This window comes from Tetrahymena thermophila (assembly GCF_000189635.1).
Source record: "Tetrahymena thermophila SB210 genomic scaffold scf_8254691, whole genome shotgun sequence".
Taxonomy (NCBI): Eukaryota; Ciliophora; class Oligohymenophorea; order Hymenostomatida; family Tetrahymenidae; genus Tetrahymena; species Tetrahymena thermophila.
The window spans coordinates 378,788-522,966 of record NW_002476457.1 but is presented as its reverse complement, the minus strand read 5'-3'; the positions used below and the strand labels follow the sequence as shown (position 1 = coordinate 522,966).

Below are 144,179 nucleotides of genomic sequence, written 5' to 3'. Positions count from 1 at the left end.
TATATGTATGGAGTGTAATAAATTCCCAAATTGCAATGAATGTTCTTCTGTTAAATGTGAAAAGTGTTAAGATGGATTTGGTTTTAACTTTTTCTCCTAAAAAAATTGTATTTAATGTTCAAACGGATATGTTAAAATTGGAGATTTTTGTGTCAAATAACCAAAGGGCTGCAAAAAAATAAGTTTAAATATGGAATAAAATGCAATTGTCTGTGATGAATGCTAAGAAGCTGATATGATCAAGATAAACGATGGATCTTGCGAGAAATGTAGTCCAAGTACTTACTACGATTCAAAAAGTCAATCTTGTAAAAGTTGTAGTCTTAAGAATTGTGAATATTGCCCTCAAAATAAATGCTAATCATGTGCAAAAGATTTAGAGCTAATCGATGGATAATGTTAATAACCACTCTCAAATTGTGCAAAAACTTCAAAAGATAGGAAGTATGTTGATTAAGGAGTATGTAAAGTTTGTCCAGATCAAAATTACTACAACGAGGATTGTACAAATTTCAATAATTTTTGTGGGTAGTGCTTACCTTGCTAACTTGAAAATTAAACATAATTTATAGACAGTGGTGGTAATTGCCTAAATTGTGGTCCTTCTTGTAAAACATGCAAAAATCAAAGTAATTGTATTGAGTGTTTACAACCTGGACTTAAACCAAATAAGGATGGTATTTGCAAATGTGAAGATATAACTAAATGTTTATTTTGTGATGATGAATGGGGCTGTTTTAAGTGCCCAGAAGATGCAATTTATGACAAATATAGTAAAGGGTGCGAACGCGGTAAAAAGCCTTGCAGTAAAACATTTAAATCAAAAAAAGATAAAAATGGAAACTTGAATTGTTACTGTTAAAGCTAAAATTGTAAATATTGTAATTATGAGGATGGAAATTCATGCCTAATATGCAACTATAATTTTGAGCTTAAAAATGGTCAATGTATATAATGCCCTGTTGGATATTAATACGATAAGTTTAACTAGAAATGCGTTTGTGCAGTAAATAATTGTAATTAGTGCTCGCAAAACAATGGTCTTATATGTGATAAATGCAAAGACTAATATGAGTTAACTGAAGAAGGATTCTGTAAAGCATGCTCATAAAATTATATTTATGACTCAGATAAATAAAAATGCATATGCTAAGATAAAAATTGTATTTAATGCTCAAAAAATGATGGAAGCATATGTCTTAATTGTGCTCCTAATTTTTAACTAGACATATCTACTTCAGTTTGTAAAGAATAACCAGATTGTAAAGTATAATACTGTTTTATTTGCTAAAATAATTCAACAAGTGTTTGTTAAACTTGTTAAGAAGGCTTTAAATTAGATAATACAGGTTAAAATTGTATTATTGCACTTGAAAATTGTTTAGAATTAGAAGAGGGTAATAAATCTAAATGCAAAGTTTGTATTGATAGCTTTATACCAAATCTTCAAGGTAAATGCAAATGCCTTTTTGATAATTGTAAAAACTGCACCATAAATAATAAAATTTGTAGTTAATGTGAGGAAGGATACTCCTGGTAAGATAATTAATGTAAATGCAGTATCCCTAATTGCTTATCTTGTGATATCAGTCCAAATTATGGAAAGTGTTAGAAATGTTTAAACAACTATAAGCTTATATCAAATATAAATTGCATCTGCTCTGATGAAAATTGCAAAATTTGCAGTCCTACTGATGGATCAATTTGTCAATAATGCCAAAGCGGTTACATTCTCGATCAAACAACAAAAAAATGTAATTAATGCTAAATATCTAATTGCCTATAATGCTAAAATAATGATGGTAATAAATGCGAAGTTTGTTAAGATGGATATGAAATTGACTAAACAAATTTTACATGCAAAATTAAAATATAGTTTTGTATTGAATTAAATATTTTAGATAAAAGCAAGTGCGAAAAATGTTAACAAAATTACATTTAATCTGTTGATAAGACTAAGTGTGAATGCTAATTCTAAAATTGTTAATCTTGCTAAGTAGTAAATTCAAAATGTGCTTAATGCGAAAACGGATTTACTTGGAGTGACTTGAAAGTTAATTGCGATTGTAATTTAAACAACTGCTCAGAATGTTAAACAAAACCTTACGGAACATGTAAAACTTGCAATAATGGATATCTTATGACTAAAGAAGGTAAATGCGAGTGTAGCGTATAAAATTGCTAATAATGTAATAAAGATGATGGTAAAGTTTGTGATAATTGCATTGAAAAATATGTTTTAGATTTAAATAAATCTTAGTGTAATCTCTGTTCTGTTGATAATTGCTTGAAATGTAAAAATTATTAACCAAATTAATGTCAAATATGTGAAGAAGGGTATGAAATAGATACAAATAGCTTAACTTGCAAGATTAAGATTAAATTTTGTGTTGAATTGAACGCTTCAGATAAAAGTAAGTGTGAAAAATGTTAACAGAATTACATTCAATCTACTGATAAGAGCACCTGTGAATGTAAGTTCTCAGATTGTAATTCTTGCTAAGTAGAAAATTTAAAATGCATTTAATGTGAAAATGGGTTCATTTGGAACAATTTAAAAAGTTAGTGTGAATGTAATTTAAATAACTGTTAAGAGTGCTAGACTAGTCCTTATGGAATATGCAAAGCTTGCAGGAATGGATATCTTATGACTAAAGAAGGAAAATGTGAATGCAGTGTCCTTAATTGCTAGTAATGTAATAAAGATGATGGTAAAATTTGTGATAAATGTATCGAAAAATATGTTTTAGATTCAAGTAAATCTTTGTGCAACCTTTGCTCCGTAAATAATTGCTTAACTTGTAAAGATAGTTAGCCTTCTAAATGTGAACTATGCGAAAATGGTTACAAAAAAGATTCAAATGAATAATGCTAAATAAATATAGATAAATGTATTAAGTTGAACAAGAGCGATTACACTGTTTGTGACTAATGTGAAAGTAACTATTAGTTTAATTCAATATCAAAACAATGTGAATGTAAGGTATAAAACTGCTTTTAGTGTCAAATAGATAGCATAACAAATATTTGTAAATAATGTTAAGCTGGTTTTATATGGGATAGTTCACAAAGTTAATGCATTTGCAATATTGTTAGCTGCCAAGAATGCTCAACAGAAGATTATGGAGCTTGTAAAAAGTGCAATGAAGGTTTCATGTAGAAAGATAGAGATTAATGCGTTTGCTCAATAAGTAATTGCGAAAAATGTGATCAATTAAATGGTAATGTTTGTCTAGAATGTGAAAAAGGATTTGTTTAAAGCTAAACAAAAGATCAATGCAAAAAATGTGAAGTTATTAACTGTCTTGAGTGTGTTTCTTAGAATGAGAAATTTTGTAAGCAATGCAAGTCTGGATTTTCTATTTAAAATTCAGGAGCTGAATGCAAGATAGAGTTATAAAACTGTATTGAATTAGACCCAAGTTCTCCTTAAAAATGTAAAAAATGTGATAAAAACTATGTTATAGATGAAAATTTCAATTGTAAATGCTCTATTGATAACTGCAAAGATTGTTAAATTCAACCTGATGGAACTTGCAGCTAATGTTAGAAAGGTTTTAAGGCACAATAAGACAAATGCATTTGTAATATTCCTAATTGCAAGGAATGTGATACATAGTATTATGGAAAATGCTAAACTTGTAAAACAAATTACTTGAAATCTGCTAATGGAGAATCATGTGATTGCTAAGTAAGCAATTGTTCTGTGTGCACATAAGATGATGGTAAAATATGTGATCAATGTTAACCAGATTTTATATTTAGAAATAGTGAAAAAAAAGAATGCTGGAAATGCTAAGTAGAAAACTGTTCCAAATGCTAACTTGATAATGCTATGATATGTTAATAGTGCAAAGACGGATATAAATAATTACTAAAAGATCCTGCATAGTGTGAAATAGCCATTAAAAATTGTGTTTAACTGGATACTACAGATTCATCAAAATGCTAGAAATGTTCAGACAATTATAAAGTAGATGAAAACGGCTAATGCACATGCAAAATTTAATTTTGCATTGAATGTAACCTTTAAAATTAAAGTGTTTGCTTGAAGTGCTAAGATGGTTTCACTCAAAAAGCTCCTAACAGTAATTGCGAATGCAATTTAGAAAATTGCCTTGAATGCGATTATGCTATTTTTGGAACATGTAAATAATGCATTTAAGGATATTAAATAAATTCTAATAAAAATGGATGCGAGTGCAATGTTTAAAACTGTTCTTAATGCAACCCTAAAAACGGATAATTATGTGATGTTTGTGAATAAAAGCATGTTTTAAATGAATAAAAAAATAAATGTGAATTATGCTAAGTTCAAAACTGTGATAAATGTATAGATGGAGATAAAAACAAATGTTAATCTTGCAGCTCTGGATTTAAGCTAAGTTAATCTGGTCAATGCGAAATAGGAATAGAAAAATGTGTAGAATTGAATGCTACTGAAAAAAATAAGTGCAACAAATGTGAAGAAAACTACACATTTAATAATGATGCTTTCTAACCTAAGTGTATTTGCTAATGGGAAAATTGTAAAAACTGTAAAGCAGATCAATAAGATTCAGCTAAATGTGAAACATGTTAAGAAGGTCATATATGGAATTCTGTATAGAAAAAATGTGTTTGCAATATATAAAATTGCTCAATTTGTAATTAAAATGACTATGGCAAATGTTCTTAGTGCAAAAATAATTTTATTATGTAGGACTCTAATCGTTTATGTTCCTGCTAAGCTTAAAATTGTGATAAGTGCTCAGAAGGCGATGGTTAAATTTGTGTATAGTGTAAAGAAAACTATATCCTAGATAATTCTAGTTAATAGTGTTTGAAATGCTAAGTGAATAATTGCTAAGAATGTTTAAATAACAGTGCTTACAAGTGCAAATAATGTAAAAAGAGTTTCTAAATTGATTAAAATGATTAATGCATTGAAGAAAAAGCTGAATGCAAAGTAGCAAACTGTGAAAAGTGTGAAAATTAAAATTAAAATAATTGCTCTTAATGCAAAACAGGTTATAAACCAAGCATTTCGAATGGAATAAACACTTGTATGCCAGCTATAGATAATTGTATTGAATTAAACAAAAGCAATATAGCAAAATGTGAAAAATGTTCTCAGTAATATTAATTAGACCCATCTTAAAGCAAATGTATATTAGAATGTAATTTAAAAAGATGTAAAAAATGCGACAACACAAATAATAAGATTTGTATTGAATGCGATGACAATTTTATTTTAGATAAATCAAATAATTCATGTGAGCCTTGCAAAATTGAAAACTGCAAAATTTGTTCTCAAAAATAACTTGGCTCATGTCAAGAATGTGAATTAGGTTTCACATTATTTGCAGATTAAAACAATAAAAATCTTTGTAAATAAATTAAGTAGTAATAAACTTTTACTCTTAAGTAGAATTGCACTTCGAAAGGCTATCAAATTTATATTAACTTTGAAAAAGAGATTTAATTCTTAAATTCCAACCCTACACACTCAGAGCTTAGCTAAATATTCAATTTCACTATTGGTAGTAAATAGAATTTTACTTATACTTACTCTGTCAGATCTAAAAATGAAATTTTGCTTGAAATTGAAACTGAAGAAGATTGGATAAAAGAAACCTTGTAACTATAGGTGCAAGACAACTAATTTATAGAGAATAATAAGCTAAGCAAGTAAAATGACTCAGTCGATCTTATAAACAACAAAAAGAAAGATGATAATACCAGTACAAACGGTACAAAAGAAGCAGTTAAAGCAATCAATAAGGTAGCTTAGAGTGCTGCTTTTCCATTGGCATTGTTTGGAGATTTTTTCAAAGTATTTTCAATAGTCGATGTGACCAACTATATTTACTTCCTTTTTTATGTTAATGTTGATCACCCTTACAACATACAAGAATTCAGTAAGCTTTTTGGAAGTTTCTAATTCTAATATATTCCTAACTACATAATGCCAAATTTTGATAATGACCACATTATTAAATCTCCTGAAAAATTTATGAACAACAATATTGATTCATTTTTCCTAAAAAATTCGTCTCACTCCTACTCATTTTTAATTATATTCCTTTGCGTTTATATTTTCTTTAAGGTTATTTCATTGCTTCCTCTTGGCAGAGTATAAAATATAGTGAAAAGAAGTATAAAATAAGAATGGGAGTTCAATTCTTTCATTTATGCAGCTTGGATTGTCTTTACTTATCTCTCTGTTGCTTGTACTCTTCAAGTCAGATCATATAAAATGATTGACGATCTTTCAAGAGCTAGTTATTCATTTTTTATTATTACTTCTATTGTCTTATTGTCTCTGCCATTTATTTTCTTTTATCTAATTTTCAGTAGACACTAAGATCTTTAATTACCCAGAAATTAAAGAAAAAGAAGAATTGCTTTCTCCTGTATAGTAAGAGGCCTCAAAATTAATACGAGCAATACTATTTACCCTGAGACTGTGATTCCTTAATCACTACCCTAATAAGATCCTCAATCATTAAAAGATCTAGATTTAAAATCTGAAAAACCTTCATCCCTTGTAATTGATGGAGCTAAGTCTTCTCAACTTTTAGATTACGTATCAGTAGATAGCACAGAAAATAAAATGTCGTAGAGTGAACTAGATGAGAAATAAAGAATAAAATCTCTTTATAACCCTTTGTGTAAGTATACAAATGTTCTTCTTTTTATAAGAAAGATTATGTTTTCATTAATAATCGTGATGCTCCATGACTAAACTTATGTGCAAATATCTTTGCTTTCCACTCTAAATGTTTTGTTAGCATTATTCTTTGTAATTTGTAAGCCTTACATACGCAAAATCGATAACATCAATCACTTTTTAACTGAAATATTTTTGTTAATCCTATAAGTAATTTCGGCATATTTAAAAAACTACCCTGATTCACAGTCTAGTGATGATAGAATTAAATTAGGCTGGGTTTATGTTGCTATCTGCTTGTTATTATTATTAATGCATAGTTTAATATTAATAATCGATACAGCTAAATCAGCAATTAGATTTATTAAAAACCTAAAAAAATCATCCAAAATAGTACCTACAAACTTAGGAGATGTAGAAGCAAAAAAATAAGTATCGAATAAAATTATATCAGCACAAATAATTGATAACAAGCCTTCCTCTATTCTAACTTTTGAAGGGGCACCTCAATCAGTTGAAAAAGCTTTAAATCAAAATGAACAAAAGGTAGAAGAAGATCAATTTAATGACATTGAGAAAAAAAGAGGCATGAGAAGACCAAGAACAAAATTCTTTAAAAGAAATCCTTTCTTACCAAAAGACTAATAATAATCTTTCATAAATTTAGATAATCCAGAGTCAAAATAGAATAGTAACAACCATCTCAGCATATAAAAGATAATTAACATAGGTTCAACTAACATTTCCTTCAATAACGATGCAAGTCCTGTTAAGCTAATAAATAAGAATGCTTCTTCATCTTCCCCATAAAGTTGATTTTATAACTTTAATAATTAACTGTGATCTACAAACAACATACATTATATTCATAATTTAAATGTGTTTTTTTATTTAAATTTACAGCATTATATTTATTTATCTTAAAATTACTTAACATTTTTATGATATTTTTTAAGCTATATTTTGAATTTCAATAATTTCCTTTTTAAAAAATGTCTTTTCAATAAAATAAATTGTTTCAATTTTTTTTAAATTTATCTAATAAAATTTTTGATTTTATTGATTTAAATATATTTTTTAACTTTACTTTTTTTAATATTTGTAAATTCTTTGAATTTTTATACTTTGTTCTTTTTTTTGAAGCTTTAATGAATAATTTAGGCATCACACTTTTTGCATTTTTATTGAAAAGTTTGTAATAAAATTGTAAGATTTGATTGTATCAAAAATAGTAAAAAATTAAATTATTAAAAGGTGGTCAGCCAATAATCCTAAATTTTTAAATGAATAAAAGCATCTTGAAAACATAATATTATTAAAGTTTTTTGGCTATTAAATTAATAAATTCTTTATCACATTAATAATTAATAATACATAAAACTAAAAAAATTTGTTATTTATTAAAATTAAAGGTAAAAAATAAATAAATGTTATTGAGTTTTATTTTTTTGTAAGTATGCATTTTTGCTGTAACAAAATGCTAAATAAAATAGTACCAAATAAGCCAAACTTAAATTGAACAAATATTTAACTTAAGTGATAAGAGGTATGGAGTTTGCTACTTTGATCAATAATAAGGCAAATATGCATCTAAGAGTAATTTATATTATTTAACAAATAGACTTAAAAGTTTTTTTATTGATTAAAAGTGTTATCTTTATACGCTAATTTATCTGAAAAACTAATCTATTAAGATTTTGATTGCAATATCATAGGCACTTTTAAAGTAACAAAAATAAAATATATAATTAATATTTAATCCCATTTAAAAATAGGACTAATATTATATTGTCTAGGCCTCAATAAATAGAGGAGCTAAAAGTATCTCATTTCTTAACTAAATTTAGCTAAAATTCAAAAAAAGATACAATCAATTTTTTGCTTAACGTTTATAGAAAAGAATGATATTAATATGAATTTAATTTTTTCTTATATAAAAGTTTTATCTTTTAGTGATAGCAGTTATAAAAATGAAATATCAATACCAGAATAGAAATGGTTAAAATTCTCTCAAGTGAATTCACAAGATGTAATTTAAAATAAATAATAAGTGCTTACATTTATATTTTTTTAATTATTTAGTATATTGTAGGAACAGAATTAGGTTTGGTTGCTTGTGTGTTTTTATTTTTAATCTTTTGAAGTTGCTTAACTTTCTAAAAATATTAAATTAGATATAAACAACTATTCATAGAAATCAGCTTAACTGGAAGGTTGCTCTGACCCAATATCTTCTTTAATTTATTTTGAAGTAATTACATTTCTATTAAAGCTATTATCACTTAATATTTCGTTATAAACAACAATTTAGAAGAAAAGTAAAGCATTTGGGTCTTGTTCTAAATATTTACTGTGTAAAATAAATACTCTATTTTTTAATAATTCATTAAAAATCATTAATTAATATGTTAAAAATAGGCTGGGATCTAAGTTAAAAGATAAATGGATCAATATAATATGAAATCAAATAAGAATTAGCTGATAATATAACATAATTGCTAACTTATGATGTATTTATTATTGAATATATTTTAAATTGTCAATTCATCAATCATTTATTCCAATTAATGTAATTATTGACTAGTACTAAGATTTTATTGTGGTTGCCGCACTTATTTAAGATTAAAATTTGTAAATATACAAATACACTCCAGATAGAACGAATCAATAATAAAATAAATTTGATTTTTAGTATGCAATCAGTTTAATGTAAATCTCATCAAAAATAATTACCTTTTAATTTTTATTGGTATCCATAGAAGCGGATCAAACAATAAGAGGTAAATTTTCGATAATCCAAATAATTTTAATCTAAATTATTCATAAAGTATATCAATTAGATCCATTAAAAAAACCACTCCTAGAATATGGATAACAAGAACATAAAGGAATGCAAATTACAGATATTATATCCATACAAGTATTTTTAATTTATTTTTAATATTAAAATTTGAATTTTAAATTTAATGTGAATTGCTTTAGTTAATTTTGAAATAGATTATTTTTCTTAAAATACTATAAATCTTCATTAATTAAAATCACCCCTATTCTCATCTTAAAACTACCCTCAAATGTATTATTTAAACGTTTGTAGATAAACTTTAAAAAGATGTTACTTCAAAGCCATATTAATTACATGAAAACTTTTTTTATTTTAAAATGATAAAAAAATTTTTATTAATTTTAATTATTATCCACCATACATTTTGATCAAAGCATCTTACCCATTTTCATTTGACTCATCAAAAAGCAGGTATTAATATAATCAAACAAGTGTTAATTTATAAGGATTTATAGAATATATTTTATTTTTCATTTAAATAATATATTTTATTTCAAAGTTAATTAATTGTCTTAAAATATTATAATCGAAGCATTCTTTGATTAAATAAAATTTATTTCCAAGAGTTTTCTTCTTATTTCTAAAAGTTTAATAGAATCATATAAATATTTTATCATTTAATTAAAACTATGCTAAAAATAATTTTAATAAATTATTAAATTAAATAATCATTTTATAAAATTTTTCTTTTAAATCTTTTTTTACAAAAATAGGATAAAATTATATCTGGAGATGAAAAAGGAGTTTTAATAGGTAAAATTTATTTCGAATTTTTTAATTTTGATTAAATGATTAAAAATAGAGAGGTAAATTGATGATTCTTTAAATGGATGTATACAGGGATATTTTTTTAATATCAATAATTGTTAAAAATGCAATGATATTTGTAAAACATGTGAAAATTCAGCATCCAATTGTACAAGTTGCTTTGAAAATTAGTAAAGGGAACTAAAATCATAAGGATCTACTCAAACATGTGCTTGCAAATAAAACTTTTAAGAAGGTTCTGATAATGTTTGTGTGGATTGTCATCCTAGCTGTTTAACATGTTGGTTGCCAAATAATCCTTTGAAGTGCTCAAGTTGTGATGATTCAGATAGTATTACAGGAAATAAATAAGCTTAAATTTCAATTATAGGGTTGTAAAGTAAATGCATATGCAAAGATGGTTATTACTAAGATGATCATTTTTTATGTAAGAAGTGTCCTAAAAATTGTAAGACATGTACTAGTTCTTCTTAGTGTACTTCATGTGTCACAAATCCTAATTATTTATTTTAACTAATTGATGGTAAATGCAAGTGTTCTTTAGGATATTATAGTGAAGAAGTAGATTCTGATTGTAAAAAGTGCCCAATATAATGCAAAAGCTGTGAGAGCTCATTAGAATGTCTTGAATGTCAAAATCCAGTAAATAATAATAGGTTAAATCTTTCACAGGATAAGCTGTGTAATTGCATGCCTGGCTACTATTATGATGGTAAGAACATTTAATGTTAATAGTGCTCTAAATATTGCTAGAAATGTGATTCCTAAAATAATTGTCTAGAATGTTAAGATAATTTGAATAGAATGATTCAATAAAATGGATAATGCCAATGCAAAGAAGGTTTTTATGAATAAAGCAACGGTTAATCTGCTTGCATATAATGCCCTTATAACTGCAAGACTTGTGATAATTAAGGAAAATGCACTTCATGTCCTGATTCTAGCTTATTTTTTAGGAAATAAATAGGATCATAAAATAATTGTGATTGTATCGATGGATACTTTGACGACGGTAAATCAAAAGAATGTTAAAAATGTGATGATAATTGCTTATCATGCAATTAAAAGGGAAAATGTTTGTAGTGTGCTTCAAATAACATTAATAATTTCAGTGGTTTAGTTGATACTAATGGAAATTGTTTATGCTAAGATGGATACTATCTAGATGATACTTTTTAATGTAAAAAGTGTCCTTATTATTGTAAAACTTGTCAAAATAGTATTCAATGCCTCTCTTGCAATAATGATTAAAATTATTATAGACAATCAATAGATAAAAGTAATAAATGTGAATGCTAATAAGGATTTTATGACAATGCGTAATTAATGTGTGAGCGATGTCCACTTAATTGTTTATCTTGCAATATTAAAGGGTGTACTGAATGCAACTAAAATAACAATAGAAAAGCAATTTCAGAAGTAATAATATTTTTTTTGCTATTTCAATTTTTAAAATATTAAAAATTTTTTATGAAAAAAAATGTTTGATAAATAATATAAAAATTAAAAATAGAGTCCAACATGTGAATGCAAAGATGGATTTTATCAGCTTTCTAACTCAGCCTAGTGTCAAAAATGTCCATAAAATTGTTTGACATGTGATAATTAAGGAAATTGCTTAAGTTGTGATAGTAAATCTAACAGGAAATCTATTTCTTAAAGTAAAAACTGTCAATGCTAAGATGGATTTTATGAAGATTAAAATAGTAAAGAGTGCAAGAAATGTTCTTAAAACTGCAAAATTTGTTCATCCTTTGACAAATGTATTTAATGTGATGAGAACTAATTTAGAATACTAAATTAGAATACTAGCTAATGTGAGTGTAATGAAGGGTATTTTGAAAATTAAGCTACTCATCAATGCTAAAAATGCCACAATAGTTGTAAATAATGCCTCGGTCCAAGTATAAACGAATGTTCATATTGCTTTTCTGATCAAAATAGAGTTTTGAAAGACAATATTTGTATTTGCAAACCAGGATTCATTGAGAATAAAGAATAAATATGTTAAACAAAGTGTCATTATTCTTGTGATAAATGTCTTGGAAATTTACAAAATTAATGGTAGATCAGAAATTTATTTACCTATTTTATTTAATAAACAATTATAATTTAATATTTTTTATTAAAATTTATAATTATTTTTTTAATAATAGCTTAGAATGTGGCAATTAAAGTTAAACATTTAGAGAATTAAATAAGTAGAAATAAATATGCTAGTGTTTAGAGGGCTATTATGATGCTTAGGGGTAGTAAAACTGTAATAAATGTCATTAGACATGCAAGACATGTACAGATAAAAATAAAAATGACTGTTTAACATGCTTTCAAAAAGATTTTAGAGTTTTTAATAAAGAATCAAACTCCTGCATTTGCATGAGTGGATATTATGAAAACTAATAAACAGGATAGTGCGAAAAATGTCATGATACTTGTCAAGAATGTTTTGGGAGTGGAGATAATTAATGCTCTAAATGTGATGAATTGAGTTCTAAAAGAAAATTGAATTAAAATAATCAGTGCTAATGTATACAAAACTACAGTGAAAAAAATAAAAAATGTGAAGCTGATAAACTAATTATCTGTGATTTAACTTGCTAAATTTGTGATTAAGAATAAAATTAAATTTGTTATAAATGTAAAACCGATATGGGATTATAATATGATAGTACTAACAAAAAATGCATATGTAATAGTGGCTAATATTTTAATAAATAAATTGGAACTTGTTCATAATGTGATTAAAACTGTGAGACTTGTGAACAAAATTCCAGCTAGTGCTTAACCTGCAAAGCTGGAAAGCAACTAAATAGATAAAATTAATAGTGCGAAACCATAGTTTTTCCTAGTAATATTCCTAAGACAGTCATTTAGCAAGTATATAATGTTACTGAGTCATCAACATATGTATCAGTTGGAGCAACAGCCAGTGGATCTATTTTACTTTCATTTATTTCTCCTAATGGTAATTTAGTGTCATAGTTCTTGTCAATTTAAAAGCTAAACCTCATTCTTTTAGTAAATTTAGCCCTTCCTGAATTGCTTTACGTTTTCTTCAAAGCTGTTGGAGGCAATAGTCCTCTCATACTCATTTAGAATCTAAATATTTTAAATAAATTCATTGTTCATGATTCAACAAGTCCATAGCTAAGTAATAAATTCTCCACAGAAAACATTGATAGTAGTATTTTCATTAATGGTGGTGGAATTTTGACTGTCGTAGTTTCTATTCTTACAATATTTATTCCCTCAGTTTTATTATACAAAAACAATTTCTTAATTATCAATCAGCTCCATTAATACAGTTTGTTTGCCTAAAGATCAAAAAAAATTTATGAAAATATAGTTTCATCAGCTCTAATTTAAGTTCATGAGATTATCATGCTAGTTTCTTACTTTTCGATAGGCACTTAAATCTTATCGCTTTTTTTATATGGCTGTAAAGATAGTTTGTCATATTACAGAATAGTATTTACCTTAATACTCACAATTTACTTCTGTGTATTTTTACTAGTTTCATATAAAGTTCTCAACAATAAACTATTCAAATTTTAAAGAGGTTAACTTCATTAAAGAGAAATGCTTAGACAAAGTTATGACTCATATAATGAAGTTTAATAAATTTATAAAATAAAAAAGACTACTATATGGTTGGAGATTATTTATAAACACATGAAATAAGATTTGATTGAGTAACGATGGATAACTTTGAACTTTAAACTCATCTATTAAGTTATCGAAAATTTTATTATACCCTTTTCTATAATTTTCTTTTACTTTAATTACAAACTCTAAGTTGGATTCTGTCTCTTTTTTTAGATTATTTTGTTTATAATAAGTGTTAAATATAGACCTTACAAATAATCTATTAACAACTTTAGTCTTATTATTGATCAATTTAGTTGGGTATCCATTTTTATATCAATTCTAGTTTTAGGTCAAAAGATCAGCAATATACTTGAAAAAGATTCTAATATACCTAATTCTGACATTGATAGTGTAGATAAAGCTAGCTGGGCGATTATGATATTTTGTTTAATAATTTTATTTTTCAATCCCCTAGTAATAATTATAAAATTTGTTCTTTCTATTCCTTAAATTGTAAAAAAAATTCAATCATTTATACAAGCATATAAAAGAAGAAACAGAGATAAAAAAAATTAGTAACAAGAAAATATAGAATTAATATCTGATTAGAATCTGTCGTTCAATAATAGTTAATTTAACAGCAATATCTGGAATATTTGCTCAATAAATAGGAAAGAGAACATAGTTTCATCAAGGATATTCAATTTAAATAAATAAAAAACTCTAGATAAGAGCTTTATAAAAAATAATTCCTCAAAAAAAAACTATGTTATTCAGAAAAAAATAAAAATAAAAAAATTAAGAGATTAATAAGGAAAATTGAATGAAGAAATGAAAGGAATAGAAATGTAATAAATGTGAAGCTTTAGATAAATACATTTTATATAAACTCAAATTATAAATTAATATAAAATAAATAAATTTAAATTCTTTTATTTTAGCAATTATAATAAAAGGAATTAATAAAATAAATAAATATATATGATTTCTACTTTAAGTTTTTTTTGAAATATTAAATTAATTTTTGTTTTTTATCATAAAATAAGTAAGTAAATTAGTTAGTTGGTTATTAATTAAGCAAGCAAATAAATTTGCTTTTATTAAGTTCTTTTATTTGTTTTTTTATTAGCTTTAATTTTCATTATATTAATTCTACATCTTGAGGTGGGGTTTCTAATCTCTCTGGATTATCAGCTTATTAATCATAAAATTAATAAGCCTCTTCTATTTATTATATTTGTTTGGCATCTTCTTACTCTTTTTATTAATTATGATTTTCTTCATTTGGGTTATTTTATTATTTTTCTTAGACTTCCATCTACTCATTTTCTGAATCTTTCAGCTCTTCAAATGTTGCTTAATCATTTTTTTTGGTTGGATTATTTTTATCTTCATCTTTATTTACATTATTTTAATTCCTAATTTAAATTAATAAATTTAAAAAATATTCAGATTTAATTTTAAAGAAAAATATTTATTAATTACTGAGGAGCCAAAGAAGAAACATCAAGAATATTGTGCAGGTCATTTTAACAATTAATGGTTTCGTCTAGGGTAGGACTCAATTTTTTTTTCTTCTTTTTGTTTTTCTTTTCCTAGAGCTTTTCTTGTACTTACTTTTGTTGCTCTTTTATTTCCTAAATTACTTTAATTTCTTCATTTTCTACAGATACACCTTCTTTTTTCTTTTACTATATTTCTTTTTAGTATTTTGGGTTGAGCTTCTTTTTATAGATGTTTCTTATTTTTATGTAACTACAGTTGTTATCGTTTGCCTCTTCTTCCGATGAGCTTGTGGTATCCTGCATAAACTTTTCAGTGATATTTCTTGGTCCATTTAAAATATCCCTTTTATGATCATCCAATTCATCTATTGACTGTGCTTGGTTTTTTTACTGAGGACTTTTCTTTATCATTACTGATTTTGTAGTATCTCCATTAAACTTAGTAATATTTATAGGATCTTCAGTATTTACATTCACTGTGGGATTTATTACTTAAGTTATTTGCTTCCTCCTAGTATTGTTATAGATATCATAAAAGTCTCTATCCTTTAATTGAGAGTTAGGAGATAAAATCTAAACGATTTAGTTGGGCTCAAGTCTTTGCTATTATCTATCAGTTTATGATGAACCTTAATCTCCTTCTGCTTACTTTTAACTATGGATATCTTGAGCTCCTGTCTTTCTTTTAAATTCTTCATTCTCAGCCTCAATTGAATCTTAGAGTATAAATAGTAATCCTTCATACACTATAAAACTAAAAAGCGATTACAAAGAAAAAAGCATAGTTGGTATCATTGCAAATATTATTAACGCTATAAATCCTTCCTTAAAATAATAACTATCCTCTTAGAATTTCACAATTAAAAAATGCTTTTCTTTCATTTGGTCTTTTGTTATACTTCTAGCATTGATCCTTGCCAACTCTTTTGATCCATAATAAGCATAATAACACGATTGGCCATAATCTTCTTTCTAAGATAGCTTTTCTATTAAAATTTTATTTTCCTAGCTCGATTAGCATATCCAACTTGGAATTTTTACCTATGAAAAGCTGTATTAAATTCTGCATTTTTTTATTCCTTAATTTTTTTGGAAGGAGTCTTGCTTTTGTTAATTATCATTCGCATGCTAACCATTTAAATGCCTAATATTTTAGTTTATTTTATCTTATTCTAGACTATCCTATTAGCCTAGTTATGGTAAATAGTTCAAATTCGAATAAATTTATTCTTATTTTTATATTTCGAATGTATGTTTCTTATTTTCCTAACCTAAATTTTGATAGCTATCTGAGTCAATTTAAAAATTATTTTCATTTATCCTATAAGATAATTATTCAAATGATTGTTCTAGAAATCTTGAAGAAATATTGTAATATGATTAGTTTATAATATGAGTTCTGTTTGTAGAATCATAATTAGTATCACATGTGTAAAATTCTCCTTTTTCATAAAAATCATAACTCTTCAATTAATTTCCATTTGATTAGCGACTTGTGACACATGATAAACCTATTAAATCAGATGTAATTTATACGTATTACAATCCATATCTTTCTAAATTTCCTAATTAAGTCACTCTCTATCCTAAGGGTTTGCAATTATCAGATTTATACCAAACAAGTGAAAGAGTTGGTTCCCATACAAAAAAGTAAATTGAAAAAAAAATAGGAGCACAAATAAAAACTCCTATCATTGAGAGCAAAAATTTACGAGATAAACACCTCCAATCACCTCCCCAAGCAAATTTATAAATCATGAAAAGGTATGTTAAGACTATGGGTAAACAGTAAAAAGAAATTATAAATTTCTCGCTGTAATAAATATACATGATTGCAGAAAAGATTTCCAGCAGTAGCAAATTGGGCAATTGGCTAATATAAAAATGTAATAATTTATAATTCGAATTGATATGGAAATCAAATTCATGTGACTTCGATTAGTTTCTCATTTTAAGTTCAATATTTACTAAATAATAAAAATCTAGCTAAATTCTATCCTATTTGCTTTATTTATTCTTTGTGACTAATAAACCTAATTTAAACGTTAATGCTACTAAATTATTTTCAAAATTTTATTTATTAATTTCTTTATTATCAATAAAAATCAACTTTAATTATAGTGAGTAAAAGAAAGCAAATTATTTATTCAATTCTTGGTACATTTATTAAATTTAGTATTATTCATATAATATTTACATTCTTATAAATATATGGTTAAAATAAATCATTTATTTTTTAATATTATATATGGCTTCAATTACTTCTAAAAACACGTAATTTCTTAGTTATAAAAAAGTAAAATTCCATATAAAAATTTTAATTAAAAGTTGTTAGATATGTATTTATGCATGTAAATATGTATTTTTTTAATAAAATTTTCCACAAGTATTTTCCGTTATACATATTAGAAAGATATTACCTTTAAAGTTTATGAAATACATTTTTTATAGACTTTTTAAATTATTTAATTATTTCTTCATCACTTTTTATAACTTAAAAAAACATTATCAACTTTTTATATTCTTTTATTCCAATAAAATCGATGATATTTGAAAGAGGGTTTTTCTTTACTTGACTAAGTTTAATTTGATACCAAATATTCCAATATGTATTTGGTTAGCATGAAAAATGAGCAAGAATAAATATCTTTAAATTAGAGAAATATAAAAGTTAATTTTTATAAAGTACTGCTGATGCTCGATTTTTCATGATGAAACATAAAAAAAAATCTCCAAATTAAAAGAAAATTATTCAGCCGTATACCGTATAATAAAATTTATATGGTACGGCCTTATAATACGGTTTTACCATATATACGGTCGATCCGTAGTATTTATTATGTTATATCAGATAATTGATATGTAATATCGCAATTATTTTAAATATCTAAATTTTCTCTACCTATTAAAATTGTAATAAATTAAATTTGAAAAAAAATAACAGTTCATGTTTACTTGTTCTTAAATCAATAAATATAAGAACAGCTTTAAATTTGTTTAGTAAGAGTTTATATTATAATTTTTTACTTGAGAATTTGGAAAAAAATATAAGATAGTAACAAATAATATATTTTTATAACATTAAAATAAAGGAAGGAGCAAAAGCTAATTAATTAATTTATTATAATTTTTTTGTATGAGTCTTTTTAATTTATTGTCATAATTATTTGTTTTTTTTGTTACTAAAATAATTATTAAAGTTTAACAAAAGAGTTTTTGTATATAGTGAATATAAAAATGAATATTAGTTTAAATAGGGAGTTGAAAGGTTTTTTTTTGGGAAAATTAGAAATATTAATAGAGTCTCATTATTTTGTTTCTATTTAAATTAATCAGATCAAATGAAAATTTTATTAGATATTTTTTTAGTTATTTTATTACTTTTTAGTTAGTATTTTAATTAATAAATCATTTTTGTTTTATATTTTTTCAATTCAAAAAGTGTTAAATCCATTTCATTTACATTTATTTAAGTTATTTTCTAGTTATCTTATTATAAAAATAAGAGCTTCTAATATACTTTGGAGATTAGTTGGTTTTGAAAGAAAACTGTCTGATCCTAATTCAATATACTTTTATTTATCTGTATAAGAAGTACAAGTTATTATAATTAGAGGGTTTATTTCGCTTTTTTAAATTAGATTTCTTATCTCTTGAATAGTTTCTGGACCATCCATTACAGGCATATTTGAGTCCATAAAAACAGCATCAAATGGCTTTGAATCATGATTTGATTATTTTATTTTTTATAGAGCTAGTTCACCGTTAAACGCAACAGTTAGCTCAATAAATTTTTCATATTCCTTCAAGAAATTTTTGAGCATGACAACACTAAACATTTCGTCTTCTGCATAAAGGAGTCTTAGTTTACGATTAGGAAGAACTTTCATAGTCAAATCTTTAAATTCTCTTGACTTTGTTTTAATGTTTTATTAAATGGTACTTTAAGTAATAGACTCAATATTATCATATATCACATGATTATCGTCAATTTAATGTTGAATAGGATGGTTTATTTCACTATTTTACTAGTAAATTGTATACTAATTCTAAATTTATAAATTTTACTAATCAATAAAATCATAGTTCTAAATAACACTGTCATTTTAATTTTAGCTTAGTAAGGCAACTGCCTTGTTTTTAATTGGTGTTACCATTTAAAATTCTTTTTACTCAGAAACAGATTTTATATCGATCGTTTCTGTTGAAGGAATGTCTTCGTTTGAAACTACTGAATTCTTTTCTTTTAGGATATGGGAGGAAGGTTTAAATTGAATGATCTACTCAGCACAATCATCTTGGAATTAGAAGGGTTCTGAAACTGATGGCATTTGAGCAATATTTACCAATTGAACAAGAGTTTTTGGTTTCATTTGAGAGTTTATATACTCGAAATTTATTTTCTGCTTGTTATACTCTGCTAAAGTGCCTTCTTAGAATTCGTTATCGGAGGATAGTGTTTCATTCGATAAGTGATTTGTAAATAACAAGTTACTATTAACTGAAAATTCTCTTGCTTTATTCTGAAATTAACCTCTGCAAATAGATAAATTGCTTCGATTTTATTCCGTTTCGCAATTCAAAGTTGGCAAATTTTCTCTTTGAAATTTCTTTTGTTAGACATCTTTTTCTTTTAAAAATCTCTCAGATAAATTGTTTTAATCCAATGTGAAAGTAGTTTCTGTATTTTAACTGTTTTATATTCTTTGTTTGTATGGTTATTTGTTATTAGAATCAAGTGGGATTTTCTAACTAGAAAATGATTTTATTTCTTCTTTTTAAAATATTTATTTTTACTTATTTTGATCCAAAGTGTTCTGTACTGTTTGCAAAAGCAAGTATTAGACTTCGTCATTATTTTAGTTTGGCATATTCTTCTTATAATTTGGTTGTTGAAAGTTTACTGATTTTTTGCTGACAAGAAAGGTATTAGAATGAAATTAGTTGGATTGCGAATTATGCTAGTCAATTAGTCTATAATGTTAATATTAGCCACTATCATTTTTATTTTAAATTTATGTGTCTGATTTATATTTTATTTGAACAAAACCCCATTTTTTTACTTTATCAGTTGATTTAATGCCTATGTATTTGGTTTAGTAGTTAGAATTTCCTTTGATAAAAAACTAAGATTTGCTATTCACTCCTCCTTCGATAACTTCTCCTGGTGTTGTTTTTTCTTGACTATTAGCCTATCTATCATGCCTTTTATCAATTATATTTGCATAACCTTCTTCAAACATATTTTCAAGATTATTTTATAATATTTACTAAGTTTATGAATGATGGGAGGATTATTTTTGTAGCGGAGAAGCTTATAAATCGTTTTTAGAAAACATTTTAATTGAAAGTTTAGTTTCCGGAGTAATTGCAAATTTACTAATTTCTATGTTATTTGAAGTTAATTGATTTTATCCATTTGTATTTTTATTTGTCTAATACAGATGTGGTTAAGATGCAGCATTTATGTTATTATTAGATAGTATCAATTTCCTTAAATTATTTTACTTTAAAGATGAAGGAGTATTTACTTATGAAGAAGATGATTTATTAGGTTGTACTTCTCGGAATTAAGAGTAATTATTGTAAATTGTGTTATTTGGATTTGTGTTATTGTTATTTTAATTAAAGATGTTGTTGATATTGTTCTAATTTAAGTTATAATTACCGTTGCTGTTATTGTTCATGCTATTGGTTACTACTTTTTTAAGCGAAAAAGAATTTAAATTAGGTGAATTACCATTATATGTGTTCAATTGATGATCATTCTGCAAATATAGTGCTTATGGAGTATTCAAGTTGCTTTAATAAATGCCAGCAATATTTTCGCTCTTATTAGTCCTTGCAAAAGATTAGTTATGAGCGTAGGAAGTACCTCTCCTCTTTTTAGATAAATCCAGGTTTTGATATATTTAGAATTTAAAGGTAGAGCCTTTACCTTTAGTGCTCTCCACTTAAATTTCGTTCATAGGTCCTAATAATGTTACTAGGCATTTAGAAATAAATAAGCCTAGTCCAACTCCATGTTTATTTATTTTGTTAGTGTCAAATGAGCTATACATTTTAAATAAGTTAGCTTGCACTTCAGGTGGCATTCCTATACCAGTATCTATAACAGAGAATTATAAAGAATTTTGTTAAGTTTCTTCATTAACTATATAATCTATTTCTAACTTCACGAAACCTTCATAAGTAAATTTAAGAGCATTGCTTAACAAATTAATTAATATTTGTTTCAATCTTATTTTATCAGAGTTAAGCTGTACTTTTTCCATCGGAATAGTTGATTTAACTTCGAAAGCTATGCTTTTCGCATCCGATTGAATTTTTATTAAATTTTGAACATCATTAACTACATCATAAAGCCTAAAAGGGCTTATGTTGATCCTAAGAGTCTGATTATTCATTTGCGAATAATCTTAGATATCGTTGACAAGATGGTTCAACATCCACACATTCTACTCCACTTAATATAAATAATTAAAAATTTAACTTTTTAAGTCATCAACATCAGTAGAGTTATTAATATCTGAAACTTAAATTTGCTCTTCTTTAGGTACTTCTAACTTATTTTCGTTAACATTTTTTTCACCAAGATTTTTTTATTCTGAACTTCCTCCCGCCTCAGTAGCATCGACATCGCTTTTACAATTTTTAAAATTTATCACGTTATTTTCATCTAATTTGCTATATTTTTCTAAGTTAACAGAATTTTAAATGTTATTCTAAAAGAGTCCATCGTGCTGCCTTTTCGGCTGAGCAAATACATTTTTTAATAAAGATTGAATTAATTGCAACTAAGCAACCATGCCATTTAGAGGAGTTTTAAAGTCATGGGAAACATTAGCAAGTAAATCATCTTTGTATTTGTCTAGCTACTTTAGTCTTTAATTAGTCACTCTTTGTGAAATATCATTGAGAATGACTATCAAGCTATCACTTTATTCTTATTGGCCCCACGTGCATTTACTAATTTAAATGTCAAAGTACATGTTTTAATCTTGGAAAAAACAACCTGGAAATACAAATTTATCAAGATGATCATAATTAGCCTACCCATAAGGCTGCTCCGATGAATCATCCAAGTTATCTATGTTGATGTTTCCACCAATTAAGTCATTTGTAGGTTACATCTATTTGTGCCTCATTCTCATAATTTCTTTAATTTTATCATAGAGAGTCATCTTTTTCCCATCATGAATAACTTCGATCCTTTCTATAACTTTTCTTTAATAATCTCTTTCGTCATAGTCCTTAAAAGTTTTGACAAAATAATTATTGAAAAAAGGGAAAATTAATCCTGATTATTCAGATGAGCTTGAAGGTGTTCTGTTCTATTAACTTTATAATATTTACTTTTGTTTTTTAGAATGTAATTATTTATTAATATTATGGAGAATTGAATTTTTATTTTAAAGATGATTTTTAAACTAATTATTCCCATCTAGGCTTTTATCTTGCTCTATAGGTTCAAAATTAAATTAATCTCTTCTGCTATCATTCGGCTTAAGCTAAGGTATTTTTTATTCTAAAGTTTTGATCGTAGGATCTAATTTATTTGAAGCTTCTAAATAAGGAGTTTCTTGCTATAACTTTTCCTAGTCATTTGCAGGAACTGAAGAAAATATGTTTAAGTTATGATTTTGCTACTTAGATTAAGGATTTAATTCTTGTTAATTAGATTAATTATTCAAGTTGCTGAATGCGCTAAACACCCCGTTTATTCCTGCTTTAGACAAGATATTCTTGAATTGATTCTAATTTTCTTTTCCTGTCTATTCTGAGTTACAGGCCTTTTTTAATAAATTAAAAATCCTCTTTTTAGATCAAATAATTAAATTAAAAAGTATAGTTTCTTATTAATTCAAGGGTATTTTGAATGGTTAAAAAAGTGCTAATTTTTTAGAGCGCTAGAATGCATTAAAATTGTTCGAATTTTTGAGTAAGATTAAATAATAATAGCAAGTGCATTAATAGACAAATAATTACTTTATAATTTTCTATTCAAAATAAAAGTAAATCAATTTAATGTAAGCCCTTTGTTTAAAAATGATGGAAATTTTAAATATCCTCTCAAAGTCTTTGCTTTGGTGAAATTTCACATGAAATATTGCAATTAATGCTAGAAAATAAAAATTGCTTTCGAGTTTTAATTATTTAGAGCATGAATTACTATAATTTGATTATAGCTTGCATAAAATTGTATTATATATTTGCAAAGTAATTAGATTTAATAAATTTATTATAAAAATACCTAACCAGATTCAACTTGAATCTATTCTGTACATTCTATTACATTTCCTTGATTTTAGTTATTACTATTTATTATCTGCTATTCTTCAATTTTTTGAGAGCTAAAATCTCTATTTCTGCTATCCTTTTAAAATTCTTGACAGTTAGGCTGGTTAATTTTATCAGATGAATTTGCTTTATTAACTTACTACTTATGCAAATACTACTTACTCTACATTTCCAAATTAAAAATATGTCAATTAGATTCAAAAGAAAATTTTAGTTTTTTCATTAGAGTTTTTGTGTCATAATGATTCAAAATAAGTTTTGTGCGTGAGAAAGACTTATATAGAGATAATTTAATGCAAATTGAAAACAAATCATTTAAATTTTCAATAAAATTTGTATTTTTGCTCTTTCTGTTTTGAAAGAGTGTATTATATTTCAAATACATCAAAAAAAAATATGGTAAAGAATCATTTTTCATCAATAAAATTTTGATAGCTTTATTTATTTGGAGAAAAATAATAAATTTAGTTTAGTGGAATTCTTTCTTATTTTTGTAAAAAAGTAGAACAATAAATAAAAAGAGTATTTTAATCATTGAGTAATATTAAAATTGATTAATAAAGTCTTGTCTTTTATTATAAAAATAATCTCTCACTTCCAAAATTTTATATGCTTTCAAATTCTTAACTCTAAAATTAAATTTATTTATTTATTTGTTTACTTCTGCACTATTTTGAGTATTATCTTCACCTAGATTAGCTTATTACTCTAATAATACTTTTTCTCCTTGCAAATCACTGGCTTCTGCCAAAATTTTATTTTATTTTTATGAACTTTGAGGCATACTATCATTTTCGATTGTATTTAGCTTTTACTAAAAGGTTATATGACTTAAACTCTCCCTCTTCTCCTTTTAAAAATGCAAGAATGTCTTATTAAATTTCTTATTATCTACTTTATAACTCTTTAACCTTTTATCAATTATTGTCTGCTTCATCTAATTGTTTTTATCTTACTAGAAATTTACATTATCTGAAGCTCTACCGTTTTGAGGTTTTCTTTAAAGAATAGTGTTACTGTTTTGTGGTGTAACTTGAGGACCTGTACTAGTATTTGTTATATTTCCATAAGTAACAACAAAAATACTATTCAAAATCTTTTCATCTAAAATCTACTTCCAGCTTTAGTGTTTCTTTTCATTAATGATACTTTAAAAATAGTGGTTTCTGTTAAGAACTTCTAACTAAATAAGCATGAAAAAAGAAAATAAAATCCAAACTACACCTGCCACAGTTAAAAAGGTGGTACCCTCAAACTAAAGATCAATCTGTAACGAATACATTATGTAAATAGTAGCAAGCATGAGTATCTATAATATTGTATTGTTCACAGAAATCATGTAACCAAGTAGTTAAAAGGTATAGCGGACTCCTATAAAGAGAGCATAGTTAAAATAATCATCTGGATTTTTAGGAATCATATCTATAATTAATTGTTTCAAAACTACATTAAAAGTCACGCAATCTACTAAAAATTATACGATAGAAAGTATTTTCATAATTTTTTCTTTTTGCTTGTAAATAGCTAAGATAGTAAGTATAATTATTATCACTTGAACCCCACGGGCGATCCACATTTTATAATTTGTAAATATTAAATTATATAAAAACAATCCTCCAATAATAATTAAAAGAATTATCTGTATCATAAAATAAACATTTTTCCTGGATTCAAATTTGTTTTGGTTGTATTTCTCCTCAATTTCGCTATCTTTAAATCTAAAATACCAAATGCTACTATAAAGTCTCTCCGGCTTTAATATTTAAATGATTTTGCTAAAATTTTTCATCCCAACAAATAAACCCTTAAGTATTAAATGTCTTATTATTTTTTAGCAATTTATTTGCCTTTTTTGTATCTTAAAATCTATCTTTTTAATGTACTTAGCTGTATTCAAATAAAAATTTGTCTTATTTCTAATATTTATGCCCAAATATAAGCTTGTGCTTTCAGCTTTTTTTTTTAGAAAGTTGAAAGTTTTCTAAACTAAAATATGACTAACTATAATCCTTGCTCTTAAATCAATCGATTGACCTCTAAGTATAATAATATAATTTTATTTTCAGCTAAGATGCCTTTTTTATGGCCCTATATATGTTATTCAAATTCTAAGAGCCCTCTGTAATTGTATTGGCTTTACTGCTTTATTTTATGCTTTGTTTCTTTGATTTTGCTTTAACTTAAATTATTAATTAAACTGAACAAAAAACAAATATCAATTTCCTTTGTATTATGTAATTAAATAAAGTGAACTACTGAATTTACTTATCAAACCATCAATTTAGTTATTGTTATTATTCTTTTTTGATATTTTCATAAATTAATTAGTTGATCAAATGAATAATAAAAATATACTTCTTGCTAATATTAGCATATAATATATATATAAATACATATTTAATCTTCATCTATCTTTTCCTAACAAAATAATTTAATAATAAGTAATATCAATATCAAGAATTGTTCATTCACAATTTAATAAGTCTATTTATCTTTCTTTCTATTTACAAATCTATCTAACTATTTTTGAATATAATTTTTCTTGGTTAATAGATAAAAGGCTAATACTAAATAATAAATAAAGAGCTTTAATATTATAAGTACTTTATTCTGCTTTTATTCGCTATTTGATCTTTTGCGTTTTCACTAATAAACCATTACTTAATTTCTTAAAATATTAATTATATTCAGCTATTTAATTAATAATCTAGAATATATTTTAATTTGACAATTCCTTCCATAATAAAACATATTTTGTTCTTATAAAAATGGATATTTTCATCTAACAATTAAAAAATGAGATTAAATTGACATTTCTAGATTTTACTCTAGCAGTTAAATTACTATATACATGAAACTTATAAATAGATTTTTTTTCCAAAAGAGATAGATAACAATACTTGATTAATAACAAATAAAATTATATTTCTAATTATTAAGTAACAAAATAAAGTATTCTTTGATAGTTACTAAATATTTTTATTTATTAATATTTTTTAAGTATCAAGGCAGTAGATATTTATAATTTTTATAAAATAATAAAAATTTTATTATAATAAATGTAGAATTTTAAATAATTTATAAGCTTGAAAATTTATTTATTTATACAACTTTTGATTTTAAAATAATTGTCTGATAATCTCAACTTAGCAGATGGTCCTATCTAAGTAAATCCCTACAAATACTTTAATTTAATGAAAAGTTCATTCTAGCATTAAACTAAAATTGAGGCTAAAATTTAACTTAAAATTAGAATTATTTAAGTCTTTTAATTGATGAAATATTTATTAAATTAATTATTAACTAATCCAAAGAAAAATAAATAGAATTATATATTAAATACTTTTTTTGGAATTTTATGGAATGACTGCAAATAAAATTAATCTATTTGTAAAAATCATGAAAGTTTGTTTTCTATTCTTGAAAATTTGATTCAGCTATCTGTTAATTATTAAAATCTATTAATAGTTATAAAAATTGAATACATTTTTTAAATTAATTTGTATTTTTTACTTGTAATTTATTAGAATTATTTTTTATTAAGTATTAGATAATTGATGTATAATAAGCACTGTCTAAAATTAGATTTTGTTTTCTTTCAGCACAAGCTGATATTTATTTAATTATTACCGATTAAAAACATATTACATTTTAAAAATTAAATTGCTGGGCTTGCAAAATAATATGAGGGATTCAAGTATATTTTTATTAAAGCATTACTTTTTACAAAATAAATATTACAACTAAAAGAGGATTATTTTATGATTTTATTTATAAATTATTTTAATTTAAGAAAAATTATATTTAATAATTTTTTTATCTAAAACTAAAAATGATAATTAAAATTTCATTTCATCAAAAATTTTTGAAGAGAATTTTTAATTTTCTATATTCTTCTATTAAGATCTTATCAGATCAAGAAATTTATTTTTTATATTCCTTTATTTTCATAAGCTAAAAATATAAAAGAAACTTCTTGAATAAATTAATAATTTGAAAGTCACTTTTAAATTGATTGAAATATTATCTCTAAAAAATAAATAATTTATAAAGAATAATTAGAAATTATTTATCTTATTTGGTAAAAAGAAAGTATCAGATATATCTAAAAAATGAAATAGGTTAAAAATTTTTTACAAAAGACTAATGGACTGGAAAAGCATTTTTATGAATTCTTAGTTCAGACATAAAACCTTGATAGATCACATGGTTGCTTCTTTAAATATAAGTATAACAATGAGATAGATGACTAATATCTCTTTTTTTAACCTGTTTAAGATCAAAAGAAATTGCTTTGGAATCAAATTAATAATGGATTAAAATACTCTTTGATTTTTGATTATATATTTTTCTAAAGAATGGTAAATATTAATCCTGAGTAACTTTCTCAAAAATATTAAGTTTCATATCTTGAATTATTTATAAGATACCCTGGAAATAATGAAATTTATAATCATGTAAAAGAAAATTGTTTACATAAATATTATCAAGCAGAAGCAATAACAAATAATTCTTAAATAACCATTGATTTAAATCAGTCTCTTCTTTATTAAAATTGGCAAAAATAATTTCATAAATATTTGATCCAAAACAACAACAATAATAAATTTTAACAAAATATTGACGATTCATTTGATTTTCGTATGAAAGATAAAAAAATGTTTCAAAAAATATAAAAAAGATAGGAACCTAAATTATGGTCTCGGGATTGGTTTTTTATTTCTAAATTAAGCGAATTCAAAGCTGACAAAAATATGGATATTTTATTGGGATCCTCAGGATGTGGACCTTTAATTAGAAGTGTAGGTTTCTTTGAGGTATTCATATAAATGGTAAATTAATTTAAGCAAATAAATAAAGGCGTTCCTTAGATTGGTTAACAAAATTTTAAAGAGATTAAGAGTGAATTTGCTGAGAAGCTAGTGTATTACTATATGCTATGTTAGCATGATTAAGCTTAACTGACTCATTACAATTTCTAGGGTTAGGTTTGTGTTTTGCTTCTATCTTTCATTTAAATTAAGCTTATTTTATAATAGTCACTTTTTTAAAGAAACAAAAATATTTTTCAGGCAGTAAAAGAGCTTGTTATTGAATTTAGAGACAACCATTTTGTTAAAATAATAAATGCCTATTTTGGATAAGGAGTGGAAGCAAATTAACTTATAGATTAAGTGCATAAATTAACTTCCAAGAAATAATAAGAATAAATTAAATACGAATGGGAAAAATATCTAAATATCAAAACAAATTTCGGTTCTAAAATTGAGAATAAAAAGGAAATCCTCGAAAATCACATAATGCTGCTTTATTATTGTCTTTTTTACTAAAATGAAAATGGCTATTTTAACTGGGAAGATCCTAATTTTTTTAACTACCTTTTGTAGTAAAGAGGATGTTAAATAAGATTTTTAAATCGAAACATATATTATCCTCACCATAACACAAAAACTTTTAGAAGCAATAAATTTATGTCTATTAAAAAATTTACTTAACTTCTTTTAAAGCCATACGTAATTAATTTTGAATAATACTCTCCAGATGTTTTATTTTTGGTTTTCCACATTTTATCAAAAGACAATTAATCTAATAGAGATATATTTGACATTCTATTAGATACGAGTTAGATGAATTTATATTCTCAGTCACATGGTCCTATCTTAGCAACAATCTTATCTTCATATGATTTTAATTATCATGAAAATTACATTAACCAAAGCAAAAATACTAGAGAGGATTTAATGAATCATTTTCAAAGAATTAATTTGAATGCTTTTGATGCTAAGAATCGTATGTTATTTTCATAAGATCTACTTAATAAAATGATTAAAAATGAAAAATAAATCAATAATTTAAATTAATGAGCTTCAAATATATTTAAAATGCTTTAATTTTATTTTTTTCTTTTATAAAGTAATTTTTTTAAATTGTATGCATTTATTGAAATTAATAAAAAATATAAGTAAATAAATTATTAAAATTTATGAATAAAATCTTAAAATCTTTATTTATTTATTTATTTACTTACTTACTTACTTACTTATTTATTGGTTTATATGTTTACTGATTTTAAAAATATAGTATATTTAGAATTATCTCTTTAACAATATGATAAAGTTCTTTCAAGTGTATAAACACAAATTAGCACTGTATAGCATGCTCCTGACGATTTATTTTTAGCTTTGCACAATAATCAAGCAGAGATATTTTTCATTCTTTTAGGTATTTTATCATTGAATTTCAATTAACACTGTCAGGGTCCTATCTTGGCAACTATATTGTCTTCATATGATTTTAATTATCATGAAAATTATGTGAACTCAAACAAAAAAAACAGGGATGATTTTATCAATCATTTTTAAAGAATGGATTTGAATGCTCTTGATATTAAGAATGTATGCTGTTTTCATAGTATTTTCTTAATAAAATGATTTTAAATTAAAAATGATGCAATAACTTTAAAAGATCGAGTTTCAAATAAATTTTATATGCATTTAATAATGTAAAGTTATTAAAAAATTATTATTTTTTTAAATATTTTAGAAAAATATCTCTATAAATAAAATTATTAAGATCTTATCACTTTGGTTGGTTTATTCATTTTATTTTTTTGTTTGATTTTTATATTTTTTCATCTAGAATTAATTCTTTATTTTTATAAATTTATTTTAATATTTCATCAATTTAATTTAAAAACTAAAACAATTAACATTTTTAACTTTTAAATATATTTTATTAATTAAAGATAATCTTATTCAAAACTTATAGTTTATAATATAAACTATTTTGAGTTCTCAGAATATTATTTGTAAAATTTTAATACATATATTTGAATAATTTTACTAGGCTATGCATGGAAAGTTATCTTCATAATCACCCAAAGACATCACTATAGAAGAAGAATGAAGAAGAATTCCAATTATAAGTGGATATAAAATTTCAAATATCAATCGTTTTCATTATCATCAAAATTTTATTTAATTGAAGACGTTCTTTTTAAATTTGTAAAAAGGATAATAAAAAAAATCATTTTATAATTTATGAAAAAAAGAATCAACTGATACAAATAAATAAAATAAATTTATTTTAATTACTTCCATTTATGTATCTTTAATTATTTGATAGCAACTAATTAATCAAATAAATGTAATATTTAGCTTTTTCTGTTAAATTAATATTTTATCAAATTATTGAAGTGAATTTATGATGATAATTATAATTATTAAAAAATATAATTTTATTTTCCATTTTTTATTACAAAATTACCTTTATTTTCTCAAGAACAACCTCATAAAATTTAATTAATACTGATAAAATTATGTAAATTAGTTGGAAAACTAAAAATAATTTACAATATTTTAATAAAAGAAAAATTAACTCTGTCTAGAGTGTTTTAATAATCAGTATTATAAAGTACTTGCAAAGATGTATTGTCAAAAAATTTAAATATGTAGCAATAAATTCAAAATTATCTTTAATATTTAATTTTTATCCTTTTCAGAATATAACTTAGTCACATCTTTTTTTTCCCAGAGTCCAGGTATTTTTAGCAATTTTTAATAGTTTAGTTATAGTAGACTGCTATTTTCTTATGGATTATTTTAATTGATTTATATAATCAATATAACCATCCTCATTTTTTTTACTCTGCTATAACTTTTCTATTTTAATCAGGTGATCATATAGTGTATCCTTTTAAATTAATATATTTATAAAACTACCTTATTTCCTCTATTTTTAAGAAATCCTTGGATTCTCTGATTTACCAATCACTAAGTACTTTTTCATGCTAAAGATATAAAGGATTTTCAGGGTTGTTTGTTGATGATTAATGAGGATTTATGGAAAATTTCACTAATCAGCAAATCTAATATTTAATAAATTAATTTATACTATAATGTAATTACTTTTATCTTGATTTAGATTAATAAAAAAATTTACAAATCTTTAAAGTCAAATAAATAATTTTGAATCTTAATAATTTTTAATATAATTTAAAATATTTTAAACTTAGAAAACAACATAATTTCGTCAAAAAATGATGAGTATATAATAAAATAAGTAAAAAGACAAAAAGATTCTCTCTATTTATTAAATTAATTTTTAGCTTACACTTTGTTAAAGGATGATAAAAATTATTAATTTACATCTAAATTGTGTAATTTTTTAATACTTCTAAATAAATCTGACGATGTTATATATTTATGAGTCAGCATCAAAAATAATATAAATTTATGATATCTATTTTATTCTTTCTTACTTATAAAAGCGATTGAAATTAGCTTAGCGTAATAAAATATTTAACAAATTTTTACATTAAGAAAAATTATTTCTTTAAACAAACAAACAAAATAACACAATTTTATTTTATTTAAACTACTTAAGTTTTTGAAATAAGTAAATATTTAGTTTTAATATAAAACTCACCTAATATATTTGATTCAATTTTTTATTACATGCACGAAAATTGTAAGATGAATTAATACTGATAAAATCCTCAAACAAAAGAAAAATATTATGAACATTCTTTATCTTATTAAATATAATTCATGAAATATTCTTTTATAAAATCAATTACTGCTAATATCCTTGGTTTGTTTAAAATGTAAATTTTAGGATTTTCATAATAAAAATATTTTAAAGCTTTAACCAAGTTAGTAATTTTAATATAAATCTTCTTATAAAATGAAGAAAAAAGAATAACTTAAGTTATGAAATTGTAAGGGAATTTGGAAAATAAGTAAAGATATTAATTAAATTATTTACTTAATTTAAAATTTAAAATTTACTCAAATTAATGATAATATTGACCACATCTATAAAAGCAATTTATTTATTAGCTATTTTCTTCTGAAAATGTTCTATTAATAATGATACTATAGGAGAGAGTAAAGTAAAGAAATTCTTTAAATTTCCATCTGATAGTTATAATTCCAATCAAATTTTTGCTTTTAATCCAGAATTTGAATATCTATCTGATAAAAAATGAGATGCTTCATTAAACAATTTTCAATGTTTTTTGGCAATTCTAAAAATCAATTACTATCATATAACTAAACTTATTAAATCGTGTTGAGCATTATCTTAATTCAATAAATCAAAAACAAACAAATAAATAATATATTCGTGCTTAAAAGTAATTAGAGTAAAAAGCATAAGCTCAAAGTAGTCCAATTCAATGACTTTTAGTTTACAATTTAAAAGTGTTCTGAAAAAGAACATGGTAATAGGTTGGCGTAACAAAGATATACTTAAGGAGAACATTCTCCCGCTTTTTGCAGGCATTCTCCTTCTTTTAGTCAGTAAATAATTAATTTTCATTTATTTTTAGCTTATTTTAATGATTCTTTTTTACATTTCCAACAGAATATCTTTCATAACTTCAGTTTATGGCTCCACTCTTAGTACCTCTTGCCATCAGTGGTTCAAGTAGGTCTACATTGATTTAATTAGTAGATGAAAAGGCTGAAAGATATAAAGAAACATAAAAGGTAAATTCAATTAATCGATATTAATTAGTAATAAACAAATGATTATCAAATTAGATTATGGGACTGTCTTAGAAAGCATACATCACAGCTTGGATTAGTTCTAGCTATCTCAGAGGTATTTTCGTAAGACATTTATTTACTTTAGAGGTATGTTTATTGATAATCTTTTTTAACTTAACAATAGAGCTCAATTACCTTTTTAATCATTCCTGCAGTAGCTGGATTAGCCTTTATAGACTCACCAGGCCCTTTTATAGGAGCTTACTTGATTTATTACGTTGCAGCAATTCATCAATCTTTATGTCTATCTACACTATTTTCAAAGACTAAAATGGCTTCAGAAATTGGCACACTTTTGACAATTATTCCAATCTTTTTGGTCTTTTTAATTCTCGTCTAAGATATTAGATCGTAAATTTATAATTAAATTCATTTTGATTTGCCTATTTGATAATAATATTATTATTAAACAATTAAACCCATGCATACAATATCTTTTTTTACAAAGTTTTCATAGGAATAAGCATCTTTTTCTCCAAAATAAATACAAACATTTCTAATTTAAGTCGTACCAAATAAAATTTTTTATTAGAAAGCTATTAGAAAAACAATGCTTAAAATTAATTATCATAAATAATAATAAGTTTTTAATTTCAATGATGTTAGCTGGGACTTGAAAAGTCTTTTATAATATATAATTTTTTATTCGCTAATTATTCAAGAAAGTATGAATAAGAATCAATTGTTTTTAATAAAAGATTTAACAATTAATTGATTCTGTTTAGTTTACAAATTTAGATTAATTTTTTATTAATCTCTTTTTTTATTAAAGATTTGTGCCTTATTATTGGTTCTTGGGATTATTTCCTTAATGCACAATTGCATTTGCTTACATGTCTTCGTTAAATGACTAATCTACTTTCTACTAAACTCCTCCTGTAAGCGATTACTATACTGTAAATGATGCAATTGGTGAATTGGTTATGAATGTGTTTTTATACATAATACTCTACTTTTACTTGGATTAAGTAATTCCTAACGAATATGGAGTTTCCAAGCACCCTCTCTTTTTCATTAAAGACTTATTTAAGAAGTCAAATACAGGTAAAATTAGACTTTATTTTTTTTGCATATAAAGAATTAAATATAATTTTTAAAAGATGTCTCTTCCCAAGGTGAAAATTAAGGTCTCAAAGAGGCTTTAAATCGCAACGATGTGTCTGATATTGAAATTTCTCGTGCTTCTTTGGCTCAACAAGACACTTCATCTGCTGATTTCCATGAACCTTATCCAAATGAAAAGAGACTTCCTGCCAGCGTACTTATTAAAGGGCTTGAAAAGAAATTTGGTGATTTTACTGCAGTTAACTAAATTTCTATCAAACTTTACGAATCAAACATTTTCTGGTAAATTGACTTTAATTGGATTTTTAAACATTTTTTAATATTAATAAATAAAATAAAAGCTTACTTGGACACAACGGTGCAGGCAAAACAACCACCATTTCTTTGCTCACAGGCTTACTCAGCAAAACTAATGGACAAGTTCAAAGTAAATTTTAAAATTTATGAGTCAATAATTTTTAAAAAAATGATTTACTTTTTTCAAAAATTTAGTGTATGGAAAAGATCTAGAAACTGATATGGATGATATTAGAAAATTTATTGGATTGTGCACTCAAAGAGACTGTTTATATGACGATTTGACTTTTATTGAGCATCTGAGATTAATAGGAAACATTAAGGGTTTAGATGGCTAAGCTCTAGAAGATGAGGTCCAATATATTTTAAATAAGACAGGAACTCAGCAAGAAGCGAATAAAATGTCCAAGGAACTTTCTGGTGGTTAAAAACGTAAACTTTCACTTGGTATGGCTCTTATTGGAGGATCTAAAGTTATATTCTTGGATGAACCTACTTCAGGTATGGATAATTTGAGTAGAAGAGCTATTTGGGATATTTTAGAGTCTGTTCGTGATGAGAAGCGTACCCTTGTCTTAACAACCCATCACTTAGATGAGGCTGAAGTTTTAGCAGATAGAATCGGTATCATGGCTAAGGGTAAATTCTTGGCTGTTGGTTCAAGCTAGTTTATTAAAAAGAACTTCGGTGAAGGTTACTCTTTGAGAATATCAGTAGAAGATAATCATTTATCTGAATTCTAAGGCAGTTGGAAATAAGAAATCAAGTAAATTATAGAAACAACTTTGAAAGACACTTAACTCAATCCTTAAACTTAAGCCGATACAATTCTTTACTTAATTCCTTTCAGCGAATAACCTAGGTTCATAGAATTGTTCAAAAAACTCAAAAAATTTGAGCATGTCAACATTGATTTAGTAATGAACAGCTTAGAAGACGCATTTATCAATATTGGTATGGATGAAGAGAAATTCTTAGAAAAAAATAAAACTCGTCTGAGTGGTTTAGGAGAAAAAAAGGAAGCAACCAAAAATGAATACACAAACTTCAGCGACATTGCAGTTCCTAAATGCCTCGAAAATCCACCAACCTATAAATTTGTTAGCTAATTGCTTGCTATTTTCTTGAGAAGATACTTCTACACAATAAGAAATACAACAAACTGGATTTCTTTTATAATCGCTTTTGTCCTTCTTGTTTCTGCAACAATCGTAATTTATTTTTACATAAAAATCAATCTTTTTGAAATAATAAAATCTTGTTTAAAAAAATAATAAACAGGTCGTAAACGTTATAACTATTCCAGCTGCATTTGAATTCGCTAAAGATAACTTTAGATTGACATTTATGAGTAACTTCCTTGTTCTTGCATACACTTTCAATTCTTCTATTTTCATTTCACTTCCAGTAATGGAAAGAGAATACAATCTTAAATACGCTCTAAATGTTATGGGTTGCAGAGTAATTAATTAATTATTTAATTAATATAATAATTTTTTATTGAAATATTTATTTGATTTCATTTAAAGGTAGTACCTTATTGGCTTGGTACATTCTTGTTTGACTACATGATATTCTTTTTGACTATTGTAATCTTCTTGCTTTTGTGTGTAGCTTAATAACTTACATATGTGACTTCTGCTTTCTGGTCAGTTTTCTTCATTTTAACTACTTTTGGAGCTGCTTATATAACTTCTTCTTATTTCTGGGGTTTTCTCTTCAAAAAAGCAAGTGCAGCTCTTAAATTCTACCCATTGATGAATTTCTTCTTGATTTATGCCATCCCTTGGATATTGTGTGGACCCATTTATTAACTTTACAAAAACAGCTATATAAGTAAAATATAATAAAAATTATAAAAATATTATACTAATTATTTTTTTTATTTTTTAAGACTCTGACACTTACAGCATTTTAAATGGTATTGCTTAAATACCTTCTTACCTTATTAGTCCTCTATTTTGTTTATAATTTGCTTTTATTGTTGTCTATCCTCAAGCAAGAACAAACGGACCAAATTTTGGTACAACCATTAACACCGTTTATGGATTCTGCCTCATAATCCTAGCTTCTGCTATATCTTTTATGCTTATTACTTTGTTCATTGAATAGAAGAAATATGGTCTAAAAAACACTGGTGGTTAAGAAAGTAATATATTTATTTTTTAATCATTTTTTATTAAAAATTAAAAAATATTAACTGAAAATTAGCTGAAGACGAGATTCTCTAGTAAATCCCAGAATAAGGAGATGAGTTAGTATAAGAAGAAATCGCTCGCTTAAATCAGAACAATAACGAAACTATTAGAGTTAATGGCTTAATCAAAAAGTATGAAACGGGTACTTTAGCTGTAAAGAACACCAAATTTTGTGTTGATAAAGGCGAGATCTTTGGTTTACTTGGTCCCAACGGAGCAGGTAAGTCTACTACTTTCAGCATATTAACTAGTTTGATCCCTAAAACCTACGGTTCTCTCAAGATTAAGAATTTCGAAGTCGATAAAGGTATTATGGAAATCTATTAAGATGTAGGTATTTGTCCCTAATTTGATTGCCTATGGGAAAATCTTACTCCTCCAGAACATTTAAAACTTTTTGGAAGAATGAAAGGATTAAGTGGAACTGACTTAAATGAATCAGTTGAATATTTCTTATAGGTATTTATTTGCATATTACTTGAAATTCTTAATTAAATAAAATTGAAAAGATAATATTTAAAATTATAATGGCAATTAATTTATTTTATTGTATTATTGAAATTGAAATAATAAAATATTTATAATTTTAAATAAGACTATGCAATTAACTGAAATGGTTCTCAAGAAGGCAGGTGAATTAAGTGGTGGTAATAAGAGAAAGCTTTGTGTTGCTAATGCTCTTATTGGTGGTCCTGATGTTTAGTTCTTTGATGAACCATCAACAGGTGTTGATCCTATTGCTAGAAGATTCTTATGGAACACATTAACTATGGGAATGAAATTAAGAAACTCTGCTATTTGCATGACAACTCATACTATGGATGAAGTAATTAATAGTTTTTTAGTTTAAGTTATTTATTTAATTTTTTTTGAAATTAAATAGGCTGAATCCCTTTGCACAAAGATTGGAATTCTTATTAAAGGCTAATTTTAAACCCTCGGTACTCCTTAGTAACTAAGAAATAAGTACGGTTCTGGTTACAATATTACATTTAAACTTAACAAAAATGCCTCTAAGGAATAACTAGAGAAAATGATTAAGATGTAATTCCCTAACGCATTCATGATTTAAGACAAAAGGTCTGATTATTCTACTTTCTAAATTGGAAAAGAGGAATTCTAATTCTTAGAAGCCTTTGAATTATGTGAAAACAGCTTGAAAAAACAAAACTTAGTTGATGATTTCTCAATTAACTAAAGTTCATTAGAATAGGTTTACTCTCAATTTAGTAAATTCCAAATCGAAGAAAACAATGAATAATTATTACATAATCAAATTAAAACAATTGAATGAATCAATAAATGAAGAAAATATATTATTCTTATGTAACAAATTTATTTTATTGAGTTAATTTTATAAAAAATTAATTGAATGTATCAAATATAAATATCGCATATTAATTCATATCAACAAAAATTCATTTTTTTAATTGAATAATAATTATCAAAAAAATCCATATTTTATAATTTTATAATCAAAATATTGCAAATCCTCCATTTTAAATTAAATCCAAATCAAAAAAAAAAAATAGATTAATAAATAAATAATAAGTAATTCCATTTTATTAAATAATAAGCCCAAAAATGAATAAATAATTAAAAATTAACTATATATTTTTTTTTAGTCAATTTAAAATCAATCTATAATTAAGAATTTAAAAGAAATGATATGATTGTTACACACTAATTAATTTTTTTAAAATAATTATAAAAGAATATATCTTCGCTGTTCAAACATAAAAATAAAGACTACTACAAAAGTTTAGTTTTTTTTCTTTTCATAAATAAAAATGAATTTACTTTTTTACAAACTGATTTTTAGGGAATTAATTTACATTTTGAATTCATAAACTAAATTTGAAAGAAAAAAAGTAATTGTTTTTCTAGAAAATTTTGATGGAGATGATAAGTAATTAAATAAATTAATTAAACTGAGTTAAATTCCTAATAAATAAATTGAGGTAAATTTGATCAATCTTCTGTGTAAATTATCAAAATAACTTGATAAGATAGTAAAAAAGGGTAATCAGACTTTGTTTACAAGTAAAATCAATAAATTAATTAATTTCTTATTTATTACCATTTGTTTAGGATCTAACAAAAGAGGTTCATTGTTTTTATCAACATAACAAAAAAAAAACACATTTTTAAATATCCATTTAAATAATAGATAAAATAATTAGTTTTGGATTTACAAAAATTAATTATATATTTCTAATTAGTTTAAAATGTTTATTAAACGAAATATTATTTACTTAAAATAAAATTATTTAAATAGATGTATTGTGTTTATTTTTCTTTATTTAACGCATTTAAAAGTATTATTAATATTATACTAATAGTCGATTAAGTTAATTTGTAAATTATTTAAAAAGCTCAATTTTAATTCATTTATCATAAAACCTCGCAGAAAGTAATTTTTTTGCGTATAAAATGAATTCTAATTGAAAAGTATTTTAAATAGAGAAAGAAGGTTTAAGGAATAAAATTCAAAGATATTTTAAAAATGCTAAAATGTGTGTAATTTGAAGAATTAAAAAGAAATTAGATTTTATTTACAAATTTAAATAAAAGAGAATATCTTTGCATTGAAATGAGATATTTTACTATTAATTAATAATAATTTACTGATGAGTTTGTGGATTAAAGTTAATTATAAAAATTGGTTATTTGCGAAATGTCATAAGAATTTATTAACATTCAGACTAATCAAATGATGCAATTTCGAAGTTAGTTATTCTGAATTTGCATAAATTTTCTTTTTATTTTTGATTGAAATCTTAATTAAATTCTTAAATTCAAAACAGCAGTTTAAAACGATTACTCACAAATCTATATAAAAAGAGAAAGCAAAATAAATTAAAAATTTATCAAAAATATCAATCAAAAAAAAGAAATTAAGATTTTAAAAGTAGATTTTTCACTGAAAAAGTAGATAGTTAATTATAATAATGGATAGTCTTTTTAGGCTTTAGTTCTCCACAATTTATAAGAAGAATATGTTAATAGCTTATAGGAGCAAAGATATATTCAAGGAGAGTACCTTGCCTCTCTTCGCAGGCGTTTTGCTTCTTTTAACAAGTAATCAAATAATATTTTTCATTTTTATTTATTTTAAAATTTTAAAATTTGAAGAATATTTGGATTAGCTTGCTATGATGGCACCTTTACTAATCCCTCTTGCTATCAGCGGTACAAGTAGATCAACTTTAATTTAGTTAGTTGAAGAAAAGGCAGAAAGATACAAAGAAACTTAGAAGGTATGAAAATTTTAGATTTTAATTTCAAAATTGATTTTAAAAATTTGTAAAACTTAGATTATGGGATTGAAATAGAGCGCATACATTACCGCATGGATAAGTTCTAGCTATTCAAAAGGTGTTTTGGTAATATAAATGAAATTAAATTCAAAGAAAATGGCTAAAAATATTAACTTTTATATCAAAAATATATAGAGTGTCTTTACTTTTATTATCGCTCCACTGATCAGCGGATTTCCTTATGTGGATAATGCTGCCCCATTTGTCATTGCCTATTTCTTGTACTTTATTTGCTCCATCCATTAGTCACTTTGCTTTTCTACCATGTTTTCAAAGGTGAAAATGGCTTCAGAAATAGGAACCATCCTTATGATCATTCCAATATTCTTAGTCTTTTTAATTTTTGTAGATGAAGTCAAAAAGTAATTTAAAATTTATAAAGAAGTAAGCAGTATGAGTGAACAAAAAAAAAAATAATGAGCAATAAAAAACATTACAGTGATATCAATCAATCAATCTATATATATATATTTATGACAAAAAACTTCATTCATGCTTGCATACTGAAATATATAATTTATGAGGAGTTAGTTACATAGGAATAGATTGAGTTTTAATCATACATTTTTATTAAAAATAGTAAGTCAGAATTTTATTGGATTATGGGTTTATTCCCCTAATGTTCAATCGCTTTTTGCTATATAGCTTTGTAATAAGAAGGATCAATGTTTTATTAGAATGGAAATCTAATTAGCTCATACTACAGTTCTAGCGATGCAATTATTTAGCTTTCATTCATGATTTTCGTTTACATAATTCTTTATTTCTATCTTGATTAAGTCATTCCTAACGAGTATGGTGTTTCTAAGCATCCTCTCTTCTTTGTGATTAATTTATTTAAAAAGTCAGATAAAACATCTTCAAATAGATTAAGTAATAAAAACCATAATTTTATTCAAAATATAATGCCACTAATTTACCACTAACCTCCATTTTTTATTTACAAAAGAATCTAAAAATAACTCTCTCATCCAACCATTGAACCAAAATGATGAAGAATAAGTCAGTGTTTTCTAAAACCCACAAGATACTTCTTCTGCCCTTTTCCATGAGGTTTATCCTAATGAAAAGAACTTACCTGCTCGTGTAATTATAAAATCTCTCTAAAAGGTGTTTGGTGATTTTACTGCCGTCGATAAAATATCAATAAACCTTTACGAATCTAATATTTTCTGGTAAAGATTATATAAAGAAAATCACACTTTTTAAATAAAATTTACATTTTTCAATTAAATCTATTTGAAATGCTTACAAAAGCATTCGTGGTGGTTTTGGAAGTTTTTCTTTATAAAGTTATTTATTGCTTTTTCAAAAACTTTTAAAATCTAATCTTGCTTATTATTATTGTGAAAGAATTATCAATAATTGTCATTTATAAAATATAGCTTATTAGGTCACAACGGAGCTGGTAAAACTACTACTATTTCTCTTTTGACGGGATTGATTAGCAAGACATCTGGTAATGTTTAAAGTAAGTAACATTGTCAAATTATACTTTAAAAGGCAAACTAATATAAAATAACAAATAGTTTATGACAAGGATTTAGAGACTGACATAGATCAAATTAGAAATAATATCGGTTTGTGTACTTAAAGAGACTGTCTTTATGATGATTTAACATTTATTGAGTAGCTTAAATTGATTGGATAAATTAAAGGCTTAAGTGGTGAGAAGCTATTATAAGAAGTAGAATATATATTAGAAAAAACAGGTACTCATAGTGAGGCTAATAAAAAGGTTAAGGAATTATCTGGAGGCCAAAAACGTAAATTATCTTTAGGTATGGCTTTGATTGGAGGTTCAAAGATGATATTTTTAGATGAGCCTACATCTGGAATGGATAACTTAAGCAGAAGAGCCATTTGGGATATTTTAGAATCTGTGCGTAGTGAAGAGCGTACTTTGGTGTTAACAACTCACCACTTAGATGAAGCAGAAGTGCTAGCTGATAGAATTGGAATTATGGCAAAAGGAAAACTTTTAGCTGTTGGTTCAAGTTAGTTTATTAAAAAGAATTTCGGAGAAGGCTATTCTCTTAGAATATCAGTTGAGGAATAGCACATTTAGGATTTCTAAAGCTAATGGAAATAAGAAATTAAGAATATAATAGAATCTAGAATTAAAGATTGTTAATTCAACCCATAAACTCCTGCTGATACAATCTTATATTTGATCCCTTTTTCAGCACAAGCTTGTTTTGCTGAATTATTTCACTCTCTCGAGAAATATGAACACATAAACGTTGATTTAGAAATGAACAGTTTAGAAGACGCTTTCATTAATATTGGAATGGATGAAGAAAATTTCTTAGAAAGAAATAATCGCAGATTAAGTAGAAGTGGAAGCAAAAATAATTAGTAAAATGAAGGAGAACACAAAAATATCACCAAAAATGAGTATACAAACTTCAATGATATCTAAGTTCCTGACTGTTTGAAAAATCCTCCATCTTACAGCTTTGTTTCACAACTCCAAGCCATCTTTCTTCGTAGATTCTATTATACCATAAGAAATTCCACCAATTGGATATCTTTTGTTATTGCATTGATTCTTTTAATTGCCGCTACAGTCGTAAACAATTAATTTTTTTCAAACATTAAAAATCAAATTTTAGCTTTTTCATTTAAATAAAACAATATTTTTAAACAATTTCTATTTCATAATAAACAAAAAATGATAAAGTTAAATAAACAAATAAATTAAGAATTTCAATAAAATCAATTATAAATTTAATTTTTTAAATGAAGAACTTGTAAAGATAATAATTTATTTTCTTATTCAAAATAATTTAAGATAAATAAAATAATTTTCTTCTTTAAAATTGTTTTTTATAAATTTTATTTAAGGTTGTTGGGTTTTTCTCAAAACCTCCAGGAGTCAATGAGAATAATTTCAGATTATCATTTATGAGCTATTTTATGGTTCTTGCTTATACATTCAACTCAGCTATTTTCATTCAACTTCCTGTTATGGAAAGAGAATATCATCTTAAGTATGCTCTTAATGTTATGGGTTGCAGAGTAAAATATTTACTAATTAATAATTTATTTTTAACTCAATAATTTATTTATTTATTACTTTCTTTCTTTAGGTTTTACCTTATTGGTTGGGAACTTTCTTGTTTGATTTTGCAGTATTCTTTTTGACTATTGTGATATTTATTATTCTCTGTTTTGCTTAAAATCTTACATATGTTACTGATGAGTTTGTTAACATTTTCTTCATTTTAGTTACTTTTGGGTCTACTTATATAACATCTTCTTATTTCTGGGGTTTTATCTTTTAAAAATCAAGTGCTGCTCTTAAATTTTATCCTTTGATGAATTACTTTGTAGTTTTCAGTTTACCCTGGATTATTATTGGATCTATTTATGAACTTTATGACAATAATCTTATTTGTAAATTTACTTTTATTATTAGTTTTATTTTAAATAAAAACTTTTCATTTTTGTAATAGCAACTACCTTGAATGAGTGGCTAAATGGATTTTTGGAAATTCCTTTGTATTTAATTAGTCCTTTATTCTCTATGAATGTTGCTTTTATTAGCGTTTATCCTCAAACTTCTGATGAAGGAATTGCACATACTGATTTAGTAATTACTTTAAATGACCCTTACTAATTCTGTTTAATGCAGATTGCAAGTGCATCTATATTTATGGGATTAACTCTTTACATTGAATAGAGAAAGTACGGAGTAAAAAACACAGGCAATTAATAAAGTAATATAAAATTAAATTAAAAAAAATCTTACCTAATATTAAAATTAATAAATAGATGAAGCTTAAATACTAGCATAAATTGAAGAATAAGGTGATCAACTTGTGGAAGAAGAAAATCAAAAAGTAGTTAAATTAGAAAACTAAACTGTTAGAGTGAAAGGATTAACAAAGATTTATGATAATGGTACTCTTGCTATTAAAAATACTAACTTTACTTTTGGTAAAGGAGAAATATTTGGTCTATTAGGTCCTAATGGAGCAGGAAAATCATCAACTTTTAGTATCTTAACTAGTTTGATCCCTAAATCCTATGGATCACTCAAAATTAAGAATATAGAAGTTGACAAAGGTATCATGGAAATCTACTAAGATGTTGGTATCTGTCCTTAGTTTGATTGTCTTTGGGAAAATCTTTCACCTCCAGAGCACTTGAAGCTCTTCGGAAGAATGAAAGGTTTGAAGGGCAAAGATCTTGATGAATCAGTTGATTACTTCTTAAAGGTAAACAAATATTCTACTTTAACAAAATTAAATAAAAGAATTGAAATTCAATAATTTTTATATTTATTTTTTTTAAAAATATAGGCTATGTAATTGACAGAAATGGTAAAAAAGAAAGCAGGATAATTAAGTGGAGGTAATAAGAGAAAGTTATGTGTCGCTAATGCTTTGATTGGAGGTCCAGATGTTTAATTTTTCGATGAACCATCTACTGGTGTTGATCCTATTGCAAGAAGATTCTTATGGAATACCTTGAATATGGGAATAAAGCTAAGAAATTCAGCTATTTGTATGACTACGCATACTATGGAAGAAGCTGAATCTCTTTGTACTAAAATTGGTATACTTATCAAGGGTTAATTCGTAACTATAGGAACTCCTTAATAATTAAGAAATAAATATGGTCAAGGATATAATATTACAATTAAGCTCAATTAGTAAAACAAGGATGATATAAAAAAAATATTAGAAAAAACTTTCCCTTCTATCTCAGAAATCCCTGAAAAGAGAAGTGATTATTGCCATTTCAATATTAAAAAGGAAGAATTTAAATTCTCTAAGGCATTTAATCTCTGCGAAAACGAGTTAAAAGGAAAACAAATTATTGAGGATTTCTCTATCAACCAAAGTTCTCTTGAATAAGTTTATCTTCAATTTAGTAGATTCTAAAACGATGATTCAGAAGTAGAAAAATAGAATGATAAAGCTTGAATTTTATAATATATTAAAATGTGTTTATTAATATTTTTAATATTTCCAATTGTAACAAAAATTATAAAAATATTCATAAAAAAATCTTTTAAAACATTTATTTTGCTGATTAAAAAAATTATTTATTGTAATTTATTTAAACAATAAAATATCAAAAAAATAAAAATAAATATAAAAAAAATACTATTCCTTGCTTAATCGGGGAAATGTATAAATTTTTTAAATTGTTTGGTAATTAAATTATTATAGTAAATAAATATCCTAATTAATTTATTTTTTAATTCTTACAAACATAGTTTGTGAATTTAAAAAATTTTTTTTTAATTATTGATTATATTAAAAATGAATGAATAATCTATTTAATAAAAATTTATTTAAATAGGTAAAAATAAATGCACTTATTTATTTGGTGCATGCAACCCATTTGCCTAAATAACATGGCTTATGGTTTGCAAAAAAAACTAAAAGGATTGAGAATAATAAGAGATTTAATAAAAATTATAATATAATAATTCCCCTTATTACTCAAATAAAACAGAAAAATACCCTAAATATTAATTATATTATTAAAACTTAAGTACTATAATTCTTAGAATTTTTTCCATGTATGACTATCCATCTCTAATTCTTTCCTACTATACTTTTAACTATATGTTTTAAATAGATATATTAAGATTAAATAATGAATGTTACACTAATTTTTTACAATATCTCTTCCTTAAAGCAAATTTATAAATTCATTTATACTTTTTATCTTTATTAATTAGAAATATAAGCAAATTAATTTTTTAATATACTTCTTATTAATTAAATTGATATAAATTGCTATTAAATATATTTTTTTAAAATAATAAATGACATAAAAGATAAATTATTTCTACGAATTACAAGAAGTAATAAATTTTTTTTTTGTTAATATTCTTTAAATTTATTTTATTTGTAAAAAAAAGTTTTTAAACTCTTCATTCGAATCTCATTAGATACTCGATATTACTCAGAGGTATATTTAATTTATTGATATAATTATTATTAATGCTTTTTTTTAATTTACTTTTCAAGTTATTTATAAAATTATTATTCTAATATATTTATTTATTTATTTTTAGTTATACAATTATTTTAACTTAATTTTTCAATTTTTATTTTAATTATTAATTATAAATTTTTAAGATTTTATATTTTTTCTTCATTATTTCTTTCTAATACTTACACTTATTTAATAAATAGCAGTTTATTTATTTTTGATTAAAAATTTAAAACTTTTTTATTATAATTAATTAATTTCTTATTATTTCATATTTTTTCTTCAATATTAAAATAGTGGGAATTAATTTGGCGATGAAGGTACATCAGCCATAGCTTTTGCTTTAGCAAATTGCACTAACCTCTCAAATTTGAAACTCAATCTATCGTAAAAACAGTTTATTAGTTTTGGGTTGTGATATTTTTTTATAAAAATGAATTACTAAATAATTAGCTTAATTAATTTATTAGGTTTTTATTTGATTTATTTTTCTTTTTTTATTCTGCTTATGCTTAACTCATTTTTATTTTTCAAATATATTTTTCTTCAATATTTAAAAAGTGGCAATTAAATTAGTGCAGAATAGAATAGAAATACTCGCACATATAAATGCACTCAGAATATGACTTAAAAATAATTTTATTTTTAATGTTTATATATATATTTAATTATGTATTTTTTAGGTGTACAATCATTTTCGTTCTCATAATTAATAATGAAAAAGACTAAAGATAAATTTAAGATTTATTTATTTTTTTTTTGTTTTTTTGATTATTTTGCATACACCCAGTTTCCTCACTTTTTAAAGAGCCTGAAAATTTGATAAAAATAAAATGTAAAATCAATATTGGTGCATCAAGCTTAGGTTCTGCTTTAACTAAATGCACTAACCTCTCAAATTTGGCACTTTATCTATTGTAAAAACAATTTATTAGTTTTAGATGTGATATTTTTATTATAAAAATGAATTTAAAACAATAAAATCTTTTAATTTATTTGTTAATTATTTATTTAATTTTTTTTATTCTAATTGCATTTTTTTTTCTTCTTTTTTTGTCATTAATTTCGCATTTTTTCATATTATTTCTTCAATTTAACCTTCTAAATAACTTATAAATTATAGATATTCTTCAATATTTAAAAAGGGGAAATTAAATAGGTGACTAAGGTGCATCAGGCTTAGGTTCACTTATAGCAAGTTGCAATAATCTCTCTAATTTGACACTTAGTCTTGAGTAAAAACAGTTTTTTTATATTGAATGTTTTTATTTAAAATAATATAACACTTTTAATTTATTAATTAGTTCTATTTTATTTATTTTTCTTTATTTTTTTGTTCTGCTTGTGTGTGTTTTTTTTGTTCTATCTTTGTTAATTTAACTCATTTTTCATTTTCAACTTTTGCTTTAATTAATAATTAATTCACTTCTTATTGTCTCTTTTTTACCTTCTAACTAACTAATTAAATTTATATTTTTTCATCAATATTAAAAAGAAGCAATTAAATTGGCGATGAGGGCGTATCAGGTTTATGTTCTGCTTTAGCAAAGTGCACTAACCTCTCAAATTTGACACTTAATCTTTTGTAAAATCAGTTTATTAGTTTTGGATTTTGATATTTTTAAAAATATAAATGAATTTAAAGCAATAAAACTTTTTATGTATTTATAAGTTTTTATTTGATTTATTTTTCTTTTTTTATTTATTCTGAATGTGTTTTTTCTCTTTTATCTTTTTACTTTAACTCAATTTTCATTTTCAGTTTTTATTATTATTAATTTATTTATTTATTTCTTTCTTTCTTTCTTATTATTTAATTTCTTTTTTTTTTCCCTTATTTCTAACTAATTAATTAAAAATTTTTTCTTCAATATAAAAAGTTAGAATTAAATTCATGACGAAGGTGCTTCAGGCTTAGGTTCTGCTTTAGCAAAAAGCACTAATCTCTCAAATTTGACGCTTGATCTGAGGTAAAAACATTTTATGAAAATGAATTTAAAGCAATATAAACATCTTTTTTAATTTATTTTTTAGTTTTTTATTTTTCTTTTTTTTATTCTCTTGTGTTTTTTTTCTTCTATCTGATCATTGTTAATTAATTTTTTAATTTTAAACTTTTTTTTATTTCTAATAAATTAATTTCTTTTTATTTCATATTTTTTCTTCATTTTTAATTTAACTAACAAATCAATTATATATTTTTTCCTCAATATTAAAAAGTAAGAATTAAATTGGTGCAATTGGTTTATCAGGCTTAGGGTTAGCTTTAGCAAATTGCATTAATCTCTCAAATTTAACACTTGAGCTTAAGTAAAAACAGATTATTTGTTTTTGATTGCGATATTTTTTAATATAAAAATGATTTAAAACAATATAATTCTTTTGTGTTTTTTACTATCTATCTATCCTTGTTAATTTAAATCAATTTTTCATTTTAACTATTAGTTTTTATTATTAATTAATTCGTTTCTTATCATTTTTTCTTTCTAAATGGCTAATTATTTAAATATTTTTTCTTCAATGTTTAAAAAGGTAGAATAATATTGATGACGAAGGTGCATCAGGTTTAGGTTCTGCTTTAGCGTATTGCGCTAATCTCTCAAATTTGACACTTGATCTTATGTAAAAACAGTTTATTAGTTTTGAAAATGATATTTTTTATTTTTAAAAATAAATTTAAAGCGAAATAAATCTTTTAGCTTACTTATTATATTTTTATTTGATTTATTTATCTTTTTTATATTCCACTTGCTTTTTTTTTCTTAGTTAAAATAAATCATTTTTTAATTTTTAACTTTTGTTTTATCAATAGATAAATAAATTAATTAATTTGCTATTTTCTCACATTATTTCTTTGTTTTTCCTTTTAACTAACTAATTAACTTTATATTTTTTCTTCAATATTTAAAAAGTTACAATTAAATTGGTGCAATTGGTGCATCAGGATTAGGTTCTGGTTTAGCATTTTGTACTAATCTCTCAAATTTGACACTTGAACTTTAGTAAAAATAGTTTATTTATTTTTGATTGTGTTATTTTTTAAATTAAAATTAATTTAAAATAATTTAAATCTTTAATGGTTTTAATTTGATTTCTTTTTCTTTTTATTTTATTTTTCATGTGTTTTTTTAGTATCTTTGTTAATTTAAAACATTTTTCATTTTAAATTTTAGCTTTAATTATTAATTAATTCATTTTTTATCATATTTTCTTCATTTTTTGCTTCTAAGTAACTAATTAATTATATATTTTTTCTTCAATATTTAAAAAGTTGCAATAAAATTGGCGATGAAGGTGCATCAGGCTTAGGTTTTGCTTTAACAAATTGCTCTAGTCTCACAAATTTAGCTCTTAATCTTTCGTAAATATAGTTTATTAGTTTTGAATTGTGATATTTTTTATAATAAAATGAATTTGAAACAATATAGCTAACTCTTTTAATTTACTTATTTGCTTTTTGTTATTGTTATAATAAATTATTCATTTTTTCTTTAATATTTTAAAAGGGATAATTAAATTGGCGATTCAGGTGCATCAGGCTTAGGTTCTGCTTTTGCAAGTTGCAATAATCTGTTCAATTTGAAACTTAATCTTCTGTAAACACAGTTTATTTGTATTAGATTATGATAATTTTTATAATAAAAATGAACTTAAAATAAAATAACAATTTTAATTCATTTAATAGGTTCAATTTGATTTACCTTTCTTTCTATTTTTTTATGTTTTGCAGTTTTTTCTTCTATCTTTGTTAATTTATTCATTTTTCACTTTTAGCTTTTGATTTTATTGTATATTTATTAATTGATTTCTTTAATTTTTCTTCATTTCTTCCTTCCAACATACTAATTAATTTTTTATTATTTCTTCAATATTTAAAAAGTTACAATGAAATTGGCGATGATGGTGCATTAGGCTTAAGTTTTGGTTTAGCAAAATGCAATAACCTCTCAAGTTTGGCATTTAATACTTAGTAAAAACAGTTTATTAGTTTTGGTTTGTGTATTATAAATACTAATTTAAAATAATACAATTAACTCTTTTAATTAATTAATTTATTTGCTATTTATTGATTTATTTTTCTTTTTTATACTGCAAATTTTTTTTTATTAATTAAAAATAAATTTTATTTAATTTATTTTTTTTAGTAATTTACACTAATTTATAATAAAAGTTACAATTAAATCAATGACTCATAATAAGTAAAATTAGAAATAAAGTGCCTTAAATTAAAAAGATTAGTTAATTATAAAATATACTTCTAATGATTATAAAAAAGTGGTGAAAAAAACATGAATAAATATAAATATTATAAAATATGTTTAATATACAAAAAGGAGTATATTTGTGTTAAGAATAAAATTTTTTAAAATAAAGAGGTGATTGCTCTTTACTTTTACTTTGACTATCAAAAATAGATAATTTAACTTAAAATATAGATAGATAGATTTATTTTATTTTTATACATATAAATGTCATATTGTGGTAAGTTTATTAAATAAAAAAAATTTTAAATAAAAATTTTCTTATTTTATTTTTAAATTTAAATCTTTTAAATACTATTTAATTTATGAGTGACCTACCTATTATTCATTCAATAGAAATTATTAATAAATATTTCTACAAAAAAGTTTTGAGAAATAACATAAAAAGTAATAAATATATTTTTTTTTTTATTTATTTATACATTAATTAATTCATTCATACGTAGATGTAATAATGTAAATTGATAAATAAGAATATAAATAATATAACATAAATTACAATTAATAATTATTTTGTAATTAAAGTAAATAATGTAAGTTAATATAATTCTTTGGATATATATATTCGTTGAATATAAGTTTTTATATTTATATAAATTATTTATTTATTTATTTTTTTATCAAACTTGAGTACTATTTGGGTTTTAATGTTACATATTGCCTTGGGATTGGCAATATTGCATAGTTTTATGAAGAGAGAAAAAGTTATTTTATTTTGCACTGATTCTAAAAGAATTTTCTTTAGAGTTGGATGAAGAATTTCTGGAAATAGCCCTTCTTGCTTCTTATTTTTTTTTCAAGCTGGTTGCGTTTCTATTTAAAAATGACTTACTAGTGTATATATTAGAATTGTTAGTGACTGATGATGTATCAGAATTTTAAGATTAGCTGTTTCCTGTATTATAATTGCTTGAGTTCGTTAGTATTTGTTTTGAAGGGTTTAAGAAAACCTAGCTTTTGCTAGTAAGATTCTACGAAGATGTATTTTCATTACTCTCTAAAGACATCCTGCCTTAAACATTATTCATTTTCTATTACAAATATTAAACTTACAAAAGTTGTGATTTTGATAACCCATATTCGCTTTAGCTAGGACTTTTCATTTCGTTTACAGTATTGTTTCTTTTTTTAGTTTGCTCTTGGGTAATTTTAACTGGAGAGTTATTCTCAGACACTTCCTCTAAAACATCTAAATTCTTTACTTATATCATAGGAGGGTTTTTAAATTTATCTGCAAAGCTGTTTCTCTTTGGAAGTGTTATGCTTGATTAAGATGATGTTTGTGACTCATATCCACTCAAGTTTATTTCATCAAAACTTTTTTATCTATCACTTATTCTTCTAGAGCTATTTTAATAAAATAAAATTTGATCACTTAAAATAATAAAAAGTTTTTTTTCAAATTCAATTTATTTTAGAAAAATTCCTTTCTGTTAAATTTTATTTATTTGTTGAAAGTTTAAATTACATTTAAAGTTATTAAAAATTTTCAATAAATTTTATTCTTTCATTAAATTTCTATATTTTTTAGGAGGAAAGAAATAAAAAATTTACTCTTATGATGAAGAAGTTTAGTGATTGTAAGTGTTGAAGTTGATGGTGGTTGAAGCTCTAACTTTATTTCTTGAGAAATGGTCAGGAGTATTCAATTCTTACATAGAGTTTTGCTACAATGAATGGAATGTTTTCCCTCTTTAGATATGATCTTACAGAGTACCACTAGTAACTAGGTTGATGTCTTCAATGTAATTCAATGTGTTTTGTTTTTTGATGTTTTCTTTAATTTAATTCTTTCTCTCTTAGAGTATTTTTTTCTGGAAGTCTTGTCCGTTTGGTGTAGATTAGGCTTTGCTGTTGAGATCTTTCTGACTTCCTTGATTGCTAGCAGCCAAACTCTTGCGGACTTTAAAGTTTGTTTTCTTTTTTAAACCAAACTCTTCATATAAATCAGCGAAAACATTTGTAGGACTTTGCAAACCATTTTAGTTTAGTTTTTTAAGAATCTACATTTTATATTCTAAGGTTTAACCAACTTTGTTGACAAAAGCATTATGAGACATATCCCCGAATTATTCAAGAGCTACTTGAGCTAATTATTCTTTTGTTTTTTATGATTCTCCAACATATCTTCTCATTTTGTTATTAAGGATTTTATTTTCTATGTAATTTTCTTCTTCTGTGATAGTAGTAGGAAGTTTATTGTGTTAAGGAGTTTAGCTTTCGTTAGCAACAATCCCATAAAAGGTTGATTATTACGAGCTTTTTCTGTTTTGCCTTAGTTTAAGATGAACTTTAGAATCAGGAGTTAGTTTTTAGTTTTAGATGGTGTTTGCTGAGAATTATCCAACTCCAGTAGTAAAGAATGCATCGCTATTTTCATCGTTAGCAGTACCTTAATTTTATTTGTTAATAGATCCTAACTCTAATTGCTTTTAAAGTGTATTTAAGCTGTTTGGATTGAAAGGGTTAGTTCTTAGTGATAATCTCTGCTTAGAAGTCATGACATCAAAAGGATCTAAAGTTAGACCACTAGTTTATGAAGGAGTACGAGGATTATTGTTAAAAGTATTCATCATGCTATTTCTTTTATTTCCAGAAGAATTAATACTGGTCATAGATACTGGATTTGCAGGAATATTTAGCAAAGTCTAGCTTCTAGCCTAATTAATAGAGAATATATTCGAGTTTTATGATTTACTTTCCAAACCTTTTGTTTCATTGATGTTTTATAAGGTGGCTGAAGATCTCTTCAACGACAATAAAGTTATTTGTTTCTCAATATCACTTTTAGTATTTTAAGTTGTTTGAACTATCTTAGCCTACCTAATTTAATTCCACTCTCCTTTTACCTTAAACTCCTCCTTGAGTTTATCAATAACTCCATATCCTCTTGTGTAATTGTAAAGGATCTATTTATTTGATCATAAAAATAGTTAATTCCATAAAGAATATATTAAACAAAATTAATTAAACAAAATTAATTAATCAAATAAATTTCAAACATTAAAAAAATAGTAAAACATAAATTTTAAAGTATGTTTTTTTGTTTGTATTGCTTTCTTTAAATAAAATTAAAATACATCTTTTTTAATGAGGAATATTTCTGCTGTCTCACTGCTGCAAATAGCTTATTATTTTCTTGTATCGATGTGTTTGAGAATTTCTTCTTCACCGAAATAAGAATTTTTACCCTTAATTACAATAGGAATTCTTTTCTTTTTATTTCTAATTTCTTTTTAAGCTTTAACTGCATTTATATCGTTGGGATTGTCTTCTTGCTCTTCTTTTTTCTTCTTCTCTTTTTCCACATTAGTTTCAATATTGCACACTTAAGAAATTTCAACTTCTCCTTCTCTAATTAAATACACAAATCTGCTTGGATCATTTTCAGTGTAAATAATATTTTTGTTGCTGTAATTAACAATTTTCATCATGTGGAGCAACGAAAGTAATTTTGAGTTTGGTACACCTCTAAAGAAATTGTATGACTTTAAAAAGTTGAGCTTTCTCTAAATAATTATTTCATGATAAGCTCCTAGTATGATGTCAAAACTTTCTTTAGTTAATGCCATTAAAAAGGTGTTTTCTCTACAAACGATAGTACCAGTTCTAATAATTTTTAAGAATAAAATATTTTAAATGAATAAATTAAAGCAAATTTACACAATTCAAATAATTGAAATAAAAATTAAAAAACAAATGCTGACGCTAAAAACTCTAACAAAAAAATCAATTTTATAAAATAAATTTAAAAAAGAAGAAGCTTGTTTGATTATAAAATTTATTATTACCTCCTCTGTTTAGTCATCAAAGCAATCTCACCAAATGCCTCTCCTGGTTTAAAAGTCTTCATGTATTTTAACCCAACAAAACATCTTTCTAAAAACTATTCTTGGGTTTCATTGTCTCTGATAGGTGTTGCGTCTGAATTCTAGCGTGGAGAAGATCTTTTTATGTAAAAATATGAATTAAATATAGTTCTATATTTAAATGTAATTAGATAAATATTATATTGAGTAGAATTTTATAAATCTATTTATGCTTCTTAGATACAATGTAATTTAAAGAAATTTATTTTTCTATCACATTAAATTAGTATATAATTTATAGTGAAAATAAATTAATCTATTTGCAAATTTTCTGTTAAGAATAATTTCCAATTATCTTTTAGAAATACTTAACTCAATTACTTAATTACTTTTAACGCAATATTTCATTCATTTATTCTAAAAATATATTTTTCTCAGAATATTTCTTTGTCATTTCCCAATTTAAGAATCAATCAATCAATATCTCATTAAAATTAAACATAAATTTAAATAAACTTACATTTCTTAAAGATGCATGTTTTCTTGATCTGGATTGAATGTTTATTTAAGCACCTTCCACTTGCTATCAAGTTTTACTTTTTTTTTGCCTAATTTACTTAAAGGATGAGAACCAGTTTGAGTTTCTCTTAAATCTACTGTACTCTCAACTTCACTATGTTAATTATTAGCATAATGTTCTTAATGGTGTTTATGATGTTATGTAGTATGCTCCTTGTTGTTTTCGCTTTTACCATGACCAGATTCGTCCTTTTTAGACTTATCGCTAGCATCTAGAGTTGGAGCTGGAATCAACAAATCACATTCTCCTTTAATTATTGTAATTTATATAATTAAACAATTTGCTTAATTAGATTTTGAATTTTTTTATGAAGATTTTATAATAAAAAAAACAATCTCTTTATAATTGTAGTTTGTTTACCTTGCAAAACTATGTAATAAGTGTAACCAAAGTCACCTATTTTATAATAAAAAAAAAATTTAATTTAAATAAATTAAAAAATTATTTTGGTCTTTAATTTATCTATTTATTTTTTTCAACTAAATATTTAGTTGTTAATCAGCACTTCTTTTATTAATTAATTTATAGTAAAGTATTTTAACAGAAAATTAAAAATAGATGCTTGAAAGATTCTAATTTTTGCTTTTATATTTTAAATATCAAAGGTATTAATAATTCGTTTAAAAAGTAAATTAAGTCGAACCAGCCAACCAATCAAAATATTTATTTGAAAATTAATAAAGAAAGATTTAATCAAAAGTCCTTGCATGCTTTTAATTCAAATCACAAGATAGTCAAAATCACTTATTTATTTTTAAAAATTTATTAGTAAAATTTTTATTTTCTGTACCATAATTAAAGATTGTCTTTCTTGCTGGAAAATATTCCAATCTGAGTTTCTCAAGCAAGGTCTAGTTACAGTCTTTCATAGTTAACATATCTTTGTTTTTTTAGAATAAATGTAATCCTTGTATAGATTTAAGGAGAAAGTCGCATTCGTTCTTACTCTTTGTCGGTTTTTGCAGAATCTGCATAACAACCTATTAATTTTAAAAAGTGTTAGAATGGTCATATAAATTATATTAAGATAATTTATCAATTTATTCAATTCTCAAGAAATTTTCGTGTTATTTCTTTAATTAATTTCTTTTTCTTTCTTATTTTTAGAATTTCAATTAACAAGATTTATAACAAACAAATAAATAAACAATCACTCACACATTTATTGATTTTTTAATAAATGAATGAATGAAGTAGTTTGATATGAACTTTCTTGAAAATTGAAACTAAACCTTTAATTCAATCCCTTTTCAAATATTTTAAATATAGAATATGATGTTTAAAAGTACCGCTGCATCTCTCTCATCTGTAAGATCGACAAGGTCTTTTTTTAGGTAGTTCATGTAATTCTTCATGGGCTAATTGCTTTAAAGCATTTGTCTGATAAAGTTAGCTCCTGCTGAATTCAAATCAATTGGGTATTCAGAGTTATTTTGAAGAAAAAAGCCAAGGTCTGTGAAAGAAGCCTTATTCAGCATGGTGACTGAAGACTATGAAGACCCATAAATTTGAGTTGGCTTTTTGGTATCCATAAATATCTCAGTAGAACTTGTTTGGATTTAAGTGCTTGAGCTATTCTATTAATTATTATTATTGCTATTTGAATTCGCAGCAACATTCTTGGGATTTTCTTCTAAAATATAGTCGTTATCAAGAAATTTATCTAAATTCTCCTGTTCATCATCTAGATTATTATCATTTTCTAAGTACTTTAATGATAAAATACTATTGTCGTGCTCATTGCTGCTCATTTTTATTTTACTTTCTTCTTAATAAATTATGTTGAATTTATATTAAAAAATATATTGATTTTTTTGTTGACTTATACAAATTAATCAATCTCTTCAATCAATCAGTGAAAAATAAATATAATTTTTCTGTTTAATCACTTATTTCTCCTTGCTTTTATTTTTTACAAAGATTCTAAATTTTATGTATTTCCTACTTAATTTTTAATTATCAAAGTTAAGGTCTAGCAAGAAACAAATATATTAGGTAAGCTATTTATTTGCACATTCATTCAATAATTTTCATTATACTATTTATGAATTCAAATTAAGATAAAATTTCTATTTAGCTTAGTAAGATATTGACTATTTATTAAATGCAAAATTTATTTTTCTTGAACCAAATATTGATAGAGTTATACACTCAATCAATCAATAATAAAAAAACAAAAATTGTATTGATTATTTTAAAAATTGTAATCTTAGAATTGATTGAATTTATTTCTATTAATATAAAAATAAATAAATTGTTTCATAGACTTTTTTTTATTTAATAGTTTTTAACATAAAATAATAACTTATAATATATTAGTTAAGTTTTAATATTCTGTGCAAAGCCTACTTTTTTTTTAACATATTATCATTTAAATAAAAATATTAATAATATTATCCATTATTTATTGTATTTTTACTATTCCTTAGCCAATGACAATGATTAGGAAAGGATATTTAAAGTAAAGATTATTTATTAATTTAATTTTTCAAAACATTTTAAATTTTTTTTATAAATAAATTTAAATTAATGTTTAAAAAAATTCAATTTAAAACGATGAATTAATTAATTAATTAAATTTTGTAATTGATATTTAAGAAAATGGTATTGTATTTTATCTTAATATTTATGAGAAATCGTTATTTTGTGAGTAAATTTCAGAAAAAAGGATTTTTTGTTAACAAAGATTAAAATAAAATAAAAAATAGATTTTTTTATTCGTTTATTTGTGTTTTAAATGAGATAAAATTATAATTTTATTGTTGTCTTTATATCAAATTAAATTATAATGGAATACTTATTTAATCTTTTCTATCTTAATAATTGCTCAGATAGTAATATTGTAGAACGTATTTATTATATTATTTTTTATTAACATCAATATTCTTATAGAACGCTAATTCTAAAACATTTATTTAATCTTTTCTATCTTAATAATTGCTTAGATAATAATATTGTAGAACGTATTTATTATATTAATTTTCATTAAATCAATATTTTAAATAAAATCTATTCTAAAACATTAGGTATTTCTTAAATCTTTACTACACATTGATGTAAGTATGAAATTTAAAAATATTTTTTGTATATTTATGAGATTTTGATATAATTTGAAACAAAACTAAAAAAAAATTATATTTTTTATTTCAATTAAAACAAATTACTCATTCAAGCAAGTCATATTTTAATCTTATTTGGGTGAAATATATAAAATAATGTTTTACTTAATTCATTTAATAAAAATAAATATTTTTTGATATTTTCCATTTATCTGAATTTTTTAATAAATAAATAAGGTTTTTTTAGAGGGAAGGAATATGTTTTAATTTAGGTAATTTTTTTATTATATGAATGATTTTGTGTAAAATAATATCTTCTTAATAAACTAGGTTAAGTAATAGAAATTATTTATAAAAATTAAATATTTTTAAGCTATTTAATAGATAAAAGATTTTGATTTATTTATTTATTGCATTTTGGTAGAAACAAATTATTTAAAACAATAAATTTATTAATTAATTATTTAATCAATTATTTGATCAAGAAATAAATATCAATAATTTTTATCTTAAAGTTATAAAGAATAAGATATTCCTTCCATATTTTTGAAGCTAATTAAATTATTAAGCAAAATATATAAATGTATTAGAGATAAGATTAAAGAGACGGATAGTAATAGCAATAAAGGAATTAATACTAAAGCAATAATTACAGAGGAATAAATAGATTTCTTGGAAATGATTAAAATGATGGTAACAAACCAAGAGGAGGCGGATTTGGAGGAGATAATTAAGGTTAATAAAGATAATAATAAGATGGAGGTTTTGCAGGAGGCAGAAGCCAATATAATTAACCTAACGACAATGGAATCTAAACTGGAGGATAAGGAGATGGCTACAGAAATAATAGAGATTAGAATTATGTTCCTAAGTAGTAATTTAAGCCAGTTCTCTAAATCATTAGTGAATAAGCATTAACTGAAGATTTTACTGATAGTAGTCTCTGTTTAGTACAAAGTTCTAAACAACAATAGCCTTAAGCATAATAAATCTAATAAAACTTCATGGATAAAGTTCAAATAGTTTTCTGCAATGAACAAGCAATGTAGGTTCATACAATTGAAAAAAGCGATTAGGGAATGAAATTGATTTCAAGCGGATGCACTTCCATATAAGATAATAATTTTAAAATTGAAAAATGCTTTATACTTAAAAATTTATTGAATAACGGATAAGATGCTTCAGCTTTTACGATAAAGAGCCAATAAGGCTACTATGGATTTACCATAATAACCACTGATCCATAGAATAGTAATCAAATTACCTCTCAGTTGTGCTAAATGGTAGCTCATTAATAACCTATAACAAATATCTTTTTATTCCAAACATCAATCAACAGCAGAAACGTAAGTAAAATAGTAACTGTTTCAAACTCAAGTTAAGATTCAAGTCAAGATGCTTTTGTCAAATTTTGGGAGTTGTAACAAAACGGAATAACACTCGACTAGAGTTCAACAATATTTTTTAAAGATAATTTAGAATAATGGTTTAACTCGAAGAACATAAAATTAGAAAGTATTAATAATTTATAATTTACTACTATGAATAATAAATAAATTGTCATCATTACATTTAACAAGGTAATCAATCGAATCAATCAATTAATCAATCCAATTTTTCTTCTAGATTTTATTCAAAACATTTACAATTATTTTTTTTAATATATTTTTTATTTTATTTTCAAACAAACAAAATGAATTTTGAATTTTAAAAAAGAAAATAGAATGAAAAAATTTCAATTTATTTTTAAACTAGAAATGAAATTATTAAAAAATATTTTTGATGAAATAATTAGCCTAGATTCGAACAATTCTAACCTCAATAATAGCAAAAGCAATAAGCTTAAGCTAACTGTGCATACGTTTTAGAACTTGAATTTACTCAGCAAAGACCAATTCAAGGATAAAAGCTAGAAATTGGTCCTCCAACTTCTGCGATTTAGAAAATAGAGATAGTAACTAATCCAAAAACAAGCGATTTATTTTTGTTTGCTTAGCTCAGAAACGATACCAGAAATCAATAATAATAATAACAGCCAGGAAACAATCAACCTTAAGGTATTTTCTTTCTGATGAATAATTCATTCTTTTATTTGATTAATTATTAATTATCATAAATATTAAATTAGGATATTTATATGCAGCAAAAAACTTGATACAAGTATAGAAAGTTTATGAAAACAATTTCCCTTTAAATGACTTTTCAATATCTTTTGGAATTAATCAAGCAACGATAGTAACAGCTACTACATAATCTATTTAGCCTATAACTTGGAATCTGTCAAATGATACTTATTAGCTAAACAAGTCAGATATTAATTTAAAAAATCAAGGAGATATACAAAATATTTATTTATTTAAAAGTATTATAAATTTAGTTGAAATAAATTAATTGCTAACCGTACATTATAAAGGCAAAAACAATACTAAAAAGTGTATAACTCTCTCTACCTTAGCATTATTAGAACATGTTGAAAGAACTGATTAAGGAAATAGAAATTTTTAAAGTAATCCACAAAACTAAAATAGAAATTTTTAAAGTAATCCACAATACTAAAATAGAAATAATTATGGTTAAAATTAATAACCTTTTCAAAGAAGATTCTGAATGTACTAATTAATAAGATCATTAATTAGTTAATTAATATATATATTTAAAAATACTAATTTAGTGTATTATTTATTTTTTATGTATGTAAGTAAGTAAGTAGGTATGATAAACTAATAATTAACCAAATTTAAAATTATTTAATCAATATAATCTACATTTTTATTTTGATAACTTCATATAAAAGATAAATAATGGATGAAAAAAAATATTTTTTGAAATATTTTAAAACAAATTTCTTTTATTGATTATAAAGTGAGAAATTATTTAAAAGCATTAAACAAAATTGATAATATTTAGTTATTCAATCATATATTTTAATTTCTTCAAATTTGAATAATAGTTAAATAATATCTTAATTTTAAAAAAAATTAATTAATAAAAATCTAACAGTAAGTATATTTATTACATTTTAATTGAAGTACATTTCTATTTAAAATATTTAAAAATACATTTTTTAAATAAAATCAACCACAGCTAATCTAAATCAGTTAGTTATTCAATAAAAATAATTTGTATTTTTATAATTTTATCAAATCATACAAAATATAAAAAATTATAAAGTTTTTTTGTCTTTTATGTAAATTTAACAAAAAAAGTAAAGATATTTTTATTGAAGTTCATCATTAATCTTTTGTTAACTTTATTTATTGAGGGAGTAAGTTTAAGAAAAAAAGTATCATTAATTAATTAATATAATTTTAATTTTTATAGTTTTATAAAATTGTATGAACAATAAACTTTAAATTTAAATTAATAAGCAAGAATTTAGTGATAGGCCTGACATATTTTTATTGAAGTTTATTTAATATTATTGAAATTATTTAAAAATTAATTTATTAGATTAAACTAATAAATAAATGATCAATAATTTGAAGAAGCACTTAGATATCATATTAAAGGTTTATTTTAAAATAAAATATTTTAATTTAATTATTTTTCAAGTAAAATTTGAAAAAATAAATATAAAAATAAAATATATTTATTTATTAATTAATAATTTATTTGATGCTTTAGAAGTTTAAGAAAAACTTCTTTTTTTTTAGTCTCTAATACTTTATTTATATTTTAACAAATTAAATATTTGCTAGTCATATCATTTATTTTAGATTACTTAGTTAATTTTTATAATTTAAAAAAAATTTTTTATTTGTTTTTCGTTTATCCTTCAAGCAAATCTTTCTTAAATTTATTTTTCTCTTATGATTAAAAAAGATATTCTTGATGTAAAAATGGATGGATAGATGAATGGATTCTTTCAGGGTAATTAGTTAGTTTATTTTAATCTCCTTAATAAAACAATATTTGCCAGCACACTCTTCTTTCTTTCTTTCTTTATTTATTTTTTAAAGTTTTTGTTTTAAATTTCAAAAATATTTACAATTATTTAAATAAAAATGGATAAATATTTTTAAGATTTATGAAGAAATTCTTTTAACAATAGAATATTTATTTTACTCTATCAAAAGATTAAATAGATTTCAATAATTTATCATCCCTAAAAATTAATTTTGTAGTAAAATTCAAAATTTTAATTTACGAAAAAAGCAAATTTTAAATTAATTCTTTATTTTTTTCTAAGATTTTGTTTGTTTGGCAAATCTATATTTTCTGAATAATTAATAAGTTTTAAAGAAATATAAGAGTAAGCTAAACATGAGAATTTAATTTCTTTTGATATTTTTATCTACAACTTCTTAAATAATGGCCCTTGCTGGAAAGAACGTTTCTTGTACCCAAGGAACTAATTAATGTTCAGTTTAAAACTGTTCTACAGTACCTAATTCTTGTAGTTGGTCTCTTCCATAAGGTTAAACCGCTCCTACATGTTCAATAACAGATTGTTCTTGTTTTACTAGTGGATCAGCGGCAGGGCTAACAGATTTAGTATGCCAATCTTGTGGTTAAAATAGTGCAGTTTTTACTAATATTGCAGGTAGTTCATGTGTTGCTTCTACTGCTTCATGCTAAAATAGAGGATAGACTACTTGGATTACAAGTGATTGTAAATTATGTTATACTACTAGTTATGCTGCAGCTAATAATTAATGTATAAATTGCTCGAGTCTTTCTACATTTAATGACGTAAATTGCTAAGCCTGCTTAAACTAATATGCTAATTCGCAAGCAAATGCTTGTGTTGCTTCTACTGCTTCATGCTAAAATAGAGGATAAACTGCTTGGAGTACAAGTGATTGTAGATTATGTTATCCTACTAATTATGCTGCAGTTAATAATTAATGTGTTAATTGTTAGGCAACAAATTCCCTTACTGATGCAATTTGTAATGCATGTAATAACGGAGCAGGAAATATATATGCTAATATTAATGGTACTCAGTGTGTAAGTGTTTAATGCTAATCTAGAGGTTAACTAGCTTGGAATTCGAATGATTGTGCGACATGTTACGGTAATACATATGCTTATGATGGAAAATAATCCTGTATTAACTGCTCTTCTTTCTAATAATTAACGGATACAACTTGCTAGGCATGTGCAAGCTTAAACTAAAATAAATTATATGCAAATGCGTCCGGAACAGCTTGTGTTGCTTCTTAAAATTCATGTAATTCAAGAGATTAGAGTAAACCTTGGACGAAAGATGATTGTTAGACTTGTTTTGGAAATAATTATATTTTGAATTCTAATTCATGTTAGAATTGCTTAGTTAATACTTAACTCTCTGATACAATATGCTCTTTGTGTGCAACTAACTATGGAAATAAAAATTTATACGCAAATTTAGCTGGTACTTCATGCGTTGCAGCTTCTGCTTCATGCAATTCTTCAAGTAGAGGCTAAGTTTCTTGGTCTACAGCTGATTGTGCACTTTGCAATCCGAATGCACCAGTAGTTGGTAGTGCTGGTACTTGTGTTGCAGGCATTTAAACTTCAACAACTTTTTCAAATATTTTAATCTATTCAATTACCATCATCATAGTGGTATTATTTATTTGATAAAGTTTCTCTTATTAAATTAGCTAAATTATGCACAGATAACTAACTACTCTTTACCTTTCTGCAAACAAATAGAAAATGTTAAGTTAAAAAATTGAAATAATGAAAATTAATTAATAATTAAAATATTTATATAAAATAGATATCTAATTTATATTTTTAAAATATTAATTTATATTAATTTCCAATTATAAAAAATATATTCTTCCTTGAATTTTATGAACTAATATAATAAAATAAATAGTGCTATTATATGTCAATTCTTAATAAATGATTTAATTCACTAACTAACTGTTTAATCTTTTATTTTCAATAAAAAATAATTTTTAAAATATTAATAAAAAGTAATCATTTTATATTTTTTATTATAATTTTTACTGTTTAAATGTATTAAATATATTTTTTTCAATTTAATTTAATTAATTTATATAATCATAATAATGTTATTATATAAATAAATAAATTCTTAACAAATTATTTAATTCACTGACTGTTTAAAATTATTCTTTCAGTTTTCATTAATAAGTTTTAAAATATTAATAAATAGAAATCATTTTATAATTTTTATTATTATTTTAGCTGTTTAAATGTATTAAATATATTTTTTTAATTCAAATCTAATTAATTTATATAATCATAATAATATTATTATATAAATAAATAAATTCTTAACAAATTATTTAATTCACTGACTGTTTAAAATTATTCTTTCAGTTTTCATTTATAAGTATTAAAATATTAATAAAAAGTAATCATTTTATATTTTTTATTATAATTTTTACTGTTTAAATGTATTAAATATATTTTTTTCAATTTAATTAATTTATATAATGATAATAATGCTATCATAAAAATAAATAAATTGTTTACTAATAATTTAATTCATTGACTGTTTAAAATAATTCTTTCAGTTTTAATTAATAAGTATTAAAATATTAATAAATAGAAATCATTTTATATTTTTTATTATAATTTTTGCTATTTAAATGTATTAAATATATTTTTTTCAATTTAATTAATTTATATAATGATAATAATGCTATCATAAAAATAAATAAATTGTTTACTAATAATTTAATTCACTGACTGTTTAAAATAATTCTTTCAGTTTTAATTAATAAGTTTGAAAATATGAATAAAAAGTAAATATTTTTATCAATCATTTTATATTTTTTATTATAATTTTTACTGTTTAAAAATATAAAATATATTTTTTTCAATTTAATTTAATTAATTTATATAGTGATAATAAAGCTATCATAAATATAATAAATTGTTTAAAAATAATTTAACTAACTGATTGAATTTATTAGTCTTTTTAATTACAATTTTAAGTTAAAATATATTAAATAAATTTACAGTTTTTTCCATCAATTTTATGATTAATATAATGAATGATAAAAAGATATTTTATAAATTAGTTTAAAATGTGCAAATTATTAATTAAGCTTAATGCTTAAATGAATTCCAAATTACTTCTTCGAGATTTCATTGAATAGTTAGTTTTATATTATTTAAAAGTTAACATTTTTAAGAATTAAATATTTTAATATATTTTTTAGTTACATTCATAGCTGTTTAAATATATTAATTATTGATTAACTTTCTTTGTATTTATGAAATTATATTAAGATAATAATGCTATTATATAAATCAATAAATTATTTTCAAATAATTTGGCTAACTGTTTAATATAGTTCTAAATTCCTTCTTCTTCATTTGTTAGCTACTTTTAAAATATTAATAAAAGGGATAAAGTGTAAATAATTTAATTTTTACTTTTTTATCTTTTTAAATCTATTAATTAATTAATGAATACTTTTTCTATTTTTTAATTCCCTATTTAAATTGCTAAATATATATTTTAATGTAAACAAACGACTCTTACATTAAATAATTAAATACATCAAGATAATTAATTTATAATAATATCTAAATCATAAATAAATAAATAATTGATTGATTGATTATATATTTAATAAAATGATTTTTTAATTGTAATTAATAAGATAAAAATAAAATTTATTCTAAATAAAAAATTATTAAAAATGAGTTGAATGTTGACTGTATGAATCGTTTATTACTCTTATTATATGAGCTAATTAAAATGACATAAGAATTATGCAAAAACTATTATACTTCGTAAATTTAGAGCAAATTAAGTGAATAAATATCAAATAAACATGCTAGTAAGAAATAACTTTTAGATGAAATAAAAAGCTTATTAAATTAAAAAAATGCTTAAATAACTGAAATTTGTTTAAAAAGTAGGCAAAATAAGTATTACTGTTAAAGAATAAATAGCTACTATTTACACCTGGAGTTTATATTATTTGTGATTTAATGGTTTGAGAAAGGAGAAGTTGAATTAGAAATTTATTTTATGTGAATGAATTTCTGATTCATTTCAATGAATTATAATTTTTTTTATAATACTGAAATAACAATAAGCAAACTATAATTGGATTAAAAGCAATAATTAATTATACAAATTGCATAAAACTTTATAAATTAATTATAATTAGTTAAGTTCTCGATTTTAAATTGATAGTTTGTTTTTCAAGTTTTTTTGACAAAATTAGCAGGCAAATAATATGGCTGAGGATACATAAAAGTTACTCATTTGTGTAGATCCAAAGACAAAATGGTTTTATACTATTAATACAAATACAAACGAACTTAGAATTGAAGAAGATGCAGAATAAAATGTTGTTATGAGACAAAAAGCTGATGAAGCTATTAAAGATTTATACAAGATTATAAATTTAGATGATAGCTACTGGCTCTTTAGATCTGAACAAGCAAAAGAGCTACAGCGTAGAAAAATTCCTAGTTATTTGCTAAATAAAGACTGCTCTAAATATCCTAAATATTTGTGCTAGTCAAATCTATCTTTAGCGTTTTCAAAAGTGAATTCAATTAACTTAAATGTGAATTTAGACGAGTACATAAATTAGTTAAGAGAAAAAAAGCCTGCCGAAGTAGATTGGGACTGCAAATCTCTTACAATAGAGGCTGGACTTGTTACAGGGTAATAATAAAGAAACTATATTATATTTATGGAATAGGAATATAGAATTTATTCAAGAGTGATATTGTCATTTTAAATAAAATACATTCATTCTATAATTCTTTATTTTTAGTAGAAAAATGGTGCAATCAATAATTAAATCATAATATTTATAAATAGGGCAGATGAAGTCATTAAAAATATACTAAGAAAAATTTACAAAGAATATAAGATAGCACTGAAGCCAAAGGATTAAAACCATCAATTTATACTTCAAGTAAAGGGATTTCGTGAGTATTTAGCAGGCAATCACCCAATGCTTAATTATGATAGAGTGAGAACAAGTCTAAGAGGTTTAGATCACTTAGATGTCAAATTGACAGAAATGCCAATCAACAATTAACAAGCTGATTAATTTCCACCAATTTATGGTAATAATAAACTAATAACTTATTTTTCATTTTTTAAGAAAATAAATAAATAAATAACAGAGATATCTTTCTTTTATTTTTTTAAAATAAAAACTTACCTTTTGGAATAGCAAACATATTTTTGGTGAATTAAATGATCTTTCTTTCTTGTGATAAAATCATTAATTTTAATATTTTTCAGCAATGATTTTAAATTAAAATAATTAATTATTAAATACATATTATACTTTAACACAAATTCTTTTTATTATAAAATAATATCTACTTTCTTTATCGTCTTTGAGAGTAGAATTTATTTTGAAATTATTTCTAAATAACATTTTTGTTTTCTTTTAATATAAAATACAATTCTATATTTTGACATTATTATTTATTGGGTTTACTTCAAAAAAATCTATTTATTTACTCTTATTGATTCTTTATTTATATATTTATTTATATTTTTTTAATAAGATTTGCTTTAAAATCATTTATTTTTCATTAAATTACTCAATTTTTTATCAATAGAACGAAAGTAGTCAGAAATGGAATAGGGAATATTTACTCCTATTGACTGGTCTAATTATTATGAAGTTCCTATTCTTCTGTGGTATCCATGGGTTGATTTTCCAGAGAAGGATACTCCTAATCCAAATTAGGTTGTTTAAAAGAGAATGATGCATCAAAGAATGTAGGATTTGAAGTTAAATAAGAAGAAACAGAGTTAAGTAAAAATTATAGCTAAAAAATTTAATTAATTAATTGTTTTTATCGAATTATATTTAATTAGAACTTGAGTGAAATTCTCACTTAGAATGTGTAACCTGTTTAAAATGGTAGTTCGATAAACATGAAAAATACCAATCTATATTCTGGAGAATGTGATTGTTTATTCAAAGTTAGAATATGTGGATTAGAAAATGTTTTCAAAATACTTCAAGCAGTTGATCCTTAATGGCCTGGTTTAAAAGCAACCTATAATGGATTCACTTAGCCAGCATATGTCACTTTGGTTAGACATGGTGTGGACGACAAAGAAGATAAACACAACAAAGAAGAAAAAGATAAAAAGGAATAAAAAAACAAACAAAATAAGGACATCCAATTGTAATAAGAAGTAATGATTTGTTTGATATTATCGTTAAAAAATTTTATAAAAATTGTTGGTTGAAATAAATGAAATAGTAACAGAAACAAAGAAAAGATTAAGTGACTCCTAAATTAAACACTAGAATCGTCAATCATGGTATTAAGGGAGTAGAATTTATGAAGCAGATACAGGGATATTATGGTATGAACTTAGTGCCTTTCTCTATTTCAATTGAAGCTATCATAATGAATGGTTCAACTTGCATCAAAAGTGTTGAAACAAAAAGAGTTCCATATGGAAATACTTGCAAATTCAATCAATGGATATCTTTTAACAATATCAAGGTTTCTCAATTACCTTTAGAATCTAGACTTTGTTTTAATCTAAAAGCTTATGCTTAGAATTCAAACGATTACTAAATTATTGGAAGTTCAACTCTTCCTATTTTTAATAGTCAAGAGCTCTTTTAGCAAGGACTCAATGCGATTAATGTTTGGCCGTAAAAAAATTGTTAAAATTTTTAGATTTTTATTTACAAATTTTTTAATTAAGATTTTACCGTGTTCACGGAAGACTCAGCTGCATGAATGAGTATTGGGGATGTTTTACTAAACTTCGTATGCACGAATAAAAAGATGAAAAGAAAATTAAAGAATTCATTAGCTAAAATTATTGTAGACTCTTTATATAATTAGATAAATTCGTTGAGCCTATGTTCTATTCTCTCAGAGATGAAAAAACTATGGAATCAATGGGCTTGCCTAACCCCTATAAATCTAGTCATCAATCAGAAAGGCATAGAAATTTTAACTAAACTCCTAAAACAGAAGACTTAGCTCGTTTATAATTCCTGTTGAATGCTGATCCTCTCAAAAGGTAACTAACTCAAATTAAAAATAAAAATTTATCAGAAATAAAATATGTATTAAATAAAAAGGCCTGAGTTTACTCCTGAAGATAAGCACATTTTAATGATCAGCAGAAACCATTATAAAACATTAACATAAGCTCTTTAAGTATTTTTACTAGCAGTAGATTGGTTAGATCCAGAATAAGTAAACAAACAAACAAGCAAGATAGAAAGCAAATATCAAAATTCATTATAAAATTTTAATATTATTTAGGTCAAAGAAGCTATTTTGATGCTTAAAAAGTGGACACCTCTCCAGCCAGAAGATGCCCTTCCTTTGCTTGATGCACATATTTCAAATGAGATAGTTAGACTCTATGCAGTAGAAAGAATAAGTACATTCTCAGATGATGAAATAGCTCTTTACATGCTCGAATTAACTCAGCTACTTTTATATGAGAGAAATCACTTTTCTCCTCTTGCTGAAATGCTTTTAGAAAGGTCACTATTAAATCCCTATGTTGTTGGGCATGAGTTTTTCTGGTAGTTGAAGAGTTAGCTCAATGTAAAAGCATTTCATGAAAGGTTTTCGCTTTTGATTGAGTAATTTATCATGGTGTGCGGATCCTTTAGAAAAGAAATTGCCAATTAAGTGCATGTAAAACTTTGAATTTATAAAAAATATATTTAATAATTTAATTAATTAATTAAATAAATTTTTATTATAGGTAAACGGATCTTTAAATAGTGTTGCTAAAATTATTTAATACGAGGCAAAGCAAGGTGTAGACAAAGCAAAACTATAGGAGAGATCTAAAGAAGAACTTGGAAAAATAAGAGATAACCTACCAAAACCAACTTTTTCGTTAGCTCTTGATAGCAGAATCTAAGTCACAGACTTCAACTTATAAGGCTGCAGAGTAAGATATCTTTTTATTTATTTATTTACTTATCTATTGTCATGGACATAAATTAATTAATCTTTATTTTGATTGAATAAAGTGTATGAACTCTAAAAAGAAGCCTTTGTGGATTGAAACAATAAACAAAGTTGAAATTGAAGAAATAGATGAAAATAATAATAAAAGTAAATTAATTAATTAATAAATAAATACACAAAACATATTTCAATAAAATTAACAATAAAAAGAAATAATATCAGAAAATGATTTAGAGATGAAAATATTATTTAAGAGAGGTGATGATATAAGGCAAGATCAGTTAACTCTTTAATTGCTAAAGATTATGGATAAAATTTGGCTTGATGCTGGATAAGATTTTAGAATGAAGCCCTACAAAGTTATTACTACTGGAGATTAAGTTGGTATGATAGAAGTAGTAGTAAATGCTGAAACTACAGCAAGAATACATAAATAGGAAGGTGGTGGATTGGGTGCTCTCAAGGAAGATACTCTTAAAAATTATTTACAAAAACACAATCCAGATAAAGAAAATTTGAAAAGTGCTACGGAGAATTTCATAAGATCATGTGCAGGCTATTGTGTTGCAACTTACATTCTTGGTAATTTATTTATTTTTTATATTATTTCTTAATAAATTTTTTATTTTTATTCAGTTGCATATTAAAAAAACAAAACACTTCTTTTTAATTTTAATTAAAATTCATACATAAATAAATAAATAAAAATAACAAATAGGTATTGGTGATCGCCACCCTGATAATATTATGCTTAGTTAAACAGGTCACTTATTCCATATTGACTTTGGTCATTTCTTAGGAAATTTCAAAAAGAAACTTGGTATTGACAGAGGTATCAATTTATTTATTTAATTTTATTTATTAAAAAAATATATTTTGTTTGAATAATATAGAAAGAGCACCCTTTGTGTTTACTGAAGAAATGGCGTTTGTTATGGGTGGTAAAGAATCTGCTGATTTCAAAAATTTCACAGATTACTGCACATAGGCTTACAACTTGATTAGGAAACAAGGAAACTTTATAATTAATATATTTTTACTGATGTTAGATGCAGGTTAGGATTAATATTTATGTTAAAATTTTAATTATTTTTTATATTTATAAATGTTTAGGTATTCCTGAATTGCAATCTGCTAAAAATATAGAATATCTTAAGAACAAGCTTGCTCTACAGCTTAGTGAATAAGAAGCAACTAATAAATTTAAAAAAGAGATTCACTTTTCTCTAAATAGTAGATTTAGAAAACTAGACAATTTAATCCATAATTTAGTCAAATAGTGAAAAAATCTTTTAATTTATAACTAACATCAACTTAATCAAAATCATACTATTAATATTATTTATTCCTTAATTATCTATCGACAAAATAGTATTTTATATAGCAATCAATAAATACTATTTATTTATTATCTTTTATGCTTCATTATTACTATATTATATTTCATTATGATCTTCCTTTATTTATTTCCTATGTTAGTTAAAGAATCGTATGCAATAAAATAAAAATAATTTTTTATTTATGCAAAATAATAAAAAACATAATAATCACTTTGTGAATATCTCTATAGTAAACTATAGCATACTTATTCAATAGATAAAATATATTTAGAGATAATAAATAATTCAACATTTTATCAGTTCAATTTCTTCTTCTTATGTATTAATTTATAAATTATCTTAATAATTTCTTATGAGTTATTATAAATAAATGATTGATCAAACAAAATCAAAATACATTTTTTTTTTGGTGTTATTTATTTATTTAATAAATAAATAATTAAATCAATTTGTAAATTATAAATAAATTTGCTCTTCAAGTATTAATGAATATCTTAGATAAAAAAATGCATATTATCATATCAATTATTTTTAATTATTAAGCTTTCAAATTAAATTAATAACTTGACTCCCAATTTTAACTTCTTTTATGTTTATTTCTAACTGATTTTCTTTAGAAAAATAAAAAAAAATATTTATTATAACATAAATTATTATAAAAATAGATCAATTTTTTTATCATTTTCTAAACAAGAGCTTTTATTTAAAAATAAATTTAAATATTTAACAATCTGATTTTGAGTTAGCAAAGAAAATAATTTTATTCATCTAATTTTAATGAGCTTTTTTAATTCAAAAAAAATCCATTCTTTTTGAAATTCATACTATTTTTACAAATATGAAAATGGATTTAAAAGATTTTTAAAAAAAATATTTTTACAAATTAGATGAATAAGTAAGTAAGTCTAAAAGATAATCAAAAATTTTATATATCATTTGATTAAAATAACGAGTTATTTATTTATTAACCATTTTTTCAGTAAAAATTTTGCAATATCATTAATTTATATTAAAAAAGATATTAAAGTCAACTTGAAGGTTCGTTTTTTTTTAATAACAATTATTAGGAAAACTCTTTCTTATAATTTTAGATCAGATATTTTTTATTACAAAAATAAGAGTAAAATCTACTTTGTGGAAATGAAAAGGGGGAATAATGAATGTGATTTATTTGTTAAATATTTTTAAACAATGTTTATAATACGAAATAAAGTTTAAAAAAATAAAGAAGGTGATGGATGAAGCAAGACAATAATTAATTGATTGAAGCTAATAATTTATTATTACCGTTTAGAGTGCTCCTCTAAAGAGGATTTTATTATAATTTGATTGGTTTTACATTAGATTGAAATATTTTGACATGTTTGCCTTTATAAACATAACTTGGGATAGCTAATTTAAATAATTTTTTATAAAGAAAAGCAAAAATAAAAAATAAGATTATTAATGAGAACAGTTAAAGTTCAGCCTCAGCCTTATCATAAATATAGTCTGCTTAATTTCAAGAGCTACATCTCACAAAAGGGATGCTGCCGCAATCAAATAGGAGATTTTAAAAAATATCAATAGATCACATTAAATTCAATTTAGGATTTCATCATGACTCTTGCTGTGAATCAAGACATAATTATTAGTAAAACAGAAGATATCAAAGAAGTTACTGGAGAGTAGCTTTTAAAAAATTTAAATAATTTGATTCCACGAGACCAGTTTAGTAGATCTCTTAAAACTGTCTACATATACAAACACAAAGAACAATTTCGGCTAAAAGGTGAAAACATAATGGCATATCAATTATACGCTAGTAAAATCTAATTGAGAGACATTGAAAGTGAGCTTAGCTCTTCAAAATCACATCAAATTTAATCTAAGGAGCAAAATGTTATTTAAAAAATAGAAAACTCCTAAGAAGACAGCATTTTAAGTTAAACAAAGAATAAAAAATACATTTAGTAGTAAATCGGAATATACACCACTAATAGTATAAACGGCTCTAATATCTTTGCCTATGAAAATCTTATCAAAAAGTAGAAATTAGAACAATAATCTGATATCCAATCTTAATAATAACAATAAGAAGAATATTAATCCTAAAATAATTCTTAGTAGAAGAGTTAATCACAAAAGCAAGAAGATGAGTAACAAGAGATTACATTTTCGGAAGATAATAGCGAAGTGGTCTACATCGAAAATACATCTACTTGCAATCATGAGCAATCAAATCTTTCAGATGAACAAGAATTAGAAATCGAAGAAAAATCCAATAACTTTTTTAATTAAAATTACTTGTCTTAAAGTAATTAGATAGTTATGTTTAATAATCAAAGTAGTTTAGGTAAGACTTTTTTGCTTTCTATTAGCAATTATCATAATATCATCGATGAAAAGTTAAAAAAGGGGTATTAAACTTATTATCATTTAAAATAAAGAACAAATGATATTAATTTGATATATATTTCTATTTTTACTCTTAAAGATGATTAACTAGTCACTAATCCAAATTGGAAGCAATTTAGACAACATCTTGTTGATGCAATTTAAAAAAAATTCCGTCTTGACGACTACCAAAACTATTACTACTGTAAAATTGGCTTCACCAAAAACATAGAAAGAGTTGATGTCCATTTCAAGAACTTCTATGCTAAGTTTTACAAAGCTTTTCTATGCTATAGAGAGTGTGAAGAATAGCAGTTCCATTAGTCTTAAGAAGCTAAAAATTTCAAGATACCAGTTGTTTCTCCTATTTCTTACGACGGCAAGGCTGAGCTATACATTTTTCACCCTCTATTAGAGCTCATTCTATAATAAAAATTTAGAAAATACAAATATTAAATTTTATGATTTATCGATCTACTTTTATAATAATAGTAAAATTATTCTCGGCATAGATATATTTTTAATTTTTGACTATTTATATGTGCATTTATATATAAAAAAGCATCCTTTATTACTTGATAAATGGAATGAAGTATTTTTTTAAGGAATATTTAAAAAATTAAAAATAATCATCAAATTTCAAATAACTTTTATGAATATTAATATAGCTATAATTAGCAAATAATATTTTTAAAAGATAAAAAAATAAATAAATACTTGTTATTGAGAAAACTATTAGTAGCTTAAATTAATATAAATATTAAATTAGATTATAAAAAATCTCAAATTTAAGATTCAAAATTAAAGGAATTTTTTTATTTACTTTCAAAAGATTTACATTAAATTGAATTTTTTTAAATAGATTTTTATTTATTGAAAAATTAATGGTGATTGAGAGATTAGGTAATTAGTTATACATAAAAATATTTATTTAACTATTGTTTATATGAAAATAAATTTATTTGAATAAATAATTAAAATTTTTTATTTTCTTATAAAAATATATTTCTAAATCTTGATTAATAAATTGAATGTCCACTACTAATAATCTTTCTGATTCTTATGGTATATCTTGCAAAGGATATAAATATTTTGCTAATACTACCAAAAGTGCTTATTAAGCAAACTATAAATAATTATTTTGCTGATACTACCAAAAGTGTTTATTAAGCAAATTATAAATAATTATTTAAAAAACTGAATAAATTGTTGAAATTTTTTAATTTTTGAAATTAGTAAATTTGTTTATAAAAATAAATATATATGGTATTTCTTGCAAAGGATATAAATATTTTGCTGATACTACCAAAAGTGTTTATTAAGCAAACTATAAATAATTATTTTGCTGATACTACCAAAAGTGCTTATTAAGCAAACTATAAATAATTATTTAAAAAACTGAATAAATTGTTGAAATTTTTTAATTTTTGAAATTAGTAAATTAATTTGTTTATAAAAATAAATATATATTTTTCAATAAATAATATAAAATAGCAATTTATTAATTAATTAATTAATTTAAATCAAAAATCTTTTAATTCGCTTTTCACTCCTTTAAGTGCTTCATCATTTTTCCTCAATAATTCTTAAATTTCTTTCATGTCATCATCAAGTTCTTCACTTTCAAATCCTTTATCTAAGTGTAAATTTCCGTAATTTAAATCATCTTCATCCTCCTCTTCTTGTAAATCATTTTCAGGTTTTTATTCTTGTATTTTTTTATCTTGCAACATATCACTTTTTAAGATTTTATTTTATTTTTTGTCTGGTATTTCTTATTCTTGCTATTACTCTTCATCTTATTCATCTTAGCTTAAAACTTCTTCTGCATCATCATAAATTTTGGAAGAATATTTAGGAGGTTATGATAGTTGTTACTACTGCTACTTTAAAGTTTATTCTATTTAGTTAAAAATAGTTAGACTTTTATGAAAATCTGCTTTTGATTATTTCATTGTTTTATTTGCTGTGGAAGGTCTATTCGTAGATTAGAAAAATTTGGATTAAGTTTGCTGCAACATATTGTTTTCTATAACTAACTCTTAGTTTTCTTATTATAGATCTTCTAGCTTCAGATTTAATTTAAATATTTCTTTGATAAATTTTCCTACATCATTATCATTATTCTTAAGATGGTCTACATAAGAACGATATTTCTATGAGAGTTAATTTTTTTGTTACTAAAGTGATTAAAATTCTGGGATTTGTTGTTAAAATTCATCATTTTATTTAATTAACTTATCTTTTTTCTCTCTTAATTCTTATTATTCACAGTAGAGAATTTCGAGTTCTTACTCTAGTTATTCTTGCTACTGTCTTGCCAATTCTATTTCTATTTCTAATTCGGCAGCTCTGTCTTCAGGGATACTCTTCAATACTTCTTTTGACTCTTATACTAAATCATTGATTTTTTATTTGAACCTATCTTTGTAATTGCTCTTACTATTAACTGCACCTTCATTGAAGGCACTTCTACTACCCCAATCTTTAGCAGTACCAGGTCTTAATGGGAGTCCAGATTTTTGCTGTATGTAGTTCAAAGACTCTTTTTGAAATGCTCTAGAAAGCTCTAAATCAATATCAGTAACTTCCTCCCCATCAAGTTTTTTGAGTTTCAGCTTCCATAAAAGATCGTACTTATAATTAAATCTAGAGGAAACCGGATTTTACTCCAATTCTAACTCTTCTAAATTACTGAGCATACAAAGAGTATTAAGAGTATTTTCAAATCCTTTAATTTTATTTTTCATCAGAGCTAAAGTTTTTAGTTATGATAATATATTTATTCCCTAAATAGAAGTTATTCTATTGCCATTTAAATATAAAACTTGAAGTTAAGTGTGATGGAATATCGGAGTGATATCTTCTATATTGTTGTATTCTAAATTTAACTACAGTAAATTGTGATTAGGAATACTGCTGATGCAGTCAATGTTTTCCAAAAGTGGGTTGTGAGCCACAACTAAATATTGTAAATCCATAAACTCACTCCAATCAAGTTAATCAGTATCTTTCAAATATAACAAATTCTTATTCCTCAAGAAAAGCTGATCTACTTATTCTATTTTTTCATATCCAGTGTATTCCAAGATAAATTTACTTGTCAAGATCTTTTGTGTTTCAATTTAACTTTATTTTCTTAACTCTTCCATTTCCTTTTCTTTTACAAGGTCAATTTCTTAATTTGAGAATGAAACTTTTCTCTTTTCTGTCAGCTTATTAGCTTGTTTATCATTTTTTTCTTATTAGTTAGAATCTTTCCCTTTAAGTTGCTTCTAAGGAGAAGGTCTTGCCATTATTTTATCAGTTATTTTATTATTTTTGTTTAAAATCTCTTATTATTCTTTACTTGTAATTTTCTTAAAATCCTCTTTGTCCTAACTATCATTTAAACTTACTTCTTATTCTTCTTCATCTTCCTCAAATATTTCATCATCATCATTATCGCCAACACTCTCTTCACCATCATCTTCATTATCATCAGAAAATTACATATTAAGAATCTAATCTTCTCTATTAATTTAATTAGCAATATCTTCATCGTTTTCATCACTATCTTCACTATCATCTTAATTTTCTAGTTATTCCTTGTTTAAATTTTCATTTAAATCTCTAACTTTTTGAATTTATTTTTTGCTATTGATCTCCTTTTAGTCTTTTAAAATTGTTTGAATTCTCTCAACACCTTTTTTACCAAATAAAATCTCCTCTTTCGATTTAATCCTTTCTTCCTTTTTAGTAGGTTTATCTTGAATACTGGTTTTTATTTCTGCTCCCTACTATTAATCAACAGAATTTTGAACTTTAACCTACGCTTAAAGAGACTATTAAGAATTATTTTTTCTCATTAAATTAGGTGTTATCCGACCATTATTATATTATGATTTATCATTAGAAGAAATATTCAGCTTTATGTTTGATTAATTACTTTCTACATTTATTTTTTGATCCATCTTATTCTAAATTTAAATATTCTTTTGCTAAACTTAGCTATTTTCCAAATAAGAATTTTTCATTATATTATTCTCTTTGATTCCGAACTCAATATTGTTTGTTGACGAGCTTGTAGTGTTAAAATTAGAAGAAGATGATGATGATGGGCGACTTCCAACAACAATTCCCCCAGAAATACTATTATTGTGTTTGACAACTTGACTATTTATTGAAGGTTTTTTCTAATGAGAATAACTACTATTATTGTTAGAAATCATAGTAGCTGTACTATTATTTAAGCTGGCTATTTGTTAAGCCTACCTAATTACAGGGTGAAGTTGATCCTATTTATCTGCGTTTTTTTAAACTAAATTAACTCGCTAATTGCTTTAAGAAATTTGGCTATTATTGTTGCTTATTGTAGGTAACTTTAACTACTCATCCTTTTTGTACATATTGCTTCCATTGCTTGTATTCATTTCTACTTATACCTTTTGATTCTATTATAAAATATCTTTATCATGCATTCTGTATTAATGATCTCTTAATCTTGTTTCGCTTTCAAATTTTCTTCCACATTTATCAAATTTACAATAAAAATAACCACCTTCCTATGCACTATCAGCAAACCCAGCACTGCTATTCATATTTCAAAATTAACCACCTATCTAAAAAATCTACTTTAAATTGCTAAAAAGCAGCTGCTTTTAATTTTATAAAATATATAACCAATTTAGTGTGTATAAAATTTTGTAAATTTAATTATTCAATTCTTTTTCAAATAATACTTAATTAATTAATTAAGAGTACTTTCAATACAAATAAACACAAAGAAACAAACTCAATTAAATCTATTAAACAAGACCATAATTTAAAAAAATATAAAAATGATAAAAAGAAGAATGATAGATATTTATTTTACTTGGTGATTAAAAACTTAAAGAAAACAGTCATCTGGTAAATTTTAAATTCAATTTTTTATAATTTACTATTTTTCTATATTTTTCTTTAATGTATCTCAAAGATAGATTGTTTATTTTATTATTTAAAATAATTTAAATAAAATAAATCTTTTTTGATAAAATATCAGAATTTATGAAACATTATTACTTAAACAGAGAATTAATATTTGTTACTTAAAAAATATAATTTTAAAATGTTAATTTATTTAAACTTTAAACAAGAAAGATTACAAGTTTATTTTAATAAAAAGTTCAAAATAATAAAATGAATTAATTTAATTAAATTAAAATACTTCCTTAAAATATTATTTTGCTTAAATGACCTAAAAAATCAAAAAATAAACCTTTGTTTTTTAATGAAATGTGAAATTAGTAATTTACAATTTAGAAGATTTTTGGGTTAAACTATGATTGCTTTTAATATTGAGATAAAAATAACTGATAATATCCTCTCATGTAAAAAAAACATATAAATTTTAAATAATTTTTTTTATTATAAAAAATAATTGGTTACAGTTCCGTTTTATTTGAATTTATTTATTAAATCAGTTTGATTATAAAAAAATATATTTGAATAGTTTTTACTAATATTTAGGCAATCTATAACTTATGAATAATATATATCATTAATCCTCATTAATTAAGGTCTACCCTCTGACCAAATTTTATACTAGGCTAAGGAACTCAAAATATAGAAATTATTCATAAGAATAATTGATAAAAAACCTTAAATTTATGAGGATTGACAGTATTTATTATTTTATTAAAAGATTATTTTAGCTAAAATCTTAAAATTGTATTTTAAAATGTTATCTTTAATGCTTAAGCATGAATGGGATACTTTATTTATTTAATATCCAAATATAAGATTTAAATATTTATATTGACATTAATAATTATTTTAATGAAGAGTCTTTTTTTATTGTCAAATCATTTAATCAAATGAGTGAGTGAATCATTAGAGTGCCTAAAAAAATAATTTATTTAGACTAAACTGAAGAAAAATTGTAATAATCGTAACTAAAAATTTGTAGAGCTAGCTCATAAACAAAAGTTAAATAGAATTTAGTAATAAATTTTATTTAAAAAATACAGTTAAGATTAAATTTAATTTATTATCAAAATGAATAATTTGATTGGTTGTTAATTGAATAATTTATTTAAAGATAATACAATAAATTAAAATATAAAAACATACACTTAAATTCAATAGTTCTAATATGTTAAATTAATATTATTTTTGATAAGTAGATATTTATTTGTTTATTATTCAAGTTGATAGATAGATAGTTCTATCATTAATTATTACAGTAAAAATGTTGGTTCTTTGGTAGTTTGATTGATTGGTTGATTTATTAAATTTAAATGGCTTACCAAATTGTTTTAGTTTATACATCCTTTATATTTAATTACTTATTTTTCTTATTTATTTAATTATATATTTTTTTATAATTATTTATATATTTATTATAATTTGGAAAAAAATTGAAATTAGTTTTATATTTATTTATTTATTTTGTGTTCTCTCATTTTAGGTTACCATTAGCATATTCTTAACTTCTAATTTAAATAGAATCTAGTTCTTTACTTATTGTTAATAAGTAAGTATAGTAAGAATAGATAGTTTGTGCTCAAATTTATTTTTAATCTAATCCTTTGGTTAATTAATTATTTTTAATAGGTCTTTTTAAATTCAAAAATTAGCTATGCAATTTATTTAATAGAAAAGTAAACAATCATTTGCCTGAATAGTTTATTTATTATTAATTGTAATTAGTTTTTATTTTCTATCTTTTTAAATAAAGCATTGCTGTTTGTAAAAAATTAAGAAGAAAATAAATGACTATCAGTTTTATTTGATAAAAAATGTTCGTATTCGATAATTATGATGCATGTTGGATTAGGAATATCTAAGAGCGCAGATTTTATTAGGTAAATAACTTGTCATTAAATTAGAAATTTTTGTTATGCTAATAGTTAGTTGAAAATTAAATAACACTAGAATATAAGACTAGGATATATCTGATATTCAAAATAATTCGTTTGTAACTTAAATTAATTAGGGTGTTTGTTGTTTTGTTTGTTTATTTGCTTATAGCTGTGAAATTAATTAACTCACTTCTTATTTTTTGTTTATTTACAAGAGTTTTTTCAATAAACAGAGAATTCTGAGTTTGTTTCACTTTCTGAGAAGCTTTGGCTGTTTTACTGGCTCATAAATAATGAAAAACAGCTGCTGCTGTTAGTTGAATTAGAGAAAAGATCGTAAGTATTGTTGCCGTTGTTTTTATTGCTATTGTTGTTGTTGCAGAATTGATCACTATAATTTTACATAGAATTTACACTCATAGGGATAATATATGGGCATGTATTTTAATACATTATTTTCTACTAGAATTTGCAATCAAGTGGACGAGCAAAAAATTCATCAAGTGAATTTTTCAATCTAAGCTATTTGGTCTATTTTTTCTCCACTTTAAATGAAGTTTGCTTATTAAAGGGAATGTTTTGTAGAAGTTGTTGGTTTGCAGCGTGTTGATGGCTGAAATGAGATGGAGTGTTTCCTTAAGTAGTAATCACAGTGCAATTATTGCCTTTGATGTTGGTAATATTACTAAAAGGGTTTGCTTAATATGCTGCTGCAGACCCAAAAGAGGATATTTAAGAGGAGTTAGTAGAAGCTGAAGAGCAGAAGGATGATTAGCTTTATAATTAAATTTTTTAGCGATAATTCATATTTTAGTAGTTATTTGTGAACTCTTAAAGGGGCATTTAACAAGAAGTTTAAGTGATCTAGTTGTTAGGAGTATTACAATTCTAGCTTATTTGTTGAGGTTAGTTGGAGCTGGAACAAGATTGTAGACTGCCTGAGTGTTAAGGTGTATTTTCCTCAGCGAAGTCATTGTACAAGTCCTAAAAGGTCATTTTTTCGAAGAACCTATTTAAATCTATGTTGTCCTTATTGTAATAAGAAAAATTTTTTTGCGCAACTCCGTTGAAATTCATAGAAATAGGACTAATTTGGCCGCTGTTTGAGAAGTTTTCCTTTTCTCTATATAATAAAATTAGTTTAATATGGGTTGCTACTTAATTTTATTGAAATTAGCATTTTAATTGAAGAATTGAGCTTTTTGGCCCATTTATTTAAACGCTTTTTGCTTTATTTTTTTTGGATTTATGTTTGCTTTTTTATTAAGTAAAGTAGGAGGAGAACTGTTTGTTAACTAGAGTTAAGAAAATTTAAAATATGGTTTGGAGAATTTAATTAGAAAAGCGAATAAACAATTACATTTCTTCCATGAATTGAATTGAGTACATCTTTCTGCTCTTATTTGTTATTGAGATATGAAGTTTAACTGCTAAAAAATGCTGCTTGCCTGCTCTTTCTTACTCTTCTATGAAAACAGAGAATAATAGACTATTTAATTACTTGACTGAGTGTCTTTGTATATATAAATATAATATATATTTATTGACAAGCTTTATTGTCTTAATTTTGTTTTTTTAATTATTATTCTTTCTTTTAAGATTTATAAAATTTAGCGACTCTTTTTCCCTTTTTCTTATTTTTTGTTAACACTCTTTCTTTAATTGATATAGCATTTAATTATTACTAAATTTTAATTAGCAAATTGGTTGCTTCTATTAATTAGAAAGATCAATCAGTCAATCAAAATGAATGTAATAGCATTAATAATTATTAAGAAAGTTTCGCGTTTTCTACTAAATTAATAATTTTTTAATATGATTAAATTTTATTGATGATTTTTTTATTGATTTTTATCAATAAATTTTATAAACAAAAGATATATAATTTATTTTATTGTATTTCCATTCCATTTTCATTTTTCTTTCTTTATTTATTTATTTTTTTGCGAAAAACATTATTAACATCAAACTTGTTGTCTGCTTTGTTGCTTGCTTGCTTACTAGCTTGCTAGCTCCTTGATTGAAAGCTAATACTGAATTTTTCATGCAAACATTTATCTTTCATACAAAAAGCAAGCAAACGTTAGTTTGTTAGTATTTCGATTGCAAGACTTAAAAAAATAAAGTCAAACATAAAAATTTAGATCGAAAAAAAAATTAGTTAATTATTAAATATTATTTTTAACAGCAAAATTTTTAAGAAAGAACTAATTTGATATGTTAATTAGCATTTATCAGTATTTTATTTATTTTCAATTAATTAATTTTTGAAGAAAAAAAAATGAAACACGCTTTTGAAAATTAATTTTTTTTTCATGTAGATAACATTTACTTTCAATCAAATTCTAATTTTCTTATTTCGAGTAACTTTTTCATTATCTTTCATCAGTTTAAGATAAGCTTTCTAGTATTTAATGTAAAGAAAAAATATTTACTCTCCATGCATAGAACAATCTAATTATAACTGAATTAGATCCCAAATAATAATCAATTAATTAATTAATATTATCTCAAAATAAAAAATAAAATATTACTAGTATAATTAATTAATATTGAGAATATTTAATAACTCTAATTATCAGTTAAAATACATCAAATTCACTAAATTGAATTAATTTTTAGCTTGCAAATTAATAATTTACTTTCTATAAATTAACATTTGTAATTAAATAAAATCTAGTTTGTTAAAATTAAATATGTATTAAGAAAGTAATATAAAAATATTTATTTAGTATTAATCATATTTAATAACACTAATTAATTATCAGTTAAAATACATCAAATTAACTAATTTGCATTTATTTTTCGCTTGCTTAGAAATATAAATTAATATTTGTAATTAAATAAAATCTATTTTGTTAAAATATATAAATATATATTTATTGCTAAAATAATATAGAAATATTTTAATTAGTTTTTATTTTATAAAACACTAATTAGTATTAATGATATTATTTAATAACACTAATTAGTATTAATAATATTATTTAATAACACTAATTATCAGTTAAAATACTTCAAATTAACTAATTTGCATTTATTTTTAACTTAGAAATTAATAATTTGCTTACTTGTTAGAAATTAGCATTTGTAGATAAATAAAATCTAGTTTGTTAAAATTAAATATTCAGTTTGAAAATAATATAAAAATATTTTAATTAATTTATAAAATACTTCTTTTAATTAAAATAAAAAATTGTTAAAGTTTGTGCTATTTTCATTATAAAAAACTCTTGATAAATATAGAAAGTTATTAATTTATTATTTGTTAAAAAAATGTCATTTTCTAAAAAAATTTAATCTTACATATGCTTATTTTTCAAAAAATTTATTATTTTGGGAGGATAGTTGGTTAAAAAATTGATTGATTGGGATTCTGCGAATTATTATCTCAGTTAATGTTAATAACCTCTAAATCTTTAATAATTCTTGTTTGTTTTAGCTTTTACTAGCTTTGAGTATTTATATAAAGTAATTTCAGATACGTTTAACTTGATTATAACAAATTAACAAGCTAAAATCATTTTTTTACTTTAAATCTGATTCTGTTCAGCTTTTAAGATGGAAATAAGTGAATAACTCTTTAAATTTTTAGTAAGCTTTGACATCATACCATAAGAAGCCACTCGCTTAAGCAATCAACAAGTCAGGCTTCCAAAGGAGATGTCTGCTAATTTTGAAAATGCAATATATTTCGCCAAGATAGCAAAATAAATAAATAGGATTCAGTAAATAAAAAATAATTTGCCAGAATAGCCACTTCCAAACATTGGTTCACTCAAAGAGGGAAACAAACCTTCTTCAAAATTCTTCAATTGGAATATTGTTTTGTCTTATTTTATAAAATACGATATTTCAGTTCATCCAGATCAAAAAACACTCATCGCTTCAGGAGATTTCCAGGCCGCAAATCACTTATTGGACACATTACATCAATATGTAATAAAAAAATATCCCGATTATCAGAATTATGTACAGAAAACATAATAATTATCGCCTTCAAAGTAAAAAGAAAAAGAAAGTAACTAACTAACTAACAAAAAATAATTTAATAGACTATTTGATTGATATCTTAAATTATTCCTACGAATAACCTTTCTTTATATCTTACTATAAATATTGAAATTAGATACAGTTGATTTGAAAAAGGTATAGATAGAAAAGGATCCTCTCTAAACTTCTTCTTCCTTAGAATTCTTGATTGCATTAATGTCCAAAAGTCTGCACTTAACTCCTAACTAAGTAATTCCATTTTAAAATAATTCGATATTCTCTTTTAGCTTCTATAATTTAATTTATGATAGAAAGAAAGAAATAATTTAACATAGAAAAAATAAGCAGAGAAATATTGAATAAATATCTTAATCTACAAAGTTTCTTAAAAATCTAAATCAAAATTATAAAACTTAATAAAATTGTTTTTTAAAATTTTATTTTGAAAGAATTTTTGGCTTTCTTTTTTTGTGGCTGAAAAGACTAAATTTAAAATAAAAAACCAAAGATTATTTAGTTTTTAAAAAATTCTATTTCTAAACATTTCTTTGTTGATATTCTCTTTTTAAATCTAAATTTTAAATAAAAAATTAAAGAATCTTAATTTAGTTATTAAAAATATTTTTCCATAATGCTTTTTTTATTGCTTTATATAAGTCTGCAAGTCTAATGACTGAGAATTGTAAGTATTTAGCTCATGCAATCGTTAAAGGAGTGAGAGGACTGTACGATCCTATTATTCTGCTTTTTTAGAACATCAATGAGTACATCACTCATTTTTTTGAGCTCTGCTTAAAAGATATGAAAATAATCTTTATCATAATGAATGTATGTATTTGCTTTTATGATATTTTAAAATATTAAGAAAATAAACTAAAAAAAGGCACTTAAAACAGGAATGGTTTGTAAAAATGATACTGTTGCTTAGCTTGCTTGCAATTTTATATTTGGCTTTGGGGTTGAATTTAATAAAAGAAGCCTTTCAAATAAGGCTTGGGACTGGTTCGTCAATGATAATAACAATGGACTTTACACATGTATTAAATGTATTAAGAGACACCCAAAACTAAATGAAGAAATAGTGAAAATATTCTATTAGTATGGGCAATTTAATTTTGTTGAACTATTTACTACTTACCTTAAAGTTGAATTACCTGACACTAAAGACCACATGCATTTTATTAGTACTATTATTTAGCCTATCAGTTCTCATCCGTTTATATTATAAGAAGTAAAAAATTATTTTAGGATAGTTTTTAATATTTTTGAAACACTTATGGAATAATTAATTAATAAAAAATAATTTCTTCAAATTTTAACAGGTCTTACAAAATGGAATAATGGAAGATTGGTTAGAAATAGCATTTGAATGTGCACAGCCATACATATAAAATGATTTAAGATTAGAAGCTTTAAATTTTTTGTCAGAATGTTGGATAAATCACCCCAAAAAAATTGAAGAGGCTGAATCAAGGGCTAATCAAGTCATAAATCATTTAATTGAAGGATGCTATGATTCAAGTTAAAGTGTCTTATTAGGCATTAACTGCTAAGGTTAACTCTTTAGGCTGCTAATGAAACTCGGAAAAGAAAAGAACTTTTATGCACCAAAAATTTACAAAGTAAAATATTATTATCAAGAAAAATTTCTTAATTACTCTCAATGAAATAAAAAATAAACAAACCCAAATAATTTAGAGTATAATAAATAAAATCTATTTCTATCTGATCAGTCTTTTATTTAAAATAAAATAAATTAAGGCACTCACTTAAATTTTGATCTCGAGCTTAGAAAACCTTAGCATGAGAGAATTCTGTCTAATAAATTTTATTGATATTTTTAATGAAATACCTTCGATTCCAGTAGGAATAATGCTAGAACCATATATTTCACAAATATAAGCTTCTGATAAGATATTTGAAAAGTTGAATGTTTGTGATTTCTAATTTCTAAATTTTATTTCTAGAAACAAAAACTTGAACACAAAATTACTCGTTTTGCTGATAGATTTTCTTGGAAAAATTCTTTTAAACAATATTATTTTTTCTAATATTGTCCATGATTGTTTCATGGAGCTTCTCTATAAATATTATGATATTCCTTCAGTTTAAGACTATTTAAATAAATTCATCAAAATTAATCTTGCAATGTATTATGCAAGTGAGAAAAAAAAGAAACCAAAAGAAAAAGTATTGCCACTATACAATAACTAAGCAGCTTCTAAATCGCTCGTTTTACAGCCTTCAGAAATAGAACAAGAACTAATAAATGCTCAAAAAAGGGCTAAAATTGTTTAACTTTTAAAATCTATAGCTAACATATAAAGCAGACCAATAAATTTAAAAATGAAGCCTTTAGTTGCTCACACAGCCATTCAAATTGAAGAGTTCCAGAAAAAAGAAAACAAAGGTATTTAATTAAATACAATAATCTTAATTAACACAAGACTCTCTTTTAATATAAATGGAAAGGTATGATGCATGTATTGGAAGAATTCGGAGATCCTAAAGAAATTATTTAAGAATACAAAAAAGAGTACTAAAGTCACATAGAGTAAGTAGCTTAAACTTAAAACATGTTTGTTAAATATTTATAATTTTAAAAGAATATAAAAAAAAGAAAGAGAAGAGCAAGAAGAGAGGGAAAATTAAGAAAATATGAAATATATGAATGACCATGAAAAAAAAGTAACAGAGAACCTTAAAAAATATGCATTAAAACATCAAAAGAAAAAAATAACATTGACAAAAGAAGAGCAGTATAAATTGGCATAGCTGAGAAAGCCACAAGAAACAGATCCTAAAATTCTTTAAATTATTGAAGATAAAAAAAAAGAATATAAAGCTAAGTAGGAAAGTGATTAAAAAAAGAAAGAAGTTGAAAATTAATAGATAGAAAAATAAAAACAACAACTTCGAAAGTAGCTTGAAGTGAGAAGTATAGAGCAGGGTATTGCAGCCAAAAACAAACCAGATACAGAGGCAAATCATTTATTTGAATTTGGCTCTCGAGAAAAAGAAATGAAAAAAGATAATAAAAAAGTATCTCCTTAATTAAACTACTTTGATTTAAATTAAGAAGAAGACCGTGATAAATTAATGGCTGAAGCTCTTTTAAAAAAATACCATAAGCTTTTTAGGCATCTTTTTGTGAAATACTCTAATTCAAGTATAATTAATTAATATTTTTATTTAAATATTTTAATTAAAACTAACTTTAAAGCTTAAACATTTTAATTATTTTACTTTAAAATATTTTCAAAGAATTATAAAAATTTTACAAAATCAAAATTGGTAAAAATTTAATAATTTCCTCATAAAAAAATTAAAAAATAGTTAAAGTAAAATTTAAATTTAAACTAACTATTTTTGACTTTGAGAGTATTTATTTAAAGTTAAATAACAAATTTCAAATATTTTATTAAATAAATTTTAATTTTTTTAAATTTAAATAATCGAATTAAAGTTCCATTCAAATTTTCACAAATTTAATTCACACTAAAAAGTTACATCAAAATATTTTAATGATTAAGTGATTTAAAGCTTAAATCATTAATCTGTATTTGAATTTATTAACAGTTTTTAAAATATTATTATTTTTTAAAGCTAATAATTTAAATGATAAATTAATATTTGAGTAAAAAAACCACAAAATTTATAAATTTAGTTTAGACATTTGATAATTAAGGTATGACCTTCGATAAACTAAAGGATAAAGCCTAATCAATAACATCAGCAGAAGTTTGGAAAATGATTAAAGATTATGAATTGATTTAATATATAACTTAAGAAGAGCACAAAACTATTTTTAAGCTTATCAATACCAATTACCTAAATAAAAAAGTAAAAATATCAAAAATTTATTAAATTTGATTAAAAATAAAATTTTAATTAATTTAAAATAAATAGAATGATTTTCAATAAATAGATTTTAAAGGATTTGAACAATATATCATTTAATTTTCTTACAAATTTTGCTCCAAACCACCTTAAGATCTTCGTCATTTGCCCATAAGCTACTCTATTGAAAAGTTAATTGAATATATGAAAAGTATAACTAGAAAGTAAGGCCATAGCACAAACATATTTGAAGACCCTGATAAAATAAACTATGAAGAATTTTAAATGAAGCAAGAACTCAATAAATAGCTTAAATAAAACCCAAATACCGAGTTACCAGAGGTAATTAAAAATTTTTTTGAATAAATCAATGATTTGATTATTAAATTATTAAATCATAAATAAATTAGGGATATAAAAAGGTGTAAGAAAAAGAACTAGCTTTTAAATATTAAGTTCCTTAGGAATTAATGCTTCCTTAAGGGATGAAATATGGATATGAAATTCTCAATGAAATTTTTATTTAAGCATTAGGGTAATCACTTTATTTTAACTTAATATAATTATTTATCTATTAAATAAAAGATTTACTTTAATTGAACCTAAAGCTGTAGAGAGTACTTAATACAAAGCTTCGCCTCAGGTAAAAAGAAAATCGAGTCCTTAACCTCACAATGCAGATAATTATAGAGTTTAAGATTAATAAAGAGATTAATCTAAAAGTAAATCTCCATAACCAAAAAGTCGATTAAAAAGTAAAAACTGAATAATAATATTTAATTGAAAAAAATCAAATAATTATAATTCAATTTAGCTAAAATTATTTAGTATTTTGTGTTCTACTTTCTTTCATAAATTAAAATTATTATTTTTTCACTTTTAAAGAAAATAAAATTAAAATTTTTATCAATCAAAGTAAAAAGAAAAAATTTTCTTTATTATTTACTAGTCTTTGTCTTTTTTAAAAATAGATTTACCCCTCGCCTTTAATCATAAAAAATTAAAATTTAAATATTTGAGCTTTGTGAAAATATGAAAGCAAAGAAATTATTAATTAGTATTATTATGCACTTTTTTACTTTATACAATTTAAACAAAAATTTATTTAAGAAATGTTAATCAAGCGTTTTTTATAAAAATAAATTTTTTATGAAGATTTTTAAGGATTTATTTAATTAGTTCAATTGATTTATTTGCTCTTTATCTTTTCTTATTCGGGTCTTTGTGTCCTTTGGGCTTACTTTCTACTGGCAAATAGAATATTAGCTAAGTTAGTGAATGGCTATTCGAAAAAGAGGACAAACAAGAAAGAAATAAATAAAACGATGGGCAATTAAACAATGTAAAGTGAGATGATATTTTCATTGTTTAGGTATATTGGATCTTTAAAGCTCCAAAGTGTATATGTGAGGATTACAAAATGTACTAAATAGCCTTAATAAGTAAGCTTAGCTAAAAGTTAGAAGACTTTACTACTCATTACTCTCATAATTAGATCATTAGAACCACACATTCCTGGCAATATTATGAGAGTAACTCCGATTACGTATAAAGGTCTGCAAACTCCATACCAAATATGCTAAACATGTTTATTCCAATAATTTTTTCCATGAACCTAAAGCTAACGAGGACCAAATATTAAGACGGAAATTATGCCCAAACCTAAGATATACATAACCCATTTAATATATTGGTTATTTTGTACTAGTTTTTATATTTTTGCAAAACCTGTTTTAGATTATTTGTCATCCCCTTTCAAAGAAGTAAATTCTTTATAGAGGATACCTAGGTAAAGGCCAACTAAGTAAGGAGGGCATCTAAAATAGGGTTTTGTGTAATAATTAGCTGTAGGAACAGTTAGCTATGAAATAGTTATATGATAGTTGTGCTTATCAGCAAGGAGTATACCAAATATCACACTTATTATACAGGCTAGGATTATAGAAATTTTTCCAACAATTCTATGATTAGCATAGATTATTATTAATAAGAGAGAACCTACAAACATTTAAATGTCACAGGCAAGATACCATGACCATACGAAACATTTTGTTGAATCAGTAGTAAAGTTATCAATATATAATACTTTCTACCACCATATAGAATCGCAATCTGATGAGAATATTTCATATTGGGGCCAAGTGGGAGAAGATGCTAAAAAGTCTGTGTATTTCCAAACAATAAATAAAACTATGTAATATGAAGGCGAAATTCTGAATAAACGATTAACAATAGCCATGAAATAGGCCATAAAAGCTTTAACTGGCTTTTTTAAAGAAAAGAAAGTCATGAATTTAGGATCAGCTGAGACATAGGCTACAAAAAAGCCTCCAAGGAAGAAAAAGACATCAACTGAGTACAAGCATCCGAAAACAAATAAGAGGAAAGGCTAGCTTTAGATGATTTAAAAGTCTTAGAAATTTGAAAAGTATTAAGTATTTACAAAAAATCCATGGCCAAGAATAACTTAACAGAAGCTTATGACACGGAGACAATTGAAAGCCATTAATTGTTTGTTGCTTACATTTAGTGTGAGAATTTTATCCAAATTATCTTTTAAATTCCAGCATTCTATAACCTTAATTATAAAAGGTTTTTTCTTCTCAAATTACTTCAAATCTCTCAGTGCTTCAAGATCGGTAGCTGTTTCAGTTCTTTCTGTTGGACCAGATTTATCAATAAGAGGTCTTTCAATCTAATTTCTTTAAACAATTACTGAAGCTACAGATGTAGTGTTAGATACTTGAGATTTTGTTAACTATGAGGTAGCTCTATTTTTAGTCTTAGAAATTACATAAGCACCTATAAAGCAAAAAATAAATAGTGAAAAGAAGCAAGTCATAATTATAAAAGAAGCTTAAGAATAATCGAAAGGAGCAGAAGGATATTGTTAAAATTCTATATCAGAGGGTTTAATCCCTTAAGGCAAATGAAACGTTTATGATTTTGTGAAAATAAAATCCTTGTTGTCATTTAAAAATTAAGCATCGCATGCAGAAGGCAAACAAAGACCCCTAAAAAGCTTAACGACCTAACCAGCAACTACCTCGACAAAATTCATTGTAGGCTACCTTAAACAGGCATCGACATCACCTTAGTCATTCCAGTTACTTCCTGAATACTACATAAAATAATTAATTGCAGCATTATTCTGTGGTAAGTATTTTTTCTGTAATGCTTTCTAAAGTTATTGTAAAAATAAAAAGCAGCTCTTTTACATTTGAAGTAAATATTTATAATATATTAATAAATAGATATTTATTTATTTTTGATTTGATTTATAATAAAAAATTATAAATTTAATTAATATATGAGCAGTGTATAAATAAGCAAGCAGACAAACAAAGAAATAAATAAATAAATAATCATCTCTCTATTCTGTTTTTAATGTAGAGGTTCTTTAAGTATTAATCTTAATAATACCAGTAATAGACCAAATAAATTTAGGATTACTGAAAACATTCTATTTTGAGTAAATTAAATTTATTATAAATCTGACAATAAATTTTTTGATCAAAAAATAAATTCAATAACAAAAAGATAAGCAGCATGCAATAAATAGAAATCTCAGAGAAAATGAATATTCTTAAAGTAGGCTTTAAGAAAAAAAATATTACTGATAAAAATAATAAATAATTTAAAATATTCTCACAAATTTCTGTAAAAAAAAGATAATCGAAGCGTTTAAGCTCAATTATTTTTAAAATGGTAAAATTTATCCAAGCATTCATTAAAAATGTTTGATGAAAATATTTTTAGCTCATAAATTTATCAATTAAATAAATAAATAAGCTTTCTTTGAAACCCAAATTATTTGTAAGTATACTTAGTAAAAGAATATAGTAGGTAGAGCTGATTTATCGATACTTCTTATTGATTATAATATTTGTTTGGTATTTTGTTAAGAAATTATTGTTATATTTTAGAGTATTTGGTGCATTTATTTATTTTTCAATGAATCCTTCCTTGATTCTTTGAAACTGAACTTGAAGTCAAGTTATAAAAGAACCCCCACTATTTAACTGTTTTAAAATGAGCTATCAATTAGATTCAATCAAATGATTCTATCTTATTTACGATTATACATATTTTATCATTTTGTCTATATTATGTATTTTTATGAATTTAAAGAATACCATGAAAATATCTAGAGCAAAAGGTTTAAAATTAAATTATAAAAATTGTAAATTTTACCTTATCCCTAATCCGAATCATCTATCTTATAACATATTAGGCAACAAAGGTCTAATTGATAAGAAAATTTCCTTAATTTTGATAAAATCTAATAAAATTTTTAATTACTGAGTTATGACACCATAGCTATTTTACATATGATCGTTTTATACGTATCATTATTAAATTTATGATAAATATCCTCAATTTCATTTTGGCTTGGCAGAAGCACATAAGAACAAATTGAAATTTTCATGAATAGACTTAATAAATTGAATTATTTTATTATTTTATTATTTTTCAGATAAGAATTGATTGATATCTTTCATTAATTTGTTATATTAGTTTGTACAAGATGATAAATTCAAATATTTATTTTAATAATTCATTAGAAATTTAAGCTTTTATAATAATTTTCTTCTTTATTTTATTGATTTCTTTATAACCAAACTAAATATCAATTAATTTTTTCTTTTATATATAACAATTATCATTGCTCTTGTAAATAAGGATAAACATAATTCTATTTTTAATATCTTATTAAAATCAATTTTAAATTTAAATTATCTAATCCTTAGTTTTTGCTAATTTTAATAGATCACTTTAGTTAGAATTTTATCTAATTTAAATAAAAAGCGATTTATTCTTATAAATACTTGTAACATTATTTACATTTTATTCTTTTATATTTTTTTAAATTTTCATATTTACTAATTAATTATGAAGGAATTCTTTTATTTGTAATACTTATTCATTGATTTAAAAAATTTTTTAAATCTTCAACATTTTTATTTTTAATTTAAAAGATATTTATTACTTTTTTGTACCTATTAAATAGTTTTAATTTTTTTTGAAACAAATTCTTCTAACTTTTCATGTATTTTAATAGAATAAATTCAAAAAGATTAAATTTTCACCTATTAAAATAATAAATTAATAAAACACAATTAAAATATTACTTAAACACTTTATTAAATAATAAATTTGTCCTAAAAAATCCTAAAAATAATTTGTAATCAAGCCTTTTCAAAATGAGTAACTTATTTAAGTCAAATTAAAAAAACACTTTTTGTTTGATCATAAAAAATTTTTTGATAAATCTTGAGAATAATCAATCTAATATTTTATTATTTATAAATAATCCAACATCTTAATATATTATTGTTAATTCAACTATTTAGGATTTTTTTCAATTGATTTTTTACAATATAAATTTGAAATCAACACAAATTAAATTAAGATATTTCAAATTAATCTTTAATGCAACAATTCAAAAGCTACTTTTTTTAAATTAATTTTTGCATTTAAAATAAGCTTATTAGACCAAAATAATTATTATAAGAAAAATTTTTACTGCACTTATTAGATTATTAAAACAGTAAAATTGATAATTTGCATTTATAAATTTTGATTAGATTTTGTTTAAATTTTTTTCAGTATTTTATCATTTTTGTATTTTAGCTTTAAAAAAAATATAAAAAAATTAAATAAAAAATAAAGAATTAAAAATATTTTAACAACTTGTGAATCTTTTTTAATTGAATAAGATTTTCATCTTCAATTTTTTTTCTCTCTTATATGATGCAATTAATTAGGATAGTTTTTACTTCTCAATTTTATTTTATTTTGTATGATATCAAAATTCACATTGCTATTTTAAATTATTTTAATAAAAAATCAATTTCTGCTAATTCAAGAAAACAAATCTTATGATTGATGAATGAAAAAACATAATTTAAAAACAATTATTTTTGAGAATAATTAAAAAATAATTTGTATTTTTCTTAAAATCATTTTCCTAGATAGTAAGCAGTGAGCTAAAATGGAAGACCAGAGTTTTCAACAAGATTAAAAATATTTAGATTTCCTTCTATTCTATGGGATTTTACTGTAAATACATCAAGAGGTAAAAATAAAACTTCTTGTTCTTGAGGATACATTGAAAAGGAAGAAATATCCACATTTTAGTTGAAAATTAGCTTATCCATAGTGTCTTTTGAAATGGTTTCTATCTCAAAAAGCACATTACCCTTAAAAGCTCTATCTCTGCTTTTAGAGGTTGACAAGAAAGTAGTAAAGTAAATCGTTTCTCCCACAAATTAAAGAAGTTATTATAATTATTCATTAGTTACTTAAATACCTCTGTAAACAGTACCTATGTAATAAGGATATTTTTTAGATTAGAAGATTTGGAAATATCTATAGACTAAATGGCGGAAGTAGCTCATAGCTTTTTCGTTAGCTGAGATTAGAACTTCATTAAATATCTTATAGAATTTGCTCTCTTCAGTCCAAAGTCTCAACAAATACTTATCAACTTACTCGTTTTTCCAGCAAGTTGAAGAAATCCAAAAATATCTCAAAATCTGTAATAACTCATTTTCTGTGAGATCAAAGTCTTCTCCAACCTTGAAAACACAAGTTAATAACTTGCTCAAGTTATCTAATTGATATTTCTTAGAAGGGAGTCTAATTAAATAAGCTAATTTAGGAACCTAAGTGTAAATATTATTTTGATAACCAATAAAATCAACATTGCTATTACTTAGCTTTTTATTGCTTTTCCCTGTCAAATCAATGGCAGGTAAAATCTACACATCATTGCTATATTCAAACAAACCAGAAGATTCACCAACTTAAATTAACTATTGCTTATACTAAGACATTTATCTCAAATTAAATGTGATGTAATTACCGGCTTTTATATAGTTCAACATATCTTCATAGTTATCAGAGAACATCATACAAGTTATTTTTCCAACTCTACAATTATTAGTGCAAAAGATCCTCTGATCTTCAGGAAGCTTAGCATAAATATCCTTATAATGTTACGAGTTCATACTAAATACAAATAGCGTATAGGTCAAGTTATTTTGTTCTTGGAGTTTGTTCTTTGTCATTTCTTATAGCAGATTTTCCATGAGTCTTCCAGAGCAAATAAGTCTCACATGGTCAAAATGTAATTTCTTCAAGTAGTTCATAGCAGCATCAACGCTATTATAACATTGTAATTCAACATCAGATAAGCCCAAAGATTTTATTTTGTTTAGATAGTTTGTATTTTCCACAGATTCAACATCCTGGTCTATCCACAAAATCTTTTAAATTTTTATATTCTCCATTTTTTAAAAAGTATTTTGGATTTTAGTTTATTTTATTTATTTATATAATTAATTTACCAATCAAAATCTAGTATTTCAATATTCTAATTATCATGAAGTGTCTATTAGTCTGTGTTGCTATTAGTTCAATCTGATATCAATCTTATAAATTTTTGAAGTTTAAAGTGTCTTTTTTTCTATATCTTATTAAAATTTTCCTAAGATATTTAATGTAAATCTTTTGAATTCTGATATGGTGGATTTTTAGGACTTCAAAGAGTTAAAAAATAATTTTAAAAGTAAAGTTTAAGCAATAGAACAAAGTAATTGAAGTCTGAACTATCGTTTTTAGAGGTCTAATTTAAAATTATTAAATAAAAAAAGTAAGTAAGTATCATACAATATTTATTATTCATCCATTTATTATTTTTCAAACCTATATTTAATCTCATTGAATCTTTCAAATTAGTTATTTTTTATTTCTAAAATTTAATAAAAAAACAAATTAAAAATGGTTTCTAAATAAATTTTATTTTTTAAATTTACTTTTTAAATTTTTTTATAAATAAGTAAGAATGAAATTGTTGATATAAATAATTTTTATCATTTTATTATTGTTTATTTATTTAAAAAAATTAAGACTTAATTTATTGCAAGATACCTATTTAATCAATAATAAAGTGGATTTTTTATTATCATTTTTACTAATTATTTTCTTATCATTTATTTTACTATTCCTAGAAAAAAAAGGGTGGTGAAGCTCTTAAATTTACATCCGAAATACAAAATACCACATTTACCTATAGTAAAAATCTCTAAATTTCTTCATTAAAATAAAATATAAGATACCATCTCCCTTTAAAAATCAATACTAGTTTTCTTAAATAAATTTATTCAAGCTATTTCAAAATTAAATTTGCTAATAATTTTAAATTTTAATTTTATTTTTAAAATAATTCTAATTTAAATTAATTTGTTTTCCTAATTTTATAAAAATTGAAATTGTACAGATTGAATATATTTTGTTTGATAGATATTTTTTTAAATAAATAAAGAATTACAATATTTTTTTATTGAAGTGTATTCAAAAATCTAATAATTTGAATTCATTAATAAATTTTGATTTATCGATAGCTTGTTTGATTTAAAATAAATAGAATCAAGCTAGCATGCAGGTATGTATGCAAGTAATAATAGTTATTGAATTTTTGAAAAATAAAATGCTTGGTTTGAAATTAATAAGATACAGTAATTAGATTTATTAAGATTCTTAGATAGTTGTTTAGAATTTTGAATTGATTGATTGATTGCTTGCTTGTTTATAAACAATACCCAATTCTAATTGAAAACACTATTAATTTTTGTTTGTTTGTTAATCTGTTCGTTTGCTATTTTTTTTTTGATTAATATTTTAGTTAAACTGACAAAAAATTTAAAAATAAAGAAAATATCAAACAAAAATTTCATTAATAGATTAAATATTAGTTAGTAGAAAACTAAATAATATATAAATTCTAAGTTAAAGTTCTCTTTTATTCTAAAACAGAAATAATTTTATACAAAAGCTTAAGCTAAAATGGATTTAAGATATAATAGCCACTAGGTAACAAATAATGGTTCATTATAATTAGCTGGGTAATTAGGAAAAATGCAAACAACAACTCCTCCTAAAATTTCATAGGCACTGAATCCTAGCAATATAAATGTTATCAACAACTCTTTAAATAGTAATAGCGTAGCATCGAAATTTCCTTTGAGTTATCGCAAGAACTTTGAAGATTCTCATATGTAAATGCCAAACAACGGAAGAGCTAATTCAATTAGTGATAGGGAAAACTATTTTGATTCAAATATAAACGGATATAAAAATTATGCATCAAACAATTAAGTCAACTAGGTTTCACCAAATTTACTTGTAAAAAAATTTGAAAGAGAGTAAGAGGATTATGTCCGTCTTAGCTTAGAAGAAATAAATAGGGAACTTGATATAAATAGTAATTTAATTATTTTCAATTAGAAATTATTTTTTAAGATAGATCCTTTATGAATTATTTATTATAAATTTATTTAACAATCATTATTTAAATGAATATAAAGTGAATGAGATAATTGTACTCTTGAACAAAAGAAAGCATTTGATTATGGTTAAGAGATAAAAGCTAAAGGACGAATTTATAGAATAAATTGAGTTAATGAAAAGGTAAAGTGCTGAAGACCTGTAAAAAGATTTGAATAGGAGTTCTATTGATGATAACATAATTCAAAATTTAGCAAATAATACAGATTCATTTTCTAAAATGAAGAAAGTTGTTCAATCTGTAACTAAAGACATCTCCTCTAATACCCATGAAAAATAGAAATTAGAAATGAGCAGAAGCGCTGATTTTTGGAATACAAATAAAAACTACGAAGATGAAGTGGACATTCTACTTTCTAAGCTAAAATAATTAGATTCTGATGTATTTATTTTATTTTATTAAAAAAATAATCACATATGTTAATTTATTAATTATTTATTTTTAAAAGCTTGAAAAATGCAATTACTAAATTCAAGAAGTTTGCAGAAATTTGGATAATATGGAAGAGCAAATAAAAATTCTGCTACTGACGAAGGATGAAGATCATGTTCGAAGAGCAGAGCCAGTTTTTAACTAGAAATAAAGGCTGCATGAATAATTAAATCAAATGAACTCGCAGCGTAATAAAATAAAAGATGAAAAAATTCATCTCATTAGTAGAATAATCAACTTTTTAACAGACTTAAAGCACCTCAGGTAGCTTTTTAATTCAACTACTTTCTTTTTTATATTTTTCATTTGCTTTTCTAGAATCACATTTTTTCTACACAATTAAAATGTAGCTGATGCTATAATGTTTAAGGATAACTTTGCTTCTTAAAATATATTTTTAATTTAAAATTCATCAAGCAACTTAAAAAATATTTTAATTTTACTTTATCAAAAAACAGGAAAATTTTTTATTTAGTGTTTTGAAAATGTTTGAAGTAATTTGGAAGAAATAATTTTAAAAAACAAAATTTTAAATTAAATTTAAATATTAAAAAGAGGAGAAAGGTTACAAGATTTGGCTGAAGTGTTTGGAATTGATGATAATACAGATTCAAGCATAAAAATACAATATTACATTGATTTTGTTGAGTAATTAGAAAATTTAGCTAAAGTAAAAGATAATTTATTACAATAAGAGAGCTTAGAAGAACCTATATAAATGAATATAGATAGACTCTTTAAAGAAGTAAGTTTAATCTTTTGAAATATTTTTAAATTTAATTGATTCTATTTAATTATTAGAATGATCAACTTTTCTCAGAGTTGATTAAAAAGTAAAGTGAAGAAGCAAAAGCCTATGCTGATTTATCAGATAATTTAGTTAAGAGGCTCAACATGCAGAGAGCCATAGAACTCTTTATGAATTAAGCTAACCTTAATGGAATAAATCATTTAGATATTAGGGATTTGTTAAAAAAATTCAAAGAGAATATATTATTCTTAAAGCCATTGGTGGAAGAAGACGTAGCTTTGAGATAAGGACTTAATAAGACTTACGAGACAATTAACACATTTTCTAATATCTTACTGTAAATTAATAAAGTTTTAAACAAATTTTATATTTACTTTTTTAATGTAAACTCAGAGCAATCGAAACTGAAAAAGAAAGAAGAAAAGAGCTTGTAGCTAAATTAGAACAGTGCATCAGATTAAAATAAGATGGAGATTTGTATTTAAAATTAATTCAATGAGTTTGTAATTATCCTAATTTATTTTTCATAGAAAAACTGAAGATTTAAGGAACGTAGAAATGGAAATCACAAAAAGAATTTAGTAAAAGAAGAATTTAGAAGAAGATTTAGATCACATCTTGAGTGATGCAGATTTAGAAGAATATAAAAAATTAGGTCTTTAGATAAGACAATTAGAGAAAGATGCTGATGATTTAAATAAAAAAAGAATGCGTGTATAAACAGATGTTGATCAAATCTAATAGCAAGTAATCAAAAATAAATATAATTTATAATAAATTTTATATAATTATAAATAAAAAATTAGGTTGTGGTTAGAATCAACTAAATTAGAACAGACTACGATGATATAATGAAGGAAGTTATTTCAAATGATGTAATGAACAACTATGACTTTAAAAATGCAAATGATATTAAATAAGTTAAAAATCTACTTAAAAAAACGTTTAAGAGACTTGGAATGACTTTTGAAGAACCTAGAAACCTTTGAAAATAGTATATAAAAAAATTAAAAATAAACAAGATAGCTCTTTAATTAGAGTTTAAATCCTCCTTTCTTTTATATATATAATTTTTAAAAGTTATGTTTTTGGCTTCAATTGAAAATAATTTTAATGTAGCACAAATTATAAGCATAATTAATTAATTACTTACTAAATAAATAAATATTTATTTATATTATAAACTTTCCATATTTTGTAATCTATCAATAAAATCAAATTATCAAAAAATTCATTTCATTTCAAATTTATTTTTTTATTTCCTTTACTTTAATTTTAATTTAAAAAGAAAAACAAAAAGTTTCTTCAATAATATGAAGAGTTTTTAGCAATATGAATAACTAACTAATATTAATTGATTTTTTTTTTTATAAATTATTTTCTATTAAATAATTCTATCAAACTTATCAAGAATTAATTTTTAATATTTAATTAATAATTAAACTCAAAATAATTTTGCAATTTCTAATGAATTTTAAATAATTTTGGTTATTTTTTTTATGTTTTCTTCAATATTAAAAAAGTAAGAACTAAATTGGTGCTGAAGAATAAATAAAGTTTTAATTTAAAATGACATTTTTATTTTTTAATTTTATTTAAAATGAAATTGAATTATTGATTGATTTTAACAATGTTAATTTTTTAAATTAATTGAAAATGGTTTAAATATTATTTAATTGGATTCAAAAATTATTTGAAATTATTCAGATATTTTTTGAATAAGCTAATTATTAATTTACTAAATTTGTTTAATTAAATATGGAAATCATAAATAAGATTTAACAATTTCTACATAACTTTTAGTAAATTTCTTATAAAAATGATTGATTTATTTTTCTTAGCCTGTAAAATAATTTTAGATTTTTTTGATTTTTATATTTACAAAGAATATATTTTATGTTTACAATAATAAGATAAATAAATAAATATAATATTTTATTTAAGAGATATTTATTAATTTATTCAAAAGCAACATTCACAGTCAAAAGGACATTGATCGGTATTACCTCCTTTTAAATATCAAACAATAATTTTGATTTTTAATATATTAATTATAGCAAAAATAATTTACCTTTGCCTATATTTAATTCTTCAATTGTATAGATTCTATAACCTTCTTCTGTGTATCTTATACCATTTTCGTCAGTTTTATATTTTTGTTCTTCTTACCTGATCTTTTTTCTGGCTATTTTATATAATTAACATACCATATTTAATTTAATTGCCATAGATATATAAAAATTATACCTTATTTTAGCTTTTCTATTTTTATTTTTTCTTTTTCATCTTGTATTTTTTTTTCTTTTTAAGACTTTTAAAGTTTACTAAATAAATCATCAATGTTTTTATTAGCTTGTTTAGTATTGATTTAGTTATCTGTCTTATTTTGTATGGTGTTTGGTTTGCTTTTCACATTTTAGTTGCTCTTGAATGTACTATTGTTGTTTTTATTGTTATTACTTGAAGAGGCATTATTATGCTTATCCTTTTCTAAAAAAAAATTAATATATTTTAGAGTAAACAAATAATTTACATATTGGCTAACTGAGCTTTTAAGCAACCTTTTAGGATTAGTTTTAGGGAACTTGCTTGTTATTCTTACCCATTTATGTATTAGCTAGAATAGAAATATTTTGTTTTATTTTAAGTCTTTTACTAAGTGATTTCTGAAATATCTTATTGAAAGTAAATTTTTTTGGATTTATAGAGAATAAGTAGAAGAAAAGAATATTAATTAATTTTAATTATTTAGACAGTTTAGAAAGAATTATTCTAAATCAATAGTCAGTCAAATAGGAAAGTTGGAGTGATAATTAAGATGATTAAAAGGTAATTTAAGAAAGAAGTATTTATTATACACATAATTTACATATACAAAAAACATGCTATTAGACAAATATTTATAATATAATACCACTAAAATATTCATTCATTCATTGGTTAATTATTTTAATTTAACTAATTGAATTTTTTATCTACTTATTTTATATCCAAATTACTTATTTATTTATTAATTTTGTTATTGCTCAAAGTGCATAGAAAAGTTAAAATTTATAATGCTAATTAATTTCAATTGATATTCCACATCTATTCATAGCAGTTCATCATTCTGGATATGCAGTAACCGGCTGAAAGACCGTATTTTGAAATACAGATGTGCTCATCAGCATAGTCAACTTCCATAGCAGGGTTACCTTTGCTAACACCACCAACAATATAAACTACGGGCTTGTTTTTAGGTAACTTTTCGATGTATTCCTTAAAACTTACTAAACGGGCTTAGGTAGACATACCAATTTTCATGGCATCTGAAGGGAGATGTTGAGTAACAGGATTTTTAACGATTTTAAGTAAAGTTTCACTGCTTTATACAGCTCTAACCTTCAATTTTGTGAGCAATTATGCGAAAAGAGCTGCAAATCTCTTATAAGTTCTTGGGATTTTAGTGTTAGGAGAAATATATATTAAAACATTATTTTCAGTGTGAATGTAAACTTGCAATAAGCCAGCTTTATTTAAAGGAGAGTCCATCAAAGAAAGCAAAGAGTGATGAACAATATCGGGTCTGTATGTTGAGAAATCTTTCTTCAATTTCTTAGAAATATAACCCTTGTGTTCATCAGAATTCAATAAAACAAAATCTTTTCCTAACTTGGCTGTTTCTAAAGGACACTTTTCAAGAATTACGTAGACTTTACGTTTATCTTATACATCATCCTTTGTTAAGAAATCTTCATTATCTTCTTCTGCTTCAGTGGCTTTTTATTCACTTTCTTTTTCAGCTTCATCTTTTTCTTCAGCCTTAGAAGAAGTGGTTGCTTTTTTTAAATCAACATCATTGTCAGATTCGTCTTAGTCTTGTAATAAATCTTGAGCTTCTACTTCTTCTTCTTCTTCATCGTATTAATCTTCTTTGACTTATTTCTATTTCTTCTTCTTCATATCATTGAAGTTTTATTTTCTCTTGTTATTGTTAAACTTTCTATCTCTGCCTGACATTTTTGGTTAAGTTTTTGTTTAATAAATCTACTAATTAATGTGATATTGAAATTAATTATTTAATATTATTAAAACACTCTCTTAGTTGCTTGCTTGCTTGTTTGATTGCTTAGTATTATTTTATATATTTTTGCCTCTAAATTAATTTAATATAAATATTTATTTGTATATCTTAATAAAAACAGATTTATTTATCTTAATTATGTTAAATCTACAAAAAGAATTACTTAGTTTTAAAATAAACGAATATATTCAACTAAGTTAAAGATAGATAGATGTGAAAGAAATATTTCTTAATGTAACATAAAATAATGTAAATAGATGGTAGGTATTTCGAATTATATCTCAAACAAACAAACATAATTCATTGTATATTATGGAAAGTCTAGTTAAAAGGTTTTATAACAGAAGAGTCTAGCTTTTTATGAGAAGCCAGATTCGTTTACCAAGGGAATGATTTTGCTGTACTTTGAAGTGGGTGCTTGATTTATGCTTCTAGTTTAGATTGGAGCTAATGTATAGCTAAATTGTGCTTCAAACCTTTTTAAAAGAATTAATTAATTGTATATTTCTAATTTTAATAACTTTATTTTGATGTTTTGCTATATTCTTCTATTAAACATGGTTTGAAGTCTAAATTTCTACAGCTTTTAGTTTAGGATATGAAAAGACCTTCTTTTTCTGGAATGGAAGTATTAATTTAAGCAACACTCTTCTACTTTTCTTTATTTTAAACCTAAGAGAATTTATATCCCTCGTCATTTATATGAGTTCTTTTGCTAGTTGGCATAAAATACTTAAAGACATATTCATTTGATTGAGTTTATGCTTTTTGAGGACTTTATTACTGGTTTTCTGTGTTATTATTTTCGACTTATTACATATTGTTTATAAATTTATTTTAGGTGCTTCCTTAATTAGAAGTGAAGTTATTTATCAATTTGCTGTTATGTTGAGTTTATAAAAGGGCATTAATTGAAATGCTTTGGGATTTATTGTGCTATTCTTTGGTTGAGTAGAGCCTATCTACATAGGAAGGAACTTGTTCCTAGATTTCAAAATTTAGCTTTCTTAAATTACACATTGAAACTGGTCTCTTTCTTTTATATTTATTTTATTATGGAACATTTTAAAATTAATTAAATGTATCTGTTGTAGTAAGCTTAGTAGATGGTTATTGAGTTTTAAGAGTAGCTTAAGTCCTAACTGAAATGGGATAATGTAAAAAATTATTCAATTCTTGCATTGACTGAGTTTTTTAATATTAAATTTCTTATTTTATGAACTTGGTTTTATCAAAAGCATCACTTGATTTGTTCATTATCTCATGAGGTCTCAGCTTAAGATGTGGTGTTTTTTTGTAAGGCAATTTTTAAATAACATCTTCAAAGATATGCATCTTCATACCTTCTGGATTTCTTTCTTAGTCTTTGATTCTTTAGTAAAATTTAAATCTAAGTCTATTATGTAAACTGTTTTCTACCTTAGTTATCTTTGCCTTTTTGTTGTAGGCTGACTGTGCTCTTTTCATTTATGACTATTAAATATTCTCCTAATTTTTTTATTCTTAATCAGTTTCCTTCTATTAATGATTTTGCTGCATATTATTTTATTAGAATTATTTTTAACTTTATGATTGCTGCATTTAATGTCGACTCTTTATTTATTGATGAGTCAAACTTATTCTTTCACTCTTACGCTTTTCTACTTTTATTGGTTACATTTCTTGGTCTAGTGTTTTTATATCAGCCAAGCTACTATTATGGGAGTGAAATTTATAGTTTATAGCATAATCTTGATGAAAATACTTATTTTATTCTTTATCTTTCTTGTCATTTTCATTGGCCTGATCCAACATTAAAGCATTTATTTGATAATTTTTTGATTCATTAATCAAAGAAGTAAATGTGATATTTTTATGATTATTATCATTTTTTTAAGTGTTTATTGAGCTATGTTAATTAAAAATTGAGTTTTTGACACTGCTTATGCCAATATTTTTTACATAACTAGGCAAAAATGCTTTAAAATCTGTTGGTTACTTAACATAATTTTAGCTTTAAGGAGAACTTATGTAGTAATTGTGCTGAAAGTTAGAAGCTTTTGGAGTATTAGTGTGAGATTGAGAAAATTTTGGGGTTAATTTAGAAATTTATTTCTCATTGATGTGATTTCCAATGAGTTATGAATCCTGCTCATTTAATTGTTCAACTAAAGATTAATGAGAAGATATATGTGAGTTATCGAATACTCGAGATTACTATGCACTATAAGCTTTTTTAGGAGTTTCCATAATTAAATTTGATCTTCCATTTAGCTTTTGCTGCGACTCTTCTCGAGGTGTCTATATTAGGTTAGAATCTGTGTTTTATAAATTCATTTTAAAGTAGTCTTTGAAAGTTGAAGATTTCTTGTCTAGAGTTAAGCCTGATTAATTTAAATTTTATTCATCAGCAATGGTCTTCCATTTATTTGAGCTTACTGATAACGATTTATATTGATCCTCTCTCCTCAAATTCTCTTCTATAGTTTCATCCTTGAAAATAAAGTCTTTATAGGCATTGTAGCTTTGGTTTATATTTGACATTATTTTTTCCATCTCCTCTTTTTAAAGCTATACTTTAGCTTTCACTTCTTATATATTTTAATTCTCTGATAGAACATAATCTATAAAATCTTACTTCTTCAGTTGATAAAGCTATCCAATCGAAGTATTACAAACAAGAGAGAATTGCATTCCTTTCCTGCCTTCTAAAATTTCAGTTTCGCCAATTGTTTACATTTTACTCAGCAACAAAATCTATTCATATAAAAAATAAAATAACTAAAATAAATTCATTTCAAAATTTTCTTATACATTAGTTAATTTTTTAGACTTATTGTTAAGGTATTTTACATTTTAAAACATTAGACCTTATTCTCTTTCATCTTCCAATACATTATTTTTGTATAAGGACTTTTAGTACTATTAAAAATTAAAATATTTAAAAAAAATTTTTAATTTTCTTTTAATAAAAAATTATTTAATTTTTATCCAGTAATTACTTTAACTATTACAAAAAAAATATAGAAAAAATTATCGAATAGATTTATTTTTCAAAATTCAAGCTAGTTATTTAAAGTAAAATTAATCAAAAAATGGAATATGAAAATTTAAATATAAAAAAAATGTTTATAATTTTGAAGTAAACTATTTTAGAAAAGAAGATAATTTCAGTATAATTTTTATTTAATTTTAAGAGATGAAAAATATTTACCATAAAGTCTCCTTATTTGACTATATAAAAATAGTTTGAGGGGTCACCTTCTTGAAAAACGACTGAGTTTATGGAAAAAGTTTTGATTTCCATGCGATTATACAATCTTTTGATTTCAGTAAGTGTCCAGTTATTAAAGTAAGGAATTTTTTTGAGCTCTTCTAGAACACTTAATAATCTTTTTTTTTCTTGATATGCAAAAAAATTAAAATATGTCTCTTTGTTTATAGCTAAGAGATGACAATCAGTAAGACATAAGATAGAATATTTCCTCAACTAAAAATTTTTTAATTTTTAATTAAATATTTTCATCATTTTTGTCAAGTCTTTAATAATATTAATAAAATATGTACTTCTTTGCCCTACGTTTGAAACTCTCCAAAACTATCTCCTTGATAGTATATTTTTAAGATAATAACAGATTTTTCATCTTCATTGAACTATGATTTCATTTTCCTTCTATAATTTATATTTTTTGAAGCCACCAAGTTTTATTTAGTTTGTGCAGAATTTTTATAAGTCACAATCTGTTTTTGAACTATGCCATCAATTAATATGTAGAACAAATCAGAAATCTCACCTGTAATATAAAATTTAAATGGTTTAAATAAGAAATTAAGCCAAATAAGATTTTCATAATTTAAATTAACTTTAATACCTTGCTTAAATATGTATTAGCCGGATTGAACAAAAGTATATTGTGCACTTAGAATACATTCTCTAATTAATGTCTGAAATTTATTTTAAGAATAATAATAGCTGAAGAATTCTAAATTTGATAACTACTTAAAAATATTCTCAACATCTGATTCGCTTTTACAACACAATTTCAAATTTTGTATCAGTTCCTAAAATAAAGAAAATAATATTTGCAATTTAAACTCTAATCTTGATTTACTTCGCTAGTCTGAGATCTTAAGCTATTGGCATCATTCATAATTTATTTGATCCTTTTTGTAGAAATTAATTTGAAGTGTGAAATATAGATTAAGTCAAATTAATTAATGATTATACTATTTATTCTCTCAAAAAATAAAATTAGCAATATTCAAAATAAATTTTTTCTTATATTAGTAGCTTTTTAGTAGTTTATTATAAAGTAAATAAATATGAGTTCTATACAATTTAAATAAAATTATAGTATTTACAATTATCGCTTAAAATTAAAAATTATTTTTTAAAGCAGGTCGAGATATTGATTGATTAATAAGATAGATATATTTATAAAATAAATAAATAAATCAAAAATTGATAAGAAATTAATATTCCTTAGCATTAATCCAATCAAAGAAATTAAATCAAAAAATAAATAAATAAAAATTTCTAAAATATTATTAAATTGCATAAAAACTCAAAATGGTATAAAATAGATTAGATTGAGTAAATATAATTGATAAAGTTTTAAAGTTAAAATTAATATAAAGTAAAGTAACTCCTTTAAAAATTATTAAATTTAGAATTAATAAATCTGTTAATTTGTATATTTTATATTAATCATCTCTCTAGCTAAATAAGTTATTCAATCAATCAATCAGTCAGACTATTAATATTTTATATTACATACCAGTAATTTAATTTACTTGAACTAAATTTCAAATATTTAAAAAAATTTTTTTTGATGTTTAAATTAGAATAAACACATAATTAATTAATTATAAAAATGAGGTTAATGGCTTTAAATTTAAATTATATATTAAACTTGGAATATTTAAATGAATATATTAATTTTTTTATTATTAAAATTTCCTGTATAATTTTATCAAAATGAATTTTTAAATATAAAAAAAGCTTGATTAAATTTTATTAAAAACTAACTATATCCATAAATATAATATTGTCTTTGAATTTATTTTTTAATAAGAAAAAGTTCATATGTTAAAAAACCAAATAATTTTGAAAACAAATTTACTTAATAGTAAGGTTGATTTCAGTTCATATACTCAATATCATGCTTTTGATATTTATATTGATTTTTTAACATTAGAAAATTTGAATATTAAAAAATATAAGGTATTCATTGGAAATAAACTTTGAAATGAGATAAAAAAATTAGTTTTTCTCATATTTTGGATAAAATTTTGAAGGAAAAAATTGCCATATATCAGCTAGCTCTTTTACATTCTAAAATATGGTATTTAATTATTAAAAACTATGATTTAATTTTCTTATTATTTATTAGTATAAATAATAAAATATTTTTTCTTAAACATAAAATCTTATATTCTCATTAGAAATTACTTTAATAGATATTTTTTTGTTTATTATTAAGTACTAATGAACAATTTATCTATCTAATTATTTATTATTGTTTAACAAGAAGATACTTCAAATAAGAAACTTGATATAGCCTATTTATTATCATTCATATACATTATTAAAAAAATATTAAGGAAATTCCTACTTTTAAATATTAAAATGAAAATCTTTTAAATGATCAATCATATTTGTTGTTCCTCCTAGTTATTTATATTTTTTATTCAATCACAACTGATCCTCTAATATCAAAATTCTTCAAGCTTTGACAAGAAACTACTAGGAAAAGCTAATTCTAAAGAATTAGGGAGGATCTATTGGTTTAGCTGAAAGCATTAACTTAATGAAAAACAAACAGCATTCTTCAATAGTACTCTGTATTAAAATTAATTGATTGCACTTAAAAACTATACATAATTAAAATCAAGTCAAATTTTATAATTCATTATGATTATTATTTTAGTATAAATCTAACTAAATATACATATATTCACATTCTTAAATAATATATCCTTTACCTATGATTATTTATTCTTCAAAATTATTTGACTAGATCAATTTTTTTATTTATTAATTTTTACTAATCCATCATCTATTTGTCTATAATAATTGAAAAAATATTTCTCATTAAAACAAGATATCTTAATATTAAATAATTTTTTATTTAAATACATTTTTCATATTTTTTTATTAATAATTTTTAAAATATACAAAAAAATATAATAAAAATTTATTTTATTCTAGTGAATTAGCATTCTAATTTTCTTTTATATCCAATATTAGATTTCAATATTTTTAATGAAACATTTTAAATAGAAATATTAATATTTAAAAATCAATTTTGCCCTAACTTTTTTGATATTTCTATTAATAAAAGCGATTATTTAATAAATTCATGTAATTTATTTGCTCTTTTTATCCACTTATAATTAATTAAATCTCCATAAATTGCTTTACAATATTTTTGAAAAAAAAAAATAAATGATATAATAGATTAAATATTACGAAGAATTAGAAGAAGTAATTATTTCTTTTTTTTAATACTACCTTAAAATTAATAGAGAGAATTAATTTTTTGAAATCAAACAGATTAATAGGATTTAAAACATTCAAAAATAAGTTATTTTTAAATATAAGCTTACTCAAAATACATTTATTTATTTTTTTTCAAAAACCAACCAATCATTTAATTAAATTGTTTCAATTTGTGTTTTCAAAATTTTAAGAATATAAATTGAAATAAAATATTTACAAAGAAGATATTTAGAAATAATTAAGAATATTTATGAATATTTTATTTATTTTAGTGAAAAAATATTGAATTCAAGCTATATTTTCATTTGATGGAATTTAATTTAACTGTTTTATAGATATTGGTTTAAATTGAGTGAGTTTTGGGCTATTGACATCAATTTGCTTTATTATTTAACAAAAAGATTATTTAAACTAAAAAGTTAATTTAAAATTAAAATTTTACCTCGCATGACATTAAACCTAAAGATTTTTCAAAATCATAGCTTTCTTGGTAGCTTTTGTATTGAGAAATTGAACTTTAATCTTCTTAATGTTAAGCATTAGAAGTCGAAAATTTGTACCTACTATTTTGATTGAAATTGAATGAAGAGTGAGACTTGTTTTAATCTTTTTAGTTTGTTTGAAGCTCTTCTTAAATAGTTTCATTATCAATAGGATGGTGATGGTTGTAATTATTCATAAAGTGTTTCATGGGTTTACTGAAGATTTATTCTGGGTCTAAACTATCATAGTTATTGTCTCCTTTTAGTTTTAATAGATTTTCTTCCTTTATGGCTCTAATATCATTGTTTTCTTAGGCCTATAAATGAAGCATTTAACTACTACTACTATAATTAGTTATGCCATTTTTATCTTGGTTATTACACTATTTTATTTGAATGTTCTCTAAAGTTGGAGAATCTTGATATGTTGGAGACTACATATTTTTCCTATAAATATAATCATCGGAGTTCTTTTTGTGGTTTTCAGTAACAATTGAATTATCTTTAATTTAATTATCTGATTTTAATCTGATCATATTCAAATCTCCATTTCCGTTTAATAACTATTTATATTACTTTATTGAATATCTTTAAGAGCTTTTTTTAGAATGATTTCTTAAAATTCTTTTCTGTCCTTAAGCCTGAATGACTTGATTTGAAGATTAGTTTAGTTGCAGAGGAGAATTTGTGTTAACTGTGTGGGGAGATTATTAATAGTAGGTATTAGTATTTAAAATTCCAGATCCTCCAACTGAACTTACAACTTTATTTGGAACTAACCCCTAAAACTAATTTGATAACTTACTATGTTATGGAACTAATAATTGTTGGGAAAGAGGAGGCATTTGCTGACGGTTACTAATTTAATATGCCTCTAATTCAGGGTTAACATAAGTTTGTTTGCGCATTTTACGTACATTTATAAAGAATTAATTGAGTATGTAATTGTTTTTATCATAAACTCTGATCAGGATATCTCCAACATCTTACGAGCTAGGTTTTCCACTCAAAATTATAGAACTCTATGTAACTTCACACTTTAGCCATTCAGGCAGATTTGAGTTTTTTACATTCTAAATTTCTTAAAAGTCCAAGAAAAACTTTTAACGAATCTTTGGAAAGCAAATACATCTAGATTCTTCTGCTCTTTTTTTGAAAGCAACAATTTTTTTAATGTTAGAATGTAAAATGTGTATTGCCTCTCCATAACTGGGTTCTTATCTCTTAATTGCTTTATTCACGTAACCATATCCTTCTGATTTTATATTTTCGAATAGTAATTAGTGGTTATAAGAATTATTTTTTTCCATTTAATTTGAATTCGCCTCTTCTAAGGTAAATATTATTTTGCTTTCGTCAATAATAATAATTGGAAAGTTTTACTCCAATTAAGACATATTGTACGAATCAACATTAGTATGGCTGTTACTCTCTTCTATTGTAAGCACAGGTACTTTTTCATTAATCTTTTCAGGGTAAACAATCTTAGTGTAATACTAATTAATTATTTATTAAAATCAATTAAATTTAATTTAACAACTAAATTTTTAATTAAATATAAAATTAAAGCTAAAATATTTTAAATTTTTTTGAATATTAAATCATTTTCTCTAAAATATTAGTTAGAGGTTATTTGTCAATTTGCATAAATATATATTATATTAGTTAGAGGTTATTTTATTTTTAAAAAGGAAAACCGTTAAAATAATTGATTACACTTCATCTATTTATTTTAATTATTTTTTAATTTACAAAATATGTGAAATTCATCTAATAAAAAAGTGACAGGAATAAGAAGAATTGGGTATTTTTTAAATTCCATTTTCTTTCATCATTTCATAACTAAAAGAAAGTGGGGTGGATTAGGATTGATGATTGTTAAATAGGATTAGGCATCCTAAAAAAGTATCGTTTTACTTATACTTACTTAAATTAATTTATTTATTAATAATTGAATTTAAATTCTTAATTTAAAATATTTTTTGATTATTGAAGGATTTTAGTTTTTTTTATTGATTTAAAATAATTTAGTGTGTTTTAAAAAAATAATTATTGAATTCTTAAGAAATTATAATTATTTACTTTATACCAATCTTTGCGAAATCCTTTTTTCTATGCAATAGCTTTTAACTATTGATAAACTTCTAATGTAGCTAAATCTTCTTATAGCATTTACCTTGAAAAGGCACCTCTCACTAAATTCGAAAGCCTAAAATTGGTAACTTTGAATTCTTAATCTTTTAGTTTGGAATAAAAATGTTTATTTAATTCATATATGCTCTTAAGCTTGTCTATTAAAAGCTGCACATCAATTTCTTTAGATTAAGGTGTTAAATATTTTTTAAAGTTTAATTTCACACTTTTATTCTCTTTTTTTTCGTTTTTTATAAATTACTACCAAAGCTTATGAAATTCCCCTAGATAGTTAGGAATAAGCATAATAATTTTATAGAAATTTTTATTGACTATTGCAGGTTCACTTGAATAGCTGTATCTTTCAAAATATCTAAAATATTAAATTTTAGCTCTATAACAATATAATATAAGAATAACTAAAGCAAAGAAAAAGCTTATTAAGCATATCATGACAATTAATTCGACAGGTATCCTCTCAAAATGAATTTCAAAAGAATCTTCAGCCCAATATTTATTTGAGTTGGTAAGAGTGGCGTTGATAACTATTGTATATCTCTTTGAAAGCTATGATAAACTTCCTTACCATTTAAACTATCTATTACTAGAATCAAAATCAATCCAGTCAATGTCTTATATATTGACATAAGTATTTGAGTCTTTTTTTATAAATGCCTTTTTTTAATTATAAAATTCAAATTAAAAAAATACAAAAAAATAATTTCAAAAATTTTAAATACTCAAAAATAAAATAATTAATGTTATAAATTAAACAAATTCATTCATATTAATTCATTAAATTAAAAGAATATTAAGAATTTTTTATTAATTCATAAAAATATAAATTCGAAGATTAAGAATTATTGATTGATTCATAAAAGTATGACTTCTAATTAATAAATAGATTAAAGTTATATTTTTTTTTTAATTTATTAAAATACCTAAAATTGTAAACCTTCTTGCTAAGGTAGCAGATACTAAAAAGTGTTGCTTGAGAATGTAAATGTGTATACTTTATCAACTATTTATAAAGGAATAATTAATTAAGTAAATAAAAATAATTATTTTTAGTTTAAATACCTGTCAGTTGTTCGCTGATTTAATCTTCAAATTACTATTTCAGAGAGTTATAGTTGTTAATCTGTTTTGCATTTTTGAGAAATTATAATTAGGAAACTTTATAAGTTTGAACTACATCAAAATTGATGTTATCTATGAGGGTAACTTACACTAAAATTTAATCAATTTATTAATAAAATACAGCTTCAACTCCATCTAAAAGAATCTGATTCACATCTATTGTTTGGCCTTCAATAACAACTGATTTAAAATCCTAGGACATGCTTATCTGTGCTTAAAGAGCAACCGTATTCTCTATGAAATAAGATTAGGCATCAAATATTTAGATAATAATTTTCACAGTTTATGAAATTGTAGAAATAGGTTAATTATTTTCTGAGTAAATTAAATTTAAAACTAGACTAGAAACAACGTTAAATTTTATAGGTTGGTAATAAATTGATTATAATAAGATTTGTTTAATATAATCTTAAGTTGCTGTAATATTGCTGTACTAAGGAGTGTTGTCTAAATCTATATAAAAGTTTGAATTTAGTTAGAAGTTATTTAAATTTAGATAGTCATTATCGTTCAATATAGCTCTTTGTTTCTAATTCATTAAAAAAAATCAATAAGTATGTAAATCCAAAATAAATTTAAACTTATTTTCAAATAGTACTTAAATAAATTAAAATTTAAGTTTCGAAAATTATCTAATAATAAATCAGGCAACAGCACTTGCAAATAAATCGCAACTAAATCCATAAAAATTTTCGGTAAGAATTTAATTTTAATTGAAAATATTTTTTTTGAATTTTTTTTGCTTGTTGTGATTTATTATTTATATAAAATTTAAAAGATTTGTTCTATAGGATTATATAAGTTTAATGATAAATTATTTACGAGCTTTTGGTAGATTTAAGAGGACTAAGTTTGATTAATTGAGTAGGTTTATGAAATGAATGAAGTTTGATTCAGTTGTATTAGTATTTGTAATAGAACGATATTCAAACCATTGTTATTTTATATGGCATTTTTATCTATTGTCATTCTAAGCTTATTCTTGTCTTAATTAAACTACATCCATTATTCAATTTAAGTGACTTAAAATTCTTTGTAATAAAAAATTTTTTCTAATTTAATAGACTGATTAAATAATATTGATGAGAATATTAGTTCAACAGTTTCCCCAACTTTAAATTATTCATTTGAAGAGACAATGATAAAAGTTTTTTAGAGATTCTATTAAATTTATATTATCTTTCTGATCTATGTATGTATTTTTATTGGGAAGCTTATCGATTAGAAGCGTAACCCATTGCTAGTTAAATAAGTTATAAATTGTTGGTTTGGTGCTTCACGCAGGGCGAAAGATTTTTCAAATCCATATTATATTTAAGCCATTTTGTAAGGATTACTTTTATTTGAAACATCTATAACTGCTAGCTATCCATTTTCTATTAAAGATACATAAATTATATTCTGATTTATTTTGCTCTAATAAGCATATAAAGCCTGTGCCCCTAGGTTTAAGCTTGATTAAATATAAGCATTTTCCTTATCAACAAAGTTTATTATTGTAATTCCTTTATAGCCATCACTAACGAAAATGTAATTTTCATCATAGCTTAATATACATTTTTCCCCTCCATAAGTTATGAAATTACTTATAAGGTTAGGACTCTTAAGAATTTTCATATTAAATATTAATACTCCATAATATCTTAGAGATATGGCTAAGTAATTTGCATCTTAAGTCATTAAAATACTCTCAGCTGTAACTTACATATCATAGTCTATAACATTTATTTCACTAATCATTTTTAAATTATTTAAATCATTAATGTCTAATAAATAAGCTCCTTAGTATCCATTTGCAATAGCCAAACAACCTCTTAAAAGTAAATAAATAAATAAATTAAATTATATTTCTTTTAAATAAATAAAAACAGTAAAATATTCATTAAAATAATTTTTATTTTCTTAGAAAATGTAAAAAAATAAATCTTGTTTTTAATATTTTTATAGAAAAATAAGAATTTAAAATTATAAAATTTGATTTTAAAACTAAATATTTTTGATTAAATTATCAAATTATGTGTTTCTATTGAAATTAAAATTAATTAAATCTTAATTAATATTTTAATTTAAACTATTTTAATTTTAAGCTAACTTAATTAGATTTTAATTCAGAATTAAGACAAGCTAATCATTTTTATATAAAATTTTGTTTGGTAAGATTCTAGAATTTAAAACATTACTTTGAAAATTTTAATAAAAATGATTTTGCTTGGTATTTTTGAATTTAAATTACATATTTTATATATTTTTTTCAATGTAAATAAAATACTTTTTTAATTATTTATTTAAAATTGTTTTGAATTTGTTGTTAAAGTTAAATAGTTTTTATTGGATTTTTTGAAATTGGAATAATATTTCTATTGAATTAAATGCGTCTTTAATGGAAAACTTCACTTTTTAGAATTTTTAATTGATTTAAAATATTTTTTAAAGAATTAAAATTTATCTTGGTTTTTTAAAAAAATGTGGGTTTAGAATAAAATTAAATTAAATTTTAATTTATAAAGAAAATTACAGTTTTGAATTATAGACTATTCCATCACTATCACTGTTTTGAAGAGGGTGATTAAATTCTCCTACTTTTTTAATTGAGGTTAAATTTTTAATGTCCCATAATATGATTCCTTTTTCTGAACTGCCTTATACGAGCAGATTTTTTTCCTCTATTAAAGTAACTGTATCTGTACTAGTAGAGGGATAAGAATTAGATGAGAAAAGCTTAATTGGAGGAAGAAAAGTGCTATTTTGCAGTTAGAAGACCTGTAATCCATTGAAGGCTGCCGCCAGATAAAGTTATTAGCTATTTGAAGAATATTTGTAATCCCAAGGAATTGTATCTACATCTAATACTTAGAAGCTGCGAGATATGTGAGTGTTAAATACATTAGGAATATCAGTGTTGAAATTTGCTTCTACTTTATTAGTAATTGAAACACAACATCCATTGGAATAGAGGAAAGAGTTATCTGAATTATACATAAAAATATGGTTAGCCAAGCCACTAATTTAGACTTTTTATATTAAAATTGGGTTCAGTTTGTTTTAGCTACTTGAAATATCAAATATATAAACCCCTATTTGTCTTAGTCCTACAAATAAGAATTTTTCATCTGAAGATACTTCTATTGCTCTTGAAGTAGCTTAAAAACTAAGGTGATTAACCCATACTTAATCTTTTGCTTTGAAGATATTTTCATTTACGTAGAGTGAAGAGAAATCCCCGATAAATAACCCATACCATTCTTCGATGGCATAAACAATCTACCCTTTACTAACCATTTTGAGATCCACAACTTGCCATTCTGGAAGCTTTTGAGATACTAAATAAGGTTAGTTCTTCTAAGAGATGTTTATCACACTAACACCATTTCCCAAATTGGCAACCATCAAATATTACTCATCTTAAGTACTATAAATATAGTTAGACTCTCCTGAGTAGATTCCTACATGCATAGAGACAGCATAATCGGTTTGCTTTTAGCCTTAACCTGATACTTAAATTAAATATATATACCCTTCGCTTCCTATGTAAATGAATTAAGCTGTTTAGTCTACATAGATGCTATCAACCGAACTTCCTATTTAGTTATTGATAACCAAGGTTAAGAAGCCATTTTGTGGGTTCATTTAAAATATTGAATACCCTTCTTTACCCATTGATGCATAAAGTTGGCCATTTCTGAGGAAGACTTTCTTGCAAGTCATATTGAAGTACTAAAATTATACCTGAGAAGCTGAGTCTAATACAAATAGTCCTCCGTTTAGCGCTGCAACATAAATTACATTTAGAGACGGGTGTTTTACACTCATGAAACTCTGTATTTATAATTGTTGGATAGGATTAAAATTATTTGTTTTGTTGGCTATATTTAACAGATTTATGTAAGTAGAAGGTATGGGTTCATATATTCTTTCTACTTAATTTGGCTGCTAGGAAAAGTCTGCAGCAACTTTATGACTGCATTAGTAAATTATAAAAAGAATCCAAAGAAAATTGCTCAAAAATAAATCTTAAACTATCATTTTATGGAGTAATTAAGGAATGAACAACTTGTAGATTTTGTTATTTTTCTAAATTTCAGTGAAAATAAATGACCTTTCTCCAAGCTTAAATTTTACTTGCTAAGTGCTTAAATTTAATTGATTAATTAAAAATTAATATGATTAAAATTTGCATGTGAAATAACAATGATAAATAACCTATCTATCAATATATCAATCAAATGCAATCAAAGATTATAACTAACTATTACTATGATTTTGCTTTATTCATAATTTCTTGCTTTATTCAATTGCTTATTATTTAATTTTAATTTTTGCTAACAAAGACAATATTTTCTTGAAAAAATTTTGAGGATAACCATACATTTTTTCTTCTGTACAACATTCAACTTGAATAACTCTATTTACTAAACTAAAATTAATCAATACGATATTAAACTCTGATACGTAGCATTTTATATTTCATAGTGGAGTTAAATGTGAAAAACGCAAAAAATACTCAATTTAAATATTTATTGGAAGTTTTGCCTATTATCAATAATGGTTTATGACCTTTTCATTATTAAAGAAATATCTCCAAGTTCGATTTATAAGATTTTAGTTATTAAAAATATTTTTGGTTTGAATAGTTCAAGTAAATAATCTAAATACTTATAAAAGTATAATTAAAAGGAGTAAAAAAACTAAGAACTTTCATAGATTAATTAAATTCGCCTTTTATTATCAGTAACAGGTATTTTGTTAATGGACTAATAATTTGATATTTTCCTTAAATCTTCAAGTATAATCAAATTAATTTATATCCATAAATACTAGATTTACTAAATACTTACATACATTTTTTTTCTAAATAAAGTATTAAATTATACTTAGTAAGTCAGAGTGCTTACTTATTTTTTAGACTTCAATATTAACTGAATATAAATTACACTATTTAAAAAATTTATGATAATTATGCTAGTTTTTATTTTCAAAACATTTTTAGTTTTTGTAAATAATTTCGATAATTAAATTTATGTAAATATTTTAGTAAAAGAATTTCAATAAAATTTAGTTTCTTTTACAAAAATTATAATTTCAATGTACTTTGTAGAGTAAATTTTGAAAACAAACATCAAAATTAAAACTAAATTATAATTTTTTATTTGTATTTTTGATAAAATAATGAATTAATTTTTTTAAATTGATAATCAACCAATAGATAACAATATAATGTTAAAATAAATTTTTATGAATTACTTATATTAATTAACATAGATATTTATTTTTACATTATTTAATAAGTAAATTCTTTAAAAAAAGAATCACATATATTTTAATAAAGTAATATAAACAATTTAAAAATACAATAAAATAATAGATTTTATAAAAATTATTTATAAAGATATTTTAATAATAACAATTTAAAAATATATTTTTTAGTTTTCTGATTAAATAAAGAACCAAGTTTTACAAATAATTTATAGAATCGTATTGTAAAGATCTTTCATATTTTATAAGTTTTCTTAGAAAATGCATTTAAAAAAATTATTTTTAATAACTTGTTACATATTTTTCTGTTCAATAATTTTTTTTTGTAATATTACAATTTTTTTGCATTTTAATATACTTTTATTAACAAAAATTGATTCATTTAGGAATAAATAATTATTAATTTTTAGCGCCTTATATTTGATTACTTTTCTATCTTACTAATCAAAAAATACAATTCAAATTACTTAATATGATTGTTTTATTTTGCTTAACTTTTTATATACTTCTTTTTCTTGTTTTTTAAACTTACAAAACTTTTAATTTGTTTTAATTTTTTATTTAATATCATTTTTTTTGTAAGTTATCATTTTTTTAGAGCTTAATTATAATATTTTAATGAAATTTTTTATTTATTTTAAGGTGAAATTCTGTATTGTGCTTTTCAAACTAATAATTTCAAAATGTATAAATCCAGTGCATTAAATATTAAATAAAGCATAAATAACTAGGAGCATTAACTTTTAATTTTTATACAATATAAATGTAGATAATATTCTAAATAATCATGAAATAATTAAAACGTTTTTCATGTGATTTTTAATATTAATAAGACAGCATTTAAAGATTAAATATCAATTAAAAATATAATTTACTCATGTATCATTTAAGTTAGAATACTTTAGGTTTACATGAGCGTAATATTTAGGTTAAATTAATAATAAAACTTAATTAATTTAATAATTTTATTTAAATAATTAGTTGTTTTTAATGTTAACATTTTCATTTTTACATCAATTTTGATAACTTAAATTAATACATTTACAAAGTCATTAATAGAAAATAACTTGGCAAAGTTTTAATTTATTAAGATTAACTTAGTTTTATGACAATTTAAAACATATAAAGCTATACTTTTTTATGTTTTTTGAAGAATCAAAAATCTACGTTTTCATAATCATTATTATTATTGAATGAATCATCCTCAAATTTTAAAGTGGAATTTTTCTCCTTCCTTCTTAGGTTGTTTGGACGTTTTATTATGGATTAGAGACTTAAATTAATCCCTTTTTAAAAACCAAATTTGTGTGATCCTTTTGAATTTGTGGTCTTTTTTGGTAGAGTAAGATTTTTTATATTTTTTCTTTAGTTTTATTATTAAAAGATGTTTTGTGATGAGCTAAAAGTGAACATCTTTATTTTTTTTTTATAATCAGATATTTAGCATTTAAATAAAATCAAAAAGGAAAATTGGAATATAAGATACTTCTGTGTATTGAATAATTAAATTTTATATTATCCTTGACTAAGGTTTTCCAAATCTATTTTAAAAGTGATGCTATCTAGCTCGATATCATAGCTAATTTCACTAACTTCCTTTTAATCTTCTATTTTACTTAAAACTATTGGATATCTTTTATACCCCAAGTTTAAATTATCAAAAATCTAACTCAATTTATTTGATTTTTAATAATTTAATTTAAAATCATTATCTAGGATGTTCTTTAATTCTTTTTTATAGCAAAGTATTTCTCCTATTTACTAATTATTGATGTGAAGTGATTCTCCGAAACATTACCTATAAGTCTTTAGATCAAATATGTAATCAAATCCAAAATAATCTGATTTAATAGCATTTTATATTATTTTAATGTCATAATCTAGTCCGAATTTATGCTTTTCTTATTGCTTTAGTTCAGATAAACATTTTTTTAACTCTTCGTTGTTTATTTGTAAATCTTAATATGAAATCCTAGACTATTGGGTATCTTCTGATGATTTTTAAGTGTTATCTCCCTTTGTGTTAGATGAAGACTCTTCGTAATTTTATAATTTTTATTGATTATTTTATTAAAATAATATCTTTTTTTCATTGACCAAATTCTATATTTTTTACATTTTATAATAAACTTCAAAAAGGAAAATTTTTAGATAAATAAATGTAAATTTAAAAAAAAAATAGATTTATTTGAATTTTCAAATTTAGTCCAATTAGAAAAGAAATAGCTAATTAATTTAATTACCTTATACCAATTAATACCCCTGGATTTTATCATAAAATGATTTTTTATTTACGTGTAGACATAAAAAGAATTCTAGTCTGTGTAAAGTGCATACTTAAAAAATATGGAAATGAGAGCTTCTCTTAATTCTGAATTATTCTTTTTGAGGCTTTCTAATTGAAGGTTATGAAACAGATTCTAATTTTTTTATATAATAGAAATGCAATCAGTAATGAATTCTTCTTCATTTAAATCTCCAATTTAATTAATATAGTTTAAGTAAAATGTTGAAAATTTATCCTAATTATCATCATCTGCACCATCAAAATCAACAATTTTAGCTAGTTCATTTTCTCTGAAGCTCTCTTTTAAAAGAACAAAGATTTTATGAGCCATTTTCCAATTAAACTATCTTAGGAATAGCTTTTTATAAATTTTACCATCCTCACTATTGTGTACATATTCAGTCTAATGAAGATAGTAATTATAGAAAAATATTCGCTGGATGTTTTATCTGAAAATATAACACATTAAGATTATAAATAATATTCCGCTTATTATGGCACTTATTTTCAAAATTTATTTTGTTGAGTAAATGCTAAAATCTAACAATAAAATTTCGTCATGTAATTCATAGCCATCTGTTACTAAAAAGTAAATTTTATATTAATCATCATACTAATTTAAAGAAGCAAAACCAGACAAAATCTATCCATCAAAGCAAATCCAAGAGTTTATGCAATTCTAAGGAAGCTCTTCTTTTTGATTTTCATCAAAATATGCCTAAATTCGAAAATTAAATAATTAATTTGATTATTTTATAATTTTTTTCTTAATTCATTATCTAACATAATAAAATATTTTTAAAAAGTATATTAAAAAAGTCTAGATATTTAGAATAATCTTTTTATTTTAATAATAGTATATCATTTAAAAAAAATCATTTATTAGTTATTTGTTCTAATTATGAAATTTGTAATTTAAAAAGTGAAAATTTATTTCAATCCTAAAATTATATATGAAATGGTAGAAAATTATTTAAAAACTATTTTAAAATTAAATATAATCACTTATTTTTATTTACTTTCTTATACTAAAATTTAAAAAAATAATATTTAGAATTATTGATATTTACTATAACTGAGCCTAAATATACCTTAATTCTTTGATCAAATAAAATGATACAGTTTAAGAGGGTAGAGTTTTTTTTGAGAAAAATAATCCCAAATTTTTTATGTATAAAAAATTTAATTCATATTTACTTCCGTAAAATTGTGGTATTTAAAAAGTTTTTCATTCCCTATTAATATACTAGTTGTTAAGTAATTGTTATTTACTTTTGCAAATGAAAATAAAATCTTAATTTTGATGTTATTAGCGGAGGTTTAAATAGCTCTTGATTTTTTATTAAGCTTTGATTTTAGAGAAAATATTTGATTTAAATTAAAATAAATTGATTACATATTTTAAATAGTTTTTAAATAAAATGTATGAAATTTGTAGAGATGATAGATATTATTTACTTATATTTTGAGAGTCAAAGTGGGATGAAATGAGTAAATATCGTTAATATTAATTGATAACTAGAACTCTGTTTCAACTTAAAGGCCATTCGGATACTTTTGTGAATAAAGGTCTTGAATCGTTTTTATATTTGTAATATTTTTTTTATACCATATAAATTATACTTAATCATAAGTAAATTAGGATTGCCAATCATAATCTAGCTTATCTGAAAGTTTGAATTAAATATATTATTAGCGAATAGTTTGGTTAGAATAAATAGATAAGTTTTATATTAAATAGCTATTTATAATTTCAGGTGACCCTTATAGCAACAATATTGTATTATTTTGGTAAAATTATGATAAAATCCCATCAAAATTTTAATCCATAAAATAAGTTATATTGTTTAACAGGTATATTGTCAATGATACTGAAGATTATAAAGATTAGATATAGCAGATTTTTTCTTTATTATATTAACACTTTTATTGTGCTGGTGTTAAAAAGAGAGAACGATTTATGTTAATTGAAAACAAGTAAAATAAATTAGAATTAATCAGCTTTATTCGTACATATGATAATAATGCATCTATTTAACTGTCATTATACGATTTTTTTAAATTCTGAATTAATTCTTAAGGAAAATTCTTAAAAGGATTTAAATCTTGAGAAACAAATCCATCTTTATTTAACCATCCATATTTAACCTATATTTTATTAAAAACAGCTTAAAATAGTTAAAAAATAATAAATATCTTTTGATAATAGTTAATGATATATTAATTTATCTGAATTTTTTTAAGTTTTTATGAAATAACAACTTATAAATATTAAACAATTTATTTAGTTTTGATTTAAACATATTTTATAAAATTAATTTGATCTTTTTTGAAAATAATTTTATTAGAAATTAAAAAAAATTGAATTAAAATTTTATTCAAAATTAAAAATTGATTTAAAATGATAATTTATCAATATTTTTTTACTAATTTCTAATGTATGAGTAAAGAATTTGCAGATGAAATATTTAAAGGAAGTGATGTGAGAATGAAATCAGTATTTTCAAAGATTGTTTATAGTTATATTTAAAAGAGTAGAGTTGTGTTTTGACCTGTAAATAGCTCTTTTGGAGGATTGAATTGCATAACTTGATAAACTTTATCAAGGCTGATCCAGCTAGGAAGTATATTTTATTATTCGTAAGGCTCATAAAATACTTTTAAGCTTTAGATTTAATATTAATTTTAAATATAGTATGGGAAAAAGTATATCACACAGTCCTCCCCTATTTGTGCATACTCGTTTTATGCCTCTAATTTTATCTTTTTCTCATCAATTTTATTTTAAAAATCAAACATAACTTAAGTGGATGAAGACATTTAAGATATAAAAAAGTTTTATCTTAAAATTTTAGCTTACTTCTCAAGGAAGTAAATTTTTATATTTGACATTTCCATGACTATCATTACCCTATTAAAGGAATCTATAATACATTAATGAGATTCTTCGTTTGTGTCGAAAAAGCTTTACACAGTTTTTATTTTATCCAAGTCTGAAAAATTAATTACTGTTATAATACTTAGCTGTGATTCATTCAGAAGCAGTGAATTTTGCATGCTAAAAGGCTAAAATATTGATATGATTTATTTATTCATGTAATAAGTTGATTTTATTTTAGGATCTTTTCTGTCTGAAGAATCTATGATAGTAACGCCAGAAATGCCATCAGCAATGAAAAATAAATTTCTGCCACCCTTGTCGTATTCCACTTAAAATGCTCCATACAAGCTAAGATTACTTAGGTATTTTATTTAAAAATGAGAATCAAGCTCAAAAAAAATCGCAGCTTGCTGTAAAACAGTTATAATGCCAAACTTATCATCATGGGCAAGTGCAATAGAGGAGTAGTCATTCGTAAATTATTCTAATTTTTCAATAATTTAAACAACTTTGAAATCTGTTATGTTTCTTATATCTAAAACAATAATAAATTTTGAATAACACATAAAAAGGTAATCTTCGTTGCTCGATGATGTCATGTCATTTACTTAATAAACAAAATCGAGAGAGAAAATGTAAGTTAAGTCAAACTAAGGCTAATTTAAAGAATTCTTACTTTACGTTTCATACACAAATATTTTCTTAGAATAAGCTAATAGTAAATACTGCCTTTTTTCCAAATGATAAAGGGCACTCTTTTTAAGAATCCCATTAACAACAAACTCTTAAAGCAGAAATGGAGATTTAACTATCAACTGATAAGAGTAAGGGAGAGATAAATCTAAAACATAAAATTAATATGTTAAACCACCTCTTACCACCAAGTATAAATTATTAACCAAACATAATGAAAAATAATCATCTATTTTTTAATCGAGCTAAATATTCACACTTAAGTTTTGTCTATATAATCCTACATAATCTTAATCTTCAATTTCTACAGTTTACTAAAATATGAGAATATTTGATTCAGTAGAAACAGCAAAATATCTATAGTTAGAACCAAAAAATATCATATTTGAAAAATTTCCGTAAGCACTAATCAACTACAAAAATACGGGATTCATTTTATTTTAAAGATTCGAAATATCATAAATCTGTATGCCAATCGATCTGACTCCTAAAAAAAATAATTTTTCATCTGAGGTGATAGCAAATTAGTTTAAAACTACATCTGGTGAAACTTTAGATATTAAATTACTCTATTCACTAGTAGTAATAAATTTACTTTGATCTTAATACAAATCTGATACGTCTACTATATAAACTCCATAGTACTCTGAGTTAGTATATAAAATTTTCTCATTCTAAAATAAATATGACTGTGTAGACTAAGCACCTACTATTTTTAGAGTGATTACAAAAATTGGATTATGCAAATCTTCTACATTAAATATACTCAAGCCATAAAGATAATTACTTATATAAACAAATTAGTCTACTTTGATCACATAATATGATTCTTAAGCTGAGCCATTTTGATTATTGCTCGTAGAGATTAAACTTATTTAAGATTAATTTACAAATTCTAAGATAATAAGATTTCCTTACCAACCTCCATAAATATAATTAAAGCTAGATTCTACGCAAATGCAATCTAAGTTAATTTAATATTCCTTCATCAGTTTTTTGGTTATAAAATTTAGTTATTTTGTAGCAGAATCAAAGTTAAAAACCTGTATGAAGTTATCAGTAGTGACAGCAAAAAGAAGGAAGTCTTTCATTACAATTTACTTAGCTGGTATTTAAATAGTTTATTCAAATTAATAATCATTATTAATATCAATTATTTTTAACGCTTGGCCATATATGACTATAATTATATATTGAGGATATTATTTTATTTGTAGAATTTAGAGAACATTTTGATTCATATCAGCAATAACTATTTATTAATATGGCAAAGAATTATATAAAACTTCACATAAAATTTAGTAGAAGCTTAGTTAATGAGCTAGCATTATAAAAAATGCTAATAAAATTTATTTATATCTAAAAAATGAGTTCATTTGACAATCAATATATTAAGAAATACCTTTATTTTACTTGTTTTAAATTAATTATTCATAAAAGCAAAATAATTCAATTAGTTAATTAATAAAATGATTGATATATAGTAAAATCTTTAGTACTATAAGAAATTAAAATTTTACACCAACTTCAAATATAAAGATGAAAAAATACAAAGTGCTTTCTGAATATAATTAATGTAAAAGCTGTTTTGAATATTATTTATTTGACATGAAAAAAAAATTTTTGGTCTAAAATTTAAAAAATTTATAATAAATTATGTTATGATTACTTTTCTTTTACAACAAATTATATAAGATTTGTTTAAGCAAAATGGTGCAAGAACATAAATAATTTAAAAACTATAAAACTAACAAATAGATTTTCTTCTAAATGATAATAATTCAAAGATAACATCAAGCAATATTAAACGAATATTAAAATATTCTTAAAAATAATAAATAAAATTGAAATTTTTATACTCTATAAGTCAATTGATTGAATTGAACTATGAAAGTGAGATGTCTGGAAATCACAAGTGCTTTAATCTAAGAAGCTAAAAAATAAATAATTTAAAATTTATCAAACATTTACACATTTTAAAGAATTTAATTATGATTTAAATATATTTTTAAAAAGTATTTGTTTAAGTTTAAACCAGAAAGTTTATTAAAGTTGTTAAATTTTAATAGAAAATTACAATAAGTATTTAAGTATGTATTTGAATACGTTTGTATATAAATTAAAAGTAAATTATATCATATTAGTAAAGTAGATTTTAATTTTTGTCTATCATTAAATCAGTAATTAGTATGTGGAGTAAACAAATAAACAATTGATTGAATGATCAATCAATCATTTAATTTAATCATTACTTGAGTTAAATAATTTTTAATCTTTGGTCAGTAGATTCATTTTTAGCAATAAACTTTTTGACAACAAGGTCTTCAAATAAGCATGCACCAGCTCCAGCTAAAAGAGTAATCATAAGCATGATATTCATTGCTTTCTATTCATCTTAGAGGTTAAGATCAAAGTCAAAAGTAGGAATTTAAGTATCAAGCTTGACAAACATAACTATTGCATAGGTAAATTCAGCGAGCCAGAATAGTGTTAGTAAGTAATTTTAAATGAAGAGCTACTTAAAAGGCTTAGATATGTAAAAACTGAAACAAGAAGTCATGTAAAAAATGACTATCATCAAGAAAACAACAGTATTTAATTCACCCTTCTTTCTGAAAATTCTTTGTCCATTAACAACGTCAAGAGTTTCATCAGAAATGTGCCAAGGTTAATCTTTAAGATAGAGAGCAGAAATAATCATGGCTACTGAGTATATAATAATCTATGAGTAGATACTAACACAGTTAGGTAACTTGTAAAACTTATCATCAGGTATTTCAGGTTATAATTTTTTAACAGGTTTACTAGCAGCAAGTAAAGCTAATAAAGGCATACCGCAAAGGAAACTCAAAAATGTAAATTGGAAATCACCGAAGTTTTGTGCTTCTTCAAGCATGACCATACAGCCTACGAATTTAAGAATATTTTAAATGACAATACAACGGAAGATTTCTACATTGATAGCCATAGTAGCTCTACCATCACAAAGAATAGTTTCAACACATGAGATAGAATCACTTTTAGAAGAGAAAGGAGCAGTTAAGGCAGCATCAGAAGAACTAAATGAAATACCAACATCGGCTTATTTAATTGATTCACAGTCATTAGCACCATCACCGATCATACCGACTTTAATATGTTATAATTAGAGAAGTTCAATGATTCTTCTCTTTTATTCAGGACGCATTCTAGAAAAAACGCTTGCTTATTTAACTAAACTTTGATAACCTTTCATGACTCCAGATTGAAGAGAAGCAATCTCTTCTTCGTTCAAGGTTAGTTGTTAGGCGTTTTGATTTTCATTTCCTTATTCTGTATTTTTGTCACTGCTTCTGTGGTCGGACATACTTCCATTGCTGCTGTTATTGTTTTAGTTAATTTGTTTTAACATATTCTCAAAGTGTTCGATGATCTTTCCTGTAATAACTATTTATTCTTGATTCTTGACAAGTTGATTAATAACATCAAGAGGATTTTAGTCATTAGGAATTTAGAGTGTTTCTATTTTTTCTGATTCTACCTTGGAAATAACAATGTTTTAGCCAGGTTATTGCATATCGATGAAGAATATCTTTTGTTCAGGATTTAAGATATTGCATTCAGAGCCAGTTTGGAGAGTAGTTAAAGGGTTATCTCCAGAAATAATTTTGCATTAGACACCACCTTCTCTTAAACGCTTGATGACATCTGCTGTGTCTTCTTTCAACTTATTTTCAAGAACCAAAAAACCTAAGAATCTGAGATTTTATTCCAAATCTTGACGCTACATGGTTGAGACATCTTCATTGGATTAGTCAATTTCTCTGTAAGATAAACCCAAAACACGGAAACCCTTAAGAGAGAGTTTATTTAATTGTTCTGTGAAGTTAGCGGGGATAGAATCTTCAGTACATAATTCCTTAACACGTTCAGGAGCTCCCTTTAAGAAAGCATAGCACTTATTTTACTTAGTATCACGAACGATAGAAGACATTCTTTAAACATCAGAATCGAATTCAAAGATGTTCAAAACTTCTAACTTAGAAGAACCCTTTGTTGCAGTGAATTTAATTGAGACGTCTTTAGAATTTTCAATCTTGTATTATGAGTATTTGAGCATTTCAATGTCAAGCATATCTCCAACTAATTCATTATTCAACAAGTAAGCACCGTGACAAGTAGAAAATAATTTGAAATGAATATTATCTTCAAATTCTTCTTTCTTAACATCCTTAATAGTAAGCATTTTAGTCAAATTAGAGCCATAATATCCATTGACATCAATACCGATGGTTGTTAAAGTACCAGTCTAATAAATATTTAAAAAATAATTTTAATGAGAAATAGCAAAAATAAACTTTAACAATTACCTTATCGAAACACATATGAGTAACCTTTCCTGCAATAAGTGTCTTTTGAGGTTCAATACCAAAAATGTTGTTATTTCTAAGTCTCATCAAAGAGAAAGTGAGACTGAGAGATTAGAAAATAGGTAAGAAAGGAGGAACAATCCATGTAATAGTATCGAATAATCTATAAAAATAAATGATAACATCTATTTCCAAATCAACCATTTTGGGAACTCTGGCTAAGAAAATAATAAACATAACAACACTCAATCCTATTTATTTATATAAATTAAAAATTAATTAATTTGTTTTTATTTTATTTTATTGATCTATTACCTGCAAAGAATAGAATAGAGTTTTTGATGAAATCAAATTCTGTGGGTCTTGGGTATAAAACGGATCTCAAAATTTATCCCTTGAAAGAAGTGTATCCAACTCTGATAACCTTGGCTAATACCTTTCCTTAGCCGTCAGTCTTAGATTAGAAAATAGTAGTACCATCAAATAAGTAAAATTTCTAATTATTATTAAAAAGATTAAATTAATAAATTTATTATTACAATAAAGAGTTGTAATATTGATATGAATAAAATTAATAATTTAATTAATACCTTATGATCAGAAGAGGAATAGTCAAAGCAAGATTCATCTTCTTAACCAATTGGTGATTTAGGAATGGGAACAGATTCACCAGTTAAGGAAACTTCGTTCATAAGAAGTTCTCCAGAAAGTAACATACAGTCGCAAGGAATAACCATTTTTTCTTTTAATTCTATGATATCGCCTACAACAAGTTCTTTGCAATCGATCACCTTGCCTTACTATGAATCTAAATTTATTTGATAAGTTGTTATTTTAATATAAATTATAAAAATAAAATAGCAAAAGCAAATTTAACAAGAAAATTCTAAAATTATTTTAAAATGTTTGCTCAACCAACGTATTAACTATTCGTTGAAGTTTGTTTAGGGGATTTTAAATAATAAAGAAGTAAATTTTAATTAAAAGAAAAAAATATGGCATTTATTTATTTACCAGCTCTAAAAACTGTGATAGTTTAATTATTTTTGGCAAGTTATTGGATTTTTCTTAAGGACATTCTTGTCATAGCATAATTTAAAAGAGTGATTGCAAATTATACGCTAATAATAATGACTGCAAATTAGACGTAGTTTTATAAGAGCCAAATTATAACACTAGCATATTACAAGAAGTAAAAGGGAGAGGTCATTTCATGAGCAAGGAAACCGAACAAAGAAGGGATTTCAATAGTTTTTTCGCAAATACCATATTCTTCTCTATGTTCAATTACTTACTCTGCAGTCAAAAATTCGCGCTTGGAGAGTTAAGAGAAAGGAATTTCGCAGATTGGAAATTCTACTGCTCTGAACTCTTAAGTGCCTTCCTATGAGTTACGGAGGACATAAACAAGTTTACGATTTTTGAAGCAAACCCAATTTTCTAATTATTAAGTGGTTTGATTTCTTATTTGGAAAGATTCTCTTTTTTGGATAGAAACTACACCGTCTTCATTTCTTACTAATACATGAGTGCTTTCAGCTACACTTGAGCAGTTTTTATAAAGGAATTTTCTTCTTAAGCGGAAGGACCATTTTAGCAAGAGAAGAAAGACACCACAAGTAATTACACTCAAGAAAACTACAAGGGCAATATCAGACTTAGACTGCTTCAAGAGCTTAGCGTACAGGACTTCGCAGCCACCTTCGACATTTGACTTGCCAACCTTTATTGTGTGTTGGTTTTAATTATTCATTTTTTAAAAGATTTGATAAAATTTGATATTTTAATTTTAATAATAGTATTTATGGTGAGTTTATTAAAGTTTTGTTATTTAAGTATTTTTTTGTATTAAATTAATTATATTTCATTTTTAATTTGAGCTTGCTGTATTTAATGAGACTGATTGACTGACTAATTAGTAGCTTGTTTGGTGTTTGTATGTTAATTATCATTGTGTAAGGCAAACAGAACAGAAAAATTTTAATTAATTTTTGAATGAAAAACTCTATAAAAAGGATTTTAAATTAATTTTTGAAGTCTAATTATATCAATAAGGTAAAGACACTAATTATAGTGTCTAAAATACGATTTTGATAATATATTTATTTATTTGATTAATTAATTAATTAACAAATCACTTTTTGTACTTTTTAAATTAAATGCGCTGAATCAATTTTAATTTAATAAGGATCCTTTTAATTTACATTAAAAGCATAATTTGTAAGCATTACTGCTTGAAAAAATGCATTTCTATTAATTATTATGATAAAACTACAAGCACAGGAAGATTTAATTCCAGTAAAAAATATAAATTTTAAAGTTTCGTTCTAATAAATTTGTAAGCCGGCTATTTATTTTATTTTAAGTAAATCATAAATAAATAAGTTTTTATTACATTATTCTTTGGAAAATGTCAAAAATATTATTTCCTTTAATAAAAAAAAAATCCAATCAAATATTTTTGTAACAAAATTTTTAAAATATGTATTGATGAAAATGTTTCGATTTATTTTCATCCTTTTAATTTCGTATAAAAAATAATATTTTTCCATTTTATAAAATAAAAGTATTTATTTTTATAAAGTGTTATTTATCTATTTAAATACATATCTATTTTTATATTTGCAATTGAATTAAATGATTTATTACTAGTATTTTATTATTTGCTTTTATTAATTAATTAATAGTGTGTCATTATAATTTTGTCATAGTTCTAAAAATAGCCATTCTTTCTATTTTTTAATCTATTAATTAATTTAATCAAAAAATTATTAATTTATCAATGAGCTTATTAGCAAACAAAGGTCATATTACATTGAATTAATTCTTATACTTATCCAAAAATTAATTAAATAATGCAAAAAATTAATTAAGTACTTTCTTAACCCTTTCTTAATCATAGTTATTTAAAATTATAAGAAATGTTACAATTAATTTTATATGTAATAAATTTTTGTAACCTTATTTAAATACTAATTTCACATTAATTCATAAATGCTTAATAGTAGCCTATTTTATAATACTGGATATTTTAAATTGTATTTTTTGGTAATAATAACCAAAATAAATAAAATATCATTAAAAAGTTTATTTCAATAAATATTGTGTTAATGGCTACTAAAAGAACTTCTTTAAATTTCTTTAAACAAAACTTATAGAACTAAACAATAAAAAAATAAATAATTTTTATATCGAATATAAATTCAATAATCAATAATTTACTTTAAAATGTCTTTTTAGATAAAAAATTAATAACTAGATTTTAATTTTTATAATAAGTTAGAATTGAGTTGAATATTCAAAGCATGAAAATCAGCTGTGTATTGATAAAGGTAATAGTTTTAAAATATCTAGTGCATTAATCTAAGTTAAATATAAAATCATATTCATAAATTAAATACTTTCAGTTTAAAAACAGCCATTACACTTTAAAAATAATTTCATATATTGTTTAACAAATAAATTATATTAAAAAAAGCACAATTTTTATAAAGAAAAATCAGTCAAACCAAAAAATTTTTTACTTAATTCAAATTTAAATTAAAAATTCAAGTAAAATTTATGTTTCAAAAAAAATAATCATATTATTCTTCTCAGTTAAAATAAATGAACTAAATTAGTCTGGATAACATGGATACTCATTTTTAATAAAATAGAAAGAGCACAAAATTAAAATAATCTAAATCTTCAGGAATAATCTATGAAAATGCTTGTTGCAATATTTAAAAACACTTTTCAATTTTAAAATATTTAAGAAAAACTAAAAATACTTTCAAACTTAAAAAAACAAAATTATACAGAAAAAAAATTCTCGCAATTTTTCACAGATTTATAATAAAAATCTTTTTTTTCAAGTAGTATTGTTTCTTTTTTAAAAATGTTAATATTATTATACTTACTGGCTAAGAAGAATTACCATTAAATTTATAATTTTTAATTTTTATATAATGTCAAAATTGTAATTTTTCATTCTTTTATGTTTATTAATAACTTTTGTTTTAAGATTAGAAGACTTACAAAAAATAGAATTTTTATTAATTTGATTGATTTTTTACCTGATAAATGACTCAGAATTTAAAAAATGTAATAAACCCAGCAACCTAAAAATAAATGCTCTAAAATCATTGCGAGAAACCTGTTAAAATCTATTCGAGCAAGAGTATGCTTATGCATAATAAATTGAAGTTTCGTTACTCATAAATTTGTTATATAAAATTTATATTATTATTAATTACAACTCATAATTTACAAGGAACTAGCTAGTATTATTAACTAAATTATATAAATAGTACAAACTATATTATCAAAATATTAATTCATTAATTTATATAATAGCACAAATAAATATTATAGATATCACAACATGATATCAAATAATAATGCAAATTAATTTAGGCTAGTTTATGTCTTTTTCGATATTTTAAAGATATTAGGAAAATACTAAAAAATTAAACATCATTTTCATTATATTTAAATCTTCCTTTTATATTCTATTCAATTTTAATTTATAAAATTAGTTTTGGACGCATAAAATTTTTACTTTTTTGCATTTATTAATAATAGCTCAATTAATTAATTCATCCTAAAAATAGATAACATATAGTGATTGTTATTTAAAAGAAATAATATACTTTATAGAAAAATATCGCAATTATTATTTTATAAAATCATATTCAATTATATGACTCTTCTTTTCTTATATTTTCACCAAAATATGGGATTATCTAGGCCTATTTTTATGTTTTTTGTTTGAGTGGTATTAATTAAAAAAATAAATTTTACATAAGACTTATCAAAGGAGAATCTCTTTTAAATTTCGAATGTTGAGCTGCTGGATTCTAAATCATCATCTTTTTTGACTGTTTTATTCAAATTATAAGATAATATAGAAGAATTATTTATTTCTTCTGTTTTTTATAGCTTCACTTCAGAAAAATAATTGCTTTAGGGAATCTTCAATTAAATTGTTTTTAAAATAATATTTGACTGTTGCTCATCTTATATTTGATTTTCACTATTTGGTGGCTCTATTTTTTCTTATGATTGCAAAAAAATTGATTGCTTTTGATAAGCCACACTTTTTTAAAGATTTTTAGATTAATTTGCTTCTTTTAGCTTTTTCGATTTTTATTTTATCTATGAAGGTGCGTGAGCCTCTTGCTTATTTAACACTACTTATAAAGAGTATTGATAAGTAACATATTTGTCAGAATTCAAAATTTATATTAGGTATTCACCAACATTTAGTTTCTAAGGCTCGCCTTAAAGGATTATGTAATTCTCATTTATCTGATACCTAAGCCAATTTCTTATATTTTATGCTGAATGGAAATTCTGTCCTATTTTCTTGTAATTGAAGAATAAAATTGATTTTATTTTACTACAAATTTAATAGAAAATGCCATTTTCTTTTTGGTCCTACTCAGAATCCTTTAAAAAAATTTTGATATCTTTTATTTAATTCTGGCTCAAATGAATAACACTCCCATGTGAAGATTTGAACCTCTTTGGTTTATAATTCTGTCCAAAACCATAAAATTCAGATAATATGGCGCTTTTAAGAAGCTAAAAATTATAGAAAGATCCAGACTCATTTTATATTAATAATTTTAGCCCTTATTCATTATATTTTTTATATATTTAACTTATCTGAGAGATCAACGCTTCTTCATTGAGTTTTATTTCAGGCATCAAAAAAACATTACTAGGCAAATAATTTAAGTTGCTTTGTGTTTTATTATGCATCAGCTATTATGAAGGTTAAGTTAGTGTTAAATTTGTTTGATTATTAAGTGATAGGTTTTATACCTTTGTGATATCCTCCAATTACTATTTACTTTGATTATTTTATGTGAGCTTTAAGTCTTTAGTTAGCTGTCTAATTTAAAATAAGTTGCTTTTCAATGAATGTTACTTATACTGTTCTTTCTCACTTTGTATTTCTATCAATTACTATTTTCATTATTTTTATTTATTTATTAAGGATTTCAACAAACTTAATAACACAGAAGGATTTTTAAAAATAAAATTTTAAGCTAACTTTTAAATGATAAAAATAATTTTCTAATCAATGTAATTCCTCATATAAAAAGATATTTAGTTTTCAATTAATTTTTAAAAAAATTAATTATGTTAATGGATTTAAAAGCTTTAGTTTAGATTTTGGAGCTAATATCATTAATATATGAAGAATTACAGTAATTATTTAAAATTTAACATAATACTTATAGAAAAAAAATATTTACTTAATACCAATTTAGAGCATTCTAAGTCTTTTGTTTGAGAGTTTTTTTTAGAATTAAAAAAATTTCTAATGTTTGTTTGTCTGTTTCTAAAATTCTCAACGTGAATACACTTTTAATTGCTTAGTATAAACGACTATTAGTTTAATTAAACTCAGAGCTATTTAATTTCTGGAATTTAGAAATATTTTAGTTATAAATATTTACTAAATCTAAAATTATTTTATTCATGTTTGGTAAACCCTAGTCATCTATATATTACTAAAGAAATAGCATTTCTGATTATTTGACATTATTAAGTTAAAGACTGTTGCTTCTTTTAGGAGATTTTTAAATTTAGCTTTTTATCTGTTAAAAATAGCTTAGATTTTTCTTGTTTTTTTAGATATAATCTTATTTTAGTAAATAAATAAGTTTAGTAGATATAGCATGAAAATCCTTCATCAAATATATCTTTTTAAAGTAGTGATTTTTGTAATAAATTTTCTCTAATTTCCTTTAAAATTAAGAAGGAAAGAATCTATGGTGAATTTTCTATCGAATGCAGTAAAAAAATATAATAAAGAAAATTATGATTAGTAAATATCCCACATAGAGTAGTATTATAGTTAAAGGTATCTAACAAAATGTAACAACAAGAGTTTATGTATTATTTTCGAATTCATCTGTTGCAATTACTTGTAAACTAAATGATTTTTATAAGTCTGATAAGCTTCCTTTACCAGTTAAATATAAATTTTATCCATTATTTTCAAAAGAAATCCAATCTGAGCTTGTCAAATTCCTCCACATTCCATCAGATATTAATACCTATTTAAAAGTTTTAATTAAGATATTTATTTTATGAAAGCAAGACACAAATAATGCACATTTTTTTAAGGCTTTTTAAAAAATAAGATGAAATCTTAACTTCATAATAAAATTTACTTGATATTTTATCTGAAGAAATGCTTCAGACTTGAAAGAATTCTAGTTTATATTAATTGAAAATGTCTACTCTACGAATAATCCTCCTGGATATTATTGTTCATATTATTCTTGAATACTTAATAGAGATAAAAGAGGAGCTTTTTACTTAAATTAAGGTATTTCTGATAAATATACAGTTTTTTACAAATCTGCATTTATTTCATCTCTAACAAAAAATTAAATCATCGCTCTCTCTTGAATATATTTGGGTATATAAATGTATATTTAATCTTTTAAAATGTTGTTTACAGAAGTAACTATTCCTCGTAAATCAAGCTGTAAATTTTAGTTTTTTAAATCAGAAAGTATTCCATTAAATGTTTAAGGTATAAATTAAGGTCTATTTTGCTATTTAAGTTAAGAAGGATCTTCAAATACCAAACTTATTTATACCATAACTTAAGAAGAATAGGTTTCAATAATCCCCTGAGCATTTGTAAAGTTTAAATTCAGAGACTATAAAATTCTTATAAATATTGGATAGTAAAAAGTTGATCTGTCTACAGTGAGTTTAACATAATCATAAATTCTAGAAAGATTATCATTTGAAGGCACATCATTATTGGTATAAATTTATTACCAATCAATCTTAAATCTTATCAATGGGTCATAAGTACTGCTCAAAAATCCATCCTAGCTCAAAATACCTTATTGAATCTATTTTATCAAAATTTATTTATTAAAAAAAATCCTTTTTTTATTTGAAATTTTCAATTGTCGAAATAATGAATTAGTAGATAAAAAAAAATATCATTCAAATTTATAAGTTAAAAAATATTTTAGTAAAAGAAAAAAAAAATTGAATTAAATATTAAAGAAAAAATAAATTAAAAAAGGCTTACAAAGTAGTCATAAAGATTACTTGAGTGTTCTTTTGTTATATTAAACTGCGGAGATATAAATTAGTTTGAAAAAATTTGTAGATATATGTCCAAAAGAAGAATGCAAAAACCTTAATAGGAGCTAATATATGTGTATTAAGGAACCATATTAATGGTTTATGTAAATGGTTAGAAAGTAATCCAACTTGGTATTTATTTGGTTTAGTATTAATCATATTGAAGTAAAGATTTATACTAAATGCCTTAGAAATAGTATAAAGGAACTATTGTAAAAGAAACACTCTCACCGATCTTGGCAACAATTTAATTATTAACTTTTTAGGATGATATAAATGGATTGAAGATGTCAATTAGATTTTCAGATGATTGTTTATCTTTAGATCGAATCATTTAAGCGTGTAAATTTATAGGGGAATTTGTTTAGCAAATTCTAAATCCATTTGTTACAGTAATAGCCAAGAAACTGTTTTAAAGATCAGTTACTGAAGCAAAACTACCAGAAGGAATAAATTACATTTCTTGTATTTTTATTATTTAATACTGGTTGGAAATATCCATTACTGATATTGATCCTCTGTCATGGTGACTCACAATCAGAATATTTAAATTCCCATCAGGCTGAAAGACTCTTCCTGCCCATCCTAACACAGAATTTGTACTAACCAATTAAATTTATCTAGTCTTATCAGAACTATCTAAGACAGTAACTCCAGAAACACCATCAGCCACATAAAAAATTCCATTATTTCTTTTATCGTATATGACAGACTCTGCACCATAGAGTTCCACAAAGTTAATAATTTATATTTTTTTCCCTGTATTTTTTCCGCCTTCAGGATAATCAAATTTAAAATAATAAACTCCTCTATTTCTCAAAGCAGAGCAACCATATAAAAAATTTTCATCCATAGCAATACCTTCAAGTGACCTTGATTCCGTTGGAGGAAGTTGCACAGAATCAATGACAAAAGTATTTTAAATATCAGTTAAATCAATAAATCCAAATGATTTTTCATCAACAAAGGCTAAAATATTTTCGTCAGAATTTGAAACAAAAGAATCTGTATCAGGGTTTGCAGAGTAAATTTTTGAAAGTATAAAAGTAGGTGAAGAATAGCTTAAAGTTGTATTATAAAATGCTATTCCTTTTTCAGATTAGCCAATGAGTAAAATTTTTCTCTTAGCGAGATATAAACTGCAATCATAAGAAGCATTCTCTCTTTTATCTTTAAAAGTTAATTGAGGCATCAACGGAATAGTCATGTCATGTATCTGAAAGCCTGTAAATCCTGCTGTTACAACTAAGTACTTGTTTTCTATATATATAATACTCCATGGCCACATTTCCTTAAAGCTGTTTACCAATATACACTAATCTAAGTTAAAAATGTTTATTACAGTTTAGGAAGTATTCGGAGTAGTTTTCTCATATATCTTCAAAGAAATTCCCTCAGAAAATACAATATATCTATCATTTATTCCAGCAGTTTGAATGAAAGTAGAAAATCCAAATGAATTAACATTGATTAAAAACTATGGACTCATTTTAAATTGTGTATTTGAAATGTCATATATTAAGAATCCATTTGAGCGTATTGTAAGAAACAAGTAATTCTCATCTGTAGAAACAAACATAGAATTAATCACATAGCTGCTTTGTATATTGAATATACCTTAGACAAATTATTTTTCATCCATCGTTTAAAATTATGTTTTATTTTAGAATAGCAAGCTTAAATCTGTAATTTGCAAAAAATAATAAAATGAAAGTGAATAAAGTATTTTTTGATTCTAAAAGAAGTAAGTTTACACTGACTCACTTCCTACCTGATCAAGTTTACGAAACAGAACAGGTCTTTAAATATCGCTAATGTCGAATATCAATATGTTTGAATAGTAATTACTCAAAAGTACATATTGATCTTCAATTAGTGTAATCCAATAAGTAAAATCATGAGTAACGCTTACAAAAGCTATCTCTTAAATATTTAATTTATTGCTCACATCCAATATAATCAAGTAGCCAAAGCAGCCAATGTATAAATATTTTTGGTTGCTATCAACATATAAACTATTAAAAGCAAAACTAGTATTTTAGTAAATATTTACATTGATTAAATATTAGTGATAATTATCAATGTTTGATGATGAAGCGGGAATATATTTTTAAATAATCATTTAATGATCTTAAGTGATGAAGTAAAGGAAGCTACCTCTCGATATTGCCTATTAAACTGTATGATTGTAAATGGCAAATAATTAGCAATTTTAACTCAAATCAAATAAGGCTAGACTTTCTTAGAGAAAAACAGATACTAGAACTTATGGATAATCTTCTATTACTGTAGTAGAATATATATATCGGCCGTATTGCTAAGTATTTATATCAATAATAGGTAGTGGATTATATATGACTTAGTTAGCAAAGACATTTTTTAAGTTAAGAATAATAAAAAACAAGACACAGACTATTTATTAGTAAATCATATTAGTCTTTAGGTTGTCTATATAAATCATAATTATGTTTGCTTTTATTTATTAATACTTCTCTTTAGTGGGCTAATTAGAGAAAATACCACAGTACTAGTAAATTTTAGTAAAGTAATATTAATATTATGTTTTATTAAATATCCCATAACAAAGAATTATTTTAATCTGTAATATATCACTTTTTATTCATTAGAACCTCCTTTCCTTTTAATAATAGTTAGAGATCTATCTTTTTTTTTATATATCTATCACAATATCAAGTACTCAATATTTTCACAAACATATTTTATTTTAATTTTGATTATCATTACAGTTAAACATTTTTACTCATTTAGAATAACAAAATTAAATAAAATAAATATTTTTGTTAGATTTTATTTCTTTTAGCTTGATAAAATTTTAATTTAAATGATTTCTTCAAATTTATATTTAAATAATATTTTAAATAAATTCTTGAAATGATGATAATAATAAAACCTTAATCAATATAAGTAAATCTTTCTATAAAAATAACAAAAAATTAAAATTGATTAATAAAAATTGAAAAAACTTAATTAAAATAATTATTTTATTTCTTAAAGTTTGAAGACTTTTTATTTAAGATTTAAAAACTAATTAAATTATTATTTTTAATAAAGTCTAAAAAAAGAGAAACTATTTTATTAAAGTCTTATTATCCAGTATAAATCTTTTTATTAAAAATAACAAAAAATAAAAATCAATTTTTGAAAAAATGTATAACTAATTATTAATAGAAGATTTATTTAATTATAATAATTTGTTCATATAGAATATCCTATCCAAATAAATTCAAAAGAATTTACTAAAAATATAACACACATATTTATTGTGCTCATAATGATTAATTTTAGAGTTCAATAAATATCATATTCTTTATTTTAAAATTTATCATCCTCAAATCAAATATCGAATTAATTTTATGGTTAAAACTGGTTGACAAGTTGTTTTTTTTTTACATTTTAATTAATTTAACATGTAATTAATAATTAGATTAGGCTGTAAATATTGTATGTTAATTAATTTATATGAGTTAATTAAGACTGATTGTTTTATTAGATTTCTAAATATTAAATTAATTAGTATTATTGTGGAAAAGTTTGTAATATTATATAAAAGGGAGTTCATATTCAATGATTAGTGGGTACACCAATAACAACAAGAGCTTATAATAAAACCCATCTTAGAATTAAAGCGCTAGCTCTTCCTATATGATGATATCAAAGTTGTAAAGCAAAGAGCTAGGTATAGATGACTATAATTTAAAATAAAATTATGGCTAAACTCCAAATGACATTAATTTTACAAATGAATTTAATGCAAGGAATTAATAGTATAAAAATAAAAAGCAACAATTATTTAATTAAATGAATGGGATTAATAGTAAAATTTAAGACGAAGATCAAAGTAGTTAAGTCTTGTCTTAGAGATAGCCTTCTTATGAAGAGAGGTAATCTGTAAAATCTATTAATACGCCTTAAGGAAATTAGAATGCTGTTAATAGTGAAATATCCATAAAACGAAGGCAAAGAAGAGATAATAGCTAAGATAGTACTAAGTAAAATTCTGCTCTAAAAATTCTTGGTGAGTTTAAAAAGGATTCGGACATAGAACACAAATTAAACTCTAGTAAATTTAAAAATGGAAATAGTGATCAAGCCAACCAATTTAGCACTTTTGGTTAAGACTCTTCGATACATGAATATTCCAATTAGTAGATTTCTGAGCAGATAAAAATTAGAAGTTCAACAAAGAAACCTTCAATAGGTTTCAGGCTATAAAATCCTGAAATTGATAATGAAGATGGATCTCCAAAAGACTAATTAAGAAAAGAAAAAAAAATAATGTTTGCTGAAGAAGACAATTATCATTTCTTTGATGTTATAGAAACTGATGCTGATTTCTTGTAGGAATTCTAATTAATTTAATAAACAGCATTTAATTAAGCTAAGTAGAAGTATTAGGAAGAAGAAGGTTTGCTAAAATCAATATTAAAAAAAAGAAATAAAATATAAAGGCTTAAAAAGCAGAATTCAAAGTCACTCACTGATATCGCTGATAGAGGTTCTTTAAATTTCAATCCTCTTGATAGATAGATTCAAGCATCTCTCTTGTTAAGAAAAAGATAAGATTTTGCGTTAGGTGCTAACAGTAGTTTTTTCGGCCAGTAACATGCTAATTAGGTTTAAATAAATAAACAATAAAAAAAGGGAAAGAGAGATTCTGGTTCAATATAATTTGCTAGTTTGAAGAAAGCCTATGAAAAAGATAATTATATCAAGCGTCTTTCATCAGTTTCTCTTTAAAAAGTGGAGAGATTTCATTAATTTTTAAGCAAGCAGCACAATGAAAGAAAGAAAAATTAGAGGATTTTCTATTTTTTCTATAATTTGATTGTTGATTTTATTTGTTTGAATTTAATCGAACTAGAAACTCTTGATAAGACATTGATACATTTTTATTCAGCTATTTTAAAATATTTTCGTCTTTTTTCAAATACTACTTTAATTGGAACTCTATTTTTTTTTTACAGCTTTGCTAGTGTAGATATAGCTTATTAAATTAAGTGGCCATTTACATATTCAAGTAATAATTACAAAGATAACTCTGAATTTCTAACTTCTCAAAGTATTTTTACTTCTTATATTGGATTAATACTCTTAACTTTATTGACAATTCAAGTATTTTTTAAAGGAGAATTTGTCTATTCCTCCTTATTTGTTGAAAAATAAGCTACAAAGTTGATTTTCAACTCAATAAAATGGAATACTTTTTGTAAAAATAGAATCAGTTACTTGTTTAAAAAGTATAAAGTTTATGATAAAATAATAGAAGAAAATGACCATTTTGAGGGTCATTATCCGTATGAAACCTTGGCATTTATACTTTTAGTTGAAATTTTTCTAGTTGCTTTTGATTTAGGAGCTCTTTTCTTCCTGTTATATGATCAAAGACTAATTGACTAACTCTAAGATTTTAATTATATATCTGAATGCAGCCTTTTAGCTCATATAATTATTGGAGTTCTACTTGTGATTTTGGTTGAAATAAATCATTTGATAATTAAATAAACATATGTCTATGTTACCAAAATAACATTTTCTAATGCTGAAAAGTTTATGATGCAGGTTATGTACTTTAATACATTTTTGATATATTTTTTATTCTAGTACAGATATATTTCAGTGTTTAATAGCAGCATAAATTTTAGTTTTCTCAATAGAATATAATAACAAACTCCAGTTGCAAATTAGATTTTATCTCAAATTGGGTTTGTTATAGCACTATCAGTGTTATTCTTTTTATATTTAATAGTCAAGTGCTTAACATTAACAAACTAAGAAAAGTTTTCTAACTTAAAATAAAGATTGTAAGCTAGCAATAAAATTTTTGATACTGCAAATACTAACATAAACGAAGAATAAAAAAAACAGACCTAACAGGAAGATAAAGAAGCTAAAGAGGTGAGCAATGCTTCAAAAGACGAAGTAGAAAAAAATAAAATAAAAAATTCTTAAGTAACTCCTGAAACTCATTATTCTCCTTCAAAAATCAATACTTCTTCGGAAGATTAATAAAAGATTAGCTTTTACAATAACAAATAATTCAAACTTTTATCTTTAAATGATCCAAGCCAGAAGAAAAATTCACCTTTAATTATTAAATCTGCATATTATCTTAGCCATTTACTATTCATATCTATGATGAACAGCTCTATTTTGAATTGTATTTTCACTTATCCTCTACTTCTTCCTCTAGGTTGTATATTAAACTTCTTTCTTATGATATCTCTTTATCAGGTAAATAAATATATAGATCCTTCAGGTTGCTTAAGCTTTTTAACAAACAGAGAATTTAAATAAATGATAAATCAAGTCATCTTTACATCTGTATCTGTTTCAATCATTCAAAATTTTATTATTGGAAACAGTGATTAGTAGAATTCTGACATTAAAATATAAGAAAGTTTGTTTTATTAAGGGCTAAGCTATTTATATGACATAAAGTTCATTAACTAATTCATAGCATTAATTTCTCTCCCATATATTCTTATTGCTGTACTTCTTTATTTAACTACCACTCTTTATATGCAGAATAAATCCCATAAACATGAATTCACAATTTACAAAAAGCATCTAGAAAAATCAAAAGAACCTTTAACTTCTTAAGCAAATTTATCTGTTTCTAAATTAGATCTAAAAAAAATGTTTAATTTTCTATGATATTTGCTTTATAAAACCAATAACGAGAAAATTTTAAATATTATATCTTGCCGCATATTCATTTTGCTCTTATATTACCTTTTGCTCCTTTTTAACTATCTCTTTTGTTTAAATGGTATTAAAAATCTTTTTAAAAATCTTAATAACAATTTATTATTTTTTAATTTCAAAAAATTTTACCTTAGAAATATATCTAAAAATAGGTATTAATTATTAAATAAATATTTCTGTTTTGGTATATTATTTAAAAACTAAAAATTATAAAATTTACTGTGATAGACATTAAATTTCAATCACTATTGTTAAAGAGTTATAGAACCTAACTCATTTATAAAAATTATTAATATTTTAAAGTTTTCGTAGACAAAGTTATTTTAGTTCTAAATTTTTAACAGAAAATTAAATTTTAACCACAATTAATGCATGGATTAGATTTAATATTAGCAAGATATTTAAATAAAAGAATTATCCTTTTTAACTAACTGCTTAAAGCTCTACAGTAATTTAATATTTATATTATTTTTCAGTATTTTATTTGTTTATTTGTTTGCTTATTTGCTTTGAATATTTGTAAATACAATAAGAAAATGAGTAATTATAACTTTATATTATAAAAATTGACTCTCAAAGTAGAACGAACGAATATTACTTGACTAAACTCGTCTAATATGAAATCAAAATTTTGGTTAGGAATAAATAACTAACTCTTACTAGTTTAAATATTATTTATTAAATTTGTTTTATTATCATAAATTAAAAGTTTAGAAAGGTAAAAATCAATCAATCAAGCAAACAAACAAACAATTAAAAGTTAATAAAAAAATAGAAAAGACATAAATGGCAAACCCAATTTAAGGGTAAGTTGTTTTCGGAATCATTAATGCTTTTTCAACAACTAAAATTAATAATAAATAGAAATGATCTTAATATTGAGTTGCAAAATACTTTAAATGATGAAAAAAAATTAGATAGCAATAACATGATGGCAAATACTTAGAGAAATAATGTCAGCTAAATTGACTCAGAAGTTAAATTTTTAGATAAGGTTCCTGTAGATATTAGTCTAGCAGAAAAGCATGGAGTAATTATTTACTTATCACTTTTA

At 23.3% G+C, this 144,179-nt stretch overlaps 31 protein-coding genes across 31 annotated transcripts in view; 15 read left to right on the top strand and 16 right to left on the bottom strand. All coding sequences in view use genetic code 6, as the record gives it.

The window, feature by feature from the left end:
• TTHERM_000323149 (hypothetical protein) overlaps positions 1-7,468 on the top strand; it is a gene marked incomplete at both ends in the record, with an annotated part of 7,803 nt that extends 335 nt beyond the window's left edge. The window contains one exon of the mRNA XM_012796859.1: positions 1-7,468. This exon is cut by the window's left edge and continues 335 nt beyond it. Coding sequence (XP_012652313.1) covers positions 1-7,468 — 7,468 coding nt within the window.
• Positions 7,469-8,200: 732 nt separating this feature from the next.
• On the top strand, positions 8,201-13,861 carry TTHERM_00323130 (EGF-like domain protein; the record flags this gene model as incomplete). Its single annotated transcript, XM_001013014.2, has 13 exons — positions 8,201-8,248; positions 8,428-8,473; positions 8,593-8,681; positions 8,735-8,756; positions 8,827-8,903; positions 9,071-9,221; positions 9,412-9,432; positions 9,493-9,572; positions 10,208-10,247; positions 10,297-11,681; positions 11,776-12,326; positions 12,419-13,763; positions 13,820-13,861. 13 exons carry the CDS (start codon positions 8,201-8,203, stop codon positions 13,859-13,861), a joined length of 3,897 nt encoding a protein of 1,298 aa, XP_001013014.2.
• Positions 13,862-14,988: 1,127 nt separating this feature from the next.
• TTHERM_00323110 (transmembrane protein, putative) lies at positions 14,989-17,428 on the bottom strand (the record flags this gene model as incomplete). Its single annotated transcript, XM_001013012.2, has 2 exons — positions 15,336-17,428; positions 14,989-15,268 (listed from the first exon to the last, which is right to left on the bottom strand). The coding sequence occupies exons 1-2, from the start codon at positions 17,303-17,305 to the stop codon at positions 14,989-14,991; spliced, it is 2,250 nt and encodes a 749-aa protein (XP_001013012.2). The 5' UTR covers positions 17,306-17,428.
• Positions 17,429-18,810: 1,382 nt separating this feature from the next.
• TTHERM_00323100 (ATPase, histidine kinase-, DNA gyrase B) lies at positions 18,811-25,445 on the bottom strand (the record flags this gene model as incomplete). The annotated part of the gene is made up of 3 exons (XM_001013011.2): positions 18,811-23,148; positions 23,610-23,819; positions 24,318-25,445. 3 exons carry the CDS (start codon positions 25,443-25,445, stop codon positions 18,811-18,813), a joined length of 5,676 nt encoding a protein of 1,891 aa, XP_001013011.2.
• Positions 25,446-26,715: 1,270 nt separating this feature from the next.
• TTHERM_00323090 (hypothetical protein) lies at positions 26,716-30,562 on the top strand (the record flags this gene model as incomplete). The annotated part of the gene is made up of 5 exons (XM_001013010.1): positions 26,716-26,823; positions 27,841-28,473; positions 28,729-29,446; positions 29,747-30,051; positions 30,503-30,562. The coding sequence occupies 5 exons, from the start codon at positions 26,716-26,718 to the stop codon at positions 30,560-30,562; spliced, it is 1,824 nt and encodes a 607-aa protein (XP_001013010.1).
• A 2,189-nt stretch (positions 30,563-32,751) lies between these two features.
• Positions 32,752-38,226, top strand: TTHERM_00323080 (ABC transporter family protein). The gene is made up of 14 exons (XM_001013009.3): positions 32,752-32,958; positions 33,023-33,147; positions 33,202-33,270; positions 33,332-33,558; positions 33,980-34,251; positions 34,308-34,554; positions 34,614-34,699; positions 34,765-35,780; positions 35,851-36,030; positions 36,099-36,405; positions 36,464-36,718; positions 36,781-37,226; positions 37,363-37,593; positions 37,651-38,226. Exons 1-14 carry the CDS (start codon positions 32,835-32,837, stop codon positions 38,059-38,061), a joined length of 3,996 nt encoding a protein of 1,331 aa, XP_001013009.3. The 5' UTR covers positions 32,752-32,834; the 3' UTR covers positions 38,062-38,226.
• Positions 38,227-39,718: 1,492 nt separating this feature from the next.
• TTHERM_00323060 (ABC transporter family protein) lies at positions 39,719-45,021 on the top strand (the record flags this gene model as incomplete). The annotated part of the gene is made up of 13 exons (XM_001013007.3): positions 39,719-39,848; positions 39,903-40,027; positions 40,085-40,153; positions 40,223-40,449; positions 40,668-40,960; positions 41,037-41,262; positions 41,473-41,558; positions 41,617-42,659; positions 42,935-43,108; positions 43,180-43,486; positions 43,546-43,809; positions 43,865-44,310; positions 44,395-45,021. The coding sequence occupies 13 exons, from the start codon at positions 39,719-39,721 to the stop codon at positions 45,019-45,021; spliced, it is 4,017 nt and encodes a 1,338-aa protein (XP_001013007.2).
• Positions 45,022-45,875: 854 nt separating this feature from the next.
• On the top strand, positions 45,876-46,868 carry TTHERM_000323059 (transmembrane protein, putative; the record flags this gene model as incomplete). Its single annotated transcript, XM_012796858.1, has 4 exons — positions 45,876-45,914; positions 45,972-46,021; positions 46,343-46,432; positions 46,607-46,868. 4 exons carry the CDS (start codon positions 45,876-45,878, stop codon positions 46,866-46,868), a joined length of 441 nt encoding a protein of 146 aa, XP_012652312.1.
• A 10-nt stretch (positions 46,869-46,878) lies between these two features.
• Positions 46,879-50,310, top strand: TTHERM_00323059 (hypothetical protein; the record flags this gene model as incomplete). The annotated part of the gene is made up of 11 exons (XM_001471238.2): positions 46,879-46,988; positions 47,191-47,280; positions 47,541-47,630; positions 47,926-48,015; positions 48,266-48,355; positions 48,578-48,667; positions 48,958-49,047; positions 49,317-49,406; positions 49,552-49,641; positions 49,926-50,015; positions 50,217-50,310. The coding sequence occupies 11 exons, from the start codon at positions 46,879-46,881 to the stop codon at positions 50,308-50,310; spliced, it is 1,014 nt and encodes a 337-aa protein (XP_001471288.2).
• A 617-nt stretch (positions 50,311-50,927) lies between these two features.
• On the bottom strand, positions 50,928-56,447 carry TTHERM_00323040 (cyclic nucleotide-binding domain protein; the record flags this gene model as incomplete). Its single annotated transcript, XM_001013005.2, has 8 exons — positions 50,928-51,654; positions 51,862-53,216; positions 53,388-53,916; positions 54,099-54,254; positions 54,637-54,943; positions 55,057-55,092; positions 55,487-55,676; positions 55,986-56,447. 8 exons carry the CDS (start codon positions 56,445-56,447, stop codon positions 50,928-50,930), a joined length of 3,762 nt encoding a protein of 1,253 aa, XP_001013005.2.
• Positions 56,448-58,219: 1,772 nt separating this feature from the next.
• Positions 58,220-60,362, top strand: TTHERM_00323030 (hypothetical protein; the record flags this gene model as incomplete). Its single annotated transcript, XM_001013004.2, has 3 exons — positions 58,220-59,335; positions 59,551-59,812; positions 59,884-60,362. Exons 1-3 carry the CDS (start codon positions 58,337-58,339, stop codon positions 60,360-60,362), a joined length of 1,740 nt encoding a protein of 579 aa, XP_001013004.2. The 5' UTR covers positions 58,220-58,336.
• Positions 60,363-61,808: 1,446 nt separating this feature from the next.
• TTHERM_000323029 (cell surface immobilization antigen) lies at positions 61,809-63,320 on the top strand (the record flags this gene model as incomplete). The annotated part of the gene is made up of 1 exon (XM_012796857.1): positions 61,809-63,320. The coding sequence occupies exon 1, from the start codon at positions 62,019-62,021 to the stop codon at positions 63,318-63,320; it is 1,302 nt and encodes a 433-aa protein (XP_012652311.1). The 5' UTR covers positions 61,809-62,018.
• A 2,594-nt stretch (positions 63,321-65,914) lies between these two features.
• Positions 65,915-70,903, top strand: TTHERM_00323020 (phosphatidylinositol 3- and 4-kinase; the record flags this gene model as incomplete). The annotated part of the gene is made up of 14 exons (XM_001013003.3): positions 65,915-66,351; positions 66,511-66,761; positions 67,269-67,468; positions 67,531-67,857; positions 67,926-68,329; positions 68,383-68,706; positions 68,768-68,885; positions 68,955-69,338; positions 69,409-69,600; positions 69,683-69,767; positions 69,831-70,202; positions 70,339-70,452; positions 70,514-70,675; positions 70,734-70,903. 14 exons carry the CDS (start codon positions 65,915-65,917, stop codon positions 70,901-70,903), a joined length of 3,540 nt encoding a protein of 1,179 aa, XP_001013003.3.
• Positions 70,904-72,406: 1,503 nt separating this feature from the next.
• On the top strand, positions 72,407-73,801 carry TTHERM_00323010 (hypothetical protein; the record flags this gene model as incomplete). Its single annotated transcript, XM_001013002.3, has 1 exon — positions 72,407-73,801. One exon carries the CDS (start codon positions 72,407-72,409, stop codon positions 73,799-73,801), a length of 1,395 nt encoding a protein of 464 aa, XP_001013002.1.
• Positions 73,802-74,859: 1,058 nt separating this feature from the next.
• TTHERM_00323000 (hypothetical protein) lies at positions 74,860-77,916 on the bottom strand (the record flags this gene model as incomplete). The annotated part of the gene is made up of 1 exon (XM_001013001.1): positions 74,860-77,916. One exon carries the CDS (start codon positions 77,914-77,916, stop codon positions 74,860-74,862), a length of 3,057 nt encoding a protein of 1,018 aa, XP_001013001.1.
• Positions 77,917-80,382: 2,466 nt separating this feature from the next.
• Positions 80,383-81,768, bottom strand: TTHERM_00322990 (hypothetical protein; the record flags this gene model as incomplete). Its single annotated transcript, XM_001013000.3, has 2 exons — positions 81,521-81,768; positions 80,383-81,283 (listed from the first exon to the last, which is right to left on the bottom strand). Exons 1-2 carry the CDS (start codon positions 81,547-81,549, stop codon positions 80,383-80,385), a joined length of 930 nt encoding a protein of 309 aa, XP_001013000.2. The 5' UTR covers positions 81,550-81,768.
• Positions 81,769-83,721: 1,953 nt separating this feature from the next.
• Positions 83,722-88,759, top strand: TTHERM_00322980 (hypothetical protein; the record flags this gene model as incomplete). Its single annotated transcript, XM_001012999.2, has 12 exons — positions 83,722-84,181; positions 84,290-84,402; positions 84,811-84,981; positions 85,037-85,384; positions 85,476-85,775; positions 85,915-86,563; positions 86,626-86,707; positions 86,760-87,322; positions 87,821-87,996; positions 88,063-88,335; positions 88,404-88,528; positions 88,579-88,759. The coding sequence occupies 12 exons, from the start codon at positions 83,722-83,724 to the stop codon at positions 88,757-88,759; spliced, it is 3,441 nt and encodes a 1,146-aa protein (XP_001012999.2).
• Positions 88,760-89,173: 414 nt separating this feature from the next.
• On the bottom strand, positions 89,174-91,213 carry TTHERM_00322970 (acyltransferase family protein; the record flags this gene model as incomplete). Its single annotated transcript, XM_001012998.1, has 1 exon — positions 89,174-91,213. One exon carries the CDS (start codon positions 91,211-91,213, stop codon positions 89,174-89,176), a length of 2,040 nt encoding a protein of 679 aa, XP_001012998.1.
• Positions 91,214-93,956: 2,743 nt separating this feature from the next.
• TTHERM_00322950 (NAD:arginine ADP-ribosyltransferase) lies at positions 93,957-95,288 on the bottom strand (the record flags this gene model as incomplete). The annotated part of the gene is made up of 1 exon (XM_001012996.1): positions 93,957-95,288. One exon carries the CDS (start codon positions 95,286-95,288, stop codon positions 93,957-93,959), a length of 1,332 nt encoding a protein of 443 aa, XP_001012996.1.
• A 90-nt stretch (positions 95,289-95,378) lies between these two features.
• TTHERM_00322940 (transmembrane protein, putative) lies at positions 95,379-96,377 on the bottom strand (the record flags this gene model as incomplete). Its single annotated transcript, XM_001012995.1, has 3 exons — positions 95,379-95,606; positions 96,000-96,067; positions 96,329-96,377. The coding sequence occupies 3 exons, from the start codon at positions 96,375-96,377 to the stop codon at positions 95,379-95,381; spliced, it is 345 nt and encodes a 114-aa protein (XP_001012995.1).
• Positions 96,378-96,843: 466 nt separating this feature from the next.
• Positions 96,844-99,517, top strand: TTHERM_00322930 (hypothetical protein; the record flags this gene model as incomplete). Its single annotated transcript, XM_001012994.3, has 8 exons — positions 96,844-97,261; positions 97,365-97,726; positions 97,794-98,041; positions 98,333-98,522; positions 98,579-98,865; positions 98,922-99,005; positions 99,059-99,275; positions 99,335-99,517. The coding sequence occupies 8 exons, from the start codon at positions 96,844-96,846 to the stop codon at positions 99,515-99,517; spliced, it is 1,989 nt and encodes a 662-aa protein (XP_001012994.3).
• Positions 99,518-100,490: 973 nt separating this feature from the next.
• Positions 100,491-101,218, bottom strand: TTHERM_00322920 (hypothetical protein; the record flags this gene model as incomplete). Its single annotated transcript, XM_001012993.2, has 4 exons — positions 101,062-101,218; positions 100,776-101,018; positions 100,600-100,713; positions 100,491-100,537 (listed from the first exon to the last, which is right to left on the bottom strand). The coding sequence occupies exons 1-4, from the start codon at positions 101,132-101,134 to the stop codon at positions 100,491-100,493; spliced, it is 477 nt and encodes a 158-aa protein (XP_001012993.1). The 5' UTR covers positions 101,135-101,218.
• A 379-nt stretch (positions 101,219-101,597) lies between these two features.
• Positions 101,598-102,527, bottom strand: TTHERM_00322910 (EMG1/NEP1 methyltransferase; the record flags this gene model as incomplete). Its single annotated transcript, XM_001012992.3, has 1 exon — positions 101,598-102,527. The coding sequence occupies one exon, from the start codon at positions 102,525-102,527 to the stop codon at positions 101,598-101,600; it is 930 nt and encodes a 309-aa protein (XP_001012992.1).
• Positions 102,528-102,891: 364 nt separating this feature from the next.
• Positions 102,892-106,769, bottom strand: TTHERM_00322900 (cyclic nucleotide-binding domain protein; the record flags this gene model as incomplete). Its single annotated transcript, XM_001012991.2, has 6 exons — positions 106,683-106,769; positions 106,443-106,632; positions 106,138-106,364; positions 105,785-106,060; positions 105,385-105,492; positions 102,892-105,327 (listed from the first exon to the last, which is right to left on the bottom strand). Exons 1-6 carry the CDS (start codon positions 106,719-106,721, stop codon positions 102,892-102,894), a joined length of 3,276 nt encoding a protein of 1,091 aa, XP_001012991.1. The 5' UTR covers positions 106,722-106,769.
• Positions 106,770-109,360: 2,591 nt separating this feature from the next.
• On the bottom strand, positions 109,361-116,637 carry TTHERM_00322890 (transmembrane protein, putative; the record flags this gene model as incomplete). The annotated part of the gene is made up of 7 exons (XM_001012990.2): positions 109,361-109,453; positions 109,515-111,050; positions 111,637-112,362; positions 112,629-112,708; positions 112,768-113,356; positions 113,650-114,640; positions 115,343-116,637. The coding sequence occupies 7 exons, from the start codon at positions 116,635-116,637 to the stop codon at positions 109,361-109,363; spliced, it is 5,310 nt and encodes a 1,769-aa protein (XP_001012990.2).
• A 2,598-nt stretch (positions 116,638-119,235) lies between these two features.
• TTHERM_00322880 (transmembrane protein, putative) lies at positions 119,236-122,197 on the bottom strand (the record flags this gene model as incomplete). The annotated part of the gene is made up of 3 exons (XM_001012989.2): positions 119,236-120,183; positions 120,324-121,085; positions 121,826-122,197. 3 exons carry the CDS (start codon positions 122,195-122,197, stop codon positions 119,236-119,238), a joined length of 2,082 nt encoding a protein of 693 aa, XP_001012989.2.
• A 582-nt stretch (positions 122,198-122,779) lies between these two features.
• TTHERM_00322870 (hypothetical protein) lies at positions 122,780-124,930 on the bottom strand (the record flags this gene model as incomplete). Its single annotated transcript, XM_001012988.2, has 1 exon — positions 122,780-124,930. The coding sequence occupies one exon, from the start codon at positions 124,928-124,930 to the stop codon at positions 122,780-122,782; it is 2,151 nt and encodes a 716-aa protein (XP_001012988.2).
• A 1,256-nt stretch (positions 124,931-126,186) lies between these two features.
• On the bottom strand, positions 126,187-130,043 carry TTHERM_00322860 (P-type family IC HAD ATPase; the record flags this gene model as incomplete). The annotated part of the gene is made up of 5 exons (XM_001012987.1): positions 126,187-128,229; positions 128,291-128,541; positions 128,606-128,786; positions 128,881-129,098; positions 129,305-130,043. 5 exons carry the CDS (start codon positions 130,041-130,043, stop codon positions 126,187-126,189), a joined length of 3,432 nt encoding a protein of 1,143 aa, XP_001012987.1.
• A 2,641-nt stretch (positions 130,044-132,684) lies between these two features.
• Positions 132,685-138,935, bottom strand: TTHERM_00322850 (transmembrane protein, putative). The gene is made up of 5 exons (XM_001012986.2): positions 136,344-138,935; positions 135,460-136,158; positions 134,536-135,342; positions 133,073-134,242; positions 132,685-133,020 (listed from the first exon to the last, which is right to left on the bottom strand). The coding sequence occupies exons 1-5, from the start codon at positions 138,858-138,860 to the stop codon at positions 132,964-132,966; spliced, it is 5,250 nt and encodes a 1,749-aa protein (XP_001012986.2). The 5' UTR covers positions 138,861-138,935; the 3' UTR covers positions 132,685-132,963.
• A 1,049-nt stretch (positions 138,936-139,984) lies between these two features.
• On the top strand, positions 139,985-143,074 carry TTHERM_00322840 (transmembrane protein, putative; the record flags this gene model as incomplete). The annotated part of the gene is made up of 3 exons (XM_001012985.2): positions 139,985-141,984; positions 142,075-142,143; positions 142,219-143,074. 3 exons carry the CDS (start codon positions 139,985-139,987, stop codon positions 143,072-143,074), a joined length of 2,925 nt encoding a protein of 974 aa, XP_001012985.2.
• Positions 143,075-143,911: 837 nt separating this feature from the next.
• The window catches only part of TTHERM_000322839 (transmembrane protein, putative), a gene marked incomplete at both ends in the record, with an annotated part of 4,200 nt that continues 3,932 nt past the window's right edge, over positions 143,912-144,179 (top strand). The window contains 2 exons of the mRNA XM_012796856.1: positions 143,912-143,931; positions 143,990-144,155. Coding sequence (XP_012652310.1) covers positions 143,912-143,931; positions 143,990-144,155 — 186 coding nt within the window. The remainder of the gene's footprint in view (positions 143,932-143,989; positions 144,156-144,179) is intronic.